This window comes from Aythya fuligula, chromosome 7 (genome assembly GCF_009819795.1).
Source record: "Aythya fuligula isolate bAytFul2 chromosome 7, bAytFul2.pri, whole genome shotgun sequence".
Taxonomy (NCBI): domain Eukaryota; kingdom Metazoa; phylum Chordata; class Aves; order Anseriformes; family Anatidae; genus Aythya; species Aythya fuligula.
In genome coordinates this window covers 4,800,977-4,941,134 of record NC_045565.1, presented here as the reverse complement: position 1 = coordinate 4,941,134, position 140,158 = coordinate 4,800,977, and the positions used below count along the sequence as shown (strand labels likewise).

The window sequence follows — 140,158 nt, the reverse complement described above, 5'->3', positions numbered from 1 at the left end:
CCCCTTTTCAGGCCATTTACTAGGGAGAAAACAAACGCAACCCCACTTCTCTTTTTCTATTCTATTTTTTTCCCCTCTCAGGAAATGTGGGGATCTTGATGTGCTTGAACGAGCCATTAACTAGCAGCCGACATCTCCAGCTATTGTAAATATATTAACTCAAGGCCTTTCGCTGCGTTTATTAGACTCAAGAACAACATCTGGAAACAGATGTTTTCTGAGAGCAAAGGAGGGGAGGGAGGAGGAGAAAAAAACAAGGGGGAAGAAAAGACTCTTGCAAGTGGAAGTACATGGGTCTGCAGACCATCCCTTCACACAAGGCTGTTCAGAAGTACTGCGAGGGGCTGCGGCCAGTGCAGTCGTGTCCCCTCCGTAGACAAGGTTTGAGAGAGCAGGACGTTTCTGGGGTTCATGTTTTCAGGGAAACAGTGATGGGGGAGTAGAAAAGCTCGTGACTGCTCTCAGGGCTCTAGCAAAGAGCAGTCATAGTGCTCACAAAAACATCCCCTTCCCTGTCAGCCTCTGGCACAGGGACCCACCAGTGTCCCACCTGCCATGAGCAGCCCTTGCTCAAAGGGCAGGCGGTGTGGAAACCTCCCACCCTGGGGCTGGGAAGGACCAAGGGGCCCTGCTCTGATTTAATGATGTCTTAATGGCACCACGGCTCACATTTAGACAATATTTAGAGAGTTAACACAGTGTTACTAGGGGGAAAAGCATGCAGACGTGTGTACTTAAACCCATAACCCGAGCATTACTGGTGGAACTACACTCTCAACTGGACACGCTTTGCTCAGGTTCCAGAAGTGACTAAGGTACAAGAGAGATCTGAACCCAAAGCTTTCCTGCATTTCTTCTGAGAAGAAGAAATATCCCTGAATATCCCTGTACCCATATGTTTACATACACACACACACGCATTTTTTACAGTCACCACTTTCTCTTCTGTTACCCCAGGCTCACCTCCAGCATGCCCAGCCCCATCGCTCCTCTAATATGCAGCTACTAATATTTGGCTGGTGAAGTCAGGAAACTTGAGCATTACCTACTTAACTGGGCAGTTGTTTATAGGATGCATCTAGTAGTCTACGGAGCAGAACAATTCCCGCCTGAGGAGCTGCTCTAACCCATTGTGGAGTTATAGAATAAAGACACATTCGATCCTTTGGGAAAAGGGTTAGGAAAATACATGGAAAAAATGTACTGTCCGCGCATAGTAATATCATGGCTGTTTTCAATCACTTGGTCCCTACAAAACAAAAGGGACCACCGCACAATATAAACTCCTAGCCCTGCCAAGCAGCAAAGGCAGAAAGAAAGAAGCGAAGCTCGCAGTAGCCAGTCGGGGCTTCACATTTTCATACCCCTAAAACGCCTGAGCTCCGTTTTGCCTCCCTCCTGTCAAAGCCAAACTGGCTTCGTGCAGGCGCCGCGGTGGGAACCTGCCCCCAGAGCTGTGAGAGCTGCCAAACAACTGAGCAGAGCCGGGCTGGGCCAGGCCAAGTGCTCCTGCAGAGGCTGGGTCAGAGCCTCCAAGGGAAGATGAAGCAAACCCCGGCCTCGCCGTTTGAGACCACCCCTTCTCCCTCACCCCCCACAGAGGGGAAGCCCGGACCGTCCAGGCTTTGCAGGATGAGAGCATCAGGCAGCGCCTGGTGGACGCACAGTTCAGCTGCCCACACCCCTTGTGTTTTCAACTAACCTCTCGCCTGCTGTTCAGAAGAGGAGAATGGCCCTGAGCAAGCAGGCTCTGCACCCTTCTCTGTGGAAGGAGGAGTTTTTCCCCCCCAACAGAAGCGTTTCACATCCAAGCTGGGGTGGGGAGATGTTTTGCTTCTTTTCAGCTGTAGTTTTTTTTTTCTTTTTTTCCTCCTCCTGGTCTGGAGCTGATTTTTAATAGGTCGTGCTCAGTGCCGTGGGAGTCTGTAGAGATGGTCATCTCTGCTGGCCTGACTTCTGCCGTTATCTCATTTCTCACAGAGCCTGGGTGGTAGGACCTTCAGGGGAAGAGAAGTGAAGAAAAATGACATTGCTGCAAATAAGACAAGGAAAAACCTCCACTGCTGCAGCAGCGTTCCCCAAATCTTTCTAGCTTACAGATGCACACAGCAGCCTGTGGAAGATGGGAATTGCTCAGAGCTGAAAGATACCTGCCTCAGAAAACCGTTCCCCTGTGCAACTCCCCTCGGCAACCTTCCTGAGGGGAAAATCCACCTTTATAAAAGCTGAGCTCGGGCTCAGTTAGTTGCCCACGCACCGAGGCCCTTGCCTTGGCACGCGTGGGGCTGGTAAGTCAGAGCACCGAGCTGCATTTGGGTTTCCCATTAAATCACTTTGCAAGAGGCTACTGCTGAAAGCCTGCAGCCTTGCTGCCCAGCCAGGCTCTTGCATCCACCCCAAATCCGCACTCCTCCCACCCTTTCTCCTCAACAGGGGTCCTGTTCAGCCTCTGCTACTGTCTTCCACAGAGGCATTTCTAAGGGATCCCCAGCTCCTCACCTTCAGCAGCTGCGGTCCAGGCTCGTGCCCAGGCTGCCAGCAACCCAGGACATACGCAGGGTGAGCGCACCACGGGGTGAACAGGAAACCCCAAAAGCCTGGGGCCAAGCAGGCCTGCCCAGGGGAGCCCAGACACCGCGTGCGTACCCAGAGGCAGGCAGAGCCACGGCTCGGTCTAGGAAACCAAACCCTACAGTGCCGGGGCAGGCGCATGTCCCTGTGCAAGCAGCCGGGGAACCCACAGCAGCTTTGTACGGCCTTTGAAGCTAATGAATCGATGCTGGGAGGGTTGGGAAACCCAGACGAAGTGTCAACTGCTCTGAGGGAAGCAAAAATAATGAAGCAAGGCTCCCCCAGAAGACAGATTGCTTCAGAGCCCAGGAGCAAAGCGGAGTGGCTACAGCTAGCTCAGGAAATTGGAAACAACTATTTGGTTAAAACTTCCTTTTGCTCTAACACTCGGCCTTTTATCAAAGCTCATTCAGACTCTGACAGCAGCATGCAAAGAGGCCCTGCTCCATCGTAATGCAAAAGACAGGCCCAGCAGCCAGGAGGTTAGCAGCTAATGGAGCCGAGTCAGGTTTGATTTCCCTGCAAATTGCTCGCAGAGGAAAGTCAGGAGATGAGGAGCACTGCTAATGTCCTTCTGTGACACCGTGCCTCCTGCTGCTCCGGGTGAAGCCCTTGCTTGTGCCCTCTGCCTTCACCCCGCAGCTTGTCCCAGTGCTCCAGCAGGAGGGAGAGCAAAGCAAAAGCAAAAAAGGGGGGGGGGGGGGGGGGGGAGACAGGACATGAACTCCTGAGCCACGAGCAGACAGTGCCTGAGAGCAGCACAGCTCCTCACATCAGGGGTTTTCCTTCCCACTGATGTTGCTTTCCTAGTGCCTGATGTAAATCCTCATGCCAGGGGGGTTAACCTGCCTTAAATGTGCCTCTCGCAGCAGATCTTCAGCCATCTGAGGAGTCTCTTCCAGCTCTATTTTATTATCTTTTTTTAAAGGTGCCACTGGGGGGTTGTCTCCTTTTAGCAGCATGGCAAGGGGAGCGTGGAAAGCTGTTTTTCCACCCCAAAGGAGCTCTGGCACAGCTGGTTCACGTGTCAGAGGCATGAAGGCTGTGCTCTTCCTTCAGGACACTGCGTCCTCATCATGCTGGGGCACATCCAAAGCAGAGCACCAAGAAAACAACATGTTTTAAGAGAAAGGGCCCAATTCGTCTCCCTTGGGACTTGTAACAGTCAATGGAAAAAACAAAAAACTTGTAGGCTTCCCTGGGCTTTGTCCCATATGTCCCAACCCAGCTTGGCGTCAGTGTAGTTGCTCCTGCTTTGTGCTGGATCCGAAAAATGGAATCCATTGCGACAGGTCCTGATGAGACAAGGCGAGAGCTGGGTGCTCCAGCCCCAAAAACTCAGCGTACAGAGGGAGGAGCTGAGCCCCCCCCCCCATTTTACCACAGGCATCTGAAACTGCCTCACGATGCTTTTTAATGTTCTCCCTCTTTCTCCTCAATAAATCAGCCCTATCTTCTTTGTATGCATAAAAGTAAAAATAAGTGGAAGCTGTGCTTGAGCACTGCTACCTCCTTCAAATCTGAGAGGCCTGGAGCAGATTACAAGCAGCAGGGAATAAACCATAAATGCTTAATAGATCGATATTAAGAAGTAGTAAACACACCCTTGCCATTCCCCCTGAAGGATATGAGCCTGTAAAGGCGGTTCACATTCTTCAGGCTCAAAATATTTACGCGTTTGGGGTTTTTACCAATGTTACCAATGCAGAGAGTAAGAATTTTAAAGGGGTCGAGATGGAAGAGCCCCCCTCAGGGCTGCTGCTGCCCACCACCCACCTTGCAGAAGCCCATCCCGCCCGCAGCAGGCAGCATCCTGCACAGGTAGCAGGCAGCACCGCAGACATCGTGAGGGATCTGGGCAAAGCCACCGTCATCTGCAGAGGTTTGGTGTGCTGGGGGGTTTGCTGGGTGTCAGCAGGAGCTGCCTCCTGCCGTGCCCCGGCAGCGGGGAAAGGTGCGGGGCCACGCACGCAACTGTCCCTGCATACTTGGAGCGCGGGAGTTAGCGCGGAGGCTGAAATATCACGCCCATCAGTAGGGCCCTGTGAAGAGAAAATAGCAGAGGATCTGGTGGCAGCTTCCTTTCAAGACGTACAGGAATAGCAGCACACATCTCTGCCGGATCAGATGGACTGAATTCCTCTACCCAAATCCTTCAGCTTTGAATTCTGCTGCAAACCATTTTTCCCCCCCTCCTTGGCTTGTTTGTTGTTTCAGGACCGCTAAATTACCGAGAATGGTTTACATTATATAACCACCCTGCCCTTATTGCATTTTGGGGAGGAGACTCTGACAAGCAGCCAGATCTAATTTGTACTTTAAATTGGCTTCTGGGCCAGACAGTCATGCCTTCCAGATGGAAAATCCAGTTGCACTCACCAGCAAACATCCCGGTGCGTTTGGCTCCCGAAGCAGCTTTGTTTGTATCGCCCCAAAGCCTGCTCTGTGGCATGCTTTACTTTTACACAGCTGAAGAGAGGCTGCTGGTCACCGCAGTTCCTGGTGAGGCAGCATCGCTTTCCACCACCTGTACCAGTTCAGCTGTCAGCCCTGCCTTGCTGTCCTGTTGTTTTTCCTAGAACCCTACTCAACAGCTGCAGGAGCTTTACAACTGCCAGATTCGGGATTTGTCTCCCTGGGAAAGTCCTTTCAGGTTGCCTCGTCCAAGGGTGACTCTGCTACACTCGCTCAACCTGTTTAATGCTACCCCGAATCAAAAATAATTTTAAGAAAGCAAACGCCACGTTTCTTTTCACGCCTGTGACAATTTGGAAGGCGCAAGATCCTCTCTTCTCCTGCCAGGGCAGAATCAAGGGTACGTTCAGCCCTGGTTTAGGTTACAGCCAGGGTCTGGCCAGCAGCACGTTACACACGGGACTCTCTAACATTGCTCACATCAACAGGGACTTAAAATGCTCTTGCTGATGGTGACAAACCTGTGCTGTCATTTGCTTTGCAGGGGGCAGGCGAGGCGAGGTGGGCACTGCCTTGAAACACCCCCAAACAGGGCCGGGAGCAGTCTGTGAGGGGCCCTGTTCAACACGTACAGCTTGGGGAACAGCAGCCCAGGGTGAGCCACAAAACTGCATCTCACAGGCACGTGCACCACCTGGGGCTGGCTATTTGCTTGTATTCACCTACAGGAGAAAACTTGATTCTTTCAAAAACTCTTTCTTGCAGGGGCAAAATTCTGCCACACTCATTTTTTCTGGTGGCATTAGGCAAGGCCATTCATTCTTTGTGTCTTCATCCCTCTCCTTCTCTGCGAAATGAGACAAATGATCCTACTCTGTACATTGATCTAAAATAAACTGCTGACCAGGGTCGTCATTTGAGAAAAAAAAAAAAAAAAAAAAAAAAAAAAAAAAAAAAAAAAAAAAAAAAAAAAGGACAGATAAGCCAAAGCACTTCAAGACAGAGTTATCAAAGCCTTACCTTGTGTGCAAGTACTGGATCTAACGCTGCCCACAACTGCATTGTTCTCCTGGTCCAGAAAGACTCTTGTCACCAGGGCACTAACTCTGCTGATGAGCCTCACATCTCCAGAAAACACGTGGCACGTATCGTCTGCCAATGAGCGGTGCCATGGGAGAGCTAGGAAGCCCTTCGGGGCAGTTCTGAGCAAAGTTCCTGTGTTTTCAGGGACTCTTTCTGCCTACCTCTTTCTTGGAACAGGTTAAGAGCAAGCTTTCTTGGGATCATCATCCATGGACAGCCAGAGCTTGCAAAGAAAGTCAGAAGATGGCCAGCCATGCTGTAGACAGGCTCAATGAGCAAAATCTCTCCTGAAAGTCTTAAAAAGAAGCACCCAGCCCTAAAAGCCAATGCTGCAGCTGAAAGCATTTGGGTGGCCTCTGCCCCGATGGGCAACGAGCACTGCATTGCACAAGAGCAGGACCACAGTGGCTGGCAGGGACAGAGAGGCTCAGACAGGCACGCTCCTTGTGCAGGAGAGCCGAGGTGTTGAGCAACAGCCGGCAGAGACAGGCAGATCCACAGCCAGGTCTCTGCTACGTAGTCTGACAGTACCCACACATCTCCTGTGTCTCCTCCATCGCCTCTTGTAGGGACGCACATTTAGCACAGTAGTATAAACCACCATCGAATCTGAGTGGTTGCACTTTATAGCCACTTCAGCTCAGGCCCAAACAATTGCAGAGTCCACCGTAGCAAAGACCAGGCCCGTATATTATTTTAAAGCAGTAGTTTGTTTTGGTTTCGCTCCCTTGCCTGCACCTCTCTGAAATTGCCCTCTGTTTGTTTGGGATATCTGCAGGCATGCAATGTTTTCCCAGCCAACTTTGCAAAGGATGTTGCCGTCCTAACAGGCTCTGCCTTTGACTCCTGTGCTGCTGTGGCCAAGTCCTTGGACTCCTCTGCAGAGTAAATCAAATGACTTCTGCAAAAGCAGATGTAAAAAAAATAACATATGCAAAATGACTGGCACGTAAAACTATGAGCAGTAACTGCAGGTGTGCAGGAGAGCTCCAGGGCTGATGCTTATTGCTCCAGCAGACAAAAATGTCTCAAGGACCCAGGGCCTACACTGCATAATCCAAGTGAAACTCCTGCAATTCGTCCTGCTTTGTGGAAACTGGCGCTTCAGAAAGTAGGGAAACTGCAGCCCAGAGACCCCCAAACCAGTCCCAAGCACTCCCAGCCCCTGCCCCCAGTTGATGCTCCCCTGAAGCAGGATTGAGAGGCCCAGCAGCAGGGATTAGCTAGAAGCGGTTTCTTCAAAGATGGAAAACAAGTTTCCTGAGGGAAAAGAAGAATCAGGCTTCTTTCACTTTGAAGGCTTGTTTGTTTGGCGCCTTTAGAAAAGAGAAAGAAAACAGTGGTGTTTTTGATAAAATAAATAAATAAATAAATAAATAAAATCCCCCGAATGAAGAAACAAATCGTGAAAAAATGCAATAAGACAGTTACGCCTTCTGACAAAAAATGTTGGCCAGCCACAGTACCGTGCTAAGTCAGATGTGGCACAGCACAGCTCAGCAGCAAACAAGGGCGCTCACAGACCACCACTGGCAGCAGCTGCTGAAAAATCCTGCCCTGGCTTGGAGCTCACACCCCCTTCTCCCACCCTGCTGTTTATATTAATTGTCTGCTACTTGTACAATCTCAGCAGCACACATAGTTACCTATCTGTTAACGCTGCACTATCATCTGCCACACACCAGCGTCACCAAGTCTCTTCTTGCGCTGCCTCTGCACAGATAGCACCAGGTTTGCAGGAGAATCCTGACCTCTAGGAGAGGCCCGAGGAGAGCCAGCAGGAAGGCACGCAGCCATCCTGGTGCCACCATTCCTGCTGCAGAGCTCTACAGCTGCCTGTGCAGCATTGCAGGAAGCCAACTTTGCACAACTCTGCACGCTCAGCCACACACCCGCCTTGCCCATGCACACTGCCACCCGTTTACCACATCAGGCAGACTCCCCGCCAGCACTCCTTGCGTGCACGCCGCTGCTTGCTGCAGCTCACCACTGCACACAAGCTGCTCACCAGCATTTACCACCACCGCAGGGGTGCCCACAGCCCACCACTACGTGAGGGCAGCCCATTTCTGTCTGTGGACAGCTTGGCAATAGCACAGTGCACAGCACAATCAGCACAGCAGCATCAACAACATTAGCACTTGGGTTGTGGCTTGCAATAGAATCAAAAGTTAATAACAGCAGCAGGAGATAATGTGCAGGACAGAGGACCCTAATTGCTGTTGGGATCCTAATGTTGGTCACTCACCACGTACCCAGGATACGTGATCTCTGCATGGCACATTCTGTTATCCGTATTCTTACGATGTTTGTCCTTTTTGGCATCACTGGATTTTCAAATAAAGTCCTTCCCTAAGGCAACTGAAGATGCCTTAAACTATAGTGTGATTGAAGTAGCTCTTGGTGGTGTTGCTGTAATAACGGTGTTCCTGTATGGAGCCAGGAGCTGAACCTGATGATCCTTGCAGGTCTCTTCCAACTCGGGAGATTATGTGATTCTGTGATCTTTATGCCACCCTACTACACTGAGGAGCTTCCCTCATGGATTAATTCCTCCTTCCCTCTGCAAATTTATTTATTAAATGCTGAACTGGCTGATTTCTTGGGCCTGCCCTTCCAAGAGACATGTGATGGTTTTTGCAGGGAGCTGCACTGGGAAGAGCAAACAGTATGCAACTAAACATTGTTCCTGGTGAAAAGCAAGAGCTGTGCTACAGCCAAGCAGCCCAACAAGGTGCCTCATGCTCCCAGCCTCACTAGGACAAAACCGTGATGAATAATCCAAATTCAATACCACGTTTCAGCCCTAAACCAGCTAATCTGGTTAATATTGGTACGTACAGCATGCGTGATCCTACAGAAAGCAGAGGGAAGGATACCTTTCTTGGCATAACTGCCATCTGTGTTCACATCACAACTGCAGTACAATTATGTTATCTTCAGTTACCTTTGCACGTATCTATCAAATGTCCCATAGTCAAAACATCTTGCCTCACAAAATACCTTACCGGCTGCAAGTGTCAAAGCAACTTTTCTCCTCCTCTCCTTAGACAAAACACATCCTCACCTCAGTGAATTAACACCACACGGGGTTTCTGACACGATTACAGAAACCCAAGGGTTTCAGTGCCAAACCCACGCAGCCCCACACTCGTCACCAAAGCATTCAGTGCTCCAACACTGAAAACCCAAACATTGCCCCTCCTCGCTTCCAAAGCAGGAGCTAAGCCAAAAGCCTGAGCAGGACCCAGGAACCTGAGGTGGCGTCCACAGGGCTTGAGTCCCAGGGTCTGTCACAAAGGTAAAAACTCACATTTCTGTGGGTTTTCCTCTTCTTCCTCACGTAAAGGAGGCAGGCTCTGTGGGCTCACTGCCAGCTGCCCCCTCACCTCAGCAGAAGGGGAAAAGAGAGCAAGTGGAAAAGATATGATAAAAACTGGGAGATCCCACACCAGTTGCTAGCAAAACAGACTCAGTTTGGGGAAAATTCAATGCAGAGCCAGTTAAGATCGATTTAGATGGTGAGAAAGAGATGAAATTAAACCACCACCTTGCCCCATGTGGGAAGGGTACCGGTGACACCCGCTCCTCTCCAGCAGCTGTGGGGGCTCTGCCATGGCAGCCTGACCCCTCCCGCCCTTCCTCCTCCTCAGGGCTGGTCCTCACACCTTCATCCCTCACTACTCTCCCCCATTTGGCATTTTTGCCCCTTTCTTCAATCCGTTTCCACAGAGGTACCGCCAGACCCTGTGGAGAGGGAGACGTGAGGGCAATGCCGGAGCCTTCTGAAACTTTTCCCGCCTTTTTCTCACAGAGCCGCAGGTGGGGGGGGGGGGGGAGCACTCCCCACCTTCTCCCCAAAATATCCCAAAATACCCCAATCTCTGTGCTCAAGGAGCCATCACCAGCTTCCCCATGGGGTTCTCCTCAGGTTGGCGGTCCTTCACCTCCGCCCTGGCTCCATGACAGGCGGCATTTTGTCCTCCCCTTCAAGCAGAGGTGGCGCTGAGAGGGATCGCCTGTGGGAAGCGACGCTCACCACCACACCGCTCGCACCACCTCTGCCCAAGTTTCCAGAAACAACAGTAATTAAGTTGTAAATGCAGCGCTTGCTCCCCCCTCCCCATGTGTTTTCACTTCAGCCATACAGCAAAAATATTTCCTGGCAGCTGTCTTCAATTGAGGGCAGGGAGGGAGGTAAGCTGGTGGAGAGGAGAAACCCGTGGAAGGGACATGCTCTTTGAGCCCCTTTGGGAGAAAAAAAGAAAAAAAGTAAATACAAAGATGCCTTTGATCAATTTTTCGTGACCATGATGCTACGAACAGCCATAGTGAAAGCAGGCAGGGAGCGTGAGCCCCGTTATCTCAGGTCTGGCTGACGAAGTCTGTGCATCCAGCGTGCCCTGCACGTGGCTGCTCCAGCCCCAGGCTACAGCCTGCCTTGCCACTTCCACACGCTGCTTTCCAGGCTCTGAAAACCTTCTCCCAATTGACAGCCGCCTGCATTACATGTAGGTCTGTGCAGCCTGCAGCATCGCTGGCAGAGGTGGCTGTGAGGCGATGTTGTCTTGGCTTTATTCACGCTTCCTTGCGAGGAGCTCGTGTCTCTCCCAGGGATCTCGCTTCACTTCTGGATGCTGAGAAAAACGTCCTCATCTTCACTTGCGTGTTTCCTTGCCTGAAAACAAAGAATCCCCCTCAGGATTAGCAGAGCAGATACCAGTGCAAAAGCCAAAACAGGAACGGTAACACGCTAGCAAACTCACCCTTGGCCTCAGCACAACGCTCCTGCCTGGGAAAGCACAGAGGCACCACGTCCCCATCGCTGCGTACTCATGTGCAAACCGCAGAAACCAGGAGCAGGAGACAACACTTGCAAACAAAAAATCAGAGGCCACAGCAAGGTGGAGATCAGGATCCACACCTGCTGCACGCTGGGGAGCACACAGAGCTAGGTTCAGAAACCAAGTCCTGGCCAGAAGATGAACAGCTCCTCCTTGCTGGCAAGTGCTCATGCCATCACGTTCCTGTGCACAACTGGCCTGCACCATTTGAGCAATGTAAAATGTGTGGTGAAATATCACCTGTAAGCAGCTCTTGCTCTTACAAGGTCATTTCACCTCACCCCTGTTCTCCACATGCACACAGAGAGCTTATTACCCTCTCTTTCCATCTGCAGGACATGAGGTTTTCTCTTCAATATTATAACCCTTCCAGCAGATCCACTTGTACGTTTTTTCATATCCTTGCTGGGACATATAAAAAAAGCTTCTCAGTGCAAAGCTGTTTTCCATGGCACATCCTCCAGGCTGCCCTGCTCCTTCCCACAAGTTCCAGCCTTCCTCCCCAACCAACCTCATACCAAAAACTAGTGTTTACTTACACTTGAAACACATTCCTGCTGCGTTGCGGCCCCTTTGTTAACTTACAAAGGCCTTGTGAAAAGTGCCTGCCATTTCCAGAGGGAAAGCCAAGCAATTCATGACTATCAGGGCCCAGCTAATTGTTCTGCATGCATTACCTTTGCACAGAAGCCAGCGAAGCAATAAAATCACCAGGGCCAGCGTGAACTGCTGCATTACCCAAATGGAATCACCTGCTGCTATGGTATTTCCATAAAACCCCATCCCCTCTTCCTCCAGGCCACTCCACCCCCACATTTCTTTTCCTGCACTGTGGACTCAAAGGGTAAAAGCGTTTGCAGAATTTTCATTGTGTCACAGAAAACACCGGAATATCTCACTGGGCACCTGCTGACATCCTTCGCCTCAATAACCTGCAGAAACCCCAAAGGTTTACACCCTAAAAACACTAGAATATGCATCATGCTTAAAGAACAGGGAGATGCATCCACATCCAACACCTACATGAGACTATGCAGAAAATCCTGACTTTGCAACACACCCCCTCTACTCTCCAGGTTACTCTAGGTGCTCAGCCCCACAATGGGAGAAGCTGAGCCCCATCTTTCTACACAAGTGCAGCTCCTAAATGTGCACAACCCCATGCGATTGGGAAGGTCGAGCTTGCTGCCGCGCTTCCAGGTGGTCCCAATTAATCCCATGGAGTTCGAGCACAGCACGTAATCGGGAGCTCGCCCGCGCAGTCAGCAACTGGGAGCCCCAGACACGCTGTATTTATCTGTAAATCAAAGTGAAGCTAAGCAGCTCCCCGGCCCTGACAGCATTGGTGTGTCTCCCAGAACGTATTACGAATGATTTTTATGACATGCTATGTGTCTTTCCTCCTTGGACAGAGTGTTTACTCAAGAGTTTCTTCCGAAAAAAATGCCAGGGGCTGTCCATTGGGACCAGAATAAATTCGAGAGGATATGCCGTCCTGTTTTATTTTTTATCCATCAATAGCCATTGTACTGTTTAAAGAACTGAGAAGAGTTGTGTTAGTGGAAAAGCTTTTCAACGCTTTGATTCCCTCCTCCTTCTTTCTCTGCAAAATGCCACTTGCAATTCCCCATCATTTTTTTTCTCTGGGTGGTTATGCTAAAAACTTCTGCCCGAAGGCTTCTGGATAAGTTCTGCCCTCAGATATGGACATTCAACTGCTGGTGAAATTAGTGGCTTCTTTGCGTGCAAGTTGCAGGAAGGAATTTGGCTCAGCTGGCAGCATTTTCCCAGCGGCCACAGAGTGCATGCACACCAATTGTTTGGCCCCATGCTTCAGACACCATGGCCCAGGGGCAGCCAAATTCCCAGACCCCCACGAGTCGCATACCAAAACCTTCACGGTGATGAGCTGTGAGGAAGCATTCCTCAGCACTGGAGGAGGGTGCTGCATGCCTGCCTGGTGTGCCAGCACAGAGCCTGGCTGCTGGGCTCTCCTCTCCAGGACCTCACCTCCTTCTTGGCCACAACACTGCTCAGCTGCCTGAGGGAATCCTCAGGTAGGGTCATCACAGAGGAAAGTTGGCATTGTGCATTAAAAATGTGCATCATCCACACACCAAGGGTTTCCCTGGGGTGCTGGTGCATTGCTGAGTGGTTCAGCTCGTGTAGGACCCCCCTTGTTCTCCACTGACTGAAGAGGGAGATAGAGGTAACGTGGGTTCCCTGTAGTCCCTTCTGCCGTTCTCAAACCTCGTTCACTGTCACTTGTGCCAGATTTATCCACCCCTAGTGCCCTCTCCTTCATTTTCAACCTTTGAGCCTTCCTGATATATCCCATCTCCTGCAAAGAGCGGAGCCACGCCGCCTGGGCAATGGATCTCTCCTGGGGAGATGGGGTGGAACTACCCATAAAGGCTCCTGGATCCTTTGGACAGGACGAGCAAGTCTCAGAAGGGCTTTTTTCAGGACTGCAGCAAAAGTATACATTGAAGTGTGCATGCAAATACATGCTTGCAAATAGAATTAACATCCCTCAGCCGTTCTTGATTTCGGTAAAAAAAAAAAAAAAAAAAAAAAAAAAAAAAAAAAAAAAAAAAGGAATTATGGTGAATGCTGGCTCTGTGTTTTGGGACCCTGGCATGACCAAGCTACCCTAGAAGAAAACCTGCTTTTAGAAAGCCTGGTTCTTTCATGTAGGCACATATTCTCCTTGAAGGGATCTGCCAGTATGAGGAAATCAGGCCAGAGGAAGCAGCGCCGTGCACGGCTGGTCCCCACGTTATTTCGGTTAGCGGCAGGGCGGTGACAAATTCCAAGATGGGTGGAGAGCAGAAGAACAAAACAGCCCAACATCGATCTCTTTTGTTCATTCAACATTTTGTTCATAACAGATGAATCGCCAAATGTCCATACGCCGCTCTTCAAAAAAAAAAGCAAACGCTTAGCATGCCCACCACATTTGCAGCCCAAAGGCCTTTCTAGTATTCGTGTCCATCTCCGTTCCAGTCCTAACACCCTCTCCTCCATGCTGGAGAAAACACACAGGGAGAAAACAACACCCCTGACCCAAGACCCAGTCTACGCCCTTTCCAGAACAGGTTATTCCCTCTCCCAGATTTTGGGAGCCAACACAAACATGTACCAAACAGGGCTGTTCATAGAAATCTCCCGGGTTAGCTGTTGAACTGAAGGCATTTCAAGCCTACAGAAGCCACCTTTTTGTCAACAGGATTGCCTGACAGCTCTCTGGAGCAGCATCTTCTTCCAGAAGCACGCAACCATCTCCTGAGAGAGTTACATAAAGGCTGTCAGCTTCTTCAGGCATTCAGTTGACTTTTTTTGGCCCTTATCCTGTGGTTCGTGTTCTCCAACAACCCCCCCGACATCTGTGACGCTGGTCACTGAGTAAGCACTCCCTGCCATCAACAAAAGCCCTGGGAGGCGACTTTGTAGGGACGCACACGGTTTATGGACCTATTGGCACAGCGCAGAAGAGATTTCTAACCTTCCAAAGCCTCCACACCTCCATAAACCTGAGGGTTTTTTGGACTGAACCTGCTCTCCTGCAGCCAAGCTGTCCCAGTGGAGCTGAACCAAAAAAAGCCCAATAAACTGCTCAGCTAAGAGAACAAAAATAATTACCCCCAAAGGAAGAACCTCTCCAGAGTCTTGGCTACATAACACGATGATAAAACGAAGTAAAACTGGTCTCAGTCTCTTTTGACTCCAGAGACCTGGATGGATGTTGTTGCCATCACTTTGAACTGAAGGACACAGGCCTCATTTATTCTTCCTTCTTCATTCCCTGCCATAAAAGCCAGGAAATGGAGTAATATGGCATTTCCAGTGCCATTTCGTTCACTTTGTGCCTGAATTATTTTTATTTCCCAAGGCAAATGAAGGAGTGTGAGACAAGCGGCTGTCCTTAATTCCAAATTTCCTGCCATTGACCAGCTTAAACCATAGATCTAATGTTGTTAGGACAATATTTTCTTCTATACATGTCTTGCTGGTGATGTTAACTACTTGCTGTTTATTTCCTACAGCAGCTGGGAACACGGAAACATGTACTGAAAGGGCTGAGTCACCTCCCCGTTGTCTAATGTTAGCATCACAGCCTGGACGCAGCTTGGTCAGGACGTTCTTGCCTCCAAACCCAGGAGCCCCTGTAAGGTTGGAGCACAGACCTCAAAAAAAATAAAAAAAGAAAAAAGGAGCAACAAGTAGCGAGAAGCAGTGCCAAATGGGGAAACGCCAGGCAAACGGTGAGCGGGGCCGGGCGGGCGGTCAGACCTTAATCCCACTAAATGGAAAGCAGATAGCCCTGATGGGAGGGGAACTCCTGCTACTCTCATCTCGTCATCTGAGCAGCGAGGGTTTCAGCTCTTTGTGGACAAGCAGGGCTTGCAAGGAACGGGGGGAGCCACTGCCTTTATCTGCTCCCCAGTTTGCGCCGCCAGCTGGAGGCGAGCCCCCAGCAGCAGCCCCCGGCACCAGCCTGGGGACCCCCCATGGATTCAGTTTGGGTTAAGAACATCCGTGTTCCCTGGGAGCCAGGGATTTGTTGTGGAAACGCTGCCAGAAGGGCCTAGCTTTGGCTCCTCTTCCCAAACACTTGCGGAAAGGCTGCAAAGTGTCCACCGGGACCCCGAGCTGAGGGGAAGATAGAGGCGAGCAGGGAGAGATGCCCATCAGGGCTGCGGCTCCTGACGGAGACGTGGCACAGCATCAGCCCCTGGCACTCCGGGGCAGGTGGAGCGTCCTCTCCTTCCTTCCCTCCACAATCCTCCTTCCCAGAATGTTCCTCCAGAAAAGGGTTGGATCCGAGGAGAAAATAGGCACCAGGGAGATAGCTCGGAGGGCATTTCGCTGCCCTCTCCACCTTTGCACCTCCCCATCAGCAGGGAAGGTGCCATTTGGGACTGCCAGTCACCAGCTGGGAGATAAGCAGGGGTGCAAGAAAAAATAATTACCTTTCTATTTTCTTAGGGAAATACAGCAAAACAAGGACAGGGGATATGAAACTGCCGGCAGGAAACCAAGTCTTAGCAAAGTGAGGTGTAATGAACAGAAAACACCAGTCCATAGGACTCTCCGCAGGGGATGGTCACAACCCTAATGGAGCCATCAGAAAAAATATTGTTTTCCTTGCAGTAACACCTCAAGCCCAATTTACTACAAAGAGGGGAGAGCTGTAAAGGAGTGGGAAGTCTCTTCATCCAGTGCTGCTTCCCAGGGACCGCATGAGGCCAGTTCAATTTGCACCTTTTATCACCCCTGCCTGCGTCTCACTGCTTCGCAGGAGCCCTCTCCCCAAGGCAATAAAACCAAAATTACCGCAGAAAGCAGGCCGTGGAAATAGCTCACCTGGAATCCAAGGGAGCTTTGCTGGAGCGAGAGCTGCCAAAAGACACCACGGGACCCCTCTGGCACCAGCAGATCCTGGTCTCAGTAACATCCTTCACACCACACCAGGCGCCTGTTCCCTGCACCAAAGCACTGTGAGCTGAGCTCCTCACTTCTGTGGGTGCCAAATTACATTCTGCTCCTTCCCCTAGACCCCCCATTCCACTCTCCCCTCTTTCAGGAGACCCTATAACTTTTTCCATCATTTTTCTTCTGTTTCTGGGAAATGAGGGTCTAAACAGCTGCTGCCTGCTTCTCTCCTGCCGTAGCACTGCAGAGGATGAGTTGACCTGCAGAGCACCCCCTCCCTGACCCAGCGCTCCCCTCTCTCAGCTTTGTTTTCAGGCAAAATTAGGCTGAGTTTCAAGCAAACCTGGGCTGAGCTTCAAGCGAGCCTGAGCCAACTCCTAATTTATGCCGTCAGTGTATTGTTCGGGGTCAAAGCCATGAGACACATGGAGGCTTTGCTTCATTTTCCCTCCAGCCTGAGAGCACAGCAGAGACACCCTGGCTGCGTTTCGCTGCTGGCAGTCGCCCGGACCATGGCACAGAGCAGGACTCAGCTGGGAGCCGAAGGATGCAGGTCTCCGGGGCCGGCCTGAGCAAAGGGTTAACGCACAGGGCCCCAAGTCCAGCCCGGGCAGTTATTTCAGGGTCGTGCTCCCAAGCGATAAATTCTCAAAAAAAAACAAATCTCGCTGCAGGAAGATGCAGTTTCTCTTAATTACACAGAGATGCATCTTGGCAAGAAACGCTCCGCCTGCAAGGGGGCTGCACGTGAGGGTAGGGCTCAATGAGGAAAATGTTTCTTCATTTGAACACCCACAGACTTCAGCTGTACTTTGTGGATGCTGGGGGGTTATCATATACGTTTGTCACTGCACAAACTGCTGATGGCTTTTGGCTTTGCCCCTTTCTCTCTACACCCAGCCACACCTGAAATATCGCATCTCTCTCTGCCGCTCTTTTCAGGACATGCAACGGGCACACAAGAGCCAGAAAAGCCACAGAGCCATTTCCACAGCAAGGTAGGCACCACGGGCCAGGAGCGTGCAGCCGGAGCCTCCCACAGCTCCCCAAATGCTGGCCAAGACCCCTCGCACCATCACCCTGCTGCCAGAAAGGCGGTGAGAAGAGCACAAAAAGGAGCAGGAAAAGGGATCTTGCCTCCTAACAGACCTGCCAGGCAAAGCGGAGAACAGGGAGGCAGGCTTTCTCCTTTGGAGACCTGTACACCAGTCTTGTAAAAGTCACGGGAGAAAGGTTTTGGCAGATTAGGGTTTTGCCTGCACTGCAAAACCAAAAACCACTCTGAATTAACAAGGGGAGCTGTAAATCTAACCAGCATTGGGGTGCTGAGGTGGGAAGACCCCACGTGCCTGCTCGCTTTGCCAGCGGAACGGATGGAAAAACTGACCAGAGCATCTGCTTCATGCAAAACTCCCGTGCACAAAGTGCAAACGAGCCTCTTCACAGCATCAGCACAAAGGAGGCAAACTATGGCCTGCCGTGGAGCATCTGCATCTCCTCCTGCAGCAAATACCGACCTCAAAGAGGCCACCAAGATGATCGCACGGAGGCCAGCAAGGCCACAAGCTGGAGCACAGCTCCTCACCTCTGCAAATTTTGCTCTCCCCGATGGGAAAGTTTAGTCTTTGGGAAGGCTGCATTTATCTTGTGGCTGAAGGAATTGCTCTGAGCTGGAGACCAGTAAGTTAAACAATCTCCCCAGCTTGTCTTTGTGCTGCAAACATGTTACACAGCGCTTCAATAGTTTGGGCAACAGTGGGGCTGTGTGTCATGTATTATTTCTGGCCATCTGGAACAAGCATTAACCACAAATAAGCAAATTTGCTTGTTCTTTACTGCAAAGAAAGAAGAGCTTTGCCAGAGTGGTGCTCATTTCCACTGATGACAGATGTTTCGGGCATGCTTGGGTACCGACGTGCATGCAAACCAGAAATCGCCCTCCTCCGCCCTGAGGACCCGCCAAGTTTTACAGGCTGAGATTCAGAAAAATTACAAGGGGAGGGGGGGAGGGGAGGGAAATCTGCTTTTTAAGTTGACTCCAGTTTACTTTTTTCCTGGCTTTTTGGCCCGGACTCCCTGCGGGGCGAAGCTCACCCAGCGGCTCCATCTCCTCGCCCTGCCAACTCCTGCAGCCCCGGGCAGCTTGCAGGCGACGCTCAGCGAGTCGCCCAGGGCGGCCGTATGCTTGAGGCCGAAGGGGCACACAGCAGCACGTCTGAACTGGTGCCTGGAAGAGTCCCCAAACTGGGGATTAGACGCTTCCTAAAGAGCCAGCCCATACCCGCATGCACGCTTTCTCCCCTGCCTCTCGTACACTCGCGCGCGGGCGGCCGCTCGCTTACTTTCAACCTCCCACACGAGCCAGAGGGACAAAATGAGCTCAATAAATAACCGCTGTTAGCTCCTGCACTTCCAAGGAGGCACACGGGGATTTGAGTCCATGCAACTTCCATTAACCTCATTTAGAGTCAAAAACACAACACCCTGGCCACTGCTCCGCGAACGGCGAGGCTTTGCTTCAAGCCACCGGTGCTGGCAAGACCTCGCTGTTTCTTTGCCCAGATCCAGGATTTTTATTTATTTGTTTATTGAGATGGGCAGCTGCTGTCCTAAAAGCTCCAATTTCCCTGTTACTGCTTCCAGTTACCAGCATTATTCAGAGGGGGGGTCCAGGACCTCCATCCCTGGGTGCCTGGGACTTCGGTTGCAGGCTGTCGGAGCATCCTGCATGCGTTCCCATTTCCAGGCAGTCCCGTTTCTTACAGAAGTTGCCCTGAAAATACATGTGCCAACACTCCCTACTACCCGACCAGCAGCAGGGAGACGTGTCCTGCCCCAGTTTGCAATCGGGATAACGCTGCTGCATCCCAGCACTACGGGCACTTGTCACTCATTTGGTAAAGCACCAGGGAGAAGAACACGAGGGCTCACGTGCTACACCAATTCCTGCAGCCTGGATGACACAGAAGGAGCAAGGAAAAAAAGTTATGTTTTTTCCAGCCCTGCTAGGCAGCCGATGCAATTAGCAAAGGGAAACCAACTGCAATCTGCCTTGCCTTCGCCCTGTGTTGAGCTGAGCAGCTCTCCAAATCGCAGCGCAACAGCACATCACTGCTTGATCACGCCCTGATCTGCCCAGACCTTTGGCCGTGCGTTTTTAGAGGCTGCTCAGAAGTACCAGGAGACGAGGCAATTGTCTTCCTGGTTAGGAAATCCTTTTCGAGATACCCAATTTATAATCGGAGCTCAGCGCAAAAGAAAGCATCCTTCCACAGGAAAGGGCCTTCAAAGTGTTCGGGGACAGCTCTGGAGGCAGGTGAATTGTTCTGGGTTTTTCCTGTGTACTTGCTTTCTCTTTTTGTCTACTGGGACGAAGACAAAAATAAGATGTTTTTGATGACAAAACAAAAACATTTTTGAAATTAAGAACAGAAGAGAAAGGAACACATGCATTTCAATCTCATGCAACTGAGAACCCCACTTTAGATAAAGGCACTTTCATACATGCTCGCTTTCTAGGGGGGAGTCTATTTTGAACACTTCCATCAAAATATTTTTAAACAAATGCCTTTTGTTTAAAGAAATTCAGCTGCATCTTGAGCAGCTCAGCACACGTAAAGCCAAGCGTTCATCCTGTTGGCAGAGACACTTCGCCTGCAGAACATTTGCAAGGTTTTCTCACACAGAAACCAGAGCTGGGCTCTTTTCTTTACCCTCAGCATCATCCAGCTGATGGATCCGTGAACCAAATCCACGGAGAAAGTGTTGTGAAAAATAGCTGGAAAATAACACAAAAGACTGGGTTTGCTCACTGAGCAACTTGCCTACTGCTACGTTGAAGCAAAGCCTTCTTTCAGGTCACGCCTGGAGACAAGTGAGCAAGCCCCAAAAGCTGTATTTACACACAGAGGCACTTCCACACACCTGATCCTAACAAAAAAGCCCATCTACGCAGCACGGAGCCACTTGCACAGGAAAATGTGTGCCTCCACACACAGCTGCGGAGCAGGGGAGTTTATGAAGCCTCGTTTACTACATCCTCAACCATCTGGCTTGGGCTCGCCGGTGCCTGATACGAGCCGTGCTCACGCACAGCCCTTTCCTCCAGCAGAACACGGAAAGATCTCCTTTCTAACCTTTTGGCAAGGCCATCTATCTCCACAGCCCACCCCAGAAATTAAAGGCTTGGGACTTTTCCTCCCTCCCTGCCCTTTGCTCAGGATGAAGCTGGCCAGCAGGGAGGACACACAAATTGCAGGTGAGCTTTGCCCCGAGCATTGCACCAGCGTCCCCGTGCACCTCTCGCCCTCAGCCTCCCCCTAGCATGGTGCGGGATCTGCCACCCTAAAAATAGGCGCCCGGCCGACAGCTGATCCCCACACAAAAGACCCTCCGTATCCCAGGAATTTCACATGGCTGGCAGGCCGGGGAGCAGCGCTGCTTTGTGCTCCTGGCCCCAGTCCTGCCGTCAGCCTGTCTGTCTGTAGGTCCCCAGCATCCCGAGCTCGCTGCAAGCCCGAGCAGCCCCCGCGGATGCCTCCCCCAGCCCTTCCCCACACCCCGCTGCGGAGAAAGCCAGCATTGATTTGCACTGACAGATGCAAACCTGGGATTTTCTTATACTTCGAGGCTGGGCTTATTTTCCTTCAGCCTAAACCTTTTGTTTCTGCCCCATTTTCTCCACGTTCCTGCAACCTTTACGGCAGCATCCACGCAAGCTGCTTTGGACACGCACACGATGGGAGCTGAAGCCTGCCCAGCCCCAGCAGCGAGCCACGAAAAGCCCAGAGGCTGCTGCTCGGTGAGTTACCAGCAAAGCGCTGCCACGAGTGATGCTGTGAAAGCTTTGGTGCTTTTGAAAATAGCGATGGCAAAAAATCAACATCAGCAGGTGTGACTGTAAATTGCCAGGGAAGGAGCTAGGACAAGCGGGGCACCTTTATAGGATGGCCACAGTCTCACGTGGGCATTTCAGGCAGGAGCTGGCAGCTCCAGGCTCTGCCCAGGCTTAGCAGACATCAGGGCCACGCAAGTGCCACCTGCTTTGGCCAGTCAGCACCACAAAGCCAGCCTGGTGCGGATGGACGGAGGGCCATGGGAGCCTGCTGAATGCCTGGGCTCATCCTTACGTTACCCACACGCCCTCCAGCCCTGCTCAGCTGCATTGCCCTGCTCGTGCCAGCCAGTGGCACCAGGAAGGTGTGGGGCTGCTGACACCAAAGCCCTTTGTTGTCTATTTATACCCTGCCCTCTGCAAGCAGCTCGCCAGCGCCTGTCCCTCAGTGTCTTGTCTCTCCTTGCTTTGCAAACTGGCTCCTGACAGCCCCTGGTCAAAATCTGGGAGCTGCTCCCTTCCCCCTTAATCCTTTTTGAACAAAGCATCATTAGGCACCTGGATTGCACTGCCTGGTTAAAAAATAGGGGTTGAGCTCCTTACCAAAGGCACAGAGATGTGCCGTGACCCCAAATCCCAACCACTGCCTACATTTTGTCCCTGGCACGCTGAAGATCACACCTCCTGCTGCATAGGTGGGTACTGGAGGCAGGGCCCCAAACAACAGCTCTAAGAGCCCCCACCTCCACGAGCCTTGTCAAGGACCATCCCTATCACTGTCCTTTTTTCACAGAAGGGAAAACAGAGGCAGAGAGAGCTTTGATGACTGCCCACACACGCACAATGCTGCTCCATGATACCAAAACCCTTGAGCTCACCAGGGACTGACCCGTGGAAGGACACAGCCACGGTGCAGGTAACACCCACCTCCCTTCGCACCCCTTTTAGTCTGTGTCTAACATTTATCCCATTCACATCCTCGGGGCCTTCCAAAACCTACGTTCTCCACCTACAAGACCAAGATTTTGATGAGACCAAAGCAAGTGCCCGAGGAAGGGCACAACACCCTGGCAGCGATGCTCTGAGCACCCTGCTGGGGACAAACCCTCTGCTGACCCCCCAGCCCCTTCCCTCCCCCCTCCAGGGACCAGGGCAGCAGACAGGCACCCAGAGGGACTGACGGACAGGGTTTATTTATGAGCAGCCCAGGGAGCCTCCAGCTGTCTCTGGAGCCACTCGCAAAGCCGTGAGGCCAGAAAGCGTCAGCTGGGGGAGCTGGTCATGTTGCAGAGCCACTGGTGGGACAGGGCAGGAGGAAGAGGAGGAGGAGGAGGGCCACGGCAGGCGATGGGGCTGCTGCAGCACAGAGCGGGTGTCCCTCCGGACGCATTCTGTGGAGGGCTTGCACTTGGGAAGGTGAAGGGTGGGGGCGAACAAGCAAGGTCCTGGATGGCAGAGACCCACAGGCCGAGCCCACCTGGGAGCCAGGGGAGGCTCTCAGGGCTCTGCTCAGCACCAGAAAGCAGAAGCACGAAGCAATGCAGCCCCAAACTCTCCACCCTGCAACACAGCTGGGTTTTCCACCATGTGCAAGAGCTCTTTACTCAGCCAAGGCCACATCCACCCCAAGGGATGGCAGGAGGAGCCCAGCAACAGCAAACGCCGACCGCTGTGACCGATTTCCAAAGCATTTCCCGTTTGCTTTCCCGAAACCCCTTTGCTTTGTGCTGGAAGGCTTTGGGGGCAGCCTCAGAGGTTGTTTTATTTTTTGTGCCCAGGGGCTGAAGCTGCAGTTCAAACAGCTTTCAGATGAACGTAGCATTGGTGAAGCTTTGAGCACCACATTGTTTCCCAAAATACCGCTGCCCAGGCCCCAAAGGACTCACGGTATGAAGGATGCAAGCACAGTTGTTCTGCTTTGAGCAAGCAGATTGCTCAGTGGCACCGAGATCTAAAGAATTCACCGTAAAATGCAATCCTTGTGCTATTTGTGCTATTCTCTTTTTAACTTCTTCCCTGGAATTTGGGGGTTTGTTCTCCCTGGGAGGCTGGTTTGGGCAGAAGCTTGGAAAGTTTCAGCTCTTCTCGGCAGCCCCGTTTGCCCTAAATGCTGGGCTCACCCATCCCCCTGTAGGATGCCCCATCCCTGGGCTCCATCTCCCTCCTCTGGGCTACTTTTGGGGCAAAGCCTAAGTCCTGTCCTCCCAGCAGACCTTGGCCCAATGGCTCTCCTGCCAACGTGCTTTTCCCCAGCTAGAAGAGAAGTGACAGCTCTGAACAGTCACCTGAACAGCCACATGGCAGCTCGGTGACAGGATCGGTGCCTCCAGCTCTCAGCTCCCACCTACACCTTTAGGAAGCACTCGTGTGACTTGGGGAAAAAGCTCTGGTTGCTCTGTAAAGTTTCCAAACACTTCACATGCACAAGAAGAGAAAATCCCTAAAGAAGGACGTTAAAAATTAACCACAAGCATTAACGAGGTGTCCTGTGAGGCAGGGGGGCCCTGAAGGCACACACAACTTCTCCAGGAGCATCGCTGGAGACAGGCTTGCCATGAGCCACTGCTGCAGCTCCCCCGGCCTCCCCTTTGTCCCCCTTCCTCCTGCATCCCAGCTCCTGGTCCCCAGGAACAGGCTGGAAACACAGCCCCAGCTCCGAAAAGCTGCTGCCATCTCCTGGAAAGAGAATCCTTCCCTGGAGAGAGGCGAGAGGCTGCGAGCCAGAGGGGAGCTGTGGCCACCAGCACCTGCTGCTCTGGGCTGGCCTAATCCTTCCCCGTGAAGTCACAGCCGCCACCCAGCCAAGTGAGGGTGACTTCAAAAAATAGGATTAGGGGCCTGTGCTGGAGGGAGCAGTCAGGGCCACCCTTGGGACCACGCTGAATCTCAGCACGGGCTGCCCATGGGCACGCTTTTCCCCTTTAACCTAACCAGCACAGCTGATGGTGCAGTACCAGGGCTGCTTTGTCCCCCCCTGATTGCAAAGCCAGCACCTTCACTGCAAGGAAGGGGTGCAGGACGGCTCCCCCAAGCCAAGCACTGAGACACCAGGATGCTGAAAAGGTGAAAAAAGAAAATAAAATGCTGCAACCCTCCAGCTTCCCTTTCATCTGCAGCGCCCCATGGCTGCCACACAGCTGGCCAAAACACAACCTGCTGCTTCTGCAGGCCTGCACAGAGGTTTCCTGCAGCCCCAGGAGCCTCTCTCTGGCGCCAATGCACATTTCCATAAGCACATACATCAAATAATGCTGAGGTTTCTTTCCCCCACCCCCCAAAAAATAAAAAAATTCAATCTCAGCCATCCCTCCCTGGTGCCATGAGTCTGAGGGGCTCAAATTGCCTTCCCCGAAGGATGGTGCCCATGGAGGCACAGCTGATGGGCTGTTCCAGGGCTGTAAGCCGGCCCGTGTGAGCGTCACTGCAGTATTTATATCCCTTTATTATGCTTTAAACCCTTGTGGGGAAACAGGTGCAGAGCTGCCTGCAAAGCAGCGGCTAGCAGCTCACACCAGCGATGCTCCACGTGGCGGCAGAGAGGCGACGTGTGCTGACGCAGGTTTGGGGCACATCTTACCGCCTGTCTCAGCTTCCAGCCGCAGGGGGTGGGCTGGGGGCACCCACAGGCCCTCCCTAGGGAGGAGGGGAAGCCTCCTGCAGAGAAAACCCCTTCCAGGCACAGAGCAGGCTCTTTACATCCCACCTGGGGTGCTCCGAGAACTCCCCATCTTCCTCCTTGGTCACTTTGCGCCTCCCCTTGGGGGCTCCCTAAAGAAATCTCCTTTAACATCCCGGAGCCACAGCACCCCCAGCCAACCCAAAGACCAAAAAGCCCCACAGCACGGTAGCCAGAGGTGGTGCTTTATCACCTCCAGCTGGTTTATCACCTCCACCCCTCGCTCCTCCTTCAAGCAGGTGCTGAGGTTTACCAGGATCAGCGGGGAAACAGCCCCGTGCCCTGCTCTCGGAGATGCTGCAGTGGCACCGAGCGGCACCTTGCCAACGCACACCACCTCAGGACGTGCCTGGTTTTTCCTGGAAAGGGGAGGGAAAGCCCTGGGTTAAATGATAAAACATTCACTCACACCCCACTGCTAGAAGGCTGCGTCCCCTGCAGCCGAACACCTCATAAATCTCCCTTTGGGAAGCCGGGGCAGCCCCGCTCTCACCCCGGGAAGAAAGCAGGGATTGTTCGGCTGTGCCAAAATGCGAGCGCTGTGCTGGGGAGCGGCTGGTGTGATGGCAGGGTGGCTCGGGCTGGGAGAAGACCCCCGGTTCCCCCTTTTTCAGACTCTGGGGAACAGCCCTTCCAATTTTTAAGCTGTTTTCCAAAGAAATGCTGTGCTGTGCAACAGGGAAATGGAAACGCACAGCTCAGGTCTGCCCCAACCACTCTTCCTACCCATGCAGGTAGCTGAGATGGGTTAAGGGATGTGCCCAAGGACATGCAGGGTCTTGGTGGTGGAGCTGAACCCTGAGCAACTGTCTCGGGCTGGAAGCCTTGTGCTTTAACCAGACCACCCCGCTTTGCCCCTCAGGCCAGCTTTGTGCAGCTTTTCTCAGTTTAACCTCGCCCAAACATCCTCGACTTTGACACAAAGCCGCGGGCACCTTTTGCCGCCGACAGCCTGGCTTTGCAGATCTATAAAACATCTGGCCCGGCCAGGGGAGACCCCGTCCTAGATGTCACCGCCCCGGGAAGACGCTTCCTCTCCCTCCGCACGGCTCCCGCAAAGGTCGGGGCTGGAGGGAAATTTATGGCCTTCCCCTCCCTAAAGGACTTCTCCAGATGGGTCTCCAGCACCAGGATTTTTTTTCCAGGTGAAGGAAGAAAGGAGGAGGAAGGAGCAGAGCGAGGGCACGACTGCAGGTCACATTTTTCGGCTCCCGGCAAACCCATCGAGCCCCCCGGGGCGCCTCCCCAAGGCCACCCGGCACCCGCGGCGCTGCTGGGAGGCCACCAGCGGCACAAGTGCAGCTGCCCCGCGTCCGGAGGGACGAAATTGATGGGGCTGCGGGAAGCCCACCAGGCCGCACGCTGGCCCCGCAGATTGATGGCCCCGGCGACGAGCCGCGCACAATGGCCAAGTTCAGGCTGCGGCGGCCGGGAGCTGAAAGGCGACGGCCATAAATAAGCCCGGGGGAAAAGAGGGGAGGCAGAAGGCTGGCGGGGAGGGATAAATAAATGCGCACCCCGCGGCAGGGGGGCGCGGGGAGAGGTGGTGCTGCTGAGGGGGGGACTGGTTTGGGGTGATGCTCCTGGTTCAGAAACACTGAGCTCTTCCCACACGGTCTTTCACGCTGCTACAAAGGGGCTCCATCACACATCCTCCCCCAAAATATGCTGGGGCTCAGTATGGGGGATATTAGGGTCATAATTACACCACTACTGGCACCGTCTGATGCTTCCCCCAAAGACCTTTAAATCCCAGCAGGTTTCTCCACCACCAGCCAACCCTCACCACCTTCCTCAGCCAAAAACACCGACCTGGGGCTCTCTCTCCTCTTCCAGCCATCGGCCACCGACCCACAGGGGACACCGGGGGGGGAGCAGGGCGCACGGAGCTGGACATTTCCCACATTGTCCCCATCTGCTTCCTTCGCGCCGCTCGCTCTTCCCTGTGTTAAACAAGCCCTTTGCATTTTGTTGTGGTCTCCTCTCTCTTTCTCTCCCCTCCGCTGTTTTGTCAGGAAAAAAAAAGAAAAAAAAAACCTTACCCAAAGAGCCGCCGTGATTTACGGCACCGTTAACAAATGTCAGAGCTTGGGAGCCGTGTCGGAGCCGCTCGCTGGCAGCCTGCCTGGACAAACATACTAAAAGTCAACCCCGGCGCGGATACTTGAGGAATTAGCGTCCGTACAAAGATGCATTAAATGCAGGGAGAAAGACGGGGATTTTTTTTTTCTTTATTTATTTTTTTTATTTCTTAAACAAGGGAGGCTTGAAAGGCTCCTCGGGGCTGTTTAACATATGTCACATCGCCCTGCACCTGCCCCGCGGCCCCTCGCTGCCCGTCCTTGTCACTGCGTCCCAAACGAGGACGAGCTGGGTTTTAGGGGGATCCCACAGCTCGGTGCCAAGCCTCTTCTTCTTCATCATCATTATTTTTGAGGTCCCTGGTGCTGTTTTGCCCAACTTTTTTTGTGGTTAATCCCTCCTGCAGCAGCTCTCACTCCGTGGATCTGCCCGGCCGCTCCGTGCCAGGAGAGGCGCGCTCAGCCACGCAGAGCGCAGCCAGGCGATGTTCCCCATCCCATGCCAGATTTCCTACAAACCAGGAGCAGAATATTAAAAAAAAAAATAAAAAATCATGTCCTAAAATATATATAAAAAAATAAGTAGCCCCTGGGGTTCTTGGTAGAACAAAACATTTTTTCCCAAGCAAACCTCTTCCCATACACGCACGGCTGCACTCCGAGGCTCTGGAAAGGCTGTTATGGGAACTGATGTGCTGTAAATCTCCTGCATTAAAGGGAACGTCCTAACCCAGGGTAATTTAGCAACTCGACGTGCTGCCCCAGCAGGCAGCGTTACCTTATTTCACCTCCACGTCCCATCTCCAAAGCACAGCTCCTCGCTCACCTGGCATCGTGGATGGAGGACGAGCTGCTGGAAACCTCCCGCGGCTGTTCAGCGGTGCATAAATTGGGGTTGCTTAGGAGGGACTGCTCATCAGCCTGGTCCCTCACCCCAAATGACTCTTCCAGCATGGAGAGCACCCAGCTGGGAGGAGGAATGGAAAAAGCAGCCTTTTTTCATGCCACATTAGCCACCAAGCAGGCACAGCTTCAAGGGCTGGGCTTTAATCTCAGAAAGGGGCGAAGAGAGGCAGACAGAAAAACCCCTTGGCACAGCAAGCACCCAGCCCACAGAGCAAGAAGCCACTTCCCTCCCCAAATTCAGGCCATTTCCCACCTCAAATAGAGCCTCTGGTGTGGGGACGCCACAGGTGAGGCTGCTCAGCACCGTTAAGGGCAGTCTCCCCATTCTGACCAGGTTGCAGCAGCAGGATCAGGCCCATAAATGAAATTAATGTGGTGAAAACTTCCTGAGGGGGAACGGCTGGAAGGCGCAGGAACCTCCTTGGGCACATGGGGACGAGGCTCAGCAGGGCACAGGTGGCCCGTGGACATAGTGAATGCCCCCATATGGGGGTGACATGGTGGGGATCCATCAGTAGGGCCGTGTAAAGCCATGTATAAGGAATTTTGAGCGTTAGGAGGGGATGCCAATGTCTGTTTTAGCAGAAACGTGATGCCAAGGCTGTGCGCTGTTGGCCCAGGCACCCGACCCGTAGGGACAGCACCTCTCCACGCCGTGTAACGCCGGCTGGCGCGGGCAGCTCGGCTCTCCGGTGGTGGGAACCCATCCCACAGCACTCCGGTCCCCTTCCCTGCAACCGTGGGGACCTTGGGGCCAGGAAACGTCTATATCGGGCCGCTCCCCGGCGGCACGGCGGGCTGCTTCCTGCGCCGCCGGGGCTTCCTCTCCTCCCTCCTCCTGCCCGCTCCCCTTCCAGAGCACCAGGCGGCCGCTGGAGGTGACTCACGGGCCCGTTTTTAGCCCGGTGGCAGCCCCGTCTTCCTGCCGCCAGCCGGGAAGCACGGCCCCCCCCTTGCAGCCACCCCCTTCTCCGGGCTCCTCGTGAAGGGACAGAAAAGCAGGGGCTGGGCAAGCAAAAGGCAGCGCAGCCAAAATGCACACGCCGGGCAGCTTCGTGTGCCAGCGCCCAGGTGCACAAATCCTTCGTGCCATTATGGGATGTGAAAAATAGGAACGGGGGAGTTGGGGGAAAGGGTGATGGGCTGGGTGCCGGCGGGCTCGTGGACACACAGAGCCCGTCGCGAGCAAGGGATTCGGCCAAGTGGAGAGGGAAAAGGGAAAAAAAATAAAAAGCGAGGCCACACCTTTCCTCAGCTCCATTCCCAGGCACTACAAACCTCCTGGGGCAGGAGCTGTGGGCCTGCACAGTCGGGGAGCTCTCCTACGTCGCTCTGTCCGTCCGTCCATCCATCCGTCCGTCAGCACTGCGGCGGGGCGCTTCCACCTGCCCTACACCAAGGGTCAGGATTTCTCATGCGAGCACGGGCAGGGAAAGGCAGCGCTGCCCTTGGTGTATCACAAATTCGGGCAGGCAACAGGAAAAATCTTCCGCAGCCTGGGAGGCACCCAGTCGGGATGGAAACAATACTGGCCGCCGCGCGCTCGGAGCCCCAACGCTTTTTTTGTGAAAAGTAAGAAGAATGGATGTTTACTCACAGGAAAGCTAAGAACGGAAAAAAGTTATCAACTCCATTGTTTGCCGCAAATAAGTTCACCTTACCCAGTCCCAGGGTGAGCTTTTAAAATAAAACAAACCCCAAACCGCTGCTTTTTGGCGCTTAACATCACTCGCAGCCCGGCGGGCGCGGGGGCAGCACCACCTCCTGGCCGAGCCCCCCGAGCTGCTCGCAGCTTCCCCGGGGGGACCATGAGACCCCCCTGCTGCAAAGGACGAGGAGGTGGCACGGGCACGGAGCATCCCATGGCATTTTGTCGTGGGCTGAGAAGGGGAGGGACATGCAATTAGGGGACGAAGGGGGACTCTCGGTGGCCGTGCAACCAGGCATGGGGAGAGGGCAAGAGAAGGGGAGCAGGAGGTGAGTGGTTTGACTCAAATCCCCCAAAATTTCTCAGAAGCCTGGATTGTGTTGTGTGTTGTTTTTTTTTCCAGCAACAGGTGTCTTTTCCTGTTTTTATCAGGTTTATCCCTGGGCTCTGCTGCCTAAAGCAATTGGTTGACGGCAGGAGCGCTGCACACCCATCGGCGCACGCACGGCTCCCCTCTCCGGCACATTTGGGCATCAGGGGACGCAGCGGGGGGCAGGGGGGGCACACAAATAGCAGCTGGGTTTGGAAGGAGAGGTGACAAATGGCAGCGCCGCGCTCCCTCGGGAATTATTAACGGCGGGGGAGGCTGAAACCTTGGCTTTGCCCGTGCAGACGGGTCCGGCCGGGAGCGGGGCCCCCAGTGGTGCGCCCTGGCAGGTTTACGAGCTCCGTGTCAGGGATAAATCATTGCCAGAGCCACAAGGTCAGGGGACCCCCGGGGCCGGGGGAGGTCTCCTTGCTGTGATGTCCTTGAGCTCCCCGAGCCTGTGTTGCTCGCTGCTCATGCACACAAGGGGTTGAAGCAACCCACAGTCAGACACGCGTTGTCGCTCCCAACCCAAGGGACAGCGGGGTGGACCCAAAACGCAAGGACCCCATATGTTGACCCCATGTCCTCTCCTTCCTCGCAGACCCTCTGGTGGTTGCAGCAGCAGCTCCAGGTGGCCGCCGTGCCGTGCTGAGTGTTGACCCAGCGCTATCTCAGCTCCCACCTTATCAGGGAAAGGGCCAGCTTCGGCACCAAGCACCTGCCCCATTAATCTTCCCCTGCCCCACGGGCGCGAGGTCTGGCTGGAGGAAAGGACCCATCTGGGGATGGGGAGGCAGGGATGGGGACGAGCTGGTGGCCTCCATGGGCTGATGCCCAGCACCTCCTGAAGGCTGGTGAGCAAGTGGGACCTTCTGTGGGGTTAGCCGACGTGGCGCAGCCCGGTTCCGGATGCAAATATGCATTGATTTGCCCTTTTCGTCCGCCGTATGAAACCTCCAGCGCCGGCCCCCGCCCGCCCTCCCCGTCGTGTGCAGCCCCTGGCCCAGACGGCGTTTCCCCCTCGCGCAAACTTGTGATCTCCTTTCAGCCACGGCTTTGTGTATGGGCTTTAAAAGGGGGCACTGCGGCTTTAAAGAGATTCCCAGACTTGCCTTTGTGACCGGAGGAGAGGGTGGGGTGGTGGCGGAGGTGGGGACCCAGAAGAATGAAATAAAGAGGAGTACAACAAAAAGAAGTTAAAAGTGTGAGTGACAAGTTTGCGGCAACAGGCTCCAGCCCCTGTGGGGTCGTTTGCGCGGAGAATGGAAACAAATGAACAAATGAGCTGGATTTTCATGCTTGGTGGACGGTGAATGAATAAGCATCTTTTAAAACCCTATCAGGAACTCTTTGGATTGTCATTATAGCCGCGAGGGGCTGGGGGGGAAGGCAGACTTTTGAGCGCTGGCCATGTGAAAGAATCCCGATTCTTCGCCTTTTCTTCCCCGGCGAGCGCGGCTACGCCGAAACGTGCAGGAGGTGCAGGAGCTGGGAGGAAAGGGTCTGCGCAGGAGCATCCTGGCCCCGGGAGCATCATCCCATCCCCAGGAGCATCCCAGTCCCAGGAGCATCCCAGCCCCAGGAGTGAGCCGGCCAGGCGTGGACGGAGCCAGAGGGCAGGGGCAGCGCACTTAAAGCCACCCTCAGGGCACGGAGAGGGGCCAGAGGTCAAAAGTGCTGCCCCAGGAGCGTGAGCATTGCCCAAGTTTTCTCCCTTCTTGGAGGTGAGGGATGCTATTTGGGAATGACATGGTCAAAAATCCTCTTGTCCGAGCAGAAGGAGACCTAGACCCAAGGAAACGTTGGCTTGTAGCCATGGGGGTCTCCTCCAGCTGCAGAACGAAAAAGGCAAGCACCTCTGGCAGCGCGTGGGCCGTGTTTCTCCCCAAGCATGTGAAGGCACAAGCCCCGTGGCCACCTGTTTCTGCCAGATCAAAAAGCCCGGAGGCCGCTCGTTGCGGCAGCCCCGGCCATAAAGGCAGGGCGCTGGCGCTGGGACAGCCCCGCCAAGAGAAATGAGACCATCGTGCACTAAACACAGAGAAAAGATAAATGGAAAAGGAGTCTTTCAGTCTTCATTATCAAGTTTCCATGGGTTTGCCAAAACCATAGCAACCAGTTCAAGCAATGATTAACCTAATAATGTGGAGGCAAAGGGAAAAAAAAAAAAAAAAAAAGAAAAAAAAAGCATTCAAGCCCCTAAAGAAGTCACTAGTTCTCCAGAGGTAGTAAATCCGACCTTCCCCCCCCCAGGACATGCAGCCCCACAGCCAGAAGAGCAGCGGCATCCCGAGCCTCCGGCCAAAAGGCCCTGCAAAGCAGGAAAATCCTAGAATCATTAAGGTTGGAAAAGACCTTCAGGATCACCTGGTCCAACCATCCCCCTGCCACCAACGTCACCCACTGAACCGTGTCCCTAACCTGCAGAAGCGCCCGCCGGCTGGAGGTGCGGGGGTACCTGGAGGTGACTTCTCAGGGCTTTGGCAATACCTGCTGCTCCTGGGGCTTTTAGGGCCATGTCTCCTGGCCATATAGCCTCTGGGCTGCCTTTGGGAATTTCTCCCAAAACGTCCCTTTTGCAGACAGAAGGGCTGCCTGGTTATCCCCCGCAGCCCCGGGGCGCCCGCAGGTGAGGCGCAGCGCTGTAGGACCAGCGAGGAGCGACCCCGACGGCAGCAAGCACGACATCACTCCACCCCAAAAACCACCACCACCATTTTTGGGTAGATTTTGGGGGACGATTTCCACCTTTCCCCTCGCTGTGACCACACACGCTGCCTCTCCCCACCACCAACAATAACGCGATTCAGCCGGCGAGCGGGGCGGGGGGCAGGACTCCCACCACCTCCCCACGCCGCCCGCCCCCGACCCCCGTGCGCGTCCCCGCGGGCCGTGGCGGGGCAGCCCCCACGCGTGGGGTCCCGATCGCCCCCGGCCCCTCCTCGGCCGCCTTCAGCACCAGGGAGAGCGCCCGGCCCGCCGGGACAGCGCCCGCCCCGCGCAGGGCAGAGCCCCCCCAATTCCCCCAAATCCTCCCCATGCGCACCCCCACACCCGGCTCCCCGCACCCTCTGCGGTTCCCCCCTCCCCGTTCTTCTTCGTCTCGGAGCTTTTTTCCTTTTTTTTTTTTTTTTTCCTTTTTTTTTTTTTACCCCCCTTTTTTTTTTTTTTTCCTTTTTTTTTTTGTAGGGGGGGACGCGCGCCGCTGTCTCCCGTACCCAAATTTCTTTTGTCCTACAAATTGCCTCAATTGCGGGGCTCTTCGCTGCCGGCGAACGGGCTCGGCGGCGGACAATTAGCATCACAACGGGCCCGCGGCCTCGCGGCCCGCTTTGTCTCCCCGGGAGGGGAGGGGGCCCGGCCGTAAATCTGCAGCTACAAATTGAGACCCCGGGAGCCCCCCGTCCCCGTCCCCCTGGGGGCTGCGCGGGAGGGGTTTCTCTCCCCACCTCCTGCGTTTCTAACCGCTCCGGCCTCCCCCCGAATAGGGGAGGCTGCTGTCGGGCCGGGCCAGCCCCGAAATGACCCCAGGGCGCTGAAAATCCGGCGGCGAGGGGGTCCCACGGCCCCGCGGGGAAAGGAGCGCAGGGGACGGCGCAAGATGCGCGGGTGGGTGGCGGGGGGCGCACGGCCGCGGGGTCCCCCTGCGCCGCCCCTGCCCCCGGACCCCAGCTCCGCGCAAGCCCCCGCAGAGCCCGGCGCAGCCTCCGCTGCGGGCTGCGCGCGATTTTGGAAGCGCTCCTCGGGAAAAGCAAACGAAAAACAAGCCAACGAACCCCAAATCGCCGCGTCGCGCAGGTCTGGCCGCGACACACTTTATTCCCCTCTCCTGCCGAATGAAAAAGAAGGCGCCCCCCTCTCCCTCCCCCCCGCCCCGGTACAAACAGCCGGACCACCGCTGCCAAAAATACTCTTATATACAAAATATATATTTGTTACGAACTATAATCAATAAATACCGATAGCGACAAATTAATATAATTTACCGTTTCCGAGTACAAAACCGTGATTTGGGGCCGCCTGCCCACCGCTCCCGGGCCGGGCCGAGCCGGGGGGCGCGGGGCTCCCGCGGGTGTCCCCCTCCCCGGTGCCCAGCGCGGAAAGTGCGCGGGGAGCCCCCTCCGACCGCGATTTGGGGCCGGGGCAGGGCAGGAGCGGGGGACAGCAGCTCCGGGGGGCTCAGAGGAAGGCGGGGAAGGCGGCGGGGGGCGCGGGGGCGGCGGGGCAGGGCGAGCCCCAGGGCCCGGGGGAGGCGGCGGGGGGCGGCGGCGGCGGGGGGGGCTCGGGCAGGCTCTGCTCGGCCAGGCGCAGGCTCTGCGTGAGCGCCCAGATGTAGTTGTGCGCGAAGCGGAGCGTCTCGATCTTGGTGAGCTTGGCGTCGTCGGGGAAGGTGGGCAGGACGCTGCGGAGCGCGTCCAGGGCGGAGTTGAGGTGGTGCATGCGGTTCCTCTCCCGGTCGTTGGCTTTCATCCGCCGGCTGCGCTTCTGCTTGCCCAGCAGCCCCTCGCTGCGCGCCTTCCCGCGGCCCCTCCGCGCCTTCCCCTTCCTGCGCGCCGGGGACGCGCCCCGGCTGCCCGCACCCGCACCCGCACCCGCACCCGCGGGGCCGCCGGCGGCCGGGGAGGGGGCGGCGGGGGCGGCGGCGGGGGGGCCGCCGAAATAGGGCTGCCCTTCGCCCGGGGGGCACTGGCTCTGCGGGGCCATCCTGCAAAGCCAAGCCCCGCGGTAAGGCTCGGGGGGAGCCGGCCCCGCGGCCCCCTCTGCGCGGCCCCGGCGGCGGCTTTACCTGCGCGCCCCGGGGGGAGGCTGCGGGGAAGGAGAGGGGCCTCGGTTCCCCTTCTCCCGTGCCGAGCCGAGCCGTGCCGAGCCGTCGAGCGCGGGCAGGACAGGTTGCGCGGCCGGCACACGACTGCCGTTAGGCCCCTATATATAGGGCCGGCAGACAATGGGGATTTCCCGGCCGGGCAGCGTGTGCGCCCCCCCGCCCGCACCCACCCCTTGGCACGCTTTTATCTTATCAGCCCGCCGGGAGCGTGCCGGGCCCGGCACCGCCCGCCGCCCCGAGCCGGGCCACGAGAGAGCCCCCGACAGCTCCAGGGCGATCCCGGCCCCTCGCCCCCTCTCCTCGCCCCCACCGCGCCGGGGCCGGCCCCGCGCCCCTCGCTGCCCTCCGGGCTCCGAGCGGCCGGGGGGAGGACTGGGGGGGCCTCTCTCCCGCCCCCCCCGCGCCGGCCCCTCGCTCCCCCCTGCGAAACGGGGGCCGCGTCCCGACGGGGAAGGGTCCCCCCCTGTTGCCCCCGGCAGCCGGCGCCCCTCCAGCCCTGCGCTCGGGCCGGGCCGGGCGGCCCCACGGCCGGGGCTCGGTGCGCAAAACGTGCCCGGGATTTTTGCGCACCGGCAGCGACGGGCGGCGGGGACCGGCCCGTGCCCGGCTCCCGTTGCCCCGGCGCAGGGCGGGGGGGCGCGGACGGCGAGGCCGGGGCCCCCCTGCGGAGCCCGGAGCCCCCGCTGGGGGCGGGCAGGGCCGGCGGGGGGGCGCAGCCCCGGCGGGGAGCGAGCCCCCCACTCCCTCCCCAAAGCAGCGCGGCGGCGCCCGCCGGGGGAACGGCGCCGCCGGGAGCGGCCGGGCCGGGCCGAGGAGGGGCTGAGGCGGCTCCCCCGGGCCGGGCCCCGCTCCCCGAGCCCCGGTGCTCGCCCCCCGACCCCCGGTCCCCGTTGCCCGGCCCCCGGCCCGGCGGTGCGCGGTGCCTCTCCGGGAGCGCGGCGCGGCGGCTCCGCTCCCCCCCGGGCGGCGGCGGCGGGCGGGGGAGAGGGGCCGGGGGGCGGAGGGGGGCGAAGGGGGGGGGAGACGACGGCGGCCCGGGCGCCCCTTCTCGAGGGGCGGCGAGGAGGGCAGGGGAGGATGAATAGGAAGGGCCCGGCAGGTTTTTTTTGTGCCTGTGCAATTGGATGACAAAAAAATCTGGCGAGCGAGTTTCCAAGCCTCAGACTGCCCACTTCAAACGTCCTTCAAACAAAAGCTGGAGAGGGAAAGAAAGCCCCACCTGGTACCACTGTTTGCTAAAATAATAATAAATAGATTTCGTTTAATAAATAATTACAAGAGATTGTAAAGTGGAGTGCTTTGGGAAGCATTAATCATGGGGCTGGGGGCAGACATCACCTGCTGGCAAACAAGACAACTTTATTGTTAAATCACCTTCCCACTGCCACTTTCCGATAACTCCCTCCTGTTGCCACAATGCCCGGCCGGGTATGTTTACTCATAGTTAGCATAACAAGCACAATATTACCACAAACGTGATAAAAATCTCCGGGGGCACCGCGTCGGGCTCCTGCTCACACCTGTCTGAGCCGCTGCGGCGCGGGGCTGGCACCAAACGGCCCTTCCCGGAGGGGCCCTTCTGGCGTTTACATTGGCCTATTTTATGCTCCTTTATAACAGGTTTACTGCAAGCCCTATCTCCCGGCCCTATTTGTCTTATTTTATTGAAAACATATGGCAACCAGAGGAGCCCCGGCACATCCCTCGCCTGCCAGGCGTTGGAGACGTTTCGCAGAGCCGCGGCCCGGCCGCAGCCCGCCCGCCCGACGGCCGCGGGTCGAGTGGCGAAGAAACGGGGCTGGGGAGGGCGGCCCGGACCCCCTACAGCCCCCTCACCCCCTTCCCCGACCCCCACGGGCACGGCCGGGACAGCTCCGCGCCCCGCAGCCCCGGCCGCGCACGGCCCCGGGGCGCGCCCGCTGCTCCCCTCTCCCTCCTCTTCCTCCTCTTCCTCTTCTTCCTCCCGGGGCCGCGGCCCTGCCCGGAGCCCCCGGTGCTCACGGAGCCCCCCAGGGCCCCGCAGCCCCTCGCTGCGGCTCCCGGCAGCTGCTCGGCAGCCCCCGCGCCCCGGGGCGAGCGCGCTGCGGGCACCCGAGGAGCGCGGATGCCGGGCGCGAGGTGCGCCAGGTGCCCCCCTCCGTGAGCGCCGGAGCCAAACGAGATTTTTCCTTTCCTCCCCCACGGGGCCGGCCCCCACGGCGGGGAGAGGAAAAGGGGCGAAAAGGAGAGCAAAAAAAAGCAGGAGGAGGGCAGGGAAAGCGGCGCCGGGAGCGCGTCCCCGCCGCCCGACGGGGCGCACGGCTGGGGACAGCGGGGCCCCCCCGGAGCTCGGCGGGGACAGGGGCAGCGCCGAGCCCGGAGCCCCGCACGGGCAGAGCTGCAAAGGGAGCTCGGAAAACCCGCAGGCACCGCTCCAACCGTGCCCCAGGAGGAGGAGAGCTGCGAGGGCGCAGGGAGAGGAGCGCCGAGGGCTCCGTCCAAGAGTGGCTCTAAAACGCAGCCTGCGGGGGCAGGAGGCTGCTGGCGCCCTGCTTTAGGGCAGAACAGGAGCGCAAGCGTTCAGACACCTGGATTATCTCCGGCTAGGAGGTGGGAAAGGACAAGAAGTGGCAGGGAAAGGACAGGGAGGCAGCAGACACCAAGCACGAAGGCGTCGGAGGAGGATTGGGGTGGGCGATGCCCACAGGTGCCCGTGCCGCCCCGTTACATGAAGGCATTCGCCCAGGGTTTGCCTCTCCCTCGGGTTTTCCAAGCATGCCCAAGCCTCACCAAGCCCCTGGCCAGGTCCCACAAGGCACCCCATGGCCAGGGTGCTCAGGCTGGCATCACCCTGAGCAGCACTCCTGTCCCACGGGGCAAACCCCAGCTTCTGGCACGCTGGTGCACAACGGGGCTGCAAGGGTGCAGGCTGGGATGCTCGTCAGCTCTTTGTCCTGCCAGCTGCTCATCAGACACAGGGACTGGGCTCACCTGCCGCCCAAAGTGACCCCAGATGAGCTTTCCTCTCCACGTTGGAGGCTCTGCTGGTCAAACTGGAAGCAGTGCAGGAGAAAGAAGAGAAATCAAGGCCAAGCGCCAGCCCTGTCCCTCCTCACCCTGCTGCTCAGGACAAAGCCTCTCCTTGGCTCCCTCCCAGGTCCAGCAGAAGACAAGGCGAGTCCCAGAGACCAGGGGATGGTTTCTGCCCTAGGCTGAGACGTGTGATGGATCCTTGGTGATGCATTCATAGGAAACCACAGCCAAACCTCACACCAAAAAGCCAGGACAGTGAAAGGCAGTGATTTCACAGCAGATAACAGCAGGGAAAGCTCACAACGTTCCCTCACCTGGCTGCACCTGTGTGACGTTAGCAATTTGTGTGGCCAGGTGACCCTCCAGCCATGGGGCTCACTGCTGGCCGTGCCTGGCAGCTGGGCTCGGACCAGAGCTGGCCTCAGAGCAGGGGCTGCAGCCCATGGGATGGGGTCAGGATGGGACCATGGGCTGCAGAGCCCAAGGACGTGGTCCTGCTCCAGTCTTCAGTCCCGGCACGTGGCGTTCCCTGACCCACCGATGGCCTGGGGGCTGCCTTCCCCCCATGGACACACACCTCGGGGTCCCAGCAGCGTTTTCAGGTGCTGCTTTGACAGCAAAGACACCAGGGAGGTGCTGCTGGCCTGGGTGAAGCTTCCTCGGTTTTATCAGCACCTTCCCAGGAGCAGATCCCCCTTCCCCCCAGGGACAGAGGTGGGCTCGGGTCCCACGGGGCACCCACAGGTGGTGCTCACGGCCACGAGGAGCAGCCCCCAGCCACCACCAGCTTCCGTGGGTCCTAGGCTCCAACCCCCCCGTGCTGGGCGCAGGGATCCCCTCCCTCCCCCAGCTCTTTCCATCAATCCCCACCACGTTCCCAACATCATTTAAGTTTCTGAAGCAATTTCTTTTTTCTCTTTTTTTTTTTTGTCCTTTTCTTTTTTTTTTTTTTTTTAAGCAAACCATCTACCATATGTTCTCCCCTGAAAGGGGTAATTGTTAACAGATCATTAAAACACCGTGGCGAGTGCTCTGAGATTCCTTCCCTCGGTCTTACGCATTATCCCGTCTCTGTCACCCTTTCAATGCGGCTTTGAGGGCTCTGCTTTTCTAACTTCCTTCTCGGGGGAAGAAAAAAAAAATAAATGAAAGAGCCACTAAAGTGACCCTCTTCACAGCTCTCCTCCTTTCTTTTCAATGTCTTTTTCGACACCCAACAATAATCGGGGCCGGCGTGCCGCTGCCGCGGGGCTGGGGGCTGCGGGGCCGCATCCTGCCCCGCTCGGGGGGCGCCGGGGTTGAAAGGCAGCGCGAGGTGCAGTGCTGCTGGCCTCACCTTTCCCTTCTGGGAAATGGGTCTGCTCGCACCCCGTTTTCGTTACGTGGCTCAAAGGCTGCCTCCCGTCCATCCCTGTCCCTTTCTCCCCTGGAGTTTGTGGAGCTGGCCCTGGGAGCATCAGCAGGGGCAGGTGTGTTCGGTGCCACATTTCGGGCTGCTGTTTTGCTGCCAGAATGAGCCAGCAAAGCCACGGCCAGCCCCGAAGGCAGGGGACTGAAAGTCATCTTCTGCAGGGCCAGGCTCCCCGTCAGCAAACAACAAGTGGTCAGGGAAGGAGAGGGGGATCCTTCAAGGCAGGACAGGGACGGGGCAGGACACCGAGTTTCCTGCAGGCCTCCAACAGCTGCATTTGCAGGTGACTCTCAGCCCCGTCACGAGGCAGAACTTCAGCCCTTCCAGCTGCAAAGACAGAGCTGAGCACAGGACCGGGGGCAGCGTTTTCATCCCAAGTGTGAGCACAGAGCAGGGCTGAGCCAGCTGAGGGGCTGGATTTAATTTTAACAAGCCCGACACCTGCTGACAGCACCGGTGGGGAGGTGCCCACTTCCCTCCCCGCGCAGCCCCCTCCCCAGAAAGGTGTGAGGGCAAATGATGGAGACAAAACCGAAGTGGCCCCGTGTGCCCCCAGCGCGCTCCGGTGAGCCGAGGTCCATGGCATGGCAGAGCCTGAGGTGACAGCGGGGAGCTGGGGGGGGGAAATAAAAATATAGATATTATTTCTTGTGCCATGACAGAGCCACACCGCTAGAGGGGGAAGCTAGAGGGCTTCCTCCCCCCAGCCAGAGCTGCAGCAATCGCGTATTTCATGGCAGAACATCACAAAAGCAGCGGTGCTGGGGTGGCGCAGGGCTGTGCCCAGCTGTAACAGCAGCGAGGAGCAATTCCCAAAGCCGGCCAGGGAGGCATCCGCGAGGAGGAGTTCGTCCCTAGCTGCGGAAAGCAGGGACCGAGTGGGATCAGTGATCTTCACTCTTTGTAAGACGGCAGCCCCAAGAGAGCCCAGATGGTCTGGAAAAGCGTGGGGCCGCTGCGGTTTTCATGCACAGCCACATGCAGGATGAGACCAGGACAAGCGTGGGCTTCTTCAAAAGGAGGATGCTGGCAAGTGGGTCAAAAAGCCCCATGCACCTAGCCCACGATAGCCCGGTAAACCCTACTCTCACGTACCACGCAAGTGAACTTAAATGGTCCAAAATCGGGTACATCCCATGAATTTCCTTGCTAAAAGAGACCGGCTCACTGGCATCCCCCAGTATTCCCCCCCTTCCATTTGCCATTTAAATCCCCCTAAATTTAACCCCAAACTTCTGTCACTTCGTGCTCTCCTGGGTATCTTGTCCTTCAAACATCCACAACACTTAAAAGACACCAGTAAAATAATAATAATAATAATAATTCCTTTCTCATTCCCTCCTTCCAAATTCAGCAGAGCGCTCCTGTCACCCCAGCCCCGGGTGCTGCTCCCCTCTCGCTGAAGGCCAGGGTTCAGCTCTGCTTCTCCCCATTCCTGTTCCCAGCCCACTTCCCACAGCAGGCAAATTTGGGCTTCTGCACAGCCCCCTCACCCCTTCTTCCTCCCTTCCACCAGCAGCCAGCTTCATCCTTCCACCCTGCACCCTCCTTTTCTTTTCCCTCTTGCTTCATCCATAAATCCACCTTTACAAACAGCCTTGCTTCTCACCTTGCCAAGCTGTGTTACACAGGACAGAGAGCAGAAAAACGGAGCTGCCAAAGGCTCGGAGCAGCCAAAACCCCAACCAAACACTAGAGTGTGCTGTGTAGGAAATAACCTCACTGTGCTGCTGGGCACGGGGAGCCCCCTCTCACAACCAGCAGCCACCGTCATAGACAGCAAAGACTCGTGTTGGTCTTTTTTTGGCACCTGGCAAAGCGTGAAACCCCCTCAGAAATCCTTGGTGAAGGAAGGAGGCTCTGGTTTCTAGGCTGGAGACCAAAAAAGAAAAAAAAAAATGATGAGGATATTAAGAAAAGCAGAAGACAAGCAGCAAGGAAGGAGTGACACGAAATATTTCTTCTTCGTGGAGTATCAGAAAAGAAGAGATTTACAAAAGCAGGATAGAAACAAAAAATGCTTTATTCTTACCATGTTTTTTTAGTTTTATTTTATTTGAAGGATCCCACCAGTTCGTGCTATGTTTCTCCTGCAGGTCTGGCTGGAAACCCTGCAGAGAAACGCTGAGGGCAAAGCAACACGAGCAGACCCCAGCACCCTGCCCTCGGTGTGGCTGCAGGAGGAAGGTGAGCCACGGCACAGAGCTTCAGCCACTTGCTCCAAACCCACGGGCAGGGCTGCAGCCGAGCCAGGAGCCCAGCTCGAGGTATTCCTCCCTCGAGACTCAGCGCCCGACAGACAGGCTCTACTTCGGTAAGAATGTAAACAACGTCTTTGTGTGTGTGTTTTGTTTTTTTAAAAAAAACTTATATTTTTTATTTTGACAAGAAGAATCAAATTCAGAAACATTTCAACACATACAACTCCAAAAGAAATCACCTAGTTAAATTACTAATGAGGAAAAATACAGTACATACAAGACTCAAACATCTCAGGAATTTATACCAACCCAGATAGCAATAAATTGCATTAAAGGTACATCAAGAATTACCTGATTAATTCCACACTGGCGTCTGCCCCATTATTAAAAGGCACAAAAGACTGAGCAATGAATGTCAGTAAATGGAAATTAGCATAAAAAACTATTCAAGGTGTTCAATATCCACCATTCATGTCAATAAGAAATCTGTCTTCTGCCTTGCAACAAGTAAGAAAATAAAGTTTGATGGGGCTAACATTTACATACCACACACCAAGGTACAAAAGCTCTTGATAGGAATCTAGCTTCGGATTTTCCCAGCATGAAGCCGTCCTGACCACGCATCACTCAGCAATCATTCAGAGAGATTTAATCGCCGACAAGACCGCCTTGGAGCGGGAACTGTAACAGGGAGCATCGTTCCCACCCTCCAGGACACCAAAATCACGGCCCACCGTGGTCACAGAGGGCTGGGGCATCCCAGAAGGTCGGCGTCTCCAGGGCTCGCAGACAACCGAGGGGCCTCGCGATAGCTCCGCGCACACGGAGGGGCAGTAGAAATATTAAGACCGTGGGGCAGGGAGAATTCGGGCTCTGTTTTTGGTACTGCAGTTTCAAAAATACCAAAAAGGAGTTAGAGTTGATTAATTACACCCAGTGTCTGGAATAGCTACGAAGCCAGCACAACCCAGCAGAGGTCAGTGGGCTCCTGCCATCAGCCGGGGTAGCACATGCAGCAGCCCGAGGCAGCAAACTCAGGCTGGGATCTCTGCCACGTTTCTTCAAAGAGATTTTCGCTCAGCTTGTGTTCGCTGATGATGTCTTCCACTCGCGTTATGTAAAGCAGAGACAGCAACACCCCGAGGAACTGCAAAACAAAGGGACATCTCTGAGCAGGGGATCGCATGCCGCTTGTCTGGGCTTCTACAGCACGGCTTTCACAAATCACGCACACGTACATCAGGTTGATGGGTACGTACACAGTGTAAACAGTGACAGAACCTCATGCTGATATTCTTCTCATAGGGATTTTGTGTATAGGGGAAAAAAATGAATCATGTTTGTGAATAGCTGATATAGTGAAATGTTTACCAGCCCTGTGCCTCGGAGCACTACAAAGTCCTAGAGGACCCAGATTGGGTGAGGACTTCAAAACTAACCCCAGAACCCCCCCCACAAGCTGCAGTGGATCACAGTAATTCTGCTAAATTACCAGATGCCATCTCAGCTTATCAGTTATGCTAAATTTAAATAAAAATTTAAATGAAATGTAGTAAATGGGACTTCACAGACCATGGTGACGAATCAGGCACTCCTCTTGCTGGGTAACACACCGGGCTCTCCTTACCTGGGGTAGCAATATGCCGAGCAGAATGCCAGCCATGATGCTGTAGTTGTCTAAAAACCAGATGAGCACTGCGTTCGTGCACCCTCGGACGTATATGATGTGCTGAACACTCAGGCGCTGCAAAGTAACAGAGCAGACACTGAACCAGCAGCTGGCACAGGAGCAAGACACGGTAACACGCGGCACTTCAGGATTCAGTCACACTGGGTCTGACTCCTCCGTGCCTCTTTAAACCTGCCGAGTTCAGTGGAGGCCTCCCCAGTGATCCTTTAGGCTGTTCCCTAGCTGTTCCACACCTGAGCAAGTTACTAAAAACAAAAAAGCCACCTTCTTTTGATACTACTTCCCCAAAAGAAATGCATCTGATTCTAATTTTAGACCACAGGGAAAGGATGGAAGTCTCCTTTTAGCTTTTACTTCTACTTCTACTTCTGAGTTGAAAGTACAGCAGTGGAAAAACATAAATTGCAGACAGAGAGCTTTGCAATAGCCTACAGCAAGGCCAGGAACAAGATGATTTAAGATCGAGCCCCACAGGCTGCCCTGCACTGTGGCCCCAACCCACTTGAGCCTGCAAAGAGCCCTAAGCAGATGAATTGGGTGAAGTTAAGCACGTGCTTAAGTGCTTTGTGCGTTAGGGGCAGGCTGGAGCGTTTAGGTTTTGGAGGCATAAGTCAGTGCGTCCAAAGGAAGGCAGGTTGTGCGTGAGGATAACCAAGCGATAAGCCAAGCTACGACCCACTGGGCCAGCACTGCGGGGCACTGGCTCTGCCAAGCTGGGAGTGGGGAGCTGTGGCAGATCACATTACTGACTTCTGCACTTAATCACTCCATAATTAGCCCAACTGAGCCAGGGACCACTACTCCAGAGCCTCTGGGGTAATTTCCAAGGGGGAAAACCAAAGAAGGAGGCCACATCCAGCCCCCAGGGACGAGCAGCCTGGCTGCCAGCGCCACCCAGGCAGTCCCTTTCCTCTTCCAGGAATCAGTTGTTTCCAAGTATTTTATATCCCAGTAATGGGTACTTTATTTCTAGGTCTTTAATCCTAAATTGGCTGCAAGGAAACCAATTTTAGTCATGCCACTGTTGAAAAGCACTGAAGTATCTTTCTTTATATTTGCTGTGCAGTTACTGTAACTGTGTGTGTGAGGGGGGTTGGAAAGAAATGCTTCATGCACATCAAACGAGAAATCATGGAAGGTGCAAAGAAGGGAAGATCCAACAATTCAAACAAGGTATTTTTATATATACCAAAGCTATTCCAGGTAAAATCAGGTTAGCAGCTGCTTTAACGTTTTGGTAGATTCAAGGGTGCAGAAGACAATTTTGTAAGTGACAAAAATGAATCCAGAAAAGCACAAAAAGCACCTTTACCGTCCCGTGGTGGATACGGGTTACTTTACCTCTTTGTCAATTGTTTTGTATCCACACATGGTGTTGACAATGTCTGTCTGAAAATAAAACAACCAATATAAGTACAGCAAAGCAAAAACCCAAAGGTCCCAACCACCCTGGGCTGTGCTGCAGCTCCGAGGCCATCCCGCAAGGTGAGCGTGGTGGGGTGGGTGATAATCTGTGCCAAAATCAGCCAGGGGGAAAAGGAAGAAAATGCTCCCTGGGGGAGAACCGAGAGTTTCTCCCAGTGCCCCAAGGGTCAGACTTGGAGCCCTAGGTGGTTTTAAAGAAATTAATACTGGTGGCATCTCATGAGGTGCCTGACCCCGATCCATCCAGCAAGAAGTGTGGTGTCAGAAACCAAAGCTAGCTTGGACGGACCTGCAAGCTGTTGCTATTTCCAGGGAACGAAGAGCCAGTTTTAATTGTAGGGCTTTAATAACTTCAGACACCATATTAAGAAAGGCAGGGATTAGGGCCATCATTCCATCAGGATGACAAGTTTAAACTTGGAAATGCCCCGGACCCAAATAACGTCTGATACTACAAACATTCTGTGAGCATTTTACGAGACCAAAGTCTGAATGTTTGCATTCATCGCAGATTACCAGACCATTTTCTGTGGTCTTTTAATATTTTACTTGGGTCCCGAAGCCTAAACAGCCTGCCAAGGCTAACAGGAAAATACTGTCCTGGACTTGCAAATCAACTAATTTAAAGCCCACTGGCATCAAACGAAGCCAAAAATTAGAATAAGTAAACGAGAATAAGGCAAAGCCAACTCTACTTTACGGCAATAGTCCCCCACGAAATTAAGACAAGATGTAGACAAGTTTTGTGTGTTGTTTTTTTTTAAAGAACCCAAGAAGCCAGGCTTTCTCTTGAACATGCAACTGGCAGGAAAACAAGGGGCAGGGCACACCTCAAGAAAACCCCTGCCCGTGTCCCAGGTGTGTCCCAAAGGCACGGCGAGGAGCCGTTCTTGGAAGCCAAGGTCGGCAGTACCAGGGGCATCGCCGTATTGCCGTGTTTGCTGCCAGAGACTTCCCATTCTCACAACACTTGAGCCTAACATAAACATGCAGGCCATTAGCAAAATATTTGACAACAAAGAACTTCATTGCATCACTGAATTTTAAACATGAGGCTTGCTAGGGAGACATTGTGGCCCAAGAAACTGTGCACAATGGAGATGAATGCACTAGAAACAGAAGTTTGTATGCTTCTGGGGACTCATTTTTATCTCAGCCACACTTGTGTAAGTCTTTATTAAAGACTTTGATTTGATAATAAATCCTTCGGATTGCCCCCAGCATAAGCATGATCAGAGCCTGGCTCGTCTTGCACAAGGCTTTTAAAAAGGATCAGAATCCAACCCTCCTACATTAACAGGAGTTTTCCATGACTATGAAGCGAATGAGTAATTACAAACCATATCTGTAGTTTTCCAGGACAGAAACCAGACTGTATTTGGAAGTGTTTGTCAAACATATAAGATTTATGCATCTTTTTTTTTTTTTTTTTTTTTAAGGCAGCTGGCCGTACAGCCGTGGTGTTCATGTCACCCTGCCCGATACACACCCGTGCTGCTCACATCTCTCCGACCATGGCACGGCACACCAATGGCTCTGTGGTCCTGCTCCCAGGTGCAGCAAAGCTACGAGCCCTAGCATATTGCAGTGTCTTGCTGAAGTCTACCTTTAGACAAGAAATTTTGGCGTGGTTCGGGGACTTCTCTGTGCCTCTCAGTTAACTTCGCTGAGCTTAACAGTTTGCAGACAACTCCCAGCTACTCCTCTGTTACAAAATCCATCAATGCACATAAAATAAGGGACGCGAACATACCACAAACAGGACCTAATAATTCCAAAAGTAACTTCCATGTAGCAGCAAGAGCCACTGCTTGTTACGGCACTTACCCTCATGGTACTGCTGCATTTCTACACGCATGAATTAACAAAGCGTTTAAAACAAGGCTTCATTTGAGAGATTTGAGATTCAGAAGAGCAAGCCCTGTAGCTGAGTCACCACTAAAAAGCCAGATTGCTCTTTACTGGTCATCTCTGTCTTCCTTTACCACCAACTGAGGGCAAAATCCTAAGCTCTCCTGCCAGCTCCATGCAGTTGTGGATGAGCGTGTATTATTTTCAGATACACCATTTCTCAAACACCTGAGACTTAAAACATAACTGTTTAGCTTTGGTTTCTGAGAATAAATCAAAGCTCAGTGCGTATTTAAACAGACTTCTTCTGACCCACAAGAACGTGTAAGCTTATGTGATAAACACCTTCGTGCTATACACATTTCTCAGCAATACCCAGCCAGATTACTGAGATCACTTACTGCATTTTTCTTTCTTTTTTTAATTAAACATTCGTGCTTGACAATGAAAGGACTGCGCCTAACAGGCACCAGTGGGCTATCCATCACTAGCTCTCCGTCAAAACGGGTACAGGAGACAAGCTGCCAGGTGCTCCCCGTGAAAAGGAGACGTGGATTTGCTTCTCCAAGATGTGCCGACGCCAGCAGAGGGCACGTTCGGGTGACACCTCTCCTCACTGCCAACTGCTGGCCCCCAGGGAGACGGGAACTCCAGCTCAATCCCTGCTTGTGGTCCCCTTCCAAGCAGGGCTATTTTACGTAGCCCTGGTCCAGCCAAGCCACCAGGTCAGAGGATGCTGCCCCTGGGCTCACCTTGTTTGTGACACAGCACGTGTAAGGCACTCCGCAGGCCAGCGGTCCTGGTGCCTCACAGCTGTGGTACACGTTTTTTGACCAGTCTCTGTAGTCCTCCCCACCGCAACACTTAAACTGGGAAAACAACACAAAAGACAAAGGAAAAGAGTCAGATCTTAAGAGCAGCTCTCCTAATAATGGGAGGAAAGAAAAAGAAAATAAGAAATAAAACAGTTTTAAGAGTACCAAGGAACACGGAAAAACGGAATTGCTAGGTAACTGCCATCAGAATGACATACGTAGACGTATTAATGAAGTATGGTTATATATGCAAATAAAATAAGTAAGAAAGGAAAAATATATTTCTGATCAGATCAAGCAACAAACCTTTAAACCTCCTGGATGTTTTCAGAATCAGCTGAGCTACAGGGATTGGCGAAAAGTGAAAAAGGAGTCTCTGGTCCCAAGGAGAAAAGTTGTTTAATAATGTATCTCATATAAAATCACATCCAAAAGAATGCTTTCATGTTCAGGACAAACAAAAAGGGCAGAAAGAGACCAAATTGGTATCCAAAATTTGTGAGAGTGTATTGGCCGAGGCCAGCATAACTCAGCATGGGCAATCAATTGAAGTGTTGCATCTCCAAAAGAAGCATCTCCAAGTGCTGACCACTACTTTACACCAGCCATCAGGTAGGGTGCAAGATGCTAGAGACTCACTCCTAAACAGCACAAACATTGCTCCTGCACCAAAGAAACACATCTGAAAAGAATTCAGGACATACACAGCATTCCTCTGTTGCTCATCAAGCTATTACACAAGGTGTCAGAGGAAAGCACCTGGTGCTAAGTTCCACCTCCAACCTTTTCCAGGTTGAAAAACTTTCTTTTCAGGTCTGGATATCATTGAAAAATGTTTTTACATTCACTTCAGCTCATCTACAGCTGTAATGCAGTCCTTCAAATTTTTAAGGATTTTGACATTTCTAAATGTCTCTAAAAGACAACAGTGTTGATACAAGGCATTAAAAAAATCACCAAAATATTTCAGGTATAATTTAGTTAGTAGAACTGAGATCTGGCAAAAAAATACTGTAAGTTTACACCAGTTTAATAGAAACGTTCACTTCCTTTAAAACATAAAGTAAACAGCAGCAGTTTAGTTAATCACTAACATTTATATTCACTGCATATATATAAAATTTTGGGCAGTGCATGGAAACTTTAAAGCGTTATGAAGTATTATGACAAAATTTCCTCAGGATGGTTTGTTTTTGACAGACTTTCTGTGCTAACTTTGTTTTTTGAAGCAGGCTGCCATTTCCATAACGATGTCATAAAACATACATACCATTTACTAAGTTAACTTGTATTTTATTTTTTCTATTTGGCGTGGTCACTGGCATCACATGGGCTCTGTAAATGTTCACATTTCTGAACATTTTCTGCTTCTTCTATAGTCTCCAAACTGTAGGTCAGAACTCTTCAGTAAGCCAATAAACATTTCAACACAGCAGTGTGAAAAAAAAAAGGCTATGAGTCAACTGCAAGTGCCATTAAGTAATGCTCAGCTGTGCCCAGCACAACTTCTGATTTTTAATTACAGGTATATATGCTTCCATGGGGATTTCATTTGAATAACCACCTTATTAAAGAGCTTGCTATGTGCCCTTGAGTGAAAATACAATTGGCCAGGTTAAAACAGCTTACCTGCCACCCAATTTCTTCTTATCCAGCGCTTCCCGTTAACTAGACATTGTTGAATGTCTTAGACCAGTTATCAGAAGCACTAAGAACAAGAACTTGGGTGGAATTTAAGCTGAATTTGTCCAAATCTGGCCATGGGGCCCACATAAGCTGAAACATTTGCAGGATCTGGCCTCGATCATCAGTCACACCTACCAAGGCGAGAGCTGTGCTTTGCCCTCCCTTCTTGCAGTGATTTAGGGAGCTTCAGACGCCAGCTGGGACACTGGAGGAGCCCTGCCCACAGCCACGCCATAACAGATGACACACGAGACCTTGTCAATATGAATTTGATTACAACATCACTGGAAAAACTTAACGCTGTCACTGAGGACCCACCACATCTTGGCATTGGTTGGAACTGGGTTAGTCCCAGGAAAAAAAAAAAAAAAAAACAAAAAAAAAAAAACAACAAGCAAACCTGTTTCTGAACTGAATCCATGATGTTCTTGAAGTCCAAATCATCGTAGTAATTCTCAATTCCTCTTCTAATATTATCATTCAAAAATTTGATTGTCTGGAACGCAAAAATAAAACATGATTCACCCGTTAGAAATGATGAAACTTAAAGAACAGGTTTAAGTCCCAAGTGTACCTGACAAGCAGAAAAGAATAGCCTTTTTTATTTGTATTTAAATAAAAATAATAATAAAAAAAAGGTTATCACTTCAGCAATTACAACAACAAGGTATTCTGCAGGACTATCCTAACTATCAAAGAACAACAGCAAACATCAGCTACTCTTGTGCCATCTTTAATTACCATCTCATTTAAACTGGACTTCTTAAGATACACTTTGTCCTCTCATCAGGCTCAGGAGGAGCAGTGAGCAGCCAGCTCAGCTCTAAATAATTCATATACCTGCATCACAGCACTGCAACTATTTCTTTAGCTGTAAGGGGCAGAAACATTAATATTACACAATGGTTTTCAGTCCAAATCACAGCTGAAATAAACAAAGGTACCAAATGGACATGAAGAAAAAGGACAAGCAGGGCCCTGTGAAACCCAGTCGTAACACATTCAAACAGTGCTCGTGCAGTTTGCCAGACGGGCAAGCTGCACACAAGCACACAAACACCAACAACCTTGTAAATACAAGCCACTGAAAGGTATTTCTTAGAACAAGCATGACTCAAAGAAAAGAAATAGACTGTCCCAGCTCTGAGAAGGAAACAGAGAAAGAAATGGAAAAAACCAATGGGACGTGTAAAACAATCAGTATTTAAATGGAGGCTCTTAGTGTAATCATTTATTAAATACTTCCTTCTCCTCCCCATCCTAACCCCAATTTGTCCATTAACCTCATAAACCAAACAAAAAGCCCTATCCCCTGCACATAGCTGCCCTGCTCAGCCAGCCAGTAATCGCATCAGGAAACCGCTCAACATGCAGAAAACCAACAATACTCTGTCTGTGTGTGGGAGTCAATAGCTATTCTCCCTCACCCTCTCACAAATACCACAGTTGGTATTTACTTAATTTTCGGACAACCAAACTCTCTGTGTCCCGTGATGCCCCCTCCTACACTGCTGAGGCTGATCTGCTCCGTTCAGATGAGCCGGGTGCTCCCACCAAAACTCACAAGAATATTTTAAAACCCTTCTAACAGAAAAATAAATAGTCTGCTGCTTTCCATTAGAAAAATAAAGGTTTAAATATATATATATATGTAGTTACAGTGAGCTTGTAAATGGCATGGTCTCCTACAGAAATGAGTTATGTTGCTCATGGATGTGGGCAGGGAAGAGGTGTCCCTTATGCAAGGTAAAACATTTTGGCCAGTAAAAAGTAACTTAGTTTCCAAATCCAGCTGGAAACTCCCTGAAAGAGCAATCTGAGACACAGGAGGAAAACTAGAAGAAAGCATGTTGTAATGCATTAAAAGCTGGAAACTCGTTTTGCCTGTATTTAGTTAGCAGATTAAGTTAACAGATTTTCTCCAGATTCTTTAATCTGGAACTAATTTCCAGAACTGATGACCAGTTCCACCCTTCCCTACCCTGACAGGCCCTGAGAAGCCCGGACTTGCCTTCAGGCTCCCGTCAGCTAGTGCTTGGGTGACAAATGTAGTACCTTGTATGTGCTCAGTAGCACAGCCACAACTTCATGTGCCAACCCTGGTGAGTGAAGTCTCAGCTCACGCTGCTCACCTGGTTTCTGAAGATCAATGCCACAACTCCACCCGTCAGCTCAATCAGCAAACAGAGACCAAGGATGTACATGAACTGCAGGAGAACAACAGCAAATGAGATCTTAGGCAGAACAAATCACAATCACTCTTTCAGTTACTCTCCTTAAAGTCTATAGCATTCAGTCGCCAGCATACCTGGCTTTCTGGAAACGAGATGTCTGTAAAGAAAATAGCATTTGTTGTTGTTCTTATAAAAATTGCTTATGTCACAAGAAAGACTTTCTTCCTCACTTGAGTGATTCTATTTTTTTTTTTTTTTTCCCAACTGGCAACATTATTTTACGGCTCTGAATGCAATCCAAACCTATAGATGCATTTATCATGCCAGGACACTTCTCCCTATAAGAGCAGCCTGGTCCATCACAAAGTACATACCTGAACTGCTACAAAACACACAGAACATTGGGTTTTGACACTTCCAACAAAGATGGCACGTGGCTGTTTTCATTTTTTGAGTAAAGCAGTGTTTTAAAATAATCCAAACCATTTTATATTAATTTGCCAGTGTTAAATCAAAGCCAGATTCTGGCCTCGGTACATTTCAGTGTATCGTTTCAGAGTGAAGCCAACGACTTGACCGCAGAGCCTGCAATGTGAACACTTGCTGTGCTCCACGGTAAGAAGAATGGTGTCAGCTAGCTATTTATTTACTTGTGTCCTCTGAAGCCAGGACAGTGTGTAAAACCACGTATATACATACATATTCCCATACACATTGGCACACAGCCACAACATAGGTATCTGCGACTACTTATCACAGCACATCCAACACATGAATATGAAAAAAATACGAAGAAATCCATAGCAACACCATCAAATAACTGAAACGTGCCAGTACTTGAAATGTTTTTCCCATCCAGAGGATTCTCTAGGTATAAAAGATCTGTTATGTGAATTTAGGTCCTCTTCTTAACAGCGAAATTCACCAGGAAAGAAGTTTTATGATCCCTGATCTGAAAATAATCTTCAACACTCTTAGGGCCCGGTTACCCTCAGGAGGAGGAGGTTGTTCCCATTCCATGTAATTTAGGTGGACACCCAGAAACACCTTGGGTGCCCCTGCTGTTCTGCTCACTAACGAGCTCTCTAACGAAGCCGGTGACTTCTGCTGCAGCCCTCCCTGTTGCAAAACCCTGGGCAGCTGCAGGACTTGTCTCTGCACTGCTCGCTCCACCCCAGCGTGCGGGTTTAATGCCTGGCCCGTCGATACCTGGAATGGGTGTCATGAATTTACTGGACAGATGGATATCTTGTTGTCTTTTCCTGCTAAATATGGAATCAGTCTGAGAAACAGACAGCGGGGAGCTTGTTTGTTTAAGTGCCCTACCAGACTTTCTACCACAACATGAACAGAAAATGCCCTTGGCATCAGATGGGGAAATAAAACCAGGCTGAGAGTTGAGGAAACCGCTCCCAGCTCAGGACAGACTCTCAGCCATTTCTCTTTCCCTTTGGGGATGACAGCACAATGCCTCTCAGCCAGGTTCCCACATAATTCCAAAATTCACAATTTCCTCTTGCTTTGGCCTAGGTAGCATACTACCTATTTAGCATTTCTTCAGAAATGTGCTCTTTGCAGGCACTGGAGATCACAGCTGTGTCCATTTCACTCCTCCCCCAGGACAGACCCCTGCCTCTAAGCCCAAGGAAAGCCCCGCTGCCCTACACAGCTCCCTAACAAGTCCCATTTCTCCATCCTCCCCCTGATTTCACACCCCAGATGAAGGCAGCCAGACCTCAGCCACCTGACCCACGTCAGCCCTGCAGCTTCTCTCTCTCATGGCTTCCTGCGGGTCGAAAGGAGAAGCTTTTAGAAGAACCACCAGTGACCACAACTAACCTCTGCGCTTTGTGCCTTCCCTGTCTGCTCACAGTACAGGCGTATGGCTTCATATCTTTAAGAAATTCCCTGCACTCAGAAGTTGCAGCCAGACTCGGTGGGCTTTTAGGCCGAGTGGCAGTGCTAATTCCTCCAGTCCAGCAGTTCCTCCGCAGCAGGACATGTACTTATGGCATTACCAGACCAGAAACAGAGCGGGTGCCGTGGTGCCAGGCTAACGTCAAAGGCTATGTCAACAGTTGAGTTTGCACAACATCCACGGGGACCGATAATAATTCACACTCCTGCTTGTTTTCCATAAAACCCTTGACAGTCCCAAACCTGCTTTTCTCAGAGGCAGGCCCTGACCCCGTCGTATCACTGGACAGATGAAATGTTTCTGCTCCCTGATGCAGCTTGCAGCATTTTCAGATGGGGTACTCTAGGGGCACTCCCACCCTGTCTGCTGCAAGCCTGCAGACCCCTTCTGTGCACTGACAGCACCCCCTGACAGCTCTGGCTCCGTGGTTTAGGTGATGTTTAATCTCTTAATCCTTCTGCCATTTACTATTTTACCTCCAGTACTCGTCCTAGTTCCCCTACACAGCCACCTCCTGCCTTGATTCCACTCCACTTTCAACAAAGTCCCAACTGGATACATTTTAAAGACAGCAAATTAATCATCGGGAGGAATCAAAGCCCACCCATGAAATAAAACATGCCCTAGGAGCAGGCTATCCCAAAACTGTGATTCCCCAATCTTCTGAACTTTTGTCTGCTTTGGACTGCTTTTATCCATCAGTGTCTCCAAGTGGTGATGGGGGAACCCATGGAGCAGTGAAAACTGCTTCCTACATGAGGCGCTTTGGGTCACAAGACATCTACAGACAACAGCCAGGGGACCAAACAAACTCCAGAATATTTTTCAGTGCAGCATAGATAGGGCTACAGGTTTAAATTCATGTGGCACTAAAAGGAAAAGCAATAAGCTTTTAATATTATTAAGAAAAACGAACAAAAAACCACCACTCACCGCTTGAAGAAGGCATAAATTGTCTCTTAGAGAAGCCACTACGCCCACTAAAGACACAATGAACATTATAACGCCCAGAAGTATTAAAATAATTGCTGGGGCTAGGAAGGCACTTTCCAGCGTTTTGTACTTCTGTCTTTCAACTTCTGCATAAATCCCAACTGCAAGGACAAGGCCTCCGATCACCTGGAAGAAAAAAAAAAACAAAACAAAACACGGATGTTAAGCTTTTTCCCAGTAAACACAGAGATGACATTTTATGAATACACACCAACCTGTGACTACTCACTTCAGAATTAATTATAGCCTGTGATACACTTAAATCAGAAGTTTGAATTAAAAATAAAAATAAAAAATCTCAAAGTCTGAAGCAGAAAAAAGCTGGGTTAGCAGAACCTGAGATTTGTTCATTTCCAAAAATATGTATATTTAATAACATTCTAATAGTCTGGAATTCAAGCAGTTACGTATGCTTCAATGTGTTTAAAATGCAATTTATTACTCATCTGACATCACATCTATTAACTCACACTACCAAATGGCATGGCATTACTTTTCCTCCTTCGCGTGTCTTTCTTCCCCGCCTGTGTATGCAGATAGATACACATGCCCCTAAAACGTCCTAATTCCTAGCCAGTCTGCAACCAACAGCTCGTATGTCCCTTTGTTTCGCTACCCAGCCCAGCTCCTGGTGTATTTAGGGTCACTACACATGGCCAGGTGTATCCTGCATCCCCAGTCCTCTTGCCGTCATGGGAAGCAGGCCCAAATAAAGGGAAAAACGTCGTGTTTGGGATGAGGTCACCTTCCCGAGCAACTACGGGACAGAGCTGGCAAGCGAAGCAAGAAATGATGCATTTTGTATAACAATTTAAAGGTATTCCAATCAAAATAATTATGGCTAAGTCAGAATCATTTGGTATTAATCCCATGGCATGCTGCAAATTGATATAAATGATGCCGAACTTGGGGGAAAAAAAAAAAAGAAAAGAAAAAAAAAAGACAAGTCCACAGTACTCAATCCACAATCCTCAGGGAAATCCCACAAAGCCCCAAGCATCAAATCCATCATTTTGGCAACCAGATAAATAAGAGCCACCTCTCCTGCCCTGACTTCACCACAAGCTCCGCGAGCCTGCTGCCTGTGCGCAGACGGTCGGTAATTACACGAGGCTTTTCGATACGACACAGAAAATCCCAGCCCCAGCCCTGGGCAGACACACAAGTTGCTCAGCTGCAAGATCGCGAGCCCAACAGTCAAAATATTTTTTCTTTATTAAGTGTTTTTAAATAAATAACTTACTGGAAATACTTGATTTTCTAGAGAAGAATAAACCCAAAGGGCACTATGTGAGGAATGCCACCATTATCATTTAAAAAAAAAATCTCCAAAGGGTTTTCACCTATAAAAATAGGTGTATGGGAGTAAGTTAAAAAGCAACTTAAAATTTAACACAGCCAAATTCAAAGCAACTCCTCCCCTGACAAATTTAGAAGCTGTAAGATTATGGATGACACAGCGGACAAACAGCAGGTACACACATTTACCCTTTCTAGGATTTGACCTTTTCTGCTGTAAAACTTAATTGGGTATTACATTACTACAGGGGCACTTGGCAGTGTTAGCTAGAATCTGTACAAAATTGGAACGACTGAGTAATAAATTACAAAATATTATTCAAGCGGAAACCAATATGAACAACTTATCTTGAAATCTTTAATGTAGAAATATCAGTTGAGGAAGAGTCTCAGAAGCATACAAAAATAACCAGAGAATTTAAAACTTGCCAAATCCCTTTCCTTCACACCGAAACACCACGCTGGTAGTGCTCTGCTGAAATGCAGGCACCCAACAGCAACACAAGGAGAAACTGAAATTAATTCAATTCCGCAGACCTTTGGGCCAACAAAACACTCCACTAAAACAAGAGACCGGCGCAGGAGTTTGATTAAAACTCTAATATTACTACTATTTTTTTTAAGTGAAAGTAAAACCCCAATCCCCTCATGTCCAGACCACATTTACCTGCTAGGCAAGCAGCAGGGAATGCAACGTACAGACAAGCCCTGACCCAAGCCCCTAAAGATTTGACTTGCAGCAGTGGGTTGTTCCGAGGCTGGCGCTTTGTATGGAAATATCTATTTCTTAGCTGTAGTTTTCTAATCAAAATATTCCGACTAAATATGATCTTTAAGGATTCAGGCGCCTGTGAGCAGGAATACAAGATGCATTCACACTTCAAGAGCTTTATACGGAGCCAGAGATGTTTATGTACGTGTATCTTCACCCCTGCCATCTGTCTTTGCCCAGACACCCTCCAAGACCACCTTTAGCACATTAAGTGTACAAAATCTTCAGTCCTGCCTGTTGTTTTCTGCAACTAGCTTGGCAAAAATAATAATAATAATAATATATATATATATGTATATATATATATATATATATATATATATATATATATATATATATACACACACCCCAAATGCCCCATTTCCTTCTCTCAGCCCCACCTGCTGCTGTCCTAAGGCTCAAGGTGGACAACGTCAGACCCTAGAAAAATCACAGGATTAAAGGTATCTCACGAGCCTCGAGGGCTAACAGAGGCCTCCCATCGCTCCTCTGCTCCCCACCAAGCTCTGCAGAGCTGCTCGGTGTGCAGACGTCGGCACTTCACCAGGAGAGGAACCCAAAAACTCGGTGTGATACAGCTGCCTCGAGCGATTCTGAAATAAGTTCTGCAAACCATGACCTGCAGAGAGGAGGAAGGCTTCGAGCTGCATTCGTCAGCATCGCTGTTAACCTCTGGGTAAAAGCACCAGCTGATGGGTACAAGACTCAGCTAAAAACTATTACTGGGGGGAAAAAAACACCTAATTACACAATTAAAATCCTCATTCCTCACAATTTATGCTTTAATAATCTTGTGGGTTTTAAAGTAAAACCTTTTCACCCTTTCCCACACCACTGTGCTGACTCAGTGGGAACTTCACCCCACAGGTGCTGCCTCGCCAGGAGCGCTCTCCCTTCCTGTGACCAGAGGTGGAAACACAACGTTTACGTCAGTGGCCACAAACACACCGCCTGTTTACATCCTGCATCCTTCCCAACAGCTCTGAATACAGAAGCTCAGGCTGCGTCCACAGGAAAAATCGACCGGCCTTGACTCACAGCCAGCGAGCATCCAGCCCCCTGCAAACACCAGGGGCTTTCCCAGGTGCGGAAGTTGCTTTCCCAAGAGGAAAGAAAAGCTTTTATTTCCTAGCTGCTGCTTTTAACCCCATGTTTACAGCATGAGCTCACCAGCCCACACAGCAAGAGCACCCTCTGTGTAAAAGGCTGGATGCTGCTGGCAAAGACTGGGCTCCCGCCCTGTGCCGGGAGAGCACTGGGGTGACACCCATGTTATCAACAGGCTCTGGGTGGCACCAGCAGGCACCCAGGTGACACCAGCGGGCAGGGCAGCGACGGGCACTTACCAATATCTGTCATCTGATGCTGTCACGCTGACCTGCTTCAGATCCCTGGGATTTTAGGGAACACCAGCAGCCGCCGTGCTGGGGAAACGGAAGCATTCAGCTGCACAGGGACCCGGGCGTAGAAAATCCGGAGCAAACAACCATGAGCAGTAAATGAAACCCTCACACTGCTGAAAGGGGCTTTGTTCCAGGCAGCCGCTCAGCAAAACGTGACAGCGGTGTCCTTTTTGTGCTGGCAGAGGGATTTTTGCAGCCTGGGGGCCGAAGGGAGGCACGGAGCAGGCAGCGTGCACCTTCCTTCTCGGGGAGCATGCAAAACCGGGTGTGAAACCAGCACAACAAACCTGCCTTCCTTCCCCAAAAATCGCACCCACACAATAACCGAGCAATGCGGGAAGCCTCCACAGTCGAAAATAAGGGGGTTCCTTTTGTTTGCTTGTTTGTTATCAGAGATAAAACCACTAGAAGGCATCCGGGATCCCCCAGGAGCCGAGCTACACCCGAAGCACCTGGCTTTTGGATTTTCATTCATTCCTCAGCTCGCAGCCTTAAAGAGGCACCCGTGAATCCGAAACCACCCTCCCACGCCTTTATCCTCCAAGGCGGAGACAAAAAGAAACCTGCTGGAGCGCCTGGCACACCGACACAGCCCGCAGCCCCAAAAGGCACCCTTTAAAAGAAAACATGCGGGCTTCACCTGACAACCTGCATGAGCTTCGCAGCACGGCTTCCCCTAAAGCTCGGGGGAGAAATCGCCCCTTTATGCCGCCAGATGAGGGCAGAGGCTTTACTCCTCCATCTCACGCGGGGAAGAAGCAGCAGCAACACGCCTGACACCCCGGCACCCCCAGCTCACCCAGAAGGCGGTGGAGTAGGCGATGAGGGTGAACTTGAGGCAGAGGTAGGACAGCCGCTGGCAGTAGCGCGCTTGCTCCGCGTCCCCCGTCGCCATCCTCGCAGCACCTGTCGCTGCCGCCCTTCCCTTCCTTTCCCTGTTCCTTTTTTCCCTTCCCTTCCCTCCCCAGCCCGGCAGGGAGCGGCCCCGCTGCTGCTTCCGCCCCCAGGGACGCGGGGAGCGTGTTCGTGGGACGGGCTTCGTCAACCTCCAAGGGCAAAGGAGAAAATAAAAGCGTGGCGAGCACAAGGAGGCGTCCCCAGAGCGCTCTCCGGCTGGGTTCCCTCTGCTTTCCCCCCCCAGCAGGGCCCTTCAGACAACAACACGGCCGTGGGGATGTCCAGCGATGGCTCCGGCTCGCTGCCGTCAGCATTCACACTCCGTTTGCCACCGCCGGGGCTCGGGGAGCAGCCAGGGCTGCGTGTGGGTCAGGTTTGCTTGGGGGCAGTGAGAACACACCCGTCTGTTGTTAACATCTGGAAAAAAACCACCAGCAGCCCCTCACCGCCGGCTGACAGGCAGGGGATGCGGGAAAGCTGCGGAGCGACGCCGCGGTTGGGTGTGCCCCCACAGAATACAGTACTTTTGAGTATTTATCTTCTAAAACATCAACAACTTCAACCTTTGCACAAAGCTGCAGATGTCCCTGGCACCTACCAGCTGCACGCAGTCAGGAATCTCACCGCGTGTAGTGTCACCTCGTAAATCATTAACCACCCATCCCTCGTGTCTCGTGGGCGTCGCACCCACCTGAACACAGCCCTGCCACTTACACACTGCCCTGGTTTAGCTCGGTCAGTAGCTGTCGTTGGACTTTCCTGCCGCCTTGCCTTGCCTTTCGTGCTCCGGTTTCTGCAAATAAAGTTTCAGAGCACGAGGGGCTGGATGGGGAAGCCGTTTGACAGGAACACCCATTCTCCCGTTGTTTTCACTCCGGGCTGAGCCAATATGTCAAAGCAGGTTTCTGTTATGAAAGTGTATGGAAACGGCTGAATAATCCTCTTTTTTCTAAATCACATTAACTTCCACTTCTTCTCCCTCTCCTTCAAGGCCAGCGAGCCATTGCAAGCACACCCAAGGCATGGTAGGTCCCGCAGGACTTCAAAAAGCGATGGTCTGTAGAGAGCTTGACCCAGGACGTTGGAGATCTGCAGGAAAGGTAAGTGAAGCACAGCGAGCCCTGTGCCAGGGAGTGGCAGGAGGACCCCGAGCATTTCAGGGCCACCAGCAGCCTTTCTGATGCTCTCTTCCAGCTCACATCTGGCTGCTAGAGCTGCTGTCCAGCTCCGTCCTGCGGTCCTCACCTCCTGGTCTCAGAGCTGTTCCCTGGACAAAGGTCTTTCCTCCCAAAGCCGAGTCCAACGTGCAATATGATTAAAGCCCCTACCACCTCTTATTTTGTATTTTTCCACCAGACCAAATGTACCTTATTCACCCTTCATTGACCTTCCGGACCCACATCTTCTGTTTGCATCTCTCGCCCTCTGCCTGGACCTGGCACCAGTGACTCAGCACAGCAAGGTTTGGCCTCCAGCTATCTTGCCCATGGTAAAAACAAGAATCAAGCCAGCCAAACCCCACAGCATGCCTTCAGATAGGTAGACCTTCCCTGGTCTACCTCCAAAAACCATTACAGAAGCAGATTTTGCTTGCGGTCACAGGCAAGCGTGACTTTCCTGAAGAATCTGGATTCTGCCTTCATAAAAATTGCTGGAGTGTGTAAGTCAAGAGGCCAACAGCCCACACTTCATAGCTGGCCAGGCTCCAGGACAATAACCTCATCGATGCACAACCGGCAACCAAATACAAGGTGTGGGTGTGTGGAAGTGAAAGCGAGTCCCCAGCAAGTGGTATGATGAAATGTTGACCCAAGGGTGGCTGCTCTCAAATGAACACCCAAGCAACAGATCAGATATAGAGTTCAGAAAAAGGCCGGGGTGACTCCGAGGAAGTGCAGGCACCCTGAGCACCTTCAGTTTCATGGTCAGCCCACGGGGATTTTGGTTTCACCTTCAAAACATCAGTAATTATTTTTGGGGAATGCTTGCTAATATTGTGCTTTCTGTAACAAAGGCTGATGAGTTACTTTAGCCACCCTCTCAGCTAAACACAGGGAGGCTTTTGCTCATGTCCTCTGTGAAACTGGAAAAGATTTGAGCTAAATTCCAAAAAAAAAAAAAAAAAAAAAGTGCTACAATTAGCTACTGAACTACTGAACTCATATTGCAAAACAGATGAAAAGCCTTCCTGCACTGTACACAGAAAGCGAAAGGCTCGTAAGCTGTTTAACAAGGTGTCAGGGGAAGGGCCTGGGACAGCTTGGCCACACACAGGAAGAGACGTTTTGTGCATTTTTGCAGTTTCTGGGTAAGGGAGTGAGTTGAATCCTGAAAGCAGGTCTTAATACCTGAAATGCTTTTAGCTTCTAGCAGAGCATGCATGAGCCAGTGCCAAGTGCTCTTTAAAATCTCAGCCTTGACGTGTTGCATCTGTTTATGTAGCTTGCTCCAAAGCTGCCAGCGAGCAGGAGAGCTGTGCTCCGAGCAGAGGTGGGGCTGGGGGCTCCCCTTGCAGGTACACCAGACGTGTGCTCCTCACGTATATTTTTCTGCACCACACATTGGGAAAAGGGGTGCAGGGATCCCAGCGAGAATTGAGCCTTGGTTTCCTCATCCCTCGCTCAGCCCCTCAGCATCACAGGGCTGGGAGCTGAGGTCCCTTTGTGCTACACAGCAGCTGAAGGTGGGTTTCTGGAGCTCCAGAGGAGAGCTCCTGGAAACCCAAGGACGGCAGGACTGGCAAGCCCAGCGAAGCAGCTACCTTTGCATTTAAGCCTACAAACGCTGATACAGCAGCACGTCCATTTCAGAGATGACTTCCAAATAAACAGAGGGAGGAAACGAGTTTGAAGCACCACTTTGCTGCGTTTCATTCGATGTCAAATTGGTTGTTTAGCTTTTGCCTGCAAGAGACTCCACCTCCTTTCAAAGTGCCCTTAAACCCCAGAGCAAACCCATCCCAGAACAGCTCCCGCCTCGGTGCCACTGCAGAGGGGTCGGATACCTGACGCCGTGGAAAACCACTGCCCCGAAAAGGGATTTCCATCGGATCCAAGTTACTTATGGCTTGATACTTCTATTGTATTTTCTTGGCCCTAGAAATAAGGTAAAGGAAGAGACTGCCTGTCACTGACCCGGAAAACACTCCCCTTCCTTTTTTTTTTTTTTTTTTTTTTTTTTGGTCTTTTTTAAAGGAAAAAGGACCTCAAGCGGGAAGAGTTAATCTCTTGGGTTTGTTCTTCAGGCACAGGTTAAAATGCCAGTCAAGTTGGAGGCCCTTGCCATCAATCACTTCCTCCTGGAACTGCATCGCCTCACTTGGAAAACAGGAGGAGAGGACACGAGACATCGCATCCCGGGGCCTTTTTAACAGCACTTAAGCCACACGCATGGGGATTTGTAACACCAGCACTTACCGCAGGAAAATGAGCAGATGCCAGCTGATTTTATTCTCTGCTTAGCCGAAGAAAAACCATGAGCACATTTCCCGTTTCAAACGCGAGCGACATTTTGCAGGCAGACTCCCTCGAGGAGGGCGACAACCAGACGGCCGTCACCCAGTTCACCCAGCCGGGCTGGCAGATCGCCCTGTGGGCTATCACCTACTCCTTCATCGTCATCACCTCCATCGTCGGCAACATCACCGTCATCTGGATCATCCTTGCGCACCGGAGGATGAGGACTGCCACCAATTACTTTATCGTGAACTTGGCTCTCTCGGATTTGCTGATGTCCGCTTTCAACACCATCTTCAATTTCATTTACGCCAGCCACAACGTCTGGTATTTTGGCAAGGAGTTCTGCAGGTTTCAGAACTGGTTCCCCATCACCGCGATGTTTGTGAGCATTTACTCCATGACAGCCGTGGCCGCTGAGAGGTAAGAGGCGACTGGGGAAGATACAGAGCTGAGAAGTCTGCTCTAAGGTAGAAAACGTTATCGCAATGCTTTGTGCAATTGGCCCCCGCCTACCCTGTCAGGTGCCTTATCAGCAAAGTGGGGAGAGAGCTGGACAAATAGGCTATGGGGTTACACACTAGTAATGGGAAGAAAGTTAGGCTCTCCTCTCTTATCTCCAGCCTGAGCCATTCCTGAGTCTGTAACGAGTAGAAGTGGCTGAAATTTTATTGTTCCCATGTCCCTGGTCATAAAATATTTGCCCGTCATCATGCAAGCTCTTTTTTCTTTAAACCACGAGAAGGCCCCATCACTGGGACGGAGCTGGAGCAATATGAATGTGTTGTGGGATGCTGAGAGCATCATAACCTACAACCCTGCTTGCGAGTCCAGTGCAGTGGCAAACCACCAGAAATACTGGGAAGTGGATCAGAAATGGCAGTGGGTTTCACCAGTTCCAAGAGGGAGGAAAGTAATTACAGAGGCTTTGACTTCTGAGGTAATTTGGTATTTTCGTAATGCTCTCTTACATCCACCGAGTCTCTTTTATTTGATCTTAAATTTGGGTGCTCCAGATGTGCTTGCACCTCGTTGTTGAGCAGCACGATGTTTTTCTTTTTACTAGAAAGCGGTCAAAAGTCCATGGGAATTTCCTGCCTTATGGGCAGTGACATGTGAAAGAAATAAGGGAGATTGTGCTCCCTTTGAGACTCTCTGCCTGCCTTCCTTCCATTTCTTCCTCTGTTTGCCCAACTCTGGGAAGGAACATGTGTCTTTTCCATCCTATGCCCCTGCTGCAACCCCATGGCAAAGGTCTTCGCCCAGTCAGCTAGAAACAAAGCCCTCGCATTGGCTTTGCAGTTTCCTTCAGCCTTCCTCTGCTTCTTATCAAACGTGCGTATCGGCACGGGGCTCTTCCAGCTCCCCCAGGATGGGAGCCAACATCCCTCTGCCATCTGCAGACCTTGCTCCCTGAGTCAGCGGGGTCACTCCTGCACCACCCATCCCTGCAGGCAGGTTGGTTCGCCCTGGCACACCCAGCCGAGGAAGCAAGCGATAGACAAATCCCACGAGATAAACAAACCCAGCTGGCGTAAGAAAGCTTTGCCCTGCAACACCCACTGAAACTTGCACCCGAAGCCAGGACATGGCCGCGCAGCTTCCAAAGAGCAGGGCAGGGGCTCCTGTAGGCAGCGGGAGGATCGCTAACGAGCCCGGGGAGATGAGCCGTGTGCTGGTCACCCCGCAGGTGTCCAGATGAAAGCAGATCTCCAGTCTCAGTTTGAGACTCGAATACTCTTTTGCTGTTCCTGGCTTTTAATCATGGGTTGTTGATAACAGCTGTTTTATACGTGTGGTCTGCCAAAGAATATTAATTAAAAAAAAAAAAAATCATTTTCAGGCTGTGCCCATGTCTCCCAGCTCCCATTTTCCTATTTTCCTTGGGGACACTTGGCAAAAGTTTCTATAGAGCCAAAATCTCTTTTGTCGCGTGACAAGGATCAGAAAGAAAACTTGGCATCTCCCCACGAACCATATTTAGCTATTCTTGCTTAACCTTAAAATAGATCCTGACACTGACTCCTGGAAAATTGCAGCTTCCATTTGTTGTTATGAGAAGTTGTGTCCTCTTCGGCTCGGTTGTTTAAGTTTAATAAAACGTCTTTTGAACCTGTTTATTTTAAGGCAGGAGGACAAGAGGTGATCGATCTATTAGGCATCTCTGTCTGCTGTGGACAAGGCTCTGTCACAACCACTCGTCATCGCGTTTAGGACTACTCTGCTTCCCCATTTGGGGCTGCTGTGTGCTGGAGCAGCTGTGTGCACGCAGCACGCCGGGCAGAGAGGTATTATCAGCTCAAGTTTCACACTCCAGATAACAAAATCTCCTAGGCCCTCTTTGGAAGAGTGGTAGGAGCTCAGCGTATCTTGTCCAGGCAGGACAAGGACCAGAGAAAAGGTGCCAGCATCTTGGGGTGTCGCTTGGAGGGGGCACAAAGCAGGGGGAAGATGTAGCTTTTTTGCACAGCAAGAGGAATGAGGAGACCTCAGCAGATCTCACCAGTGGCAGCATTTATACCTGGGGCTTGTTGGTCACCACGAGCTGCAGGGCACGGGTTTGGGCACTTCCCTGGGCAAATATTCAGGAGAACACTTGCCGCTTGATTCCTCCCTGAGCAGTTTTGAGCACTGTATAATGAGGATGAGCTAAGGAAAGCGAGGTGACACGAACATTTCATAGCTAAATAAGGCTCTGCTGCCGTGCAGCTCTGGCTTACTTGCTGTGCTGCCTGTCCGTGCAGTCACCCTCTGTCCTGCAGCAGTGCCTGAGCAGAGCTCTCTCCAAACGGCTTGGCCAGGAGACAGCACAGAATTTGTCACATTTTCACTGTAAAAATCAGGAGGCAATTGGCATTTTCCACTCTGTTTTGCCTTTGTAAACAACCATGACAAGGAGAAGGGAAAGCATGACAAGAAATGCATAATTGATTAAGGGCTTGTTACGATACCCTGCCTTTCTACAGAGGGAACTTAAAACCAGACAGCGCCCTGGGCTTGCAAGTAATCTAATAGTCAGATGTGCCGTGAGGGCTCTGAGCAGGTGTGGGAAGAAAGAGTCAGCCTTTCCCTTAAATGCTCTGGCATTTACAGGCAGAGGTGGATGGCACAGGGCTTCTCCACTGCTAAAAATCAGGGGGAAAAATTCCAGAGAAAAAGAAATTCAAGACTTCAATCTGCTGCTGTCATCACATGGGGTGTAAAACAAGATTGAGATAATTAACGGGACCAGCATGTTTAGGTCATTTTCTTGAGGAAGGAAGAAGGGCATGGTGTTAAACAGTGCATATCTCCAAACTAACACAGAGCTCCCAGCACCAAATTTCAGACCAAATGAAAAGCATTTTAAAAAGTAATTTAAAAAAATAAATTATCAAAGAGAAATACTTGCGAAGGCCCATATGCAGACAGTATAAATGCTTGCTTCCTCCTTGCACCAGATGTATCCATCCAGATGGGATCAATCCATCCTACCTTAAGACTTGCAGTTATTCTCTTCAGAAGGGGTTTAGCTCCTGGAACCTGACTGAATAGCTCTACAAATAAATCCCACCGTATCAGCTGGGGAGTTTTTACACCTGCCACATTTGTTGTACGGGTTACCAATGGAACCATAAAAGCATTACCCATTTTTCTTGCAGGTATGTGGCTATAATCCATCCCTTCAAGCCCAGGCTTTCTGCTGGAAACACCCGAGTCATCATAGGAATAATTTGGCTGGTGGCATTTGGGCTCGCCTTCCCGCAGTGCTTCTACGCCGAGATCTTGACAGACAACGGAACGACGAAGTGCATCGTCGTCTGGCCGGATGACGTGGGATCGAAGCACCAGCTCACGTAAGAGAAACAAGAAAACTCACGATTCCTGCCAAAGTTAGCTACGAAATGAATGTCGTGACCAAACTGTTGGCTACAGACAGCACTGGGAGAGAGGGTCGAGGGAGGGGGAGATTGGTAGGGGAACTACGCAGCTGGGGAATATGGGTGTGGGGCAGCCCATCTAAGCTCAGTTTAGGGCAGCTGTGGAAAAAGCAACCACGTTGTCATGCTCAGGGTGAAGAAGGGTGATACTCCATCCTCCCCTGCTTTGAAAACTGGCCATAAGATCTAGAAAGCCTAGATACAGGGCTTGGTGGATTTAAGAGAAACTAGAGCATAACGTCTTTAAACAAGCAATAAATCCTGTTTTTTTAAGATTTTGGATTCTCCCTCTCCATCAGGCAGAAGGGAGCTGGGGATTTTTAATGCTGAGAAGCCACATAATTAGCTAAAAATCATGCTGCTGTCTGTGAAAAAAAAGAGAGGAGTGTGTTTCAGACATCTTAAGGTTTTAAAGATCTAGTTATCTAGACACACATCTGCACTCCCGAGAGCTCCTAGCCCTCATAGCAATTTCCTCCTGCTTTAAAGCAAGATTGTTCAGACAGATGAAACAAGCCATACCCTGCATTTGGGGGATCTGCTGTGATTAATCATTATTCAAAGTACGTGATATACAGAGCAGCTTGAGAAATCTATCAGGCAAAACATTTCTACAAAGCAGTAATGGAAGAACTGAGGAAAAGGAACAAATTGATTAACAAAATGGAAACAATTCCTCAAACCAAAACCGAGTGCTAATCTCCCCGCATCCATCCTTCGCTGTGAGCGCCTTTCCCCAGCTACATGCACCACGGATGCTTTTCCCTTCAGCACCTCTGGCAGACAGCTGGGCGCCTCCTACGGTTAGTTATTGCCCAACTAACAGGTTTTCACACTAATAAGTGCCAAGTTCCAGGAACTCCATGTAAACTTGGCTGATCCACGGCACATTCAGCCCCTGGCTGTCAGTTTTTCCCACTCCCAAAAAACAGCAAAGAGTAAAAACAGGTTCACATCCCAGCCCTGCTGGGTCACATACCTCCGAGGGCTTCTTGGTGCTACCCCCGTCCTACGTGCTTGGGAACAAAATACACCAGGTTCCCATCAACCGAGGAGGAAGGGCAGTAGGAAATCACCAATTAAAACCAAAAAGCCTTTTGGTAAAGGCTCTGTTCTCACCTGAAAGTGAAAATAAAATATTGGGTCAGCATTTGGGGCTGAAACAGACCTATTTGCTTTTGAGTCAAGCTGGAGAAAGCTACATAACCCCTCACCTGCAAAGGTGCATGCTATTTCATTCAGATGAAAAACATTAGGTTTATTTCTCCCACAGCCATTCTTTGGGAGGGACTGAAGCAAAGCTTTGGCAGATTACCAACGAAATCACTGCCTGTTATCTCTGTAGGCCCAGAAAAGTTGGTCCTGACCACAGCAAATAACAGGGCAGATTCCTTCTGGGATCCTCAGCTAAAGAGCAGCAGCTCCTGAGCAGAATAAATCCTAGCACATTCACCAGCTCACCCCCTGAACAGCCTCAGATTTGCGGGTTTCAGTAGCTTTCCTAGCAAGGAGGTTGGAAGCAGTGATCTCCAGAAATCATCGTGACTGATGGCTCTGTCGGGGTGAACGCCTGCAAAACGGAGCAGGGAGAAAAGGCCACATGCAGCCACTCTCGTGACAATCCCAATCCTAAGGAAAAGAAGTATTAAGAGAGGTGGAGAGCAGGCTGACAACAAACACTCCACAGCTGCCAAACAGAGTATTTTTCCACACTTATTTACTTTATTAAGTGCCTTTTCCAGGGCAATGGCTAGCAATGAAATGCAGCCCCCCCACACGACAGGGTGGACTTCCCCCTCCCAGCACAGCTTTGTGTTGCTATTTCCTGACTCTGAACCATCACCGCTCCCATGTCAGAGTCTGTCGGTGGGGTCTGACATTGCAGAAAGGCTGGGTCCCATGTGGAGAGCCCCAGTGCTGACTCCTACAGTGCTCTGCAATACAGCCGACCCCAGTCGCTAATGCGACGAGTATCCGAGTATCCACACGGTGTTGCCCCACTGAGAAAAAACACGCACCCAGCCTTTTGTGGTCACTGCCAGCAGCGTGTGCCAGAGCCCTCCTGCCTAATCCCAGTTTTTCACACTGTTTATGTTAATGGGACAGCTGCTGTAATGGACTGAGCAGGTTGTTCCCTCCCCATAAATGGTGGTTGCTTAAAAAAAATCAAACCTAAGCACAAGGGAACCAGCAGAAGCTCGTGGGGTATCGCAGCTCAAGCTCACGTACAGCCAAGGGAGATAGCAGCGCTTTCGTCCGGAGCAGAAACCAAGCAGCCTGGTGGTGACAAAAGATTTAATTGTGCATGTGCTCACAAATAAAATCAGCCAGCATTAGAAACACAGTAGTGGCTGTCACTCACTGTGCACGTGCTATAAAGCAGCAATGCTCCTTCCTCCCTACCTGCCCTGCTGAGTTCGTGCACTCCACTAGCAGCCCGCAACATTTGCAAGTCCCTGATCATTGCTGAATTAAGATTTTGGCACCATTGCATTTGCCAAGTTGTTTTTTGGAATATTCCTTTTGCCAATGTGATTGAAAGGTTCACATTTTTACAGCCACAAGCCTTAGAAGTCTCTTCCCTGGGTGCAGCAGGATAGCAAAGTTCAGGTGGCTGTGGACTGTAACCCTCTGATAAAAGATAAATAGCATTACTCTGTCGTGAAGGAGCAGTGAATCCAGTCCAAGGACTAATCATCACAACATGGGAGAGATGAGATGAGCCTCTGCTGTTTACAGAAGCCCCTCTAATGATGTTTGCAGGCAAAATTTCTGCTGCTTTATGCTTTGGCATTGAATTTAATGGGAGCCAGTTTCTGCTAGATCCCTTCAAAGGATGTACTGACGATGCAAATGTGCCTGCTTTTCTTTTTCAGATACCACATTGCAGTGATCGTGTTGATTTACTTACTGCCTTTAATGGTGATGTTTGTTGCATACAGCATCATAGGAATTACTCTGTGGAGCAGCGCGGTTCCAGGCAACCACATTAATAGAGTCCTCTACGAACACCAAGTCAATGCCAAGAAAAAGGTCAGAGGTGAAACTTAAAAATAATTACCCTAAACACACCAGCTCTTCTGCCCCCAGCTCCAACACAGAGCTTGTACGTCATGCAAAATCTTGTGGGACAGGGCATGAAAGGGTCACAAATTATTTTGGGCTGGGGGGTAAAGGGTAAAGCCAACAAGCATGAAAAAATGGTGATTCACATGCACCAGCCAGGTTCCAAGGAAGAAAGGCTCACGTCAGTGGGCCAGGCTGCCCAGCAGTCCTTAGAGAGTAAATCAGTGCCCAGTGAAGCCACACACCACAGGGATAAACTCTGGATGGGGTGGAGAGGTTTCAGGGTAACTGCAGTTCTTCCATTTCCCTACCAAATCTCCCTGATGGCTCCTCTGCAGGAAGCACATGGCAAAACATTTGCTCTCCCTCCCTCCCTGTTCCCCATTTCCATCACCAGGAGTTCGTTTGCCCAAGCAGCCCACACACGTACCACACACAGTGCTTCAGGAGGGCAAAACAGACCCAAAACAACAGCGGCATCTCCCATTTCCCCAGCCAGCCCAGACAACCCTACAGAGGCCCAGGAATAACACACGGTGTGTTTCTTCCAGTTTGTGAAGACCATGGTGGTAGTTGTGATCATTTTTGCCGTCTGCTGGCTGCCCTATCACATATACTTCATCCTGGGGAGCTTCAAGGAGGACATCTACCAGCAGAAGTACATTCAGCAGGTGTACCTGGCGATCTTTCTGCTTGCCATGAGTTCAACGATGTACAACCCCATCATATACTGTTGTCTTAACCAGAGGTGAGTAGCGTGCACGCAGATCTCAGTCTGTAAAGGCAGAAATCTCTGGAGGTCAAAGCCACTGTGATTCTCAGCTGCACCCAACAGGCAGAGAAGTGAATTTATATGCTACTAACAACAAAACCGTAAGATTTTCTGCCTCCAAAGAGAGTGCAGACAGCAGGCGTGTGATCAGCACATGGCCACGAGCGAATGGCTGCACAAGCACAACCCTGCCGTGCCAAGAGATGTCTCCCTTGCTCTGCCCTGAGAACGGGCTGCTCTCAGGACGCTGGTGAAGCAAGCCCAGCCTTGGGCTCCCCGGTGCCATTTCCTGCTTCAATTTCAATAGAAACCTTTTATCTCCATGGTCATTCCGAGGTAGAATTACACTCTTTCTCTGTGCAGTTAAAAAGATCTGCCATTTAATTTCTTTTCTTATGCTTACAGGTTTCGTTCAGGCTTCAAGCTAGCCTTCCGGTGGTGTCCGTGCATAAAAGCAACCGAGAAAGACAAGCTGCGACTTACATCCCCATCCCTTTACCAGTCGACCCGCAGGAAGTCAAGGAAATCAAGTTTCAACACGGAAACTCACTTCAATGAGGAAGAGAAGACATCATTTACCCCCACCCAGCAAACGCTTTGATTTCTTCTTCTGGTTCTGACTCTACTAAAATCACAGAACAGTTTGGGTCGGCAGGGACCTTACAGACCATCTAACTCCAACCCCCTGCCACGGGCAGGGACACCTCCCGGCAGCCCAGGCTGCTCAAAGCCCCATCCAGCCTGGCCTTGAACACTTCCAGGGATGGGGCATATCCTAAGAAACCATTTAAAAGCAGCAGGTTTGTAGATGTCCTGAGGCAGGTCTGTTTCCGAGGGGGCTTTTACAGGTGCCATCAGCATCAAAAGCACTCTGACAATAAAACAAGACTTATATCCATGCAGGTCCGAACATCACCCACCTCTGGATACAAGTTCAGCCCTCCTTTAAAGCCACGCTGCTATACAGAAAAGACAGGTTTTGCCCATCACATCAAAACAGAAGCAGAACAGACCTCAGGCAGCATTCTACCAATCCGTACAATATCAATTATTGCCGTCCTGATGGCGAGCTCCTGTTCTCTGTTCCACAAGACACCTCCATCTGGAAAAGAGCTGAAGGAACAGAAAGGCTGGGGCTCTTCTGGCCCAGTCTGGGCGGACCCTTGGGGTGCGTGGGCAGCTAATTCCTGTGGCTCAGCAGCCTGGAGGTGGACGAGGCTGTGGAGCTGAGCTCCTTTACCACAAAGGCTCCCATGCTGAAAAGCCTGCCCTGAAGCTTTCCTGGATCCTGGGATTTTCAGGCCTGTGATTTCACCTGCACCAATTAGAAGTGAGAAACTCTTGTAAAGAGTCATTCTTTCATGGATTTCTGTAAGCTTGTACCAAAACACGATGTATTTTTCCTGTTGAAGCGTGCTCGAGCAATTCCTCCACCTGCACATAGTTCCTTGTGGTACCTCACCCGGGGAGCGAGGCTCTCTGGAGAGCCACAGGCAGGCTTGGTCAGAGGGGCTGCAAGCTCCTGTCACTGGGGAAGGTGCTCAAAAATAGCTGCTGAGCATCGCTCCTCAGCTCCCTAGCTGAGCAGTCATGTTTGCAGCACGACTGCTTGCTTACAGGAGCAGAGGGCCGCCCGGGTGTGACACTGGGGTGGTGCACAGCTGGTGGCATCCCAGAGCTCTGTGCTTCCAAAGCTGCCTGTACCCCGACCCCAGCAACCCCACCGTGGTCCCCACCACAGCCAGTCCCTTCATTCCCCTTTCCAGACTTACCCCTTCTTGTCGTCACTGTTCTTCTCTTCTCAGATACTAAAATAAAGGCTGAAATTTGTCATCTTCGAAGCCTGAGGCGTTATGTGCAGACATGCAGAACGGGACAGGCTGAAATACAAGCACAATACTTAATGCCATGCAGTATTTAATACCGGTGTGATAAGTAGCACCTTGCAATCACCTTCACCTTTGGTGACAGGTTGGCACATAACACCCCAGAGACATACCTCGGCACACAGGAGGCTCCTACAACACCACCAAGTCCCAGTTATTCCAAATATTCCCCTTTGCTCTGGGAGAACAAAAGCTACAAAGTGTTGGCAGTCTTGACTTCTGCAGTAAATTCAGGACAAAGCTTTGTTGCTTGAACAGAAAAAGTGCTCAGGGAAATGATTTTCCATTTCAGCACAGAACCCAGCAGACACATCTTTCTTCTCCACTTAATCTCCTCCACCTCACTGGCTGCTGTGGGGAGCAATTACGGTACAGAGAGGCCCAGCAAACTTATCTCACTAATAGGACGTGGCAGATGGCACAGGGCTGTGCGCCTTTCTTGAAATGTTCATCATTTTAAATTGTTCCAGCAGGCAGCTTCAAGCCTCGATATTATCTGCCCAGCCTGCTCCTCTTGAGAGCGCACTGCAGGGGTGCACCAGGGCAGAGGGAGAACAAGAAGGAACAGGCACTGACAGCCAGCCACCACCAAATCTTCTCCTACAGGGATTCAAAACACTTTGGAGAGGTGCTTGGCGAGGCACACGCCTCTGGGACTCATGCTCCAAGGAAGTGAAGAACACCTGCATGACAATTTTGCTGTGTTACATACACAGGCTGTGCCTCTACCACGTGCAGCTGAGGGGACAGTAAGGCGTTAAAGCCCTTCTCCAGCAGCTTTCCAGTGCAGATCTTTTGGGACCAAGCGGGTCTGTCTCCAGCATCCCAGCTTACGTTCCCCCGTGCAGCCCCTGACAAGCGCCGACGTTTCCTGCTCATGGCATCTCTCTCATGCTTGGTGCAGAAAGCAGAGGATGACTTCTGTCTGCAAACGAAGCTCCACGTCCCCTGAAGGACTCACTGTGGATCCTGAGAAGTCTGTCTGCTAGAAATAACAACGGGTAAGGAAGCAGAGATGCCCCAAGCCCTCGTTGGAAAAAGGAGGGCATGCCGTGGCCAACAACGTTATTTCCTGTGATATACGAGGTAACAGGAACACTGTGCTCCAGAGTAAACACACACAATTCTCCATATAAATATAGACTTGATTAAATGCCACGCAGCAGTATAAAATGTCCAGGTCAGCGATAAATCCCCCCTCTGTACAGTTACTTGTGCTCTACGCACCAAGGAGTTCCTGCAGACTGTAAGGAAAAACATTTGAAGAATCTCATTGTTATAGCAAAGGAACAAACAAAAAGCACGGGGCAGGGTTCAGAAGTTCAGAAACACTTTATTTTGCCTTCTGCTATTATTTTTCTTAAGAAAACAAAACAAAACAAAACAAGGGCTGCTTGTTTTAAACCTATTCAAAAGGCTTCTGAGCCTTCCCCCAGAGGAAGAAGGAGCAGATGACATTACAACAGCGGTATGCAAATGGCCTTTTCCCCAGGAAATGTAAGATTTGTGTGTCAATATCGAAGTAATTTCTACAGCTTAACAATTAAGAAGACCATGATTTTATTCACCAAGCCTAAAAGCTTTAAGTAAGGCATCTCAGTCATTGCTTGGCTAACACTGAAGACATTTCTCCGGACAGTTATAGCTTGGGATTCACTTGCAAGTTTCCTAGGGATAAGAAGAAGTATGGAAATGGAAGTCCCACCAGGACTGTTATGAGCTGGATCCAATAAACAGCACCACCTCTGCCAGCATCTCCCTTCACAGCCACCCCACGACCAAGTTTAACTTGCACTTCACATTCATCCTCTGTCCTGCACCGAGCCTTGCCCACAGATCATACGATGATTAAGGTGCTGAAGAGCTCCAAACTCAGGTTTCCCATACGGCTCACACCACCCCTACAGCAGCCCTAAGATTTGCAAACCCTCAGCAACTAAAAGGCATCCCCTGCACCCGTAAACCTTCTCAGCTTCTTCTGCCTCCTGTTTGGGGTTAGAGCTGCGCATTGAGGCTGTCCGACTACTCAAGCTGTAACACAAAATGGGCTAGGGGAGAATCCCAACTGTAGTGTATGCAGAAGGGGCCTTCATACACAACTCCAATGTAGGACGTGCAGCCCAGCAGCCCAGGAGCACCTGAGGCCGTGCTTCTGCAAGCGCCAGCTCTTCGTGCACGTGGCTGCTGTGTGCCAGGCTCCTGCAGGAGCACAGCTCTTGTAACACAGAATCTGGCAAAGCCTAACATAATCACATTTGCTTTGGTGCAGTGGGCTGAAGTCTCCCTGCACTGCGGTTTCCCCTGCACAACAGGGCATGAGAGGCACGCAGACCAGCTCCACACACCCCAAGGTTTGGGCACTGCGAGCTCTGCTGAGCCACGTTAGGAAAGGCAAGGTTTGGTGTCAAACAAAACCCACCCCCTTTGAATCAGACCCCGAACGCCCGGGAATAAAAACACACACACACAAAACCCGGGCACCGGTGGGATTAGGTCACAGCTCTCCCTGCACAATAGCTCTTCCCAAAGCACTGCGCCAGCAGCCGAGAGAATCTCTTCCAGAAAGAACCACCGCACACCAGTTAACGCACATCAAAAAAAGTTTAATATTTCCACAAATACCACGTAACACTAGTATCGGAGCTACTAGTGTGCAAAGTAAAAAGACTCTCTACCTTTGCAAAACCAGTTAGGCATGCAATTTTTCAGGTAGACACACACGTAAAGCTGCGAGGACTGCTTGCGACTCACATGTTACTTTACAACATTCACTCACAGTGCACCATAATGCATATTGAAATGTTATCCATAGGCAGGGCAATCCAAATCTTAGGGGGTGGAAAGAGGACAGAGAAGAGTAGCCTGCAAATTTCCATCTACTTTCTGCAGGAGAAGAAAGAGAGCAGGGAAAACCATGCAGAGATCTCAAATTCATTTTCGGTAGGAGAGTGGGAATTAAATACTGCTGTGGGGTCTCCCTCTTTGCAGAAAGCGGCGTGACTTGCAAACGTTAATTACCTTTTGCCTTCCGAACTGGTTCTCGATTTAAGTAATGCAACTGCTATGCAAGTATAATAATGGCATCAGCTCGACAGAGGGCGGAATACACCACGTGTACACGATACCAACCCTGCTGCTGCTTTAGTTCGTGGGATAAGCTGGGTCCAACTCTGTCTGTGTGGTTTGTTTGGTTTATGCACCCAGCCCCTCAACGTCGAGATCCAACTCGAGCCCTCATAGTCCTTCCTGATCACTAACTCTAGCTGAGTGTTTGTGTTTTGAGTGGCTGCTTAACAGTATTAAAGATTAAAGCTCTGTGTGGAAGCAAACACCCATTTAAGGCAAGAGACGGAGGTGTGCACATCCAGGTGACACTGTTTTGCTGCAGATCCTGTAGAAGGGCAGCTGCAGCGCCCTGATCTAAACCAATAACAAGAGAAGAAATAATTTTGATCCGACCCCTAATACAGACGGATACAGCACAGCCTGCCTAGGGACCATAAATCCACCCATTTCCCAGGTCTGGAGATTTGGATTACCCCAATCACCAACCACTGTGTTTTACTCGTTAGGGATTTCTTGCCCAAATGTTACAGGTTTTGCTCGGTAACACAACACTATTCACAAAAGCAACGGGAAATACCAGTGGATCCAGATCCGTGGGACAAGGGCGTTTACTTTAATTTTACCATGACAAAACAGGCATCGAGGAAGCAAGTAAGTCACATTGTCAAGTCCCACTACAGAGTTATGTGCGTGCACAGTGCCGACACACCGCGATTTTTCCACGATTGCTTTAAACGAAACAACAGCAGGTAGGTATGCAGGAGGGAACCGCTGCTTCCCTTTCACTAAAAGCTTCAACACCCAGGTTTGGTGGTCAGCGTGCTGGCGGTGCACGTAACAGGGATGCTGCAAAGGTCACACTTGGTACGATGCAACAGCAGCTCTCAACGCACATCAACTGGGGGCAATTTCATCTCAGACAACAACTGATTTTTGACAGCTGCAGAAATTAGAGACTGATTTTTTCCATGACCTACAGATGGGGAAGGTACCAACAAGGTGAATAAGAAACATGCAGATTGGGGTCCATAAACAGGAGATAGTATTAACAGCACACATTCTATCTTGTATCCTATACTTTTTATGTCATTAGTTGTATTTTTTTTTTTCCCGATAAAGCAGTGAGTTCTGTTTTATTTATTTATTTACCAGTTCAGACTACGCAGTCGCTGCTTTATGAGAAAGTGCTCACAAGACAGAATCAGGACTGGGGTTGTGGAGTTCAGTTCTGCTCGGCATCACGAAGCCTGCATCCCACCGCCGTGATGAGCGCTGCCCCTTTCCCACTGCCGTCTTCCGAAAGCAGGAAGGTCACGTCGCACTTGGGTGCCAGGTCTTTGACTGTTTGGTGCATAATCCTCGAAAAGCTGTGAAGGGAAACAGTGGCCGTGGGCAAGGGAGGCCTTGCAGCACCTACAGAGCATAGCAGTGCCACGGGCCTTTGCAGTGCTCCCCCTTTCACAGCAGAGAGAAATAAAATGCTGGAAACATTTTACTACACTACACACTAGGAGCAGGGGCCAAAATACTTTCATCCCAGCCCTTTGCTCTCTCTTTGTGTGGGGTTAGCTGGATCTCTTCTGCCACAGCAAAGTGCAAAAGACGAGATGGTGCATGGCCATCTTCCTACCTGCCTCCTTCTGTATGCTCTGGAGACAGGCACTAGTCCTCCCCTCCCTGTGTTGCCAGCTGTTGTAGACTCCTGCCCTCACCTGCCCCTGCTTTCCAGCAGCCCACCTCCTCTGCCTGATGGACAGAAACATCTGCCCAAGAGGCACCAGGCAAAGAGGCACCTCCCAGGAGGCACCAGGCATTCGAGCACTGCTCTCTCGCTGCCTCTGCATAGCCAAGAGATCTTTCCCCTTCCTGTGTGGCTCCCAACCTGCCCAGCAAGCTGTGTTGCCTTTAGTTTGGCACAGCCCCCTGAATCCTTCATGATCCTTTGATTATCTTTTAGAAAGCCCGAGCAGCCCTGATTAAGATCTCTTTTCCCTGGCTCTTACCCTAGCAAGTAAAAGAAATCAGGCTGGAAAAGGACACGCAGCAACACGTTACAGGTCACGGGCAAACAACCACGGAGAAAGGTGAACACTCACTGTGGGTGTAGCTTGTACAGCGTCCCATCCACACCAACCGTAATCTCCAGGTGCTCTAATCCTCTGTTCTCCCGAATTTTATCTACAACTGCAGCCATGCCAGCCCCGCACAACTGAGCCGCTCGCTTGGACACTGCTCCACACACGGTCTTGACGATGATGCTGTCGTCGCAGGTGCTGTTGAGCCCCAGCTGCTGGAGGATGGTTCGCACCTGAAGCAAAGCTAACCTGTCGCTGCAGGAGCAGAGGAACACAGAGTTCAATTCAAGGCCCTCCTCAGCTGAGCCTCCAGCACGACCCCCACTGCATCGAGAGCTGCAGCCACACTCCCAGGCTGCTGGTACAAGAGACCCCGGAGAATGCAAACACACTCACCCCGACACTGCGCTGCTGCCAAATTCGGGCAGAGCAGGAAGGGGGCACAGGCAAGCCAGAGGGGCTCTGAGCACAGCTCTGCGTTGCTTCCCCTTCTCTTTTCATACCGAGTGCATTTCAGGAACGCATTTTTAATGAAAACTTTGTTGTGCTTTTTCCCCCCGTAAAGACTCAACAGATTTTAAGACAGTGTCTGAGCAATAAAGACACAGAAATATCCACTAAAGAAGTATGCATTCAGCTAGCATTCATTCAGTCCCACAACAACAGCTAGGCACTCAGAACAGGCACAGGAAAACAGCCTGATTTCTGGTGTTTTAAAGAGCCTGCACAGGTACAGGCTCGCAATGAGACCAAAATCATCTCTGGAGCACGGAGCCGTCCTCTCCAGCCGTCAGCAGCAGCATCACCAGGTGAGCTTTAGCACAGTATTTCTCTCTGAACAGCCTCCCGTGCTCTCTTACCTCTCGATTTGTGAAAGGAACTTGGTTTCAAAGATATGCCTGGTCTTCAACGTCTCTGAAATCTGGCCTCTGAACAGGAACCCCCGCTTGGTGAAGTCGATCAAAATATTGCGGACTATTTCCCCCAGGTACATCCCACTGATCATTTTCTCGTACCTGCAATGAAAGACAGCAGCACAGCTCAGGACACAGCTCATACTTGCAGAAGTGGCACTGCAGCTGCTTATTACCTAGATGTCCTGCCTGCACATGCTGGGGACATGAAATCTGCAAACTGACTTACACAGAATGGCCATTTATGAGGAGAATTGGGCAAGAAAAAAAAGTGGAAAACCTTGCAAGGTTTTCAAACAAACCCTGTTTGCTTCCTACAAACACCTCACATACTCCTCACTACCATTCTCCCCCAGGGTAGACCCCCAGGGTCTCTCCACAAGGTACAGGCACTGGGAGTGCAGAGTTTTTAAGGGAGTCCTGTGCTGAAAAGCACCCTGTGGGAATTAAAAATAAATAAATGAACGTGAAGAGGTATGTTCAGCATGTTCCCAGGATCACTGACCTGTACATGAGCGAGCCAGGGGACCGGGGCTGGTTTGTGCTTTTCAGTTAACTCCAGCACCTGGTTCCCAGCAGGGAAATAACAGCCCAAAAGCCACAGGGAGGAACCAGGGTGTTTTGAACCCCCTCTTGACCTCACTTTGCACACAGAACCCGAGTTTTCCGCTGGCAGGCTTGCCCCAGGCTAGAGAGAGGGATATTTTCCACCTGCAGATCTCTTCCTGGCACGCACCGAGGGGTGCTCAGCGCTGGCACGGGGCAGCCCCATGCTGAGAACAGGAGTCTGCTTCGCCCCCCTCCCCTCCAGCACCATTCTGCTTTGAAAGGGGCATTCTGCGGTCCGTGACCGAGCTGTGCCCTCAGCAACGAGAGCTGAACACTTTCTCATTTATTGAAAAGTTCATTCAGCCACGCATCCTTTATTTCACCTCCTGGAGCTCTGAGCAGGGTTTCTGCCCTGGCCTGAGCTGAGCACAGCGCACCAGCCACCTGGAAGCAAGCCACGCAGTCCATTTAATACCATGAGCTCTCTCGGGCTTGTACCCAGCAAGCGCCTTCCCTCTCGAGTGCCTAACTTCTTCTGGAATAAATTATTACCCTTGGCAGTTTCCCCTTCTGCCTTTGGCTGCTTACTCCATGCCAACCCTGCCGCCACATCAGGCTTGCTCAGCGTCCGCCTCTCCGTGTCTGTTTGTGCCCTAAACCCTACAGAGCTTCCCAAGGGAGCTGCCAGCTTGCCTGTGTCCCCCAGGCTTCCAGGCAGATTTGCTGGAGTCACAAAACTTTCTTAATAGCTCCACTGCCCTCACGTCAAAGCAGAGAAATTATGAAAAATTGCAGTCTGGGCATGCAGCAGCCTCAGCCCTGGAGCGTTGTGCTGGGTCCATCTCCTTGTCAGCTCTTTCTTTGTGGGGGCAGGGAAGCTCTTGCTCACCCCAGAGCTGGGTTCCCAAAGTGGGATCCATCCTCCAGGGCCAAGAAAGGCAGGTCCTCTACCGTGGCATGTCATCCAGAATATTGCCTGATGTCAGAGCTGGCTGCAACTGCTTTACAGTGACCAGCTCCGAGCTCCAACCATGCCTGCAGGTCGAGGCTGAGGATTTCAGAGGCAGAGCCCTCAAACTAAGAGAACTCAGCTAAAAGAGATTAAACCGAGACCGAGAGCATAGGAATGACGAGCCTTCTTAAGCCTTGAAGTACAACACGGGATGAGAAAAAGGAGATTTTACTAATTTAAATCCTCCTGAAGTTCTCACCAAAAACCCTGTTGCAAACAAGCTCTGGGCAGATGCTCAGTGGCCACAACAGCTCTGCCCACCCAAAAGGCTGGCAGGGGAATTTGGCTGTAGCTAAATGAACGGCCGCAAAACGGGCAGACAACGGTGAAGACATCCATTGCCCATACAGAAGAGAAAGCAGAGAGAGAAGATCATGGATGTTTGTCCTTGGGGAAACTAGAAAACAAGAAGCAACCAGAGGCACAGAGGAGGGAAATCCCACAGGGCAGAAGGGCTGCGTTCATTTTCCACTCAACCTCCTTTCTGAGAAGGGGAGAAATCCAATTCTCTCAAAAGCATTTGAGGCAGCCTGGCTTACTCTTAACACAGCGTTTACCCCACAGTACCTTTGCTTTCCAGCATTTAGTGAAAAGTCATCAACCGCTTTGTCATATATCGTCCTGATATCGTCCAGGCATCCATTATCCCCGAACGCTCCCCACTCCATGTTCACACACATCCGTCCTTGCTCACCATCCACCATCTCTATGTTTCTCATCTCTTCCATGTAGCAGGCATTGCTGCCAGTTCCTGAAAAGAGAAAATAGTGAAATTTCTGTGGGCTTTGTACTTTTCTTTTTTTTTTTTAAACAAAACAACACTGGAGCAAGAACAACAGTCCTGACCCCAAACCTTCTGGTGGATCTTGAAGGTGCCTTTTCTGAATGATAAAGTCAATTCCAAAAGTCACAAAGGAAAAACAAACAAACAAAAAACCACTTTGATAATCCTAAACTAAAGGGGAATATTAGTGCATTATAGGGAAGCTGTGGCACACTGCCCAGCACGGCTCAGAGGAGCAGAGGCTCATCCAGGCTGGCTGGGCTGAGGGTCCCATGTTACGGGGGGACCAGCAGCATGGCATTTTCAGCACACTCCAAGTGTTTTTGAACCCAAAACCACAGCAAGCAGCCAGATGAATTCTGAAGTTGCTGAAGATAGGAGTCACCTTCCACAAAGCCCACAGACCTTCAAAGTTCAGGGGAAAAACTGTTGAAGTGAAAGCCTCAGGAAGATTTGAGGCATCAGGCAAAGAAAAACCCAGGGATTTTGCTGGCTAATGGCAGGGCATTTTTTAGTTCTTGTTTGTTTTTTCTTGGTGTTTTTTTTTTTTTTTTTTTTTTTTTTTTTTTTTATGATGCACAAAATTCAGCTGTTTCAATTGCTTTTCAGGGAGGCAGGTAACTTCCATGTTGAGGTGCTGCCATGTTTGACTCTGCTAAACGGGAACCCTAAGGACTGTGGTAATTACCAAGTGCTCCATGGGCCCTAAGCCTTAGGAAGCAGAGCTCTGTTAGCAAAGAGAGGCAGATTTGCTATTACCTGGGGTACAAAACTTCTTGAAGATGCCTAGGAAACTATCACATGAGCCAGAAGGGGAGAGGGAGTTGTTAAAGCCCTGGGGCTTTTGCTCTCCTTATCCCAGATGTCCCCAGGCCACCGAATGAGGCGGGGCTGCAGCAGACAGTCAGAGGATGCTATCAGCATCCCAAGGACACGCTGCCCTTCCTGCAGGGAACTCTCACCGAAAACATGGAGCTCACAGACACAGCTCCCTACCCACACTGTGCTGTGCTGACTCATCCTGGACGTTTTCCAACTGTCTGAAGGAGAAATTGGTGGTGTTTCATTTTCCTACAAGTCACTTTGCAACTTGAAACATTATTTAAGCTCACAGAAATGGTTTAGTGGGAAATGGTTTAGTGGGGACTGTTAGCGTTAGGTCAGAGGTTGGACTCGATGATCTTGAGGTCTCTTCCAACCTAGAAAATTCTGTGATTCTGTGATTCTGTGATTCTGTCTATCAGAGCTTTCCATTGCATGCTATTCAAGAACTGTGGCTCTGCATTACAAGTTTATTCTGAGAGACCACATGCTCAAGGCAAGCTGTGGGTCACCTGAACACCCAGGCAGGGAAACGCTGATGGGTTAAACTAACAAATCTTCCAGGAGCTGATAAAACTACCTGAGCTCAAGTTTGCTCACTTCCCAAGCAGCACAGCGTCTTCCCAGTTAAAACAGGCAGGATTTGTTCAGCACTACAGCCTGTGGACATCTCAAATGATCAAGCACAGAACCAAGCTGGCTGTTGAATTTTGCTCAACTCCTTCACATGGCTGGTTTCTGAAGGTATAACTGTTAATCTCCAAATCTTTCACTTCTGGACACCCTAGTTGTATTTTTAGATAAGCACAGGGATGGCTCCATGAGAACACAGACGGGTGTCTGCATGCTGTTTAATTAAAAAAAAAAAAAGGCCAACTGCAAAGCATTTCTAACACATACCCACAATGAGTCCAATTTCACAGTTGGGGTCTTCATAAGCACAAGTCATCATCGTGCCCACCGTATCGTTCACCACAGCCACCACATCCAAGTCAAACTCCTTTGGAAGAGAAAAGTAAAACAGTGAGAACTCTGTGTTTGGAGCCACCCCGAACACCAAAGGGGACACAAAAGGAACACAACAAAGGGTCGCTGTCAAAACACACCAAGAACAAATACTTGTAGCTTGAAGTACTGGCCTGAATTTACCTCTGCAGAGATCAGAAGTTAGCATACCAGCAGGCAGCTAAGGCTCCTTGAATGCTTTCCCTACTACAGACCATGGCAGCAGCAGAAGGCATATTCCTGACTGTTCTCTTTGGCTTAGGCATATTTAAGAATAGATCTTGCATATAAGCACACGGCAAAGGGCTATTGCCATGCTGTACTATAGCTGTGCAGTAGCAAATACAGCAACATTTGCTGATAAAATTCTGTTAAACTTTAGCTCTTCTCAGGCTCTTTTTCCTCCCTTCCTAGAAAGTTCCAATTAAGCTGCTCAAGACTTTTCCAACAAGAACAAGCGCTGGGGGTGAGGAGGGAACTGTCATTTGGGGTGCACTGAGAAGCCTCCTTACAATCGCTACGTCGGAAAGTCCTGCTTTCTGCATGCTCTAATGCAGTGACAATTGCCACAGGGTTTGAAAAGTGCTTGGAAAGGTCTGCCAAATTCAGCAAATTCTGAGAAAAAAAAAAATAAAATAAAAAGAAGAAGAAAAAAATCTCCAGCATGGCTCATTTTGAGGAGCAATTTCAGTTTGGTGGCTGACCTCTCCCATTTCTGCTGCATGCCCTCTAGACCATCCTACTACTGGGTTGTGACTGGGCTACGTGCCAGCACCAGAGCCAGTACAGCCACAAGCCATCAGGGGCTGCTGCATCTGGACCTGCTGCAAGACAAACACCTTCTGTGCAGGGCAGGAGGCCCAGCCCGTTTCCTCGAGGCATGCTAACCCCACAAGAGGGAGCCAGCCTGACCCACGAGGTCTGTAAACTGCAGGGGAGAAAGAAGGGGAAGGAGGAAAAATAATAATAATCACCTCTCTTCTTTTAATTCCTTCTCTAAGCAAATACACCACGTCTTCTCCCTCACAGTCTGTAGCCTTGAAGCCTTTTGTCCAGTTGAGGAGGATACCCTAAAAAGAAAGCAAATAGGTTAACGCTTTTCTTGATGCACTACAAAATGTCCCAAATCCTATAATCCTCTAAGGAACCGTCATTGAGTAATTGTATCTAATAACTTCCTTGCATCTACACTTGAAATTTAAAATGCTTTAGTGTGTAGTTATACAGAAGACTTTATAAAAAGAAATCTATCTATATCTCTGGAATTTGCATCTAAAACTAATCACGCTTAGTCTCCAGATTTTCAAGACAGAAACACTTGCTAATGAGTGAACCATTCTGCATCATGCCCAAAGACAGAAAATAAAAACAAATTAAAAAAAAAATGCAAAACATCAGATACCATAGCTCGAGACTAGGAAACTTTTTATTTTTTTGAAAATGCAGCTCACTAAAAAGCCACATCACCAGGAGAAGCACTATTGCCCAGACTGTAGCAATGCAACAAACTCACAAATAAAAAGTGTGAAAGAAAAGATACCTATCTAGAAAGAAAATGCTAAATAGACACGATATTATTAACAGCTGCACAGATGGAGTTGGTGAAGATATGTGGCAGTGAAGGAGTTAAACAGGAGAGCCAAGAGAACAAGGGTACGCTGACAGGGACGTGTTATAGGCTCCCCCAGTTCCTGGTTCATCCACTCCATCCAGCAAAACCAGATCAGCCTGGGACCAGGCGCTGGCAGCAGGCAAGGACAGACCCAGCTTGTGCTTATCACTCACGAAACCAGGGCAGTATCACAGTCCAGCAGGTTTATATGATTGGAAAAAAAAACACATTACATTAAAAAGGGCCTATCACCACCACGGAAAGTGTAAATGCTCTCATCCGTCACAGCCACAGACTAAACAGCACTTGCATTACTACCTTTAAAGGAGCTGTTTATAGGACAAGCTGTACTGGTCAGGGTCAGAGCATGAACCCTCCCCTCACACGACCTGCCTGTAAGTGTCGGGTAGGTGATATGAAGGCAGAGCAATGCAACCTAGCCTAAGCACAAAAGCAGATTTAAAAAATAGTAATGAACTTACAGCATCTAGACTGGTCTGCTTGCAAGGGAAGGAAAATGTGAAGCCGAGAGGAAGCCGTGCACCTTTTATTCCCATATAATCCAGGAAGTCAGAAATGCAGGTAACGATGTGATCAAACAGCTTTAAAGAGAAAAGTCATGTGTTTGAAGCTGTACATTCCACTACTCTTAAAAAAGTATTTAAAAAGCAGCAGTGCTGCAGAAGAGAAGCACAGATACTCACCTCTTCTCCCGTTCCCTGCATCACCTCTATAGGAATTGCATAGATCTTGTTGTGCATTTCTACTGTTCTCCTTTTACCACTGCGAATTTTCACCAGCAAAACTCTAAAGTTTGTCCCTCCAAGGTCAAGTGCCAGAAAGTCACCGTTCTCTGTAAAAGAATACATGTGTGCATTTAAAGAATCCATCAGGTGAAGATATTAGGTGCTGCTCTAATTATTCCAGACTTTTTGTGTGTGTGTTTTTGTTTCCTTTTGTGTTGTTGCTGTTTTGGGTTGTTTTTTGTTTGTTTGTTTGTTTAAATCAATGAGGGAAAGAGGACCTAACAGAACTGCTCTTTGTTTTCACTGTGAGAAAGTTTCCCAGTTAGCTGACCACCACGAAACACAAAGAACTGCCCAGGTTGTGTGGGCAGGGTTCAGGTGGGTTTGGGTGGTTAGCCTAGCTGTGGTCTTCTCCCCGTGGGCCACAGCTTGTTTGCACCCAGAGGCACTGAAATTGGGCTGGAGTGCCTGCCCTGCCCAGAGCTGGGATTTTTCTCCTTAGCACAGCTCTGGAGATCACACCAGATCAGCTCTGTACCTGTCCCATCCGGCGTGCTGCGGACGAAGGTGGGCAGCATCTTCACTTTGGCAGTCTCGTGACTCTTCTTCTTCAGGCCCGCTTCCATCTCCGTCCTCATCCTCTTCTTCACCTGCAGCAGCTGCTCGTGGGTGAGCTTGAACTCAGCCAGCGTCTCGTCGATCAGCCGGTGCTGCTCCGACAGCCGGTACGCCACTGCCGTCACCATCGCCGCCCCCTTCCCGCTGCCGCTCTCCGACAGCAGGAACCGCACGTCCGAGTCGGGCACCAGGCGCCGGGTGGTTTTGTGCAAGCGCCGAGCGTACCTGCAGGGAGAGGCTGCACGTCCACCGGCTGCCCTGCCTCCCCTACAGCCCCCAAAACCTCACTGACTGACTGCGAGGGGAGCAAGGAGCCTCAGCAGCCTGAGCTACGGCCTCCCAAGCAGGGAAACTGCCAGGGAAGAGCAGCTCTTCTTTACAGCCTCTTTTCGCCTAAACTCCTAAGAAAAGTCAGCAAAAAACAGGGCAGAGCACTGAGAGTCTCATCCCCTGAACCCAACCACGGATGGAAGAAACACCCTGGCTCTGGCACTGCTCCAATCCCCTCTGAGGGTCCTCAGTTGTCCTTTAGATGGTGTGGGGAAACAGTTCAGAAATAAAAATTGCCCACGTGTTATCTTAACACACCCCAGACCCGACCATCTAGAAAGGCTAGTCAAAACAGCATTCTTGGAAATGGTTTTTGCTTCCCAAATGTTATGTTTTTCCTTAATTAATGAACATGGTTTTTGTTGATTATTTTTCTTTCAACAAAATAGTGGCAAACTGAAAAATAAATGCTACGTGGTTTTGTTCTTTCAGAGATTTCCCCATAAACAACACCCAGTCCTCCCTGCCAGCCCCAAGACGAGGCAGAATCATTTCACTGGTACCCAAGTACTCCAGGGTTTGGGTTGTTTTGTTGTGTTTTTCTCTCTCGTATGTGTGTGTGCACGTGCTAACGGCAGGAGCCGGGGACTCACTGTGGGTGCATCTTGTAGAGGGAGCCATCGACCCCCACGGTGGTGCGGAGGCGGCCGACCCCCTTGTTGTCCCGCAGCTGGTTGAGGATGGCGCCCAGCGTGGAGGCCACCAGGTTGGCCGAGCGGAAGGACACGATGGTGCAGACGTGCTGGACCGCCACGCAGTCCTCGTGGGACGGCTCCACCCCCAGGCGGGTTAGGATTTCTTTGGCTTTGTTCAAACCTTCTTTGCTCCTACAAAGAGAGAGCGGTAAAGGAGGGAGGGAAGCTATAAAATGCAGGATTGAGGCACATCCAAACACATATGTACCTGCATGGGGTTTGAGAAAGGGATTGGAAAGAAAATTTCTTAGAGATCTGGACTGAGAAGCTCTCTAAGACTTAAAACAAAATGCTCTGAATACTCGTTCATTCACAGATAGAAATAGCTGTCCATTACAGCCTGGTGCAAACGTGCCACCTCCAAACTATACTATTTCAGCTACCACAGCAGCCACCCTCTGGCTGGGATTCCTCCATCTGTACTCAGCATCCTGCCTTCTTCACGTTCCTTTCTCACTGAGCACCAGCTTTATCATGTCCCTGGAAACCTATCAAACAATAATCACGTGCACTTCTCTCTCCAACAGAGCAGGTTTCAGCTGCGCTAGGTGGTAAGAACAAGTCTCGTACCAAGAGAGCCCAAAAAGTGCCCCAAAAGCACAGGCACAAAGCTTGGGACTGGCCCTGCCCTGCTGTACTGGGACACCTCCCAAGAGCAGATCCTGTGACAGCTCCTTCCGCACACCCCAAGGAAGTCAGCAGTGACTCCTCCAAGAATTTTAACAGACCTGGAGGAATTAAATGCTTTTTAATCACCCTGATGCTTTAGACTTCAAGCGGCTTCTCCTCTCTGGAGCAGGAAGCACCAGCCCCACAATTCAGCACAGAGCTGAGCGTGCAGCTAATCCCGCTCCCAGGTCTCAGTAAATTAAGCTCAGTGTGAAAAACAAAACCCTGAGCAAGGGTTGCCAAAGTGATTTCATCCTCACGGCCCTCTTTTCAGGCTTTTCCAGCCTCCCTGACTTTCTGCCTCTTGCACTCAGTTTTCCCACGTTAGCACCCAGCCTGAGAGCAAAGTTTCTGGCAAAACTTACTCGCGTACCACTCAGTCATTTCCAAGACAGAAAAGGAAGGTGTATATCTTGCCATCACTAACTGCACTCCCACACATCTTTTTAAGGATTCCTGCGTCTTGCTAGCATCAGCTGGAAATTTGAAGTGGCACAGGAGTGCGCTCCCTGTCTGTAACCAAAGTGCTCTTTGGGGAATGAGGTGGAATTTCAGGTCAACTTTTGCTCTCATTAACTGAATTCCAAAATTGGAAAGCTGGCCCGGTCCCTGCAGCACGAGGTACCCCAGTGATGTGAATTTTAACACCACAGGGGGCAGAGCCAGTAAGTGCTGACTGAAAGGGTGATGACACCGTAAGGAACCAACTGGTACATAGCTCAGAGGTCGCCACGCAGCGCCCAGCACTGCCCACGAGACTGAATGCTCTGCCTTGTCACACTCATTTTCTTTCTGCCCAGCGATCCCGTGGATACAGCGAGGAGCAACACAAGTATTTGGTAGGAGGCACTAAGCCAATTCACTCCCACGTTTAGCTGCAGGCTAGCAACGTTTAGGTTTTTGCCATCAGGGTGAGAGGCAGCAGAGTGCGTAGCTTGTGGCTGCAGGGACTGGTGGTGCCTCCCAAAGCAGAGGGAAGGAGAAACCTGCCACCTCCCAGCTCACGGGAGCACGGGAGCTGGTGGCTTGGAGGAGAGGATGCTGGCTGCCTTCTGGGGATCCCCACATGCTGGATACACACCCCACGGGATGGTGCCAGCTACCTCCAATGCAGCACATTCCTCCACAAAGCAAAAAAGTAGTACTGGAAAATTAACAGGCAGAGTCATTTGGAACCCGGGGAGGGAGAGGTACTCACTTTTCTATGGCAGAAACATGCTTTGTCTCAAACTTCCCTTTGGTGAGAAGCTCGGGGGTGATTCTCCCTTCAAAGAGCAGCCCCTCCTTGGCCATCTTCACCAGGATGAGCCTGACCAGCTCCCCCATGTACAGCCCGCTGACCATCTTCTCAAACCTGCAGGAGAGGGCAGCAGCAGTCACCCAAGGGTCCACAGGCAGCACCAAGAGGCAGAGCCCAGCTGTACGCCTGCCCCAGCACAGGTAAAGTCAAGCTTTCTTCAACTGCTGAATTCATAACAAAAGTGGAAAGAGATTTTTTTTAATTTCCCTGGCTCCAGCAAGGGCTACATTGATAAGCTGTGAACTGAAGCTGATAGAGTAAAAATCAACAGCCCTAACTAGGACCGTGGCAACCCTGACCAGATCCTTTCCTCTGAAAACGGCTGCTAAGGGAGAAATTTTGAAGTAATGACAAAACCATTTGGGGCCTGAAGACTCCAGCCCAAGCAGGGCTGCCCGGTCACCTGGCATGGTGCCTGCGCAGGGAACACGCACTCTCCTCCCAGCAGATGGCAAACTGTGGTTCTGCCTGGACCACGCCACCATCCCCTAGCATCAGTGAGCGCAAATGTTTCGCCTGAATCATACCACATGTCAGCAAATCCAGAGAGCTCGTAAATAACTGCCTCACTCACAGCTGCTTCCCAGGATTTAGGGATCCGCGGTCGATCTCTCTGTCGAACTCGGTCCTGATGTCTTCTAGTGAACCATCATCTCCGAAGGCCCCCCACTCCGTGTTAATGCACATCCTGCCCTCGTCCCCTTCCACCAGGTCTATGTGCCGCATCTCCTCCATGTAGCAGGCGTTGGTGCCAGTGCCTTGAGGGAAGGGACGTGAAAGGGCTAAGCAAACAGGCCAGGCAAAGGGAAAAAAGCCACGCGCACGCTGCTGCAGCAGTGTGTGTGTGTTACCAATGATCAAGCCAACTTCACAACGCTGGTCATCGAAGCCGCAGGTCATCATCGTCCCGACAGTATCGTTCACAACAGCCATGATGTCTGCATCGTAGTCCTGGTGGGGGAACAAAACGTTACTTGTACCATATGGCTGCTCTGCGAAACGCTGCTGGTGTTTACCAGCGCTTCGCTTATACCCACTAATTCCCCAGGAAACAAATCATTTGTCTGAATACCACAGCTCAACTTTTAAATATCACCTGCTCCATCTGCCACTTCTCTACCCCATCAACCCGGGGCAGGGAGAGCAGACTTAAGGCACCAGGAAAATCAACAAACGGTTGCAGCGTGACTTCTAGAGGGCAAAGACCTGCTCTCACATAACACCCTTACGTGGGAAAGAGAAGGGGAATGCCTGAAGGAGGGAGGAACTATGTAGTTAGAAGATCATGGAGTAATCTCATGCCATTTCTTGGAGCGTCAATACTCCCAAGATAACAAATTTCTCACAAAATTCACTTAAAACACATCGTTTTATTTCAAATTAAGATTTTAATAATAAGCATATAAGCAAATAATGCAATTAAATAAGCTATCCAAGTGACAAGCAGCCATTCCTTTCTAGTGTCTTCAGTGTTACTCTGTTTGGTACTAACTCTGATCACAGTAACTGGCTACAGTAATGCTGTTTGGTGACAGTGAAACTCAGGCTTACGTAAAAATCCACAGCTACCCAAATGGTGCAGATACTGCCCAGTTTCCAACAAATTTAGATGCTGAGTAATCAACATATCACCTGGTTGGGAGAATCATACAAGCCCAAATTCATCCCACCTCATGCTCAGTGCCTTTTAATTTGCCTAAATCAGCAACCTGGTCACCTTCATCCTCCATAAAAGCAGCAGGGAGAAACTGCAGGGAGCAGCACAGCTCAGTGAGCCTGAAATCCTTTCTCTTCTCTCTGCTCCTCTCCTCCTCCCCAGTGAGCCAGCTGCACGGCTCAGCCGAGCTGCTGGGGAGAGCCCAGACCACCAGAGGCAGTTTCTCTGGAATGGGAGGTGTAGGGATCACTGAAAAGGGCAGCTTTTTCTCAGTGTTTGGAGGGTGATAAAATTGCTGTAGTTGCAAGCACCAAACCAGAATGTAGTTTTGTGCTATGAGGAAAATCACAGCTTCCCCACAGCAACCCTGTGACAGCTCCACTTCCCCAGCAAACAACAAAACACCTCATCTTCACGCAAGAAAGCAGACCTGCACCATCACTCACATCCCATGCCCAAGTTGGCGATGTGAATGGTGCTTTCTGGCAAAGAACCACAAGTTTGCTACGACAGAGTTTTTAAAAAAAATCAAGTAATAATGTACAATTTACCCCACGTTTCTTGATGGCCTTGTTCAGCAGCTTCACAACGTCTGCTCCCTCCACTCCGCTTGCTTTGAAGCGCTTCGTCCAGGTTATCAGAACACCCTGAGAAAAGAAGAGAGCCATACTCAATACTTTGCCACTATAAGACATATTTTTTTTTTTTCTCCTTTAAAAACCAGATTTTGTACTCCAACATCATCTCCAGGTCTCTTTTCTTATGCAATCTACCAAAACAAATCTGAAGAGACCGAGTCCTTTATTCTCATTACAGTTAGCTGCAAGATGGGAAATGTTTTTCTTTCCTCTTCCTTGCTAGAAAACACTTTGTTTACATTTTGTATCTTCAGCCCACTCTTCTGCCTTCAGCTCCTTGATGTTTTTTCTTAGGAAGCCATTTAATCCTGTTGGGCCACAGAAATTAGCTGCATTCATAAAAAGCTGACTGCGCAGGACTGGCTAAAGGGAAGGGACGTGATTTTTGCATGGCCATGGCTCGGCTGCAATGGGCATCCAGCTGCACATTTGCTGCCTGGAGTCCCAGTTGCCCAGGCTTGTTTCACTGGGAGATAATGCTTATGAGCTAAGGAAAATGGAAATACTGCAAACATAGCAAGGGTTAAAATGCTTAAATATGTATGTGGGTACCTGTGCTAAAAGCTAAGGGCCAGGATTTGGTGTAAATTAACATCTAATGGGCTACGTACTTATATAAAAGGTCGATATGCTAGGCTTAGGCAAAAAGTCTAAACATGAAAATAATTTCTATGCTGAAAGGATGAAGAGAAATAAAAATAAGGCAAGAGAACAACATTTAAAAGTTAAATGAAGAAGAATCTAAGCAAAAAGTTGGTGTGATAGAGTACAAAAACCCGTCATACACCATGGCTCAAATAAAAAGGAAACCCTGGTATTGAATTCCTTGTCTGCGAACTGCCATTCACAAAGAACCTGGACATGGTTCCAATTCCAATGACGACATCTGATTTCTACTATTCAGATGATGCCTAGCTCATTCAGAACACTCAGTAAATAAGTCAGTGATACTGAAATAAAGATAAGAGCATCGACAGCAGTCAAGAGAAAGGACGACTGGGATCAGCTTAGCTTTTCATACCCACCACATAATTCACACCTATCACAACAGGAGTCTGGGAAGCTAAAAAGCAGAGAAGCTGAAGCCTGTAGGCACAAGCAGCTGCTGCCCAGGTGTACGTTTGTCCATATATCAGCTTAAAAATCAACCACTTGTCCTGTGCGTGCTCACCCTCCAGATCAGGAGGGTCCTTAGCCCCAGAGCTACCCAGAAAAAAAAATCTAGTCCACAGAACCCAGCAAACCACCAAGCTCCTAAAATATCATGAAAACTCTTAGAAAACCTTCTTATCATAGGACACCCTTGCCTGCCTCTCTTTCCCTCTCCACTTTTTCTCTTTCCTCTACCACCACTTTTCTCTGAGTCTCTTTGGGTGCCCCCAGCCCATCCACGTGCTCCCCCCCTGCCCCTGCACCACACGAGCTTTAGTTTATCCATTTTGTGCAGCTAAACAAGGGTAACCCAGCTTCACACCTGCGTGCCCAGCATGGCTCTGCTGTGGTCAGGTAGCTTGAGCCTTACCACGCCCCACGGCCAGACTGCAAAGCCGCATGAAAATGAACTCACCTCTTCTGAACCAACACGGGAAAAGGCACTTCTCTGCTCTGAACCACATTCAAACCCCAAGCTAATAAGCACCCTTGGCTTCAGCTCTCAGCATTGCTCAAGACGTATGAAACGTAATAAAAACCACTGCCTCACCTGGCCCTGCTCAGCACAACACCTGGGAGCTGTTGCAGCAGGCTACCTAGAGCCCTGGCAGCCAGAAGAGCAGGTCATGCTTTACCAGCACAGCCTCTTAGGGCTCAGATTTAACTTCCCCGCATGGATTTGCCCCCCCATTGCCACAGCAATGCTGTACCAGCAGGCTGCTGAGTCACTGGTGCTGAAATGAGCAAAATAAAGGAAATATTGGGGCACTCTTCTCATGGGAGTCACATCAGACTGGAACATACAACGCTGGTTATTTGCATGCCTTTTTAAAGGACACTGCTTCCAGGTGTGCTATCCAATTCCTCTTTGCACTGAGCGCCCGGCTATTGGCGCAGCTCAGCACCACTGCTTGCAAGGAAAACCCCCATCTGGATCAGTGTCCACATTCGGGAAGTTCAGCAAAGTCTGAGCAAATGCTGCTGGACCAGGTCCTTCCCAGTTACGCTCCATGGAGAGGAGAAAAAGGCTGCACAGGAGCCAGGCAAAATTGCTGCTGTGTTTACACGGTAAGCCATAATACCGGAGAGGTCACGCAGAGGCAGCACAAAACATCAGCTGGAGCTTTGTCATCTGTTAATCAGCTCTTTCAAACAGAAACGTAAATACAAACACCAAGCCTCACGGTGAAATGAGACCTGTCTGGGACGCTGCTTTCATAGCAGTGAGTTAATAACATGGTGGCTCTTCTGCGTAGTAAGAAAATCGGGAAATCTTCTTACCTCATCTAGCTTGGATTGTCGGCACGGGAAAGAGAACGTAAACCCAACGGGTAACTTCTTGTCTTTGATTTGTTGTTTCTCCATAAAGTCTCCCAGGCATTCAGCAACATGATCAAAAAGCTGTAAGAAAGGGAAGAGCATAAAGCCATCACTAGAGTACAGTCTGGGGGAGAAAAGATTTCCAACTGCATATGAAAACCATCTGGGATGGTGAGAAAGGGGAAAATATCTGCTCCAGGTTTTTAAAGACATTTTAATGACAGAACTATGAAAATGCTCTCAGTCACTGGATGTTAACATCTTAATAATTAATAAATTATGAAATATGATGTCATTTTATGCACCCAACTCTGCATTGCATCTTTCACATCCGCATCAAAATGCTCTTCCAGAAACAAGCAGCGCACAGCTCTCCTGCCTGCCCTAACGTTTGTGCTTAACATTTGATGAGAACAAAAGACACTTTTAACCTTTCAAGGACAGGAAGGACTATCTTAAAAGAACCTTTGGGGTCTGGTCCCACGTGAGGCTGAGCGCTTTTCCAGTGATGCACAGAAGATCGATATCCACTTCGCTCAAGCACTGCTGACACCAGAGAAGTCAGAAGTTGCAAGAGCCACCCAGGAGGACATCACCTCTCAAATCTCTTCCTAAAGCACACAGCTAACAAATGAAATGGAAACCTGGGGGATTTGTCTAAATGCTCTGAGAAACAACCCCAAATGGGAGCTTTTTCTGCCTTACCTAAGATGCTGAAGCCTGCAGGCAGCCAGTGCCAGGCTGCGGGTACCAATTCCCACCCAGCAGCCCCTCATGGCCCCATGGGACAGGCCAGGGAGCGCGTGGCCCCAAAAGGGAGGGTTGGCTTTCACACCAAGCTACTTGGGCAACCCCTCGGGTGGATTGCAACACTCAAAGCCAAAATCAAGCCCTGGCAATAAAAGCAACAAAAATACCCACCCATATCCACCTATAACAAAAAGCCATATGTGAACTGACCTGTACCCCAAATAGGTATCGAGCCTGCCAACAAGTCGCCTCCTGCCCCAGAAGATAACTTCATATTTTGTTTGATTCCTTGCGAAAATTAAGTAATTACATAATACTTAAAAATAAAAATCTATCTGCAGTGTTGGCAGGCCAAGGCCGTGAAAACTGCCCAGAAGATTGGGGATAATTGGAAGGGAGTACAGAATGATATCTGTTGGTTGCAATTAGCCTTCGCAGCTTCATTAAGAATAATTTACAGTCTCAGAGATAGGGCAGAGCACTACAGACAATTACGAAAACGACGAGGAATATTTTGCTGTTTGAAGCAGGTCAAGAAGTGGTGCGTGTAATGTGACAATTTAACAAACACCTTTAACCAATTCCTACTCTGAGATCGGATTGAATTAAGCAAAAGCACGGTGGTTTCCCAGAGAAAATGTTGCCAGTCCTTGTCCCAGGCACATCAAGGCCACTTCCCGGAGCACACACAGTGCAGCAGCACAGAAAGCAACACAAGCTGTGCTGCTGCAACACCGTTTTCAGCTGTCCCAACCATGGAGAGAGGAAAAGGAGTTACAAAAATAACTACAGCGAAGTAATAAAATAACACAATTTCTCAGGAGGAACACAAAAATAACAAGAGGATACGTCTCTATTATGTTTTCCATCTGAAAGTATCTTGCTTCATCGTGAACCTTATTAAACTCCCAGCTGCTACCAGGATTACGGATGAGAACCAGGGGCCAACTGCAATCCCCTCGGGAATTTGGAGAGCAGGAAACAGCAACATTGACTGAGGACATTGCTGCACAATCCCTCCCTTACGCAACAAACCACAACCACACAGAGACAGGGCCTGCTTTTCAGTTCCCTCAGCGATCCCAGATCGCTCACAGCAGTCCATACACTTGCTAGCATTTGCCTGTCAAAAACTCCACCTCCCCTGGTTAGCATCCAGCAAGCAGCACACAGCGACTCGTGCACGGGGAGTGCCAGTTACCCATTAGCCATATTCCTCATGCTACGGTAGCTGGGTCTAGTCAGTAACGTCTGGGCTGGCTGTGCTACCGCTTCCAACGAAGCGTGGAAAAAAGGCGTTGCTCAAAAGGAGGGGAAGAAGAAAAAAGAAGAGAGGCATTGATGGATTTTGCTGCTGTCAAATATAGTATGGTTTCTGCCAAGAAGCCTTAAGGAAGATGGGTATGTTCCTACGCCCACCTTAACACCCAAACCTCACAAACAGGACACAGCAGAAGCACCATCACAAAGTTCTGCGGAAGACGTGAAGCAACACAACCACCAGCCACCGAGCAATGCGGTACCGGCCCTCGCTGCTTCCCCTGGCCCTGGCCTCGCCTGCTCAGGTTGGGCTCCAAGAAGTTTCCGCAGGGATGCACTGGGCTGGCAGCCAGCAGACTTTGGCAAGCAGCTGAAGATCGGAGCTGAGGCTCAGCCTCTTGAATAGGGAAGACTTGAAGGAGCGAGGAGCTCACGGCTTCAGATCAGAACAGCCACAAATCCAAACCCTACCTCCAGCAGCAGCAGAACACACAGAGCTGAAATCAAGCCTTGAGCACACTCCCATTTGCTGCGTTGACACAGAAGACGGGATTCTTGCAAGTTTTAGACCTGCTATTACACTGTGGATGTCGATGAGAGTTTTGCCCTTGACTTTGACAGGGAACTGTCTCTGACCAGCAAAGGTGGCAGCCTGCACCTGACAGGTGGGGGAAAATTGAAGTGTGAAGGCAATGAAGTAGAAAACATCAAAATGAACTGTGCCATTGAGGCATGAGGCCATAAATCGCAATCCCTTCAATAAGCTGATTACATATCAGGCTTTTAGAGTATAATTCAGTGAAGTTAATGACACAGCCTGCTGAAAAACATATTAGTGGCCTACCCTGTGCAGGCAGTTCAGTCCCGTCCAAGTATTCCACTAATCTGGCTCAGAGATTTCGCAGTACCTCAGCCACAGGCATCAGTCATAAGCATCAAATCACCACCTGCCTGTGCTCCTCCTGGGCATCTGCCGTGTTTTCCTGTGAAGTCTCTCATCGAGCGTTTTCGTCGAGGTTGCATATTGTCACAGGACGCCTTCAGGCCTGGATGCAGTTCTGATGACGTTCACCTCTTTTTTTTCCTGTTAAATACTGGGAGCGACTGTCCACCAAGGCTCACTGGAAACCTTCCTTGCTTCCCTTCCCATTCAAAAGCCATGACGAAAGCTATCAGCCTGAGCTCCAGGCTGCTGGTTCCCGACAGCCAAATGGCCTTGGGATATTTAAAAATTAAAATACCAACACAGCAACACCCGGGAAAGAATGCAGACCTGATGTCTCCTCTCCCAGCTTCTCCTTAGTGTCCTTATCGCCTCTCCAGCAAGTCTCACCCTAAATCAGCCTGCCTGCACTGCCTGGGGCAGACGCTTGCCTCCTGGCTGTGCATGCAGCCCTGCTGCTTGTTGGCCTCCAGCCTCTGACCCCCCCTTCATGGAGGGGCAGCCCCAGGCTCCAAATTTGCCTCCTTGGCAGCCCACCTGACTTCTCTGCTTCCAGCAGTAACAGGCAGCGTAGCTCAGCTCCCCTCCAAAATCTTTCCATGGGAAAGCTGCTGCACGGCCTGTCACAAAGCAATGATACTAGGAAAGGTCTTTAGAAGAAAGGTATTTTATTGCTGCAGTTCAGATAGCCCAGCAATACTCCTTGCAAGCCATGATTGCCATCTCACACGCACCTTTACAAAGGTAGCAGCACTTACACACCTTAAGGATGTTGAGGTGGCTAAGAAAATATATTAAGGATAGAAATGCTGCTTGCTTTTTGTTATTATTATTCTTTTGAAACAAGCTTTAAGTTTTCTGCAAGCCTCTTGTTATACTTTTAAATGGCATCCTATTCTAGTAAAAAGTGTAAAAACCATGCTTTTTCCAACTATGAAATTACTTTTTGTCTTACACTGACACAGAGATAAAACTACCCATAAAACATTCACTGCAATCTGCTTCCTGATTATAAAAAGAAAACAAATTCTTCCAGCTAGCACAACTTGAAAACCAAGTAAGTGGATTCAAATATTTTCTACTCTTGGAACGTGGGGGACCAAGAAAAAAACAACAACAACAAAAAAACACATCATTTCTTCAGCAGAAATTAAGTTGAAATTGTCCCCAAATATCTTACCAGCTTCCTGTACTGTTTCTAACGTACTTGTACCCTTCATGAATGCTGAGTGGCTCAGACTGCCAGGACAAATATTTGGTCGTCGGGATTTTCTGTCCCCCATCTAGTGTTAAAACCACAGGGCTGCTCTGGCTATCTGCTTACCAAGGCCAAGTTGTTTTCCTGCTCTCCGTTCCTACCTCCAGAAGGTTAATTTACTATAAAAGCCAGAATTCTTATTTCTAGGCCAGTTTTCTCCTAACCGAGGCAGAAGTGTCCCACACAGTGACAGCAGAGCTGCAGCACCCAAGAATGCCCTGTTACTTGTTTATTCTCAGCGTTGACAAAGAGCTGTAGCGGGGTCCATGCATGTTGTAGGTGCAGCTGATAAGATGATAAGGTCAATCTTGTGCCCTTTTTCTAAAACGGCAGTGGGAAAGCAGCTGATCTTTCGAGAGAAGTCATAAGGAGGAGGCACTTACCCGTGTCCCGCTGCCGTGCATGATGTCTTCAGGCGTGTTATAGATTTCGCTTTCCATTTGTACTGTCTGCTTCTTTTCGTGCGACACCTTCACCCGCAGAATGCGAAAGTAAGAACCACCGAGATCCAGAGCAATGAAATCTCCTTTCTCTATGTGGAAAACAAGACACAAGCGATTAAAATGTGTAGGCAACATAAATGTGTGGAAAAAAGAAATAAGCTCTAGTAAGTACAATGCACAGGCAAACACACGGTTCTTATAGCAAGCAAGTTCTCAGCTGCAGGGCATCCAGGTGAAGTCCTGCACCACTGAAGGAGATATTTGGAATTTGTTAGGCTTTGTAAGCTCCTGAATACATCCCCAGGAGCCAGGGAAAAAGTTAGGATACCCTCATCTCCCTCTGTAGTGGAAAGGAATTGGGATTTAAAAGGTCTGGAGCCAAAACCAGCGTACCCCCACTGTCACAGACTCCGAGGTGTAATTCAGGTGACAGATGTGTGAGCCAGCTACCCGAGAACTGGCACTCTCAGTCCCCCTGGAGAGCAAGGCAAACAGATTTAACTGAACCGCTTCTGCTATCTTGTCTTATCAAAGAGGAAGCAAACAAAGACAGCAATCACTGAAGTCTGTGAAAAGATAATTTTGAGGAAAGCAGTGCACACACCTTATCACACAGCTGTGTGCATTCTGGCTGCAGTTAATCACTGAGGCTCTTTGCAAGCATTTGCCATTTTCTAGCTAAATGCAATGTGGAGAAACCTAGCAGGTGGGAAGGCCAGTACCTGCTGACGTACCGTGTCACTTCAAACTTCAGCTCAGCTCCCGGAGCCTTCTGAGGCCATGCTGCCACCAACACATCGTGTATGCACCTTACACAGAGGATTTCCAGATGCAGACTTGCCTCTGAGGTTGCTGTGCCCAATCTCAGGCCCAAACTCCTGAAGCCTGACTCAGTGACTGCTCCTCCTCATTGCCCCGTGCACCTCCAGGACCCCCATCCCACTCAGCACAGCTGGCGGGGGCATCCCTCGGGGCAGGACCTCGAATGGGAACAGCCAAAAAAGAAGCAAACACACTGCAAAAGGCTTCCTGGTTTTCCAGTGCTGCAGTGTAATGCAGCAAACAAAGCACCACCGGGGGAGAAATGACAAAGAACAAGAGCCTGAATACAGAAAACCTGACAAAAAGACAGTGGGAGCCCACAGCTCCTACCGAGCCTTGTGATTTTACGATGCAACCGTCCCTTCGTGCTGCTTAAGACAGGGGCAAACTCAGAGGTCCCAACATAAGATCATGCAGAGCTTGTCTACCTGTTTTGGAGCTTTATACACTGCTTAGCTCCAGTACAAATGTCCTGTCAAACATGTAGGCAGCCAGACTGCCTGATTGGAGCTTGCATAACAAATTCAGCTCCTCAGCCTTCACTGGGACAGGGCTAGAAGAAAAGCATTTAGCACAAGTACCTCATTAAGCCGAATACCTGAATACGCGTCCTCATCCTGGAGTATCATTTGTCCAATGTAAACCATTACCTCCGATGAATAATGAAAAATCAACACTGGACCAGATGGCCCTTCTTCAAGCCTCCATGCCCCAGTAGCACTTCAAACAAAGAGTGCACTTCAGCAATATCTCCCTGGCAGGAAACTAACAGATTAGCCCGTCTGATTTCCAGCGCAGTCAGCTCATTACAAGGTAACATTTAGCAAGGAGTTATCCTTCTGCATCAAAAAGAAACACCTTTGAATGCAACGTAGAGCTTCCTATATGCAAAGGAACAGTTTTCTTTCCAAATATTTCAGGAGCAGTATCTAATCTATACTTTATAAGACAAAAACACAATCAAAGCTGCTGTAAATTAATTTAGGCAGATCCTTTGGAAGCGTTTTGAAATAGCTTCCAATGTTGTTCAAGGCACTGCGGACAAAACCTCGTGGCTTTCATAGACTGAACCACTCTGAATGAAGCAAAAGGCCCTGCCAACAACAACATCAACACAGTCGCAAAAAAATGACTCAAAGGCTCCTTGTTAATGGAGTACACGAGCACAGACCCGAAACCAAACAACAGCATTTGTCTGAGCAGCCAGCTCTCAGAAAAAATGATCACACTCAAAGGGAAGGGCTTAAGAGATGGAAATCGGAGAGGGGCCAGAGAAAAGGACGGGGTTTCAGCCCTGGATGCTTATGGAAGGAGAGCTGAAGGCAGAAATTGTGGTCAGCCAGGAGCCACCCTGGGCACTGCAGCACAGACACATCCCGAGCCCGCCCGGAGCCTTTGGAGGCAGAGGGATGGGGACGGGGACGCTGCGCCTGCCCTGACGTGGCCAGCGCGAGCAGGTGAGTCAGGGAAAGCGATGCCATGGCACCGCCCACAGCAAATATTCCTCCTCGGTGGGGCCAGAACGTGCCTTTCCCAGGAAAACAACGCAATGCTTCTGCTTGTCCTTCCAGCAGCTAGCCAGGGAGTCGCTCGCAACCTGCGTACACAGACAACGAGCCAGGCACACAGAGATCATCCGGGGCAAACCACTGCCTTGCTCTAACTCCGTGCTGCAAACACAGCGAGCCTTAGAAAGCGATCTCTCACACCGCTCCTGGCCAGGCACACATCTCTTTTCCTCGTGCCGTATCTCCCAATCTCCCCAGTTTGTACCACAAAACAGCCTGCAAAATTACGCGACTCACTGCAAGCGGCTCTGATTTTCAACCCCACAGTGCCTGAGGGACCTGGGGACAGGTTTGTACTCAGCTGAACTCAAGCATGCGGGAAGGAAAACCGGGGATTTCAGACAAAAAAGGTTGGGATTTCCCACAAAAGCCACCTGGCAGCACTTGCACAAGGTCACCTCACCTGCAGTCCCATAGAGAAAGCCCTGCCTGTGACCCGGCGGTGTGCAGCCGCGAAATGGTTGCCTTTCTCAGCAGACTGCAAGTCTCAACGCAACATTTCAACACAACAGCCAGCAGCGCTCATTTAAGGGAAACACAGGGTTCAAGCTTGTTCTCCCTTTAGGCAGACAATAGCATTTCTATTAAAAAGCATAAGGTGGCAGAAAGCAACAGCAAAGCAGAACTATCGGAGATTTCCACCTGCCAGACAACTCCAGCTACTGCAGGCGTCTTGTTCCTTCACCCAATCGCTTCTTGATCTTAACTCAAAAAAGCCTCAAAACATGCAAGAACTGTTCAACAGCTGAAACTGTGTAACTGCTGCACATGGGAACTTAATTTGTGGAGGCACCAAAATACAGTTAACGAACTCACGCTATGGGAGATGGAAACCCAGTGTTAACACTAAATTATAAGTGTTTATAAAAGTATTTATATACTCTATAGAGAGCTTTGGTTTGTTTGCTTGTTTGTTTTTATAAATACTAAAATAAATACTAGGTGTAATCTGAGGCTCAAATACCAATACAACATCTTTTTGGTTTCTGATAGCTCAGCAAGTACCGGTTCGTACTTCCACTGGAAAAAATAAGTAGGAAAAGAGAGGTTGAGTCAAGCAGAATGACTAAAAGCCGCTATATTTGCTAGGACTAAATCACATGAACATGAGCTGCATAAATCAGAAATCTTATGCGAAGTACTGGTTCTTGGCAGACCAATCCCTGTGGAAGTGTCACCTATCGGCTGCTGGTGGGGGGACCGACAGGAACGGCTCTCCTGCTGCCACCAAAGCAGGGCTGAGACAGGAATCACAAAACCCTACAGTTTCTGTGGGAACAGCCCTGAGCACAGAGGGGAGGTTATGTCCAAAATGTTGTCTGGGCTCACCAGGGAGCAAATTGCTCTTGTTGTTCTCAGTAGTGCTTTGGTGTATTTCTATCAGGTGTTCCCACCATACTTTATAGGGTAAACAATTTCTCAGCCCCTTACCTGAGCCGTCAGGGATGGACCTCACAAAGGTGGGAAGCATTTTCACCGTGGCCGTGGGGTTGAAGTCTCGGGAGAGGCCGTTCTTCATCTCCCTCCTGAAGCGAGCCATGATGTCGATCAGCGTTTCGTCGGAGAGCCGCATGGCGTAAAGGTATTTATCAATCTGGGGAGAAGGACAAACACCACCACAGGGTGAAAGGCTACCCCGAGGTGCCCAAGCAGAGCCATACCACCCTTTAATTACAAGAACAATGCACTGTCCCTGCTTGGCCATGGGGCTCTGCCCAAGCCAGCAACCCAGCTGAGAGCTTCGTGCCTCATCTTTTGATACAAAATCAAGGAAAAGGTACAAGTGTTATGACTTACGTGGCCTGTAAGTCCATCCTGCTGCCTTCCCAAGGCAAGGCCCAGTCCTCCATCGCTCTGCCTTCTCCTTTCCCCAAGGAAATCTCACCCACAGCCTCACACTTTGTCTCCAGCCCTCCTCCCACTTCTCATCTCTCCTGGCTCTCCAAGAGCTGAGAAGCTGAAGCTCAATACATCTCTTTTTGCACCTTGTCCGAGCTGGGGGCATCGCCGCAATCCCCAGAGGTGCCTTGTAGCGAAACCTTTCATCATGAAGGGCTCGCCACAGCGGTTCCAGCACTGTGCTGCCAGCTGAGCCCCCATTTCTGTGTACCAGGCCGTTTTCCCTGTCCTGCCCCAAACAAAATCACAGCCAGAGGCTCAGCAGAGACAGAACAGCACTGCGGGCAGGTGGCGTCCGCCTCCTCCACACACAACATCAAATTACAAGGTGTTGACTTCGCCCTCGTGGTTTCCGAGGAAGGAAGCTTATCTCCCTGGAAAAAGGAGACGGTTCCAGTTCTGCAGTAATAATACTTTCCATAGTATCACGCCCGTCTTTATCATCAGGAAGAGCGAGAGATGCTTTGATGGCTCGCAAACACAACTTGGCCTTGCGGGGTTCTTGCTAAACGCACGTCCCACCCCTTTCATCTCAGCTGCCAGCCCGTTCTTGCCTGGTCTCATTATCTGCCTTGGAAATTTGGTTCCGCAAACAGTTCAGACCGAAGCCACACCTTTGGGATCACTTTGTGCTTGCAGCTCAGTGGGATCAAGAAAATAAAACCCTGCCCATGTCCTCCGTCCCCAGCAAAACTGGAAGAGCCACCTCGTGTTAATGGCCTCGTGGGCCATTCCTGCGCTGAGGCTGGAAGCCTGGAGAGCGCTCACCTCTCCCCTGACACGGCCGGGCATCAATAAAGCTCCCCTCATAAAACCCATGCACGCAAACGCCCCGTACAGCTGGGACTTTGAGACGGGGAGCGACGAATAACGCCGTGGGTGAGCAGGACGCGCGCCATCCAGATGCAATCAGACCCTAAAGCTCCCATAAAAGCAGCTCCCCGGGAAGCAGTGCCACACGTAGCCGAGGTGCCGATAGCTGATAGCCTATCTCCCCGTGCCAGGCGCCCTCACGCCGTGACCAAGCACTTCCACAGCCGGGCATGGACGGCACCACGGGCTCCCCGGCCTCCTCCTGACCCATGGGGACAGCATCCCGGGGTCCCGGCCGCGTCCCGTGCCACCCAGCTGGGCCGACAGCCCCGGCACGGCCCCACAGTGGAGGCAGAGCCTGGCTGGGCTCCGCCGCAAGCCCTGCCGGAGCTTTTTTTAGCCGCGGCGGCTGAGCAGTGATGTCAGAGCCTGAGGTTGTTCCCTTTTAAAGCAGGGGGGGGCCTGGGACTGGTCAGGCTGGCGGCAGCCCACGCCGCCACTCAGGGGCCTGCTCACACGAATCCAGGCCTGAAGGGCTCAGCCCCACCAAAAGCCCTGGTGTGGGCACAGATTTGGGGGTTTGTGCCCTCGGGACCAGCCGAGCCCATGCTCCCCAAATCTGCAGCAAGGGGAAATGGGAGGGAGGAGCCTTTTCCCCCCTGTGCAAACACAGCCCAGCAGAAAGCCGATCTCGGCCTTACCACAGGTTAGTGGCAGGGACAGAGGCACCCGGGCGGACCCACAGCCCCGAGGGAGCCGGGGCTGGCGGAAAGCAGGAGCGATTTGGGACAGGCTGTGTGGGCAAGGAGCAGAAAAGGCTCCTTTCTTTAGCTGCCACCTCAGAAGGGCATCGTCCCAGCGTGCTGCCGCGGGAGCCCTCCAAGTGCTCCATCAGTTTTTCCTTTCCCATTTTTTTTTTTTTTAAGCAGACAGAATTTGCAAACCGGTTTTTAAAAATAGGATCTCGCAATCCAAACCACACGCGCCTAAGTTTTCTCGGTCACATAAATAAAGGCTCTTTGTACGCAGGGAGAAGAATTTTTTGGAATCCCAAAATCGCGGGAGCCTCCGCGGGATGCTGGGAACGCTGCTGAGTGCGGAGCACAACGCGCAGCCCTCGCGGCCCTTCCTCAGACACGTGCCTCATTCCTGGGACGCTGGCTGCAGGCGGTGGTATCCAAGAGCAGGGCAATCCCATCACAACCCCAGAAATCATTAGCACCTACTCTCCCGACAGCTTTGCACCATCACCCTTCCCTGTGTGAACCACTTTTGTCGTGCTCTGCACACCTTTCGGCAGCAGGAATATTCACCAGGAGCTGAAGCGTGTTGAAACGCGTCGTTTAGGCACCCTGAAACCGCTTGTGCTCACCTCCCATTTATCAGGTTGGTTCCTAAAAAGCCTCTGTAGGGGCAGGTCATGTTTCGGGGGGGTTTAATACCAATTCTTTCATTTCGCACCTCGCTCCATCACCTTCTTTTCAAGGTTAATGATCAAAGCGTGGCTCCCGATTGCAGGACTCTTTGTGTTTTCCTTCCCTCACCAGGCAGCACGACAGAGAGGTTTTGTTCCCCTGGCAGGCGGACAGAAAGCAGGCAACACCTAGAGGCTCCCTTCCCCAGCGCCAGCCGCTGCAGGTCCAAACCTGCTGGAGCCAACAGGAGCTCGCTCCACGGGCACTTTCACAGCAGCTCTGCTGCTCCTGGGCCAGCAGCACAGGCAGCAGGGACACCCCTGTAACAAATCCATCCCCGAATTCACCTGCTGGGCACTCGTAACCCTCTCTCGTCCCTCCCACGCCCTTCAGAGGCATGCTCAAGGTGACCCGCCGCCCGCACCGCGGAGGCTGAGCACGTCAAAACCCCAGGAGCGAGGCCGAGCCCCGCGGGACCAACGCCTGGAGCTGCAGCCCCCGGCCAGCTGCGAGCACGCAGCAGCAGAAGGCGAGCGCTGCTCTTCCGGCAGCAGGGAGCAGAGGGAGGGACCTGCCGCGGAGCCCCGCACGCACGTACTCCGGCGAGCCGAGACGGGGCCAAATCCCACAAGCAGCACGCTGAGACGGAGCCCAAAGGGCCTCACCGGGTGGCAGGGCGGCCAAGTGAGGGGGCTCGGCCTCTGCTCGGAGAGGATACAGACAGGAAAAGCTGCCTCACGTCCTCCAACGCCAGCAGTCTGGTTTCTTTAATTGGCTTTTATTTCGCTCTCCCCACAAAACCAGAGGGCTCTAGCAGAAGGCTTCCCCTTGCCACCAGACAATAGCAGCCTCGTGGTGCCAGGGCAGCCCTCGATACACGACCCATGGGAGCACCACCGAGTGTCCCCCGTGCCTGCAGCCTCCCGATTCTCCCCCTCGCAGCCTTTCTGCTGCTCCTCGGGCAGCGTGCAACCTTACGCTTATCTGGGCTTGCTAAATATAACAGGCACAGCGAGACGCCCAAGGCCTTACCCAGGCACGCACGCCTGGCGCGGGCACGGCGCGGCCAAATCCCTCAGGAACAGGAAAAAAAGGGGCTGGGGGAAAGGCCGAGCTGCTGCGTGGGGGCAGGAGAGGCAGGGAGCTGCCTCGCGAGAGCTGCTGGGTGGAAAAGCAGACCAAATCCACCGAAGGAGATGGGGAAGGCAGGGGGTGCAGCCTCGGGTTTTATCCAGCAGAGGAAGGGGTGCGGGTGGGCTCTGAGGTGTAGGACAGGTGTAGGACAGGGCCCCCCGGGGGCCTGGTGCTGTCTGTGGGGTGGGAGGCACAGCACGGCCCTGCTGGGGCGTCCTCCGAGTGCTCTGGGGATGCTTCCTTCGGTGGGTGCTCGCCGCGCACGTAGCAGCACCAGAGGAGGTGGCGAGGGGAAGCCTCGGCTTCGTGACGTCAGCCCGGCCCCAGCGCGGGGCTGGGGGATGTTTGCAATCATTTTCCCCCTTCGCATCCCCAGCCCCGGGCTCTCAGCTCCCCGCAGCCCCGCTGGGCCCTGCAGTGCCGTGTTTTCCTCCACCCCATGCTCTGCGCCCGCTGCCCTGGTGGTGCTGGAGGCAGCCCCCTAGGGCTAAAGGCAGCCCGCAAACACCCCCAGGAACATTTCCCCTGCTCATCGCTCCCCAAAAATTCAGGGGCAGCGGCGAGACGCAACCCAAGAGCCAGCTGCAGGCCGTCGCCTTATCCCCATCACCCCATGCAGGAGCCATGGATGCCAGGGGGAGGAAGGGACATCCATCATCATCATCATCATCATCATCACCACCATCATCATCCTCATCCTCTCCACCACCATCCCCATCGCCCCGCATCCCCGGGGGGGCTGTGGGCAGGATTTATTCCCTCTTCTCCCCCTGCGGGGTCGCTATGGGGACGCGCAAAGCGACGCCGGCAGCGAAATCGGTGATTTCAAAAAAAAAAATAAAATAAAATAAATAAAAATAAAGAAGCGGACTAAATAAGGCGCTTCGTGGGGGGGATCTCGGCCTCACCTTCTTGACCTGATCCTCCTTCAGCTCGGTGAAGTAGTAGGCCAGCAGCTGGGCGGCGATCATCCTGCCGGCTGCACGGGCGGCTCCGCGCACGCAGCGATGCGGAGCCCGGGGATGGCCGCGCCGCCAGCCCAGCGCCTCCCCTTCCTCCCCTCCCTCCTCCTCCTCCTCCTCCTCCTCCTCGGCCTCCTCCGGCCCCGCCCGCAGCCCCCGCGGCGAGGAGGAGGAGGAGGAGGAGGAAGGAGGAGGGCGATCCGCCGCCCTACCCAGGTTTTCACAGCAATCCCCCGGCCACCCAGTGCCCGCTGCGCGTTCAGCTCCAGTGGGGAAAGGGAAAAGCAAAACAGATTTATTTTATTTTTTTAAATGCTGAGCTAAAGCTGCTTTCAGAAGCAGCCTCTGCGCCCAGAAACCTTTGGGAAAACAGTGGAGCTAACCCAGACACCGTCCTCTGCCCCATGTGTGGGATCATGGCCAGGGCGGGGCGCATCCCCTCGCCACGGGACCAGAGCGACCGGGGCACAGCCCTGGGGTGCTGGGAGCCCCCCAGCTGGTCCCCAGGGGAAGGAGAAGCTCTTGGGCTGCTGTGCCCTGAGGGCTGCCACCTCCCTGCCTCCTCCACCAGCGAAACCCCTGCTTCAAGGTCGCTGCTGGCCGGGATGTGCCGCTGTTGGGTGCGTTCCCCGGTGTTTTCCCACCCCGGCAAAGCCTCGGAGGGCCCGCGCAGCGATGCGGTGCCCCCCTGGGAGCTGAAGGATGGACGTGAGCAGACACCGAGGTGACACGTGCCAGCGGCTCTCCCCCACACCCTGTCCTTCCACGGGGCTGGGAGCGCACACGGTGGTGATGCTGGAGGCTTGATTTGCATGGGAATTGGCTGCCAAAGTCCAAGTGATTCAGAAGCTGTTCCCTGCCTTTCCGGCTTCCTTTTCAAGGCTGCTTGAATTCAGTGGTTGCGCTGGCAAAACTCACGAGCTCCTTTGGCAGACACGGCCTCCTTCATGCTGCCCTGCTCGGCGCAGGCAGGCCGGAGAGGATTTCCAGAACCGTGGAGCTGGGCAGCGTCACGCCAAGCACCTCCTGCAGCATCCCCCTTGCACGGGCTGACCGAGCTCCCGCTCGGCTGCACTTCACCTTTCAGCCACTCTCCTCCTCGTCTGCCGGTTAGAAATTATCTTTAATTCCCGGCCCAGGCTTGCTCCTGTTTTCAATCCATCTGTCATCTGCTAACCCTCGCCTTTCAGCTGAAATTGCTCCCCTACCTCTCTGCTGCTCACTTGCTATAAATACCCGGGAAGGAAACCGTACACCTCCCGGCTTTTCCTTCGGTAAGTACGGCAGAGCTAGCTCGTTTTTCAGCTCCTTTCCCAGAAGACAACCAAGCTGGATTAGCAGCCCTTTTCCACACGTTCTCCAGCCTGAATCCATCTCTACCAAAGGTGGCAGCTAAAGTCAGGGAAATTGTTCAAGAAAGGGCCCAAACACCCGTGCTGACAGGCACAGTTCTCCAACGGGAAATACACCAACCCCTGCCCATTCAGGAGCACAAAACCTGGGGCTGCTGAGGCTAACTGGGCCATGAAGACTGCCCCGTGCCATCAGCCCTGCTCCCAAGGGACAGCACACCCTTCACCCCTCACCAAAAATCGCCCTGCTTACAGCCCGGCGGGGCCAGCAGCACGCTGGCTGTCAGAGATGTCCTCACCGAAAAGCTGCCCTGCAGCAGCCCGGGTCAAAATTTGCAAAGAAGAAATCATTTTGTGCACGTGTGCCTTTCCAGCTGCCTTTTGCTCCTGTCCGAGGGCAGCCTGGCAGCGCCCGGTTCCTGCAGGCTTTCCGTTCGTGGTGCTGCCTCTGCTCGAGGTGTGCAGGCTGCCCTCGTGTCCCCGCCAGCTCCAGCACCACCAAGATGCACAAAGCATCGCGGCAGGAGTGTCTGCCCGCTCCGTTAACACACTTGGACGAGCTCGAGTTCTTTTCAGCTAATCTTTGACCAAATGAAGGCAATTCAAACCGCACCCTCTCGGCTCTCGAGGAATTTGACTCAGCCAGCTAAAACTGAGAGGTACAAAATACCCAAACTGGCTGTGAATAACAAAGGTCTTCAGAACAAAGAAGGAAGGACAAATCTATTTTTATTTTCACCTGCCAAAGTTACGCCCTAGGAGTGAATTGAAATCACAAATTTCAGAAATCGTTACAAATCTTTTCTCTCCACTGACCGTTTGTATTACTTCATATTTCAAAGCTCGCCCAAAACCAGTTCATGTTTCCTTTAAGCTACAAAAAGCAATAAGCAAGTTCCAAACCATTACCCTGAAGCCTTCCAAGTTCTGTGCAATGAAAATGAGGCCCGTACACAATGTAAACCCCCAAATAAACTAGAGAATAAAGCATACGCTTAAGCAGGAGGTGGTTCATGTGACGGGAGTCAGCAGCAATTAATGGAGACGGCACCATGGTTTAATGAGCATTGCAAACAACCTGGTTTGTCTTCAGCTGTTGAGCGTGGCATTCAGGAAGAAGTTAACTCTACACCCTAAACGACATTAGAAAAAAAAGTAACAGCCCGTCTGAAGCAAAACAAGCGCGTTGTTTGCACATTTAGCATCTTTAACCTGCACCCCGTGAGGACAGCTGAGCATGTGGGCAGCTTGTGTGCTGTAACCAGCACTGGGATGCAGGAGCAGGGCAGCTAAATACCCCCACGGACACCCAGCCCCCTTGCAAGCCCTCTCTGCACCGCCAGGCATGCTGCTGGTACTGCTGGGGTCCAGGAGGAGCTGTGCACAGGCTGCCCGACACAGCCACGCAGCTCCCCACCTCTGCATGCCGGAGAACACCACCTCCTGCAAGGCTCTTGTGCCTCCTTACCACCCAGCCCTGGGTTTTTCCTTCTGCTTTACTGGAAAAGATCAATTCAGCAGCCAATTAATTACCGGCACCTAATGTACGCTGCCAGGCAGCCAGCAGGCTAATTTTGAAGTCTACCGTGCCTCGAGACAAATCACTGGAGGCTGAACGTGACACCTGATGACTTGCAGCTATTTTGATGGTGCTCTAATCTTATTGCCCAGGTTTAGCTGTACCGACTGAAGTCATTCAGAGTATCAACTCTCCCGGGTGCTCCCCCAATTCCCCCCTGCATGTTTCTTCATTAAGTGTTTACTGTTCTGTATTAGTCTGTGTTCAGATGTGACTCCCAGAGAAAGGGGGGATTTTGCTTTTAACCACGTCCATCGCGTAGCTTTGCTGTACGCAGCAGCTAAGTCAGTCCTACTTTCGTAAGGACAAATTCAGGTGGTAGTTGTGGGGTTTTCTTGCTTGCTGTTGTTTGCCTAACTGTCTGAAAAATGATCAATCCACATTTATCCACGTTGCATTTTCCCTTCACAATACTTAAAGCAAAGTGAAAGAGAGCAGCAACTCTAAGAAACAGTAATTTCCCAGCTCAGAGCAGCACGTCCAACTAACAAGAGGATTTTTTAGTCTCCTTTGAAGCTCCCGTTCCTCAGTAGGAGACCATGTGCTAGCGTGAAAGGAAGCACTGAGCACTGGTGCCGAACTTGGTGCAGAAGCTACAAAGAAAATCTGCAAGCAGCACAGATATCGATTTGCTAATGCATTTAACCTCATTCGGCTGAATTGCTTCTGCAATTTCACCTTGCCAGGAGGCACGGCAAGCAGGCACTACCACACAGCCGGCCAGGGGCCGGGGTGTTTCATCTCATTTTTCCCGTATTAAGAAACACGATTAGCTAGGAGCACCTTGGGGAGATCTCATTCCGTACACGGAAGAGGCCACGCCACACGTGGACGGAGCAGCAGGCACTCAGAAGGTGGGTCTGAAGCTCCTGGTACAGCACGTGAGAGCACATTTCCTAAGGACGAGCGCTTCCCCTGGTTAACCAAGGGCCAGAACAGGCTGGGCACGTCTCACCAAGCCAGATATCCCAGCCAAGAAAGCTCTGCGGGTTTCACCTGCACCCAAACACCAGCAAGGCCCTAAGGCAGGGACCTGGTGGGACTGCCAGGGCTCTGGTAGGAGAGGCCAGAGCAAACAACCATCTCCAGCCCCCCAGAGCAGGACCCCTCTCCTGGCCCTCTGGTGACATGGGCTGAGGACTGCCAGTGCTAACAACTGCCTAACAGTGTGGTTTTCTTTTTAATGTATACTATATATCATCAAAATAATGCTTTAAGTTCTACTGGTTTAATTTACAAGCTAGCATTTTCCATGCCTAGCAGTGTGTCTGGGCTGTCAGGCAGCATCACTGCGATACGCACCCCGCTGTCACTGCCTGCAGCAGCCGCTGGTGGAGAGAAGGCACACTGGGGGAAAAAATAAATAAAATAAAAAATAAATACACTATTTGGGAGGTCTAGCTGATGATTTTTTTTAAGCCTTAATGATGGCAAGTTTCATTTAACTGGGATCAAAACAATTTAGCTAACCAATACCTCCAAAACCCGTGGGCTGCACGAGCTGCTCCGCAAAGGACTTCCCTCCCCAGCTCCTCACATTCGTGCTTAACGCCAGGAAACATCTCTCCAGAGTCACACCACCACATGACCTCATCTCCAGCTACCGTGCTACGCAGCAGAGCTTCTCTTTGCAGCCGTACGACAAAGATGCTAATAATTGGAAGTGGTTTAGTGTCTGCCTGTGCAGTGTTTGAGCAGAGAGAAAGCCAGCGCAGACGGCAGGGCACAAACGGCAGCTGAGCTGAAGGGCGGAAGGGAGGCCAGGCGGCACTGTTTGTGTCCAAGCCTCCCCTGCTGGCTGGAGATGAAGCGGGACGAGGAGAGGCTGTAGGGAGAGGAAGAGTTCCTGCGGCAGTGGCAGGAGAGGAGCCCAACTTGGCAGCGAGATCCGGGCCTCAGCCAAGAGCCACCAAGCCCAGGCCTCTCCAGACACAGCTGTGAATGGGGTGATCCTAGGGTGATCCAGCGCCCTGCTTCAGTAACAAACAGGGAACTCAGCAAAAGTGGGAATTTACCTACAACTAAATGCTCTCTTGTCACTCTTTAATCTCAAACCCTGAACTCAGGAGCTTTATCACCCCATATTTATACAAATACCAATAATATAAATCTCCTATTCTCTGGTATTTCATAACATTTAAACGGAACTTGAAAGCCTAAATACCGCCCCGAGATGGATTCCTTCCCCATAGCAGCATACCTGGCAGCTCCAGAGAGCAGCTACAAAAGGAAGGCACCATCTCTTCTGTGCTACTGGCATCCCCTGCAGCATGGGGATTCACCACAGCAACTTCTCTCTCCCCAGTGTCAAAAGATTAAAACTGCTTTTACATCTCCACAAAGAAAGACTGTTGCATCAAGGAAGCACTTTTACTAGCGCTTTGGTACTAAGTCACCGCCGCAGACCATGTGTGTATACACACATGCACACCAGCATTTCAGCAAACTCAGTTTATAGGGCAAGAGAATGGCTGGGTTTCTATGGTGATGAACCTAAAATCAATTAATTGCCTTTCCCGACCAGGAGGTGAAGCATTTGTTTCATTTCAAAGAACATCTCTTGACTCCAGCAACTTGAAATGAGCACAAATGCAGACTTCTGATACACTGCTTAATCTCTAATGTTAATAGAAAGTTTACACAAATAACAATGAAAAATTAAGTATAATACAGAGTGCAAACTGGTCTGAAATTCCAGAAGTCAGGACATAAGTTTAAAATATTTCCAGTTTTTCCATTCAAATCGTTTATCCAGAGAGGAAGCAGATAAATTAAAGGATGTCTGCATAATCAGTAATTCACTTAAGTGACAAGGCAGTTACAATTAATTCAATGAAGAAAACACAACCTAACTTACTGTACTACACAGAGACAGCTTTCTGAAATCTGCTTTCAGCTCCTCACAGATCATGGAGGCACTTTGTCAAAGTGTAGCTCTAACACACCTTCTGCTGGATGACTTACAACAACAAAGCCAACCCTGAATCCTTACAAAAACCCGCAGGAAAGGGAAGGGTAAATGCAGGTAAACTCTGACAAGCAGCTGGCTTCTGTGCACTGGTATGCACTGTCCCAAGAGCGTTTTTAATCACGCACTCCAGACAGGTGTTTGGAGTGATACTCTCATGCTGTATTAATGATGCCCACCACCCTTTAGCCCCAAAGGGGTGCAAGGCAGTTACTTACTGGGCACAGCGGGGAGCAGCAGTAGCCGGGCACATCCAGGGCATTCGGCTCCTCCCATGTAGCCATAGCGAGAGCACCTCTTGCCATGTCACATTGTCATCACAGGGGGCTGACAACAAGAAAGGAGGCATATTTTGTAGGTTTTCACATCTCCCCCCAGCCTCAGGATGCCTATGGACACCCCATAGGCTTGTATATGCCTTGCAGACAGGTGCTCTATTCAAAACCCATCCAACAGCTGGGGTACAGTCACACAGGCTGGACTTGCAGTCAAGCATCACCCAGAAGCAACAGCAGATTTTGAGCTGCGCTGTGGCAATTTGGTGATATTTTTGGCCAACCTCTTGCATCTGCCTCAGGAGAGGTTGGGGGAAGATGTCCACAGCCCCTCCCAGCCTACCTCCACGAGCAGAGGAGCAAGGATTTTGGCTTCTGTGATTTGACAAGTCTTAGTCACAAAATCCGCACTTTTTAGCCCCAGGGAACCAGGGACCAGGCTGAGAGCTTTCTCCGGAGAGCAGAGGTCGATGTGCAAAGCTACCTCCAGTGTAAAACCCCAGGGGGTGAGGGGGACATGGTGGGCTCAGCTCCCACACGCCTTGCCCCGGCGTGGGCACCCTGCTGGACCCCCAGCACCATTTGGGCTGCCAAGGGAAGGGGCGACAGGCCCTGCAGAGAGAATCCACCTGCCATGGTCCTGCCATGGTCAGCCACGTCTGCAGGCAGCTTCCCCTCACCTCCCCAGCCCCCTCATGCAGCTTGTGAGGCGCCAGCGAACTCCCTGTGAGAGGGTTTTCCACCCCATTCATTTTCAGGGTCCAGCTCCAGCTCCAGCCCCAGCCAGCCCCCAGGGCACCCACAAAGGTTTTTTGGGGTCCTCCTTTTCCCACCTCAACCTTTGCTCCCTCAGGCCACCCTGGCTCTCACAAGGTATTTGCCAGGTGGACAAGGTGCCAGTGGCGGGGCTGAGGGGACTCTGTGAGGAGAGGGCATGGCTGCCCGGCTGCTTCCAGAAGGTTCCAGCAGCCCCGCTGCAGGCCACAGCCGAATCCTTCAGGGGAAAACAAATTGAAGAAGTGGCAAATTGAAGAAATACCAAACATCAGAGTAGTGAGGGGAAAAAAGGCGTGAGGAACAGCCCTGCAAGTCCCAAAAAGGAGGGGAAGTCTGGGTACCAGAGCAGAGACCAACAGCCCATCGGGAGACCACAGTGGGACCGGTCCCCACACTGGTGATATGTCCACACTGGGAAAGGCGTTTTTAATTTTGTCTTTGGTTCTCACAATCCAAATCTACTTTGGCAATGAATTAACTTAATTTTCCCTCAGTCAAGTCTGTTTTGCCTGGGACACCTGATTTTCTCCTTTATCCTGCTGAGGATGGGGGTGGGAGCAGCTGGGTGGGTGTCTGGCAGCCAGCCCATGGCCATCCCAGCACAAATACAAACCTCAAAGAGATTCTGGGCTGATATTTTCATTCTCAGATTTTTCACACGCACAAAAAGGGTAGATGGGGAAGAAAAATTTCAAAATTCATGTACGTATCAGGAAGTCCTTATTTTAATTAAATAGGTTTCTCTATCCCTCTGACCCGTTCCTAATAGCAACAAGAGTCTGGGTTCATGACATTCTTGAAGCTTTTTCTTTTTCTTTTCTTTTTTAATGTAAAAGAAGAAGCTAAAACACCCAGAATAAAGTTACATCTTGGTTTTGCAGACAGAGGAATTCATGTTTGGAAAGGAGAAAAACACTGTGGCTACCAGGCAGCATTTGAGACCCAGAAAATCCCCCTCAGTTGCTCTAACACCTGCCTCAATATAAGATGCTAATATAAGATGCTACTGATCCAGGCCTCCAGCACCAATCTGCAGGGATGCACGCCATTCACAGATCAGGAGGTCTCAGGCTTTTCAGTACAGGCCTGGACAACCCCTTCCTTCCCCCCGCATGGCAGTGACACCACACGTGGCTTAATAAATGGTTTCCTGGGTGGTGGGACAAGCACCCTCCTCGCAGTGCCTTGTCAGCACCCCGAGTACTCAGGGAATTTTTGCCTCTCTGAAGCACTACTTATTCAAAACAACAGGGCTCAACTCAGATTCTTTAAACTTTGATCGGAGCTGGGACAATTTCAATTTCAAAGTCAATTTCAAACTGCAAAAGAGGAATTTGTGTAAAAATAAAACTGAATTTTTCACATACCCTTGACTTTATCTGGAGAGCAATCTGGACAGTAAGATACAACCACCAGCACAAACAGGATCCCCGGTATATTTAAAGAGCAAAAAGTCCCTATGAAGCCGGGCGACAGTGGTGTTTCATTTGGATCTGCTTTCCAAATACTTACACAGCATCCCCTTCCAATCACAACATGCCACTTTGAAATGCCAGTACCACTTAGCTCCTGAGTCTATTAGACCATGAAACAATAAACCCAGAGATATAAAAATAACCCAGATACCTACTTTAGCACCCAGTTGAATTGACAGGTGTTATCCCGATGGCTCCGTGGAAAAAGCATCTTCAGAAATGCCATACCTTGACCTTTGCACAACAGGCGTCATGAAGATGGTCTCCAAAAACCAGTGTCTTCCCAAAAGGTGCTAATATTAACTAGAGCTCTTTGTTTCTTTGCACTCAAGGTTTCTCCCTGTCAGCTTTCTGGCATTTGCCAGCGTGGTGCACGCTTTATTGGGCAGATATTTAACTGCAAATTCCTTCATACTTCTCTATCCGCAGCATTCTGCAGCTAAAGCGCTAACCAGCCAGCAGATGAAAATGCCACTTATTGCTTACTCCTGCTGCAGTTTGTTGAATTAAAACCTCTTTGTTTGCAAGCTGTAAACAAGTTCTTCTTAATCTTTCAATAAAAAAATGTCAATTATGCTCTCTAACAATGTAACTTCATTGTGATGAAAGAAGGCATTGCTATTGCACTAATCATGATAACATATCAGCTGCTTTTAGAGTCAATTCCTTTTTGTGCAAAATTTAATGACCATGCAATTATTCAAATTTCAGACTAACAGACTAGGCTTTAGACCTACAATGCTGCTCCCTTGCTCTGAAAACACACACTTGAAAGCAACAGAAAAGTCTCTAAAGTAGAACTTCCAAGCTCAGAACACAAAACACCTTTAAAATTCATTCAGCACAGCCGGACTCGGGCCCACATTAAACGCAGCTACTTCACTGGAGAGCCTAAAAAGAAAGCCAAATCTTCAGCATGCTATCGCAGGCGCTTCTCAGGCCCGTGGCTTTCGTTTGGCTTCACTGGGGGCCGTGTTTATCTCCACCTTCCTCGTCTCTCTCTGGTTTCAGTGCATTTCCTGCAGAATCGCTGGCCGCAGCAGATGTGCCCTTCGGGCATTTCAACTTTTTTTTTTTTTTTTCTCATGCCAGTATTTATCCCATTTGTTTCCAGAATCAGCTGCAGCTCCCAAATCAGCATCTGTAACTTTCCACTTTGAAGTATTTAGGACACGCCTGCTAGGAAAGCATCTTCCTCCTTTACCTGCTCAGACCCTCACAGACTCTCACTCCCTGCCCTTCCGTCATCCATTTTCTCCTCCTGCAGAGAGCTCCCCGCTACAACAAAGTTGTCCATCACCAGCTGATCTGCTCTGTTAACTGCTTATGTCCCAATAACCATTCTTGTCGTCCTAACCATGCTTTATTTGTGTTTTCATGCAGCCACAGCCAGACGTGGCTGCTGCCACAGGACTTCAGCTCCCCCCGTAAGGTGCCTTTCCCCCACTGCTGAGGGAGCGCCTGTGCTAAACGCAGCCCTGCAGGACTCATCCCCTCCATGTCTCCCTGCTCTCCAACTCTCCACAGCAGCAGAGTAGAGCCTTTTTTCACTCCCAGGAGGGGCCAAAGACTGCAGCAATGAGGACAACCCTCTATACAGCCTCAACGGGAGCAACCCCAGTCCTACAGCTAACCAGATGGCCCAGCACCACCATATGGTTGCCTTATAGGAACTGGGACTTCCCGCGGCCTTCCCAGGTGCACAGAAACCTTTGCCAAGCTGAATTTCCAAATAGCAAGAGGCAAATTAAGAACCGCAAAAATAGTAAATTGAATCAACATCGCGGGTGTTTTCAGAGCTGAACCCTGGCATTTTTGAAACGCCCAAGGCGAGGAGCTCTGTCGTCCTGCCAAGTCCGAAGGAAGCAGACACTAGTACAGTAGCCACCTCACTGCCTCCCTTCCCTTTTTATCCTGCTCATGAAATGATAATAAACTGAGCCAGTTGACTTACTTATAGCCCTAAACAATCCTTGTAATTCACTGCTTATAACGTATCACACCTTGCATTGCTCTTACCCCTCCTCCCCACTACTGTGACTTACTTTAAGATGTTCCAATCTGCAATAACAAATCTATGGGGAAGCTTTGGCTGTTGCTGTGCCATACTCTTCACACATCTCTCCCTTCTTCTCCAAAGTCTTTATCCTTCCCAACAAAAAGAAGAAAAGAAGATACAGTGGCAGTGAAACCATTTCGGTCTTTCCCCTGCCCATCTCCTCCCTCTGCTTTTTTTTTTTTTTTTAACCTATAGCTTTATTTTTATTTATTACTTGGGTTTAACTTAATGCTTTGTAGATAAAAATAGGAATTCCGTACTTGTTTTGAAAACTAGTCAGGAAAGATGAAGGGTGAAAGGACCTTCCAGTCCTTCCAACAAGCTCCAGCTTGCTGAGACTCCCCAGCATTTGGGTCTGAATTCCTTCACAGGAGACCTCCAGCCTGGAGTCTTTTGTCTATTTTCCTGTAGCATATTCCTTGTGCCAGTGGCAAAAGTTTTCTGGAGGAACCCATATTTACAAGGTATCTTAACTGTTCTGTTCTCTCTCTGTGGCACACAGTTTGTTGTCTCTCTAGAAGTGCCAAGGCCACGTGGGGCCCTCAGACACGAGGCACAGATGATATGTAAGACTGGGTAGGGAAGGGGCTGAAATCCAGAAGACATTAAAAAGCACACAACAAGATCAAAGTTATTTTGGCATTTTCTTCTCTGATAAACGTGACCACCACTTCACAGCACTTTCAATGTGCACCTGCAATGCAATAGGATCAACAAGAGGAAAACATTAATTTAGCTTTCTGTGCTTTTATACCTTGCCTTAAATCCACTGAGCGGATGCAGTGCTGGGACAAAGTAGACATCTGACTTCCCTGCCTCCCCAGACAGGCCATCCACACTCATGCATAGGAGTAGTTCTGTGACGTTTTCTGTTGTTGGTTTTGTTGTGTTTGTGTGCTTTGTTGCTGATGATGGTTGTTTTTTCATGATGTTGTGTTATGGGTTTTTGTTGTTGTTTTGTTTTTGGTTGACAAGCTACCTACTTGACAAGTCTGGGAAATGCTCGGGATGGGCCCTCAGTGATGGTCCACGGCAGCAGAGGTCCTTACAAGAAAAACTATGAGTTTAGAAAGCTGGACAACACTGAGTCTCCCAAGTCCCTCCTCCCTCTCCATGCACCACTACACTGACATTGTATCTGAGACCCCACACAAAAGACAGCTCACTTTACAAATGCAAAGAAACAGATGACAACAATACTTTCGTTTTGGTATTACCTACATTTCAGCCCCCAACTTCTTTACACTGATCTGCTAATCCTATATAATACTGACTTCCCAAGGGAGATTATGCTAATCAGGATTTCTGAAAGATTTACACATGATCCTATATTTACTTTTGCACTGACAAAGGGTGGATGTCACCAACGAGCTGCTGCTTTTCTCTGGATTATGAGTCAAGCACCAGCGCTGTCCAAATCTATAGCCACTGAAACACCTCTTTAGCAGGAAAAACAATATATTTAGGATCACCTTTTTCCCACAGTTGAAAGGGTAACTGCAACCTCATACTGGGAGTTTCTAGAAAGCAAAAGCCTTTATACCTCTACCCAGTTAAAACTTTCCAAATCAAATGTATGACTCAGATCTGAAAAAAGATGTTCACGTCTTCAAAAAGCAACAAAACAAAAATCAGTTTTAAGAAGCACCAAACACGTTGACAGGAGGGAAAACCCACAGAAGTGAAATATCATGAAGGTACCAAAAAAAAAAAAAAAAAAAAAAAAAAAAAAAAAGTAGAAAAGCACATCTAAGACATGAAACTTGAAGAATCCCATTTTATTTTAAACCACCTACCAATGTTATGTGATCAGGCGTACTATGTGTTTTTCAGAATACTGTGTCGTATTTAATAGAAGGCCTCTAACTTTTATTTTAAAATAGGACTTTCAACCGAATCACCACACACAACGTGCATAGAAGGGTTTTGGCTCAGTGGCTTGATATCCATACAAAACAGACTGCAAGTTTGCAACACTCCTTGAGTTTCCATACATCAATATAATCAGGGACATGAATGCTGCATCATTACCCGGATGGAGAATATTTTGTCTTAGTGTCAGCTGAAAGCCTGTGTGTTTATAGGATCCCTGGGAAACTACAAGGGATGTTTGTAGCCCCCGTAACTCTCACAGCCCTTCCCTCCTCCATGGCTGCCCAAAAAAATCCTTGCTCAGCAGCCTCCCCAGCCTGGATGCCATCTCCCTCCCCGGCAGACGTGTTATCGGGTCTGTGTGGCAGCTGCCTGGGTTCGCAGCAAACCTACAGAAAAGGCAAGAGCGTGTGTGTGCTGGGCCTTAGGGACTACAACAAGAGCTGTAAGTGCCGGGCACTTTGCAAGCAGAGTTTCAGGTTCATGTGATCAGATTCCACAACACCCACAGATTCACTGGAAAAAAAATGCAGATGCAAATATATATATATATATATAATATATATATATATATATATATATTATTGTTGTGTGGGGTTAATCTACTGCAGAAAGGGAACAGCTGCAGCAGAGGTGCAAACTGACTGTGTGAACATTTCCCTAAAAAGACTAAAACGAAAATTCAAAGCAATACGGAATTCCTTTCTAAATTTAAAGCAAGAATCTGCACAAGTGGTTTACCTCGTGTTGTTACTGATACGCGTTCCAGTTGTGCAGAGCCGCCTTTAGAACAGAAGCGCAATACATCCTCTGCATCATACTCACGTGTCCATCATGAGGCAAGTCCATGTCACCTCTCTCCAGCTGTACAGGGACATATTTCACCCACGGATGTACTTTTGCAGATTAGCACAATCCATGCCCCCAAAAGGACCCAGAAGTACAAAGCTAGTACAAGATCGCAGAGTGCCCAGGGGAAAAACAGCCAGTGCAAAACCACTATTGCAAGACTCTGCATAGCCCCAACCCTTGATTTTTTTTTTTCCTGTACCCAGCTAGATATAACTTTGCCTCAGCTACACAGCAAGCAGTTTCCGTGACTCTGGGGACTCTGAAATATAACAAAAAAGGAACATATTAAGCTGCATGGCAGGAGGAGGAAAACATTACACGTGAGTTCACAACTTGTCTCTTCTCCGTTGCTCAGCACAGGGAGCTCAGCATCATGAGGGACTCCTTCAGAAACAAAAACGACTCCCAGCTACTATTTTTTACCCATCCTGTGGCTCCAACACTCAGAGAGCTGTTGGCGTATTGCTTTTAATAACTACAAACCAGGAAAAGTCTGTATCTTCAAATTTTGCATTTGCCACTGCTAAATTTAAACCTGTTGGTCTTATTCTGGATTATTACATAAATCCAGCTGCTTATCCCCCGCACGATAGTTACTTTTGACCTATCTAAGGCTTAAAACACATTTCTTGGCCCCACTTTCTGCTGCCAGCCTGAGCAGAAGTAAATAGCCAAGGAGAGAGGATTAAAGGAGATACTGCAATACTCCAGATCTGCTGCTTCTCTGTACTGTATTGCTTCAGTTTACTCTGAGATGGGTAAATTAGTGGAAGGGCATCTGGTGATATAAGAGCATGGGGGTTTTTCCTGGTGTTTGCAGGCCTTTGGATGTGCTATAGCCAAATAAAAAAGTGCTTTACCAGTGTAGAGAAAGAGGGATATTTGGCTTCAATTTGACAGGCCCTACCCACAAGCCACCTTTGTAATAACAAAAATGCTGCTGAATATTGTCAGACGCAGATTTAAAGCTCCCACTTGCCTGCAGGTTCTTCCCACAACTCAGAAGAGGCACTAGACAGAGAAGTAAAGGCTCACAGCACCACAGATTTATTTACAACGAACTACAGACAGGCAGAACAACAGGCAACAGAAAATGAAAGTCAAGGATAAACTCCCACTTCATGGAAACTATCCTCCCTCAAATGGGCAAGTAGATAGCTGAGGGAAAACAAAGAGGAGAATTTCAGAAATTCAGGTGATTTTTTTTTCCTTTCTACAAAACTATTTTGATGGCCCAAAGATAAACAAATTTGTTACTTTCAAGGTAGCTCTAATGTGCACATAGCAGACCCTGTAGCTGCTTCTACACCCTCTTTTTCCCCCAGAATCAAAAGAATAGCCACAATCAGAGTCCATCCAGCACTGGTTATGTTTATGTGCATTCAAGTGCACTGTTATATTTTGACACAAACTGATATTCTGTAGAATCATATTTCTTTTTCATTACATTCATCTATTCAACATGCCTCCTGCACTCAAGGAAGTATTACAATACCGATGCAGCTGGGTGTGAGGGGAAAGCGTCACTGATCAAAGCCCATTAACTTATTTTACCTGCAGATTTATTGTAAGATCTGTGATGTGTTTGAACAAACATGTCCACTAGATATGTGCAACACCAGGTATCAGTGTTCCGTGAGACAGGCCAAGTCAAAACTAAAAAACACACGAATCTTAAGAACTTGATAATAAATTCTCTTGTGGTACAGTATCTTAACTAAGCCATTGTAAAAAGACATGTTTGGGTTTTTGGTTGCATGGTTTGGTTTGGGTTTTTCTGTTTGTCTGACTCTTCCATATGCATTATATTATTATCCCACTTCAGGAAGTACAGAACCGAGTAGATTGCAGTGTGCCGAGACATAATGGTGGGGAGCAGAAACACCTGGTCCAGGTGGTGTCCCAGGGACAAAAATCCACAATCCTGGCTGGTCAAAAACCAACTGCTCCCTGAAAATCAGGTACCTGGGTACTGGTGTCTGGCAAAGTTATCTTCAATCACCGCTCAGCAAATCTCTAGTGCACGCGCCTGGCAGTGCTGAAACGACTTCATTTCTCATTTTTACTTCCGTCCGATATTATGCAATCTTTTTGCCACAGCAGTAATGAGGGCAGCTCCCTTCCCGCTCCCATCTTCAGAGAGCATGAACGTCACATCACACTGAGGTGCCAGTTCCCTCACTGTTTCCTGCAGGACCCTAGAAAAACTGAAAGGAAAGGAGAAAAAAGAACATTTTAGAAGTCCCTTTCCAGTCTGAGACTGTTGTACTCATACATTAGCAAGGAACAATAACCTCAACCAACATCTTCCACTGATTCTCCATAGCATCCCTTTCCACTTGCTTTTCCTCCTATACAAAAAAGAGACAAGTTTCTGCACTCTATCAGATTTTAATTGCCGTATCTCCACTTTAATTTTGTTCAGCAAGATGCCAGACAGGCCTCTTGCCTTCACAGACCACAGAGGAGTCATCTCCCAGTTAAAGCATCTGTTTCAAGGCCTTGCTCACAAAATATTGACCCAGCTCTAACTACTCAACATAGCTTTCCTTCTGAGACACCTAGACATCGCAGAAATCCCTTGAAACACTGAGAAATAAATATTAGAAATGTAAGAATATGAATAATAAATATAGAAATGTAGAAATGCTCAGTACACCAGAGAACAAGAGCCTTCCAGTGATAACAGGGCTTTTCTTCACAATTTTCAGTCCTTTGCCTAGGCAAAGGATGCAGGAAAACGTATTAGATCTTTATCCTCTCACCTTTTTGATTGCCTCAGAAGAAGGCTGGTGCAGCCCGCTACATGTTCACGCTGGAAATGAGCTAACAGCAAAGGGAAGGGGTGGGTACCAAGGTACTCACTGCGGATGGAGCTTGTACAAGGTCCCGTCTACTCCAACAGTAATTTGCAAGTGCTCCACACCTCGGTTTTCTCTCTTCTTCTCTACAATAGCTGCCAGTCCCGCCCCACAGAGTTGGGCAGCTCTCCTGGAAACAGCCCCACACACTTCTTTCACAATGATGCTGTCCTCACACGTGCTGTCCAGGCCGAGCTGCTGCAGAATTCGACGCACTTGGAGGAGGGCGAGCCGGTCGCTGCGTAAAGGCAAACACAGGCAGCACCGGGGCGTTACGGGAAGCTCTGGCAGGCAGGAACCTTTACAAGCCTTACCGATGGGATTCTGAGGTGATTCACAGGAAGTGGGACTCCAGCTCACACCCTTCATTTGTTTTAAAGCAAATTCCAGCCTGAATTCAGATCAAAATTTTGCTCCTCACATGCTCTTTGCTATGTTAGACTGTATTTCCAGAAGGCACAAACAGTAGCTATTCACCTAACTCCCAAAGTCAGGAGGAAGCTGTGCCAGATCAGCCACCTGACCTTATTCTTTTGATCTGAAGGCTGAGACATTACCTTCAAAGTTTTTCAATAGTGGGAAGGGTTCCAAACAGCCTGGAAGACTGGTTCGATCATGTACAGGTATTTAGGTAAGCACATATTCATGGGATATTTATATATTGCTGACTTTTTTTTTTTTTAATACTATCTTAAGTTCTACAGGAATGACTCCAAGTGCAATAATTTTTGATAGCTAAGACATCCAATACAACACTGGAAATGAAATGATAATTCATTCGGGGTTGAGGGGGGGACAAAGAAGGAAGCTATAAATGACTTCTTCAAGGAAGAGCCTCCACATTTTTGGAGAAGATTATTTTCTGGATGTTCCAGAAGACCTTGAGGACTTAAAACATGTGAATTAATTAATTTTACCTTTCAATCTGTGACAGGAATTTCGTTTCAAATATGCCTCTTTTCCTGAGTGATTCTGAAATCTGTCCTCTGAACAGCAGCCCTTGTTTGGTTAAGTCGATCAGAATTTGCCGCACTATTTCACCTAGGTACATTCCACTGGTCATTTTTTCATACCTGTTGTGTTATAAAAGAAGAAAAAATGCTTTTAAATGGGTTGCAAGTTAGCTATGTTTCACAAGTGGTACATACACAGCTGAGTAGTGTAATAAACTTGAAAAAGCAATAAAAACTTGCAGAGTAAGAGCCATCTTTCAGCCATCAAAAATCTGTTACCTCTGTTTCCCTGCATTCAGTGAGCCTTCATCTACTTGTTTATCATATTTGGTTCTGATGTTGTCAATGCAGCCATTGTCACCGAATCCTCCCCATTCTGTATTAATGCACATTTTTCCTTCGTTCCCTTCCACTATTTCTATGTTTTTCATGTCCTCCATGTAGCACACGTTGCTGCCGGTTCCTAGGAGGAAAGAAATGCCACGGCTTCAGCCAGAGGAGTGAAGCTGTTATGGAATCACAACAGAAATTTTTCCCAGTGGGTCCAGCACAGCATATTCCAAGTGCAGAGGAAAAAGGATTCTGTCATAGGTCAGAAATGGCTTTGGCAGCCTTTGGCAGATCATTGCTGCCAGTCTGGTTGCACCACAAATCATCTTTTGCATTCGAGCCTGCTTTCTAAAGCAAATCCTGTCTAGCAGCCAGTCAGGCAGAAACCAAGTCTGATTTGGTGATTTGGTGAACAGGGCCTTATCACTTGCAACACGGGTTACATGAGGCAATATAAAGCTCATTTCTGCAACCAAAATGAGATGGCTGGTGCATGTAACCAGCCAGCAGAGTTTATTTTCTAACTGGGGTTTCAGATCTTCTATGCGTAGATGTATTTCTACATGACAAGTTGGAGGGACCAAATGGGGGATCATCTAAAAAGCCCACAAAGAATTCAGGTAAGTTTTAAATTCAGTGAAATATTCTTGCTCCAAAGCCTACGAACTAGTTACACAGGTCCTATTTGCTAGAACATGAACATATTTGTTAAAACAAAGACTCCTGCTGTATCTACTGTTCCCCTATTCTTTTACCTGGCACCATCAGATTCTGAATCTGTTGCACTTCTGATTGTATCTGCTACTGGTGCTATTATATTCTCTGTTGAACACCATACAAATCTGCCAAGAACCCCAAGCAACTAGTAATACCACATATCTACCTCAAATAAGGGACATTGTTTTACGAATTCTATAGCAGGGCGTGAAGCCCAGCACCTGCACACGTGCTTTCTTCTTACAGTGGCGACTGCAGCATCACTGTACCTGCAATAAGGCCAATCTCACAGTTTGGATCCTCGTATCCGCATGTCATCATTGTCCCGACAGTGTCATTCACCACTGCTACAATGTCCAAGTCAAACTCCTAAAACACAAGTCACAATCACTAGTGGGGTACTGGAGGAAGAGGGAGCATGCGTTAACACACCAAAAAGAGCAGAGAAGAATAGCTCACATTTCTTCTCCTGATAGCCTCCCTCAGCATATCGACAACATCTTCCCCTTCACAGTCTGTTGCCTTAAAACCTTTTGTCCATCCCACAAGTGTACCCTGAAACAGAAGAGGAAAAAAACAGAAAATGAATACAGAGAGAAGACCATACACCCCAAGCATAAGCCTTTTTCCTCCACCACTACCACCTTTTTTTTTTTTTTTTTTTAATGATGTTATTTCCCTGTCTAGCAACGGTAATAGACCAAACACAATGGGCGACGTATTATGGGGCCCTGAGAGTTGGGTCTCACCCAGCTTTCCTGTAGTTTTGGAAAGGATATTGAGTGGTCTCCCCACAAACAGATAAATCTTATTACTAAGCATACAGATCCCAGGTCACATTAGAGGCTGTCTAGACTAGTCTCTAGATTCAGAGACTATTGTGAAAACCACCAGGACATAAAAACTTTTGATAAAATAGTCGTCCCTCATTTCCCTGTGTATTTGACATATTTGACTAGAAATAGGCAGCAAAACTTCTTTTTCCCCTTTAGGAAATGAATAATCAAGAATGATTTCTTCCTGAATTTGATTTTTATTTTTTTTTTAACCCTAATTACTTTTCTTACATTAGATGGCTGGAAAGACAAAGAGATGAGATCTGTCAAAAAGCCATAGACATTAGATTAACAAATCCAAGCCAGAGAGGTCCAACCCTTCCAAGCTCTGAACAAGCAAACTCAGTTCTGCTCCCTGACATTCACCAAGAAGCCGCTAATGCAGTACAGAAGCTACAGTCAGGGCTGTGCAGCAGAGTTAGAAAACACCCAGGGATTTTAGCTGAAGTAGTACAAGGAGGAGTCTGTTCTCTCATGGCATTAAAGGCAGAAGGCAGCATAAGAGATTCCTGGGCTATTAAAAATGCGTGGTCATTCAGCCATCATAAGCTAGCACTGCCTCTTTATGGAATAAAAGCAAGGGACATCTACCTCTTTTCACACACATTAGGTGGAAGTTCTACACACACTTTCCCTTGTAAAGTCCCTACCTGGGGGAAACATTTAGGAGTTTTTACCCACAATTTCCAAACTAACAAGCCATCCTCCCCCAAAATGATATCATTTGACCCATTTGTTGTTGCAGTCCTTACCTTGTCAATGCTGGCTTGCCTGCATGGGAAGGAAAAGGTGAAGCCCAGAGGCAGCCGGGCACCTTTAATCCCCATATACTCCAGGAAGTCTGCTATGCACTGGACTATATGGTCAAAGAGCTGGAAGAACAAAAAAAAGCATGAAAATCTCACATATTCTCCTATTAATTGGGTCTTGACTAGATCAATTAGGTGTTCATTAGAAGTTACCTCCTCCCCTGTCCCTTGCATGATCTCCAAAGGAATGGCAAAGATCTTGTTGTACATCTGCACGGATCTCCTCCTCCCGCTTCTAATTTTGACCAGCAGAACTCTGAAATTTGTCCCACCAAGATCCAGGGCAAGGAACTTCCCACTCTCTGCAAGAGAAATATTTCATTTTGATGCTTCTTGCAGCACGTTTGCCAGTCAGGATGCCATACTCTGCCACACATCTGCAGGAACACAGGACAGCACACTGCCCCCTGTGGCATTTATGCTCTCACTTCCTTAGGCTAGAGGCTAAAGAGCCAGCCAGAAAATGCTGCAGGAAGCATTGATTTGCCAACAGAAATCCCCCCTGGCATTTTCCAGAATAATTGGCATGTTCTCCCCCGAAAACAGACAGGCAGCTTTCGTGCACCGCCAGGTGTCCAGGAAATAAACTTACCAGTTCCATCTGGCATCCCACAGACATAGGTGGGCAACATCTTCACTGTGGCACTGGCTTGCGTCTCTCTCTTGAGCCCATATTCCAGCTCGGCCCTCATTTTGTTCTTTACCTCTCTGAGGGTGTCCAGGGACAGCAGGAACGGTGCGAGAACGGCGTCGATTTGCTTGCGCTGAGCGGCCAGCCTGTACGCCACTGCCGTAACCATCGCAGCTCCCTTAGCACTGCCACTCTGAGACAGGAGGAACCGAACATCACAGTTGGGGACCAGCCTTCTCACCACCTTGTGCAGACGTTTGGGGTATCTGCGGGAACAAAGAGCTTCTTTAGACTCATTTCACACGTGGCTTACTTCATCTACACTTCTAATACACATCCAACACCACGAGTACTGAAGCACAGCCAGAGAAGGACAGAAATTAGGACATGTAAGAAATGGAAGCATAGGTTAAAAAACAAAGAGGGAAAAAAAAAAAAAAAAAAAAAAAGGAAACAATAAACAGCAAGTGCCCTGGATGCTCAGGAGTCACCCAAGGAACCAATTCTCCCACCCAGACAGCAGCATTGTGTGTCATGTTGTTCCCATCCCACCCCAAGCTCTAAAGCTCTGAAGCAAACCCAGCTTTGCAACAGCAAGGTCAGTCTGACCCTCCACATCCCACCAGACCTCATCCCAACCCCGCAGCACAACGAGCAGCTCTCCAAAAGCCACACAGACAGAGGTGGAAAATCTTTGCAACATCAACACGTGGCCAGCAATTCCCAAACCCTCTTTAGATACGTACTGGGGGTGAGTTTTATAGAGTCCCCCGTCGATCCCGACAGTGGTTCGCAGCCTTGGCACCTTTTTGTTCTCCCTCAGGCGGGTCAGTATGGCTGCTAGGGCAGCAGCACAGAGGTTGGCCGAGCGGAAGGAAACGATGGTGCAGACGTGCTGGACAGCAATGCAGTCCTCTTCAGAGGGAAACAGGTTCAGCTCCGTAAGGATCTCCTTTGTGTTGCTCAGACCTTCCTTGTATCTACCCCAAAACAAAGGAAAGCATCACCTAATGCAAGGGTATGAAGGCAGCACTTAAGTTAATATCTGCAAGTGGGCTCAAACAAATGAGAGAAGGCCAGGGCAGAACCCATCAGGCACGGTCATAATTGGTTCCCATAAACCAGGAGCACCTGTCCCATGCTCTACCCAAAAGCATTAAGAGGCTGCTCCCTGGAGGTCAGTTTTCTGCAAGACATACAAATTGGCTGACCAAGTACAGAAGAGGATGAAATATTTAGAGAGCACAGCAATAGAGGTACACCTTTACTCAGCACAAGAGAAATTACTGGTCCACAGCGTGGACCAAGATTCCCCTCTAAAACACCAGAATCTGTCAGCTTTCCATGCGGTCACCCATTAGGTGACCTACAGCATGCACTACCTCTCTGCAGCACCAGGATTGGGACATCACAAAAGTTGAAAACTGCAAAAATGCTGGGGTATTTTGCTAAAACTTCACCTTCCATCACTTCTGCATACAGAAGGATCAACTTTTCTCCTAGGCAAAAGCAAAACCAAGCTGGACAGCTCAGGATCGATTCCCAGTGCTCCCTGATTATGAAGAAATGTTAGGTATCATTGCTGTGAGTGTGAAATATTAACAGCCCCTCTCAAAGGGCATGTCATAGGCTCTTACTTTTCCATTGCACACACATGCTTCATTTCGATCTTGTCCTTAGTAAGCAGAGCTGTTGACACCTTCCCATTGAAGAGCAGACCTTCCTTTGTCATTTTTAGAAGAATGAGTCTTACAAGTTCCCCCAAATACAGGCTACTGATCATCTTCTCAAACCTGGAATGAGAAGCAAGAGGGATTATAGGTGTCCACCAGCTCTCCAGAGCAACAGCAAGTTCAAGTGTGTTCTTATGCAGGTCAATCATTAAGCATCTACAAAATGGGTTTGGAACCTAAGATACCTTCCTGAGGTCCTGGAACCCAACTTGAGCCTCTCCAGAAAAGTGAGTGATTAAAAAGACTAGTCAAAAACCTGCAAGCAGCTCAGCCAGTAGAAGCAGTTTTGATGAAGCGGACTTTAAATACGTACTTTTTAAGTAATCACTTTTTAAGAAATCACTTACAATTGTTTTCCAGGATTGAGAGATCCCAGATCGAGCTCCCGATCGAACTCCGTGCGGAGGTCATCCAAAGCACCATCATCTCCAAAGGCACCCCACTCTGTGTTAATGCACATCCTGCCTTCATCACCTTCCACCAAATCGATGTGCCTCATTTCCTCCATGTAGCACGCGTTGGTGCCAGTACCTATGCACATTAGAGCCAGTGTGGATAAATTACCCATTTGCCTCAGGTTCCCTTTATGTTTTAAGCCCCCATGTTTGGGAATAAATCAATATATCGTCTTTGAAAGAACATATACAACCTTGTGGTAAGGATGCTAATATCAAGCCACCTGTGTTCGTTAAATAATCATTTAACAGTGAGTGAAAGTACAAGAAATTAATCTAAGGCTTGACTTGTTCAATTATTTTTTCCCCTATCTCAAATGTATCTCTACGTGCCTTTAAAAAGCCACCACTATGTGTAAAGTGGAAGGGTTGTGGAAAACACAGCTGATCCTATCAGACGTGAGAGGAATTCAGCTCTCTCCGGACAGACGGACAGTAGTTTCCTACACAGTCAGCAGAGAAGTTTATTATGCTGGTCACAACTGAACCCAGACAAAATGGGGACTGTGGCCTTTGATGGCAATGTGATCAGCATAAAAACAGCTGCTTTACAGAAGGCAGCCAGGCTTGACAACCTTACCATTTGTTTTTTTCCTCATTTTCTTCCTGTTCTTTCCTGTGCTGGCACACTCCCTTCTGCTCAAGATTTGTTCGGATTAAACAAATGAGGAAAAAAAGATGCTTAGTGAAGAGGAAAACTTACCAATTATGAGTCCAACTTCACAATGTGGGTCATCATAGCCACAAGTCATCATGGTTCCTACGGTGTCATTGACCATTGCCAGAACATCAACGTTGATGTCCTAATAGCATGAGGATGAGGGGTTAATAGGGAAAAAACCCTACAAAGCCTTTGTACTTCACTAGTACTTTGAAGGCCTGGTTCAGGAAAGCTCTTCAGTTTGAAGACATGCTACTTCCCCTAATAACACTATCCCCACAACACTAGAAAGTAGAAAATAACTCCGAATTCTCAAGTTATTCTTGGCCAGACAGTGTCTATGGCTGCGGGACTTTTTACCCGATTCATCCTTCTTTACCAGAAAGCAATTCATATCGGTTTGAATCTTGTGATAAACTGGCACTAGTGTATCTGTCCTCAGAGGCTGGATTCTGGTAGCTTGCTTACGCTAGGATAATGTCCCACCCCACGAGGAGACCCCAAGAAACTGGGGGATTGACAAATTGATCCCAGAAAATTTGACAGAAAATACATAATATATAGAAAATATATAAAGGTGAATATTCAATATAAGGCCGTGCACCCACATCACACGCAAGTAAAAAGCCTTTCCATCAGAGATGTGCAGGTTTTTTTTTCCACCCTGAGGTAACTCGATAAAGCCTGATCAAAGTTATCAACAATTCCTGTAGCACAGATGCCAAGACAAGCAGGGAGCTGGACTTTACCCAGGAAGTCTCAGGTCCATCATTTCTGCCAACCACAGCAAAACTGACACAGATAACGAAGTGAATGGAAATCAAGAATCAATTTTTACCAGGTAGGAAAACCCAAGAGCTTCCTTTTTACTGCAAAGATGTCAAGATACACATTTTTTTCATGTTTCCCTTCCGTGGCTTCAGCTCTGAGGGAGAACTCCCCTCAGAGATGGGGCAGCAGAAAATTGCCCTCAAGAGGCCCACCGCCAGATCCACTAGCTGTACAGCCACATGGGACACCACAGACCTTGAGGAAAGCCTTACAAAACAACCCAGAACAACCCCCTTACACCAAGCACAGGTCAGCCACTCAGACTGAGGTATAAAACTTGCCTTGTGCTTCTGGAGGGCCTTGCGCAGCGAGCTGACTACATCGGTGCCCTGCACTCCTCGGACCTTGAAGTGTTTCGTCCAGGCAAGGAGAGCCCCCTGGAAAGTAAAAGATCAGTGACCCCAAAGCTCCAGCCTCAGCATGCACACCCACCACAAAGTCTGTGAAGAAGCCCACTATCTCATAAATATCTGGGCCAAAATAAGTCACAGCAGAAGATCTCACCCTCAGGTGGGTGCCTGTCAGTACCAGCACAACTAAACGCTACAGTAATAAAGTCCTAATCCCATAAATGCATCTCCCTGTGCTTTGTTTAAAGCATGCTTGGCTTCACTGATGTTCATTGCACACTGACAGCATTAAGCACAAAGCACTGGCAGGGCTGGCACCCAAGGCACAGCTTCCTAGTAATAATAGAGAAGTTGGAATAAGAGGCTACAAAATATTTGCAGCCAGCCCTTCAATCCCCCATGTGGCCTTTCCAACAGCTTGGCTACAGGTCTTTCCTAATTAGCACCAACTGTAGAAAGTGCTGAATGAGAGGGATTTAAAAAAATCACAATTTAGGACACAAAAGTGTGTGATTTAGTGTCCAGCAGCCTTCACACAAGCACGTATGGTTCCTATGGAATCAGGCACGGATTAAGCCAAATAATAGTTTTAGTTGAAAGATCCCGTTGCCTCAAGACAAGGAATGAGTCCTTGAATGGTAGTCAGCTGTAGCTGAATGGCAATGGCCATCCACCTCACCTTCAGAGCACTGTGGAAAGCTGAGCCCACAAAAAGGCCCCAAGGTAGCACTCCCATGCAATAGCAACCCTGGCTTCTGCCGATAATACTCCTTTTTGCACCTTACCTCTTCCAGTTTGGTCTGTTTGCACGGAAAAGAGAACGTAAAGCCAAGAGGTAGCTTCTTATGCTGCAGGTTTTTGGACTCCATGAAGTCTAACAGACAGTCAGCAACGTAATTGAAGAGCTGCAGGAGAAAGGAGAGGACGGGGTCAGGCTTCGACCAGCAGACCCTGGCTCGAGCACGGCACCCCCACAGCAGCCCCTGCATGGCCTACCTCGGTCCCGCTGCCCTGTATGACCTCCTTCGGGGTGGGGTAAAACTTGCTCTCCAGCTGGCTGCTCTGCTTCCCGTCGTTGAACACCTTCACCTCGAGGGCACGGAACTGGGAGCCGCCCAGGTCAACAGCGAGGAAGTCGCCCTTCTCTGCAACACCAGCGGGCAGCCCTCAGTGGTGACGGCCACCGAACGCGGCCCAGATGCCACGGTGAGGGCCTCAGGCTCTCCTGCCCCACCATGGCAGGTCCTTGGGCCTGGGAGCACCACCAGGGAGGCTGAGACCTGGCCACGCTCCGTCCAGAACCCAGGCAAGGGTATCGAGTCCCTCCTGTCAGCTTGATACGTGGCAGCTAATTTCATTTTTATTTCACAGTCTGGCTTTGCCCACCCTGCTTGTGTTTTCAAGCTGAAGAGGGATGAGCTTCTCAGCAAGAGAGGTCCAAGGACAGCTGATCCTCACTGCTACAATAAAGCACTTATCTACTACACGAAAAGGCCCTTCCCCAAAGGAAAATGCAGCAGAATGTCATAGCCCTGCATGATCTTTGCTCCATGGTACAAGCACCTGACTGAATTTTATCAATTTTATCAAATCTGACCCTGAAAGGGAAGGAAGCAGGAAATTCTGCCTGTAACACCACGGCTACACATGGCAAAGGTGACGAGGCAAATTGGGTTACTCAGTAAGCCGTGATATTAGTCAGACCATTAATCCCTAAATGATTAAAAATGGATGGTGCTCCACGCAGGTCATTTCAGGTAGTTACACCGGGGGCAGCGAAAAAATCTCAAAGTTCATTGGGAAAAATCCAGCCAAGCTCGAGATGTTTGGACATGCTGGAAGTTTTGTCTGGAAACGAAATAACCGATAAGGAACTCACGGGAAGGGAGCAGAAATAGACAAAAATCGATGCAGTGCTTAAAATAGGCGGTATGTCAATAAGTCATAGCCCGCCGTGACACCGCTGCCCGGCCTTGGTATGGAGGGGAGGACAGGAGAGCGTTGTCCAAGGCTGGCCTTGAGGGGCACGACGTGTTGTAAGAGCGATGACACCACGTGCAGCTTGCCAAGTCCCCTCACCTCAGGGCTCCCTGCAGCTCCCGGATGGGGTCACTGCCAGGGGAGACCTCAGGACCTGGTGGTCACAGGGGTAATGAGGGTTAAGCTAATATTTCTTTTTCTTTGGGGAAGGCAGCGCTGGAAAGAAGGGCACCCAGTTCCAGCCGGGCAGTTTCCGAGTATGTAATTTCTCTACCCGTCCCTCATTTCAAGGGACTACCTTCCAAATGTTCTCTTTCTGCCATTAAAGCTGCTATTTCTCATTTAACTGTGAGCAAATTACCTCCAGAAGGAACAAATTCCTGTGGAAACGAAGTACAAAGCAAATGTTTCTCTTCAGATTTCTGCGTGAACGGCTGTTACACACAGAGTCCTGACCCAGGCCAGACACAGGGGCCCACACAAATTCGGAGCCGTGGTTACACTTGGAAAAAACACTCTAAATTTCTGTCTGCCTCTCTAAGTCTTGGGACAACTGGAAATAAGGATCCAGCTGCAGTAGCAGGGCAGGCTGTTCGCTGGCAGGCTCCATGTAGAAGCAGGTTTGTAGTGCAGAAGGCAAGGAAGGGCAGGCAGGGACCGCTTTTCGGTGCAACAGAACAAGACAACAGCACAGAATTTGCTGAATTTGCTGTCAGAAGACCAGAGGAGCATCCTCACAGCTCTGAGAACATGATGTTGCCTCAACCTTGTGATTTGAGGGGTTTCACTGCAGCATCCTGCCCTCCTGTACCTGAGCAATCCCCCAGGAGCAGCGCTGCTTGCACTGCAGGGACTGAGCTGTAGAGGCTGCCCTTGCCATGCTCCTGCAGCAACGCCTGCACTGTGCACGGCCACAGTTGCAGTACGAGGTTGCTTTCTAAGATCTAAGCCCTCAAACACTCAGCACTTGGTCAAAATCCACCTGCTGTGGGCAAAAAGGCACCTGCCAGCCCCCCGAGGCTCTCATCCTCTGCTTGCTGACAGGCAGTGACTCGGCCCACCGGCTGCCCTGTGCTCTCGTTGTGTGCTCCTCGAGCACCAGCAGCAAGCCTTTGGTTTCCCAAACCAGCCCCGCTGGGACCGAGCAGGGGGATCTCACCTGAGCCGTCGGGAAGGGAGCGCACGAAGGTCGGCAGCATTTTCACCGTTGCCGTGGAATTGGTGTCTCTGCCCAGGCCCTTCACCATCTCGGCCTGGAAGCGCGCCATCACGTCCAGCAGGACGTCGTCGGAGAGACGCATGTGGTACAGGTACCTGTCAACCTGCAGACGTGCGAGGTGTCACGAGGGAGGCAGGCAGGCCCCTCGGTGCTCAGCACAGCTGGGAGGGACGCTGCCTTCATGCTGCATGTGCCTGGGAGGTTTCCCTCTTCCCTGCAAGTGGGGGAACTGCAGAACCTTCCTAACCACTTGGGCTGGTTTTCTAACCATCAGGGGTGTAGGTTGGCATAAAGGATCTGAAAATCCTGCATTCCAGCTCCAGAAATATCCCCACGTGGTTAATTTGTTCATTCCCACCCGTCTGACGGACACGAGGCTAAACACACCGTGAGGAGACACCAGAATCGTTAACACGTGTAACAGACTGAAGGGGAACACACCATCTATGCAAACTGCACCTCTCATCTTGTATTCATTGCACTTGTAAACTCAGCAGATCTAAATTCCCATAAACAGCAGTGAAAGCAAGCTCTGGAGTATCACCACAACATTAGTGGGGACTGTTAGTGTTAGGTCAGAGGTTGGACTCGATGATCTTGAGGTCTCTTCCAACCTAGAAATTCTGTGATTCTGTGATTTACTCTTACAAAAACTTAGTTTAGAAAGTGATTAATTTTTGAATTACTGTCAAAAAAAAAAAAAAAAAACACAAAACATCTTGATGGATCAGTAACTTCCTGCCCTACATGAGCCCACAAGACTCTCTAGACCCCGACAGGCTGTTCTTACACCATTTTTTCCTCCTGTTTGTTTAATGAGCTAAAACTGCAAAGTCTCTCAAGCTGGTGAGAATTTGACCTCTCTGAGCCAGGTCCAGACCACGCCGTCAGTGCCCCAGCGTGTCGGCTACGACCTGAAAATATCCATTCAGCTGCTGCCTCGCTCCCCAGCCCGTGCACTCGGTTGGCACGCCAGGCTGGAGCTCAAAGCCCATTTCTCACCCCAGCTCTGCATATCCTCTGACATGAGGCTCAGGGCCAGAGGCAGCGGGCAGGGGAGGGCAGGGTTTCATCGATCCCATATCTGTAGGGAGGACTGGGAGATCACACACAAACCAGGTCCCACCAGCAACAAGCTGGGGTTTAAGAAATAACACTGTTTAAATGGGGAAGGCGGGTTGGGGATAAATTGGCCTCATCTCTAACTGACCGGCCACCTGCGTTAATGATGCCTGAACTAATTACCTAGTTACTCATTCACAGCCCCATTTTGAATGGATGGTGAGCAGTGACCCATCTGAGCGTGCCGGGACCCTGACAATAATGTGGGCACCTACCTGACCCCAAGCACATGGGAGAAAATCCAACTACCAGATGTGATTGCTAAGAAGCAGCAACTGCCTTAAGATACAGCCAAAAGACCACTATTTAGGTATTTCTCTGTAGCCCCAGTTTCACCACCATTTGATTTTCTCCAGGGCACCTGTGAGGCCCCACCAGGGTGCAGGAGGTGCCGTCTCCGCCCAGGCACCAGCACTGCCTCCTTGGGCACGCCAGCAGAGGAAAACACGCCGACTGGAAACACGCAGCGCTCACGCACTCTCACACAGACTCAGATAAGCTTGTGAGATAAGCCCTCGAGGAAAGAAAACTAAAGAGTAATAAAAGTGGCTGCGGCCGTGCTTGCAGCTGCCCCACGGGAACTCTCTGCCCCCACCAAAGCTGCGTCCTCCACCCTGATCAGCACCAGCCGGAGAAGGAGACAGCCCTAGCCAAGGAGCTAGATAAGGCCCAGCCTGACAGCCCCCTGATTTACAGCCACAGCAAGGGCACAGGCAAATCACTGGCTTGCAAAGGCAGGAATGGCCTGGCTGTGCAACGCCAAAACATGCTGTACTGCTGCCCCCACCACACAAGGACAGGCCTTGCTTTGAAGTAGCCTTGCTTTTAAGAAGCACTGTTCTCACAGCAGAGACAAATAAGCCTGGGCAGGTGAGGAAGGAGGAGGCATTCCCTCTAATTAGGGAGAAACCAACCCTGCTGTGGGCTTCCTAAAAGGACCTCTGAAAAGCAAAGTTTCCTTGCCTTCCCCTGGGACCAGTCTGCACCTCGCACAAAGATGCCCTTCTCACAAGGAAAGGGCACTGGGGCCTCCTTCAAGCTGTATTAAACCATGGGGATAAAAGGGCTGTGATATTCGGAGACATCCCACTTAGAGACACCAGGACACTTCCTGGGGCACTCCTCTCCAAGGCAGAATTAGCGAAGAAGCCCCCCTAAAAATGAGAGAGCTCACGTTTAACCAAGGGCATGGAGAGGACAGCAGGGTGCTGCTGGCTTTGCTGCAGAGGTGGCACTGCCCACGGGGCCCTCGGATCGCCGCCCCGCCACGCTGCAGGCAGCCCCATTTTCAGCTTTTCCCCCTTTAGTTCCACCTACATGAGTTGGAACTGTGTGCTGAGTCCCAGGAGACCTGGCCCAAAGTCCCCAGGAGCTTCCCACTCCTGCTGCAATGGGAGTGAATCAGGTTCCTGCTCCTTTGAAAGACCCCATCCTTCACACTACTCACAAAGCAACTCAGCACGAGCTTCCTCGCTGCCCTCTGGACACAGACACCACACCAAATAAAGTTCAAACCCCATTTGTCCTTACCATAGAGCACTTGCTCCATTACTGGAAAAGAACGTATAACTGAGCAGGGAAAAGCACTAACCAAGACCTATTTCCACAGTCATCAGATGGTTTGTGCTCCAAATCTGTCTTACCCCATTTGGCTCCATGGCTTTAGTAGATAAAGCGCTGCCTAGTTGGCATTACAGACTTCAGACCCCACAGAGACCCTGAAAACAGGAATCTCAGCTACTGCTCCCTCTTACATACCTTTTTTATCTGATCCTCTTTTAGCTTTGTAAAATGGAAAGCTAGCAAGTGGACGGCAAACATTTTCTTGAGGCTGATGGATGTGTCGGTAGTGCCAGCTGCTGCGGGGTAACTCCAGAGCGATACGTCTTTATCCACGAAGCTGGAGCTAGAGAAACTTCAGCTGAGGCATTTCCCTCAGGGCGAGCCAGTGGCGTTCCTGGGAAATTGAGTCCAGAAATAAATCCATCCAGTGTGAGCGGTTCAATGATTAAACTCCTGTCTCTTTGTATCTCCCCCGACATCACCCCAAAGTCCCTCCCTCCCCAGCTCCACGCTCCATTGTGCCAAAAGCAGGCACCTGGAGGGCTGCCAAGCTGAAGGGGAGAAAAATCGATGTTGTTCCTGCTCCCCTTGGGAATTGTTACCACTTTGCCATGGAGTTGCCACGCAGCCTGCCCGGCTTCACCCCGCTTCCTACCCCCGGGGGCCGAAAAGCTGGCTCCAGCACAGCGCAAAGTGCTGCGGGGAATGGGGAAAGTTGGAGAGGATTTTCGGTTTCTTCCCTCTGCTCGGCACTCCCACTTGTGCTCTTCTGCACGAATTAACTCCGCTCTAGTTCCACACAGTGCACCCTTATCTTCAGCTAAGCCTCGGCTGCGCAAAGGAGAGGAGGCACACGCGGACCCCTGCCCCCGGCTGAAACGCCTCTTGCGCAATTCCCAGCGGAGAAAGGTTTTGTGCAGACGATTCTCCCTTCACCCCTCCTGGAGGCAAAGTTTCAGACCTAGGCAGATCCTCCGTGTTGCAAAACCCAGGGAGGGGACGGACTGACCTGGCTGCCGGTGCAGAGAGCAGACTGTGGCACTGGGTCCAAGACGTGCCTCGGGCTGGCAGCACCCCGTGCCTGCTGCAGGAGCAGGAGCTGCTTCCTTTTCACCAGAGCTGGATCTGACACAGCCTTCAGCTATTCCTCACATTTATCCTGAAGACACGGGCACAGCCCGTTTGATATGGATACAGACTGCTGAAACATCATCCAAAGAACATCAGGAGCAGCCACAGGTGACATTTCCTCAGCCTCTGATCACAAGGAAAGACTGCAGGAGCTGAGGGAAGGGAAGAGAACTGCAAACAAATCACACGAAAGCTCCACTTGGAAAGGCTGAGGTCTTTTTTTTGTTCCTTCTGCCTGCCGTGCATCAGGGGTGAGCTCCACACAGGAGATCCCACCAGCTCTGTGGATTTCCCACTATTCCAAAACAAGAAAAGTGAGAGTAAACGGAGTGGATGAACAGTCCATAAACAGGGCCGGTTCTAAAATTAGGCCTTTGATCTTCAAGAGAAAGGGAGAAAAGAAGAAAAAAAGCCGCACTACCAGCCAGAAAGCACGGTTCACTTCTCCTGTATTCATCTTTTAATAACTGCTGGCTCGTTAAGTCAGAGACTGACTCCCAGAGGGACTGTCTCTTTCCTCATTGTTTGCCCGTGCCATCCGAGTCACAACCCCTCTGGCCAGCAAAACTGAAAACATCACCTTTCCAGCTCCATGCCACTCTGATCCAGAGCTCATTGTGCCTGTAATACAGCAGCTTTGTCCCTCATTCTCTCTTTTCTTTCTTTCTCTAACAGATGCCACTGGAAAAGGGTCTCAAAGATCCCCACATCACGGAACTGGCAGCAGGCTGTGCGAAATACCTGGCACGTCGCATTCACTGCGCTCACCTCTGGTGCTTCCTAGCTCCAAGAAGGCTGTTGTGTAAGAAAAGCCGAGACGTTATCCCATTGCCGTGCAGACAGCAGCTCAGTGCACCGAGGGCCCAATTCCCAAATATGTGGCAGCCATTTAGTACTGGCCAGCAGAGGGGAGATGATCCAGAACGGATGAGCTCCAATTGCCACATGCTTGGAGCAAAACCCTTTGAGAACAGTTCCCCTCCCAGCGGCAGCAGCTTTGATCACCTGATACATTCCCACAAGTTCCTCAAAACCAAAACACAAACGGGTCCCCACATTCTTCCCAAGGGACAGGAGCAGAGCCCTTGGGTACCTGAAATGAAAGCATCGCCCCTCAGTGTCACGCACGTCCCCATGGAGCAATGCCAGCATTTGGGGGCAGGCAAGCTCAGGGGAAAGAAAGCCCTTCAGGAACATGGGAGGCCACCAGAGAACCTCGATGCTGGAGCATCCCCAGACCAGCAGAGCACACGACAGAGGGAGTTTTCCTGCAAAATTAAGGCAGAACATCAGGGTGGAACAACTGGAACATCCACACCAAGGACAGACGACACTGAGAAGAGACGGAGACAACACAGACAGAAAAGAGCACATGGGCTTAAGAGTAAGAAGGCTTTTTGTTATTATTTTAACCAAGCAGCACTGTTACCATCGTTTTATCATTTTCCATCAGAAGCACAACAATCTCACACGTGCACACACACAAATAAATTGTGAGACTAATAAAACTCCAACCATCAGAAACGTGAATGCCTGAACTTAATCTGGAAATCTGAACACCCGAAAGAGAAGTTCTGCAAATGTGATTCCCAAATCAGGAGAACAATGTTGGTATTGTTGTTTGGAAAACAAAGGCTCAGCACAGCCCCATGAGGAAGAGCAGCAGGCCACTCCACTCCCCCCAAGGGCCTGCTTGCCCAGGACATATTAAAAACGTGCAGCTCGTGTAGCTCTGCGCCACACCAGTCCGGATTTTACCACATGGGACCAAGCTGGCAGCCCCAGCACCCAGAGTCAAAGACAACCACACCATTAGCTCAGAAGAAAAGAAAACTTTCATAAAAAGTCAGCCTGGAAACGTCTGAATAAACCTCAGAGCTCCTGACCAGTTACTATGGAGTCACTATGGGAACGGGCACTGAATTAAGCCAAACGCTAATCTGGGCAAAATACGAAAAAGAATGCTCAGAGTCATCTCGCTCCCGGCCTGCAAGGCTTGCTGCTCAAACACAAGGCTGGCTCCCACCTCCAAGTCCCAGCTCCTCTTTCCTTGCTCAGAAGCACACACTGGGAAGCAGCTTAGCACACAATTCAAGGGTATATTTACCAAAGCAGTCCAGAAGCAAGGGACAGCAGCAAGTTTGTTCTGTGCCCGTCATGCTGCATTTAAGCAGAGGCTGTCCTGACTCTGGGAAGGAAAAGAGAATCACTCCTCCCCAAAGCAGAAAGTTCCCAACGTTCACATGGCCATGGCCACACATCCATAGCAAAGCCCCATTTGAAGAACACGAAAATTTCCCTCCTCATGTTAGGTCCTGAAATCAGCAGAGGACATGAACTAGCAGCATTTACGCACTACCTGCATTTCAGTAAGTAATGGGGAAAGTGTATGAAATACACCAAAACAGCAGCTTTAAGCTCTCATGCTAGCAGGAAGCAAAGGGGATTCAGACCTAAGTTTCCAGCTGCAGAGAGATGCGGTTGAACATTTTAGAAAGTCAGGTATTTGACAGAGAGGAATTCACCCGTTTTCACAAGTATCCCAACATAAAGACAAGCAGCATCTGCAGGCTTGTGAGTAGCCAACCACACACACAGACTTGCCACAACAGAATTCTCCCCATGCAGCCACAGCAACACATCCTACTGCTGAAATCCCACTCTGTGAGCACACACAGCAGTTTCAGCAGCCAATTTTTCCATTCCCCAGTATGTCTACCAGGACCTCAAAGGTGTACTTGAAACCTTCTTACACTAAAAATAACTGCAACGCTGACAGAGCACAGAGTCGTGTATGAAACAGGCACAGCCTGGTGTTGCACTGCCTTAAACCTTGTTCAGTGACCCTATCAGGTAGTTTCCTGAGAAGTCAGTTCCAACAAACTAAACCTTCCTCGTGGTGGTATGCACACAGGTTTTCCACTTTAAGGTATGTGGGAATACCACTGGCACAAGCATCAACCCCTGGCTGTTACTTACTCTACCTAACAGCTTACAGCTTAATGAAATATTTCATGTCTCCCATCAAAATCCAGATGTCACCAACAAGCTAAAACACAAAACAAAAAAAAATTATGAATTGCAACAGAACAAAGTAATTTGTATAAAACCGAATTAGAAAAAAAAAAAAAGAATAAGACATCTGAATTTCTCAAAAATGACTAAATTACACCTATGCCTCTAAAATCACCTTCCCCCAAA

The 140,158-nt window shown here is 50.3% G+C and overlaps 5 protein-coding genes across 8 annotated transcripts; 1 reads left to right on the top strand and 4 right to left on the bottom strand.

The window, feature by feature from the left end:
• Window positions 1-34,043: 34,043 nt before the first annotated feature.
• Window positions 34,044-34,568, bottom strand: NEUROG3 (neurogenin 3). The gene has a single exon (XM_032191118.1). It carries the CDS (start codon window positions 34,566-34,568, stop codon window positions 34,044-34,046), a length of 525 nt encoding a protein of 174 aa, XP_032047009.1.
• Window positions 34,569-41,484: 6,916 nt separating this feature from the next.
• On the bottom strand, window positions 41,485-58,410 carry TSPAN15 (tetraspanin 15). Its single transcript, XM_032191274.1, has 8 exons — window positions 58,139-58,410; window positions 53,806-53,991; window positions 50,913-50,987; window positions 49,181-49,276; window positions 47,032-47,148; window positions 44,345-44,392; window positions 42,941-43,057; window positions 41,485-42,460 (listed from the first exon to the last, which is right to left on the bottom strand). The coding sequence occupies exons 1-8, from the start codon at window positions 58,232-58,234 to the stop codon at window positions 42,308-42,310; spliced, it is 888 nt and encodes a 295-aa protein (XP_032047165.1). The 5' UTR covers window positions 58,235-58,410; the 3' UTR covers window positions 41,485-42,307.
• Window positions 57,536-70,155, top strand: TACR2 (tachykinin receptor 2). Of its 3 annotated transcripts, XM_032191271.1 has the most exons (8): window positions 57,536-58,183; window positions 59,228-59,336; window positions 59,431-61,342; window positions 61,481-62,114; window positions 65,333-65,527; window positions 68,488-68,644; window positions 69,229-69,425; window positions 69,855-70,155. In XM_032191271.1, the coding sequence occupies exons 4-8, from the start codon at window positions 61,711-61,713 to the stop codon at window positions 70,048-70,050; spliced, it is 1,149 nt and encodes a 382-aa protein (XP_032047162.1). In that variant the 5' UTR covers window positions 57,536-58,183; window positions 59,228-59,336; window positions 59,431-61,342; window positions 61,481-61,710; the 3' UTR covers window positions 70,051-70,155. The 3 variants fall into 3 exon arrangements, with proteins under 3 accessions (XP_032047162.1, XP_032047164.1, XP_032047163.1); XM_032191273.1 differs by lacking the exon at window positions 69,855-70,155 and having other exon boundaries at window positions 69,229-69,429; XM_032191272.1 differs by lacking the exons at window positions 57,536-58,183; window positions 59,228-59,336; window positions 59,431-61,342 and having other exon boundaries at window positions 61,419-62,114.
• Window positions 70,156-73,917: 3,762 nt separating this feature from the next.
• On the bottom strand, window positions 73,918-114,423 carry LOC116491118 (hexokinase-1). Of its 2 annotated transcripts, XM_032190848.1 has the most exons (19): window positions 114,148-114,423; window positions 111,684-111,792; window positions 100,775-100,937; window positions 96,894-97,042; window positions 92,261-92,380; window positions 89,741-89,836; window positions 88,384-88,483; window positions 88,107-88,290; window positions 87,431-87,586; window positions 85,462-85,695; window positions 84,459-84,763; window positions 83,879-84,027; window positions 83,657-83,776; window positions 82,537-82,632; window positions 81,458-81,557; window positions 79,519-79,702; window positions 77,337-77,492; window positions 76,498-76,731; window positions 73,918-75,768 (listed from the first exon to the last, which is right to left on the bottom strand). In XM_032190848.1, the coding sequence occupies exons 2-19, from the start codon at window positions 111,768-111,770 to the stop codon at window positions 75,624-75,626; spliced, it is 2,778 nt and encodes a 925-aa protein (XP_032046739.1). In that variant the 5' UTR covers window positions 111,771-111,792; window positions 114,148-114,423; the 3' UTR covers window positions 73,918-75,623. The 2 variants fall into 2 exon arrangements, with proteins under 2 accessions (XP_032046739.1, XP_032046740.1); XM_032190849.1 differs by lacking the exons at window positions 111,684-111,792; window positions 114,148-114,423 and adding an exon at window positions 105,513-105,662.
• A 5,376-nt stretch (window positions 114,424-119,799) lies between these two features.
• On the bottom strand, window positions 119,800-136,183 carry LOC116491530 (hexokinase HKDC1-like). Its single transcript, XM_032191594.1, has 18 exons — window positions 136,022-136,183; window positions 133,082-133,244; window positions 130,939-131,087; window positions 130,728-130,847; window positions 129,874-129,969; window positions 128,804-128,903; window positions 127,993-128,176; window positions 127,550-127,705; window positions 126,659-126,892; window positions 125,874-126,178; window positions 125,435-125,583; window positions 125,225-125,344; window positions 124,096-124,191; window positions 123,906-124,005; window positions 122,869-123,052; window positions 122,554-122,709; window positions 121,641-121,874; window positions 119,800-120,982 (listed from the first exon to the last, which is right to left on the bottom strand). The coding sequence occupies exons 1-18, from the start codon at window positions 136,082-136,084 to the stop codon at window positions 120,838-120,840; spliced, it is 2,754 nt and encodes a 917-aa protein (XP_032047485.1). The 5' UTR covers window positions 136,085-136,183; the 3' UTR covers window positions 119,800-120,837.
• Between the last annotated feature and the right edge of the window lie 3,975 nt (window positions 136,184-140,158).

What these genes read in the sequence shown, in the direction of transcription:
- NEUROG3 (XM_032191118.1), bottom strand. Translation starts at nt 34,568, where the DNA reads ATGGCCCCGCAGAGCCAGTGCCCCCCGGGCGAAGGGCAGCCCTATTTC.
- TSPAN15 (XM_032191274.1), bottom strand. Translation starts at nt 58,234, where the DNA reads ATGGCGACGGGGGACGCGGAGCAAGCGCGCTACTGCCAGCGGCTGTCC. An exon ending in CGTGCTGTGTCACAAACAAG is followed by an intron (nt 44,393 to 47,031) that starts GTGAGCCCAGGG and finishes TTTTATTTTCAG; the next exon opens with ACAGACATTGTCAACACCAT. An exon ending in ACAAAACAATTGACAAAGAG is followed by an intron (nt 43,058 to 44,344) that starts GTAAAGTAACCC and finishes GTTACTTTGCAG; the next exon opens with CGCCTGAGTGTTCAGCACAT.
- TACR2 (XM_032191271.1), top strand. Translation starts at nt 61,711, where the DNA reads ATGAGCACATTTCCCGTTTCAAACGCGAGCGACATTTTGCAGGCAGAC. An exon ending in GGATCGAAGCACCAGCTCAC is followed by an intron (nt 65,528 to 68,487) that starts GTAAGAGAAACA and finishes TTTCTTTTTCAG; the next exon opens with ATACCACATTGCAGTGATCG. An exon ending in TACTGTTGTCTTAACCAGAG is followed by an intron (nt 69,426 to 69,854) that starts GTGAGTAGCGTG and finishes TTATGCTTACAG; the next exon opens with GTTTCGTTCAGGCTTCAAGC.
- LOC116491118 (XM_032190848.1), bottom strand. Translation starts at nt 111,770, where the DNA reads ATGGCAAGAGGTGCTCTCGCTATGGCTACATGGGAGGAGCCGAATGCC. An exon ending in AGGCCATCAAGAAACGTGGG is followed by an intron (nt 88,484 to 89,740) that starts GTAAATTGTACA and finishes TTCCCCCACCAG; the next exon opens with GACTACGATGCAGACATCAT. An exon ending in CTAAATGCTGGAAAGCAAAG is followed by an intron (nt 77,493 to 79,518) that starts GTACTGTGGGGT and finishes CTTTCATTGCAG; the next exon opens with GTACGAGAAAATGATCAGTG.
- LOC116491530 (XM_032191594.1), bottom strand. Translation starts at nt 136,084, where the DNA reads ATGTTTGCCGTCCACTTGCTAGCTTTCCATTTTACAAAGCTAAAAGAG. An exon ending in TGCAAGGGACAGGGGAGGAG is followed by an intron (nt 125,345 to 125,434) that starts GTAACTTCTAAT and finishes TTGTTCTTCCAG; the next exon opens with CTCTTTGACCATATAGTCCA. An exon ending in AGGCTATCAGGAGAAGAAAT is followed by an intron (nt 124,006 to 124,095) that starts GTGAGCTATTCT and finishes CTTGTGTTTTAG; the next exon opens with GAGTTTGACTTGGACATTGT.